This window comes from Candoia aspera, chromosome 1 (genome assembly GCF_035149785.1).
Source record: "Candoia aspera isolate rCanAsp1 chromosome 1, rCanAsp1.hap2, whole genome shotgun sequence".
Classification (NCBI taxonomy): Eukaryota; Metazoa; Chordata; class Lepidosauria; order Squamata; family Boidae; genus Candoia; species Candoia aspera.
In genome coordinates this window covers 93,772,261-93,916,439 of record NC_086153.1, presented here as the reverse complement: position 1 = coordinate 93,916,439, position 144,179 = coordinate 93,772,261, and the positions used below count along the sequence as shown (strand labels likewise).

Sequence of the window (144,179 nt, the reverse complement as noted above, 5' to 3'; positions counted from 1 at the left end):
CCCCGTGTGGTGCGGGTACCTTTTTCCCGGCATCGTTTGTGTCTTCCGTGGTTGTCATGAGGAAGGTGCGGTGCGCGTGTTCGGCTTTCCCCGCGAGGTGGATCCACCCGTGTAACGTTTCTGGGTCGTCGCGGTAGAGGGCCCATTGGAGAACGTCGCGGTTGAGCCCCCTTTTGAAGATTTCCAGCAGGGTGGTCTCGGACCAGTCGCTGACCTTCCCCGCGAGGGCTTTGAACTCCAGGGCGTAGTCAGGGACCGTGCGGGTGCCCTGTTTAAGTCTTTGGAGTGCGCTTTTCGCCCGCACTTTGGCTAGGGGGTCTTCGAAGTAGTCTTTCATCTCTTTGATGAAAGCAGGGAAGGTGGCGAGGGCGGGGGAGCTGGACTCGTACAGTTGGACGTACCAGTCCGCCGCCCTGTCTTGGAGTTTGATCGCCACGGCGGCGATCTTGTCGGCCTCGGAGTCATAGGAGTGTCCGTGCCTCCCCATGAACTCCCTAGCGTTGGTCACAAAAAACGAGAGTTTTGTGGGGGTCCCATCGAAGAAGATGGGGAAGTCCTTTGGGGCCCGGGCGTTTTGTGCGGCCCCACCTCTCGCTTCTCGGGGTGTGGTGTCGGCCGCCTGTGCCGTCTGCTGGCCCTCCGCTGGCCCGTGTGGGTTCGATGCTTCGCTCGGGGTGTGGGCTTGTGCGGGGACGTCGTTGGGTGGCGCGGGGGGCATAAGCGCCTGGAGCATGGTCCGGAGTTCCGTCAGCTGAGCCCGCATGGCCGCGAGTTCAGCTCGTGCCTCCTCGTCCACAGCCCGCGCCGCCGCTGGGGCCGGTTCCGTTGGCGCGTCCTCGGGGGTGGGTTGCCGGCGGGGTTCATCGTCCCTCTGCCGCGGGTCCGCTTCCTCCGCCGTCTGATGGGTGTCTCCGTCGTCCTCCTCCGTGTCGAGCGCCGTGGGGCTGTCGCTCCACGCCCGTTGCTGGGGTGCGATGTGGGGCGCGGGGTCCTCCGCTGGTTTCGGAAGTCGTGCTGCTCCCTCCCGCGGTCGGGTTGCCTCCGTCGCCATCTCCCCTTGGGGTTGGAGCTGAGGCTCGGGTCGGGTGGGGTGGGCGTCCATGGCTCCGGGAGTCCGCGGTGCCTCTGGCCTTGGTCGGTCCTCCTCTGTCTCTTGCCGCGCGGCTCGCCCTCCTTGCCCGCGCCGTTCCGGCCTCATCTTGCTGGTCTTCTCGCCGTCTACTCCTCCCGCGGCTCGTTGTCGTCCGGTGGGGCTCGGCGAGGCTGAGTTTATGACTCTCAGCTTTATGTCATGCGCTGCCTCCCCCTGAATAACATTCAGACACTGTTTTGCAAATCAGGCTCTGGTTTATTGCAGGGCAGGTACAGCGTTGGTAGAAAAAAGCTGAGAGTGACAGGAGCGCGCCGGTGCGGGGTTTAAATACCCCGCGCCGGTCAGCGCCCCCTCGCTCACGGTCACGTCACCCCCCTTTGTCCCATGCGTTGCCCTGCCGGTGGGTGAGGGTTTCCGGGATCGCCCATCATCAGGTTTCCATTCTTCTGCTGATTGCTTTCAGCTGGGCGATCCCCGTTGTATTGCCGCTGATGGTTTGGGTGGCTCCGTGATTCATTTGGCTATTGTTTGTTGGCCGTTAGTCGTTGTAGGTTGATGGCTACTTAACTTGTACCCCTTCACCTATTTCCTTGTCATTGTCATGAGTGCCATTGCGCTGATGACTTTAGCTCAACGGCACTCATGACAGTGGCCTATTCCAGTCCATTTCAGTTCACTGACGCCCAAAATGTCTATCTTTAATCTTGACATCTCACCAATAACCACATCCAATTTGCCCTGGCTCATAGATCTTACATTCCAGGTTCCAATGGTGTGTTGATCCTTAGAACATCGGATTCGCCGTTCACCACCAGCACCGTCGGCTGCTAGCCATCCTTTCGGCTTTGAGCTAGCTGCGTCATCATGTCTGGGGCTAGTTGAACTCATCCTCTGTTCCTCCCCAGTAGCATTTTGACCATCTTCCGACCTGGGGGTCTCATCTTCCGATGGTATACCGACATATCTCTGGTTGTACTGATCCATTGAGTTTTCACGGCAAGAAGACTGGGGTGGATTGCCATGACCTTCCCCAGGGATCGCATTTAGCCTGACCTCTCTGTCATGACCTTCCCGTCTTGGGTGGCCCTTCACGGTTTAGCTCATGGCATCATTGAGGTGCTCAAGCTCCAGCACCACGACAAGGTAACGATCCTTCGCTGAAGATATATATATATATATATATCACACACACAAGAATAAAAGAGAAAGATATTTCTATATTAAAACCATATAAAAATAACTTAAATATGTTATTTAAAAGGTGTTGCTAACACTCTTAGGACAGATACAAGAGAAGAGACTTTACCCCTTTTCAAAATGCCAAGCACAGTTAAGGTGCTGAACGAGGATGGAACAGCAGTGGGTTCAAGTCCACTTTCAAGCAAGGAAGCTCTTTAGCCAGCTTTGAGCCTCTGTCTCTTGCTAACTCTAGCAACTCTGACTCACAGGGGTGTTGTTATAAAGAAACATCTCTTCACATTGATGATCCCCCACATAGTTGCCTGTCGGCCAGATCAGCTAATTCTACTTTATCGTATGGTTACATTAACAGGATCTTGCAAGTCTGAAAGTACGTTTCTCCCCACACCCCCTTTACAGCCCAAGGAACTAGGGAGGGGTCCTTCTGAGCCACTTGCCTTGCCTCCATACCACAACTGTGCCTGCTGCGGGCTAAGTTGTCTTTTATCTGACCATTCCCTTGGCTGCATCTCTTCTCCCTGTCTCCCAAGGTCATTCCCACATACCTTATGCTGCCTGAGATGGACACCTCCCTTTGCCTAATGGTAGACAAGCTCTGATAGGGCAACAAAGATGCGTCAATGACTTGAATTTATGCTCTCACGTTTCCTTCAGATTCTGAAGCCAACGTATTCCTTCTTCAGGGATGGTTTGGGGGCTGAAAAACAGAATGTATAACTCCATACCAGGAAACAAGGTATGTGTGTGCATATGTATTTATGTATACCATCACTTGTATATTGCTCACTTCCAGGCAATCAGGGTGGTTTACAAACAATGAAATTATAAATCCAATCCATAAACAAACAGAATGCCACCCACCCAAGTCCATCATCCATGTCAAAAGCTTTCTGGTGTGCAAAAAGGGCCCCAAACAGATCTTGGGGCAAGATTTTCCATAACATGGGAATTATGTTGTTATAATTTCAAGAAATTCATTAGGAAGTTCTGTTGTAGTTCAGTTATTTTGCATAACAATTTGCTGGTTATGATTCATTAGCAGCATAAGCATATTGCTTAAAACTAGGAGTATAGGATTTCTATCATGATATCATATGAATATGATTTTTAAAATCATCTACCTCTACATAGAAGTTTACAAACAGGTGTTTCCACATGGCGGTGAGGATCTTTGGATAGGCCAAGTGACTAACATCATTGCAATGGTCTCAGTCACAAAACTCATTGAGCCCTTGGCAGGCACAGCTGTGGTATGGGGACTGTCTGCCAAACCTGGTTGATCTATGTGATAAGCATGATGGCTATTTCACAACATGCCAAATGTGAATAAAATTGTATAAATTAAATGCTTTTTAAATGTGAAGGATTTAGAAAAGCGAAATCTTAATTCTTGATAGTAAGTTGAAGAACAATTGTGTTATTCACGCTCATCTAATTTCCAAGACCCTCCTAGTCTTAATTTTTAATCATTAGGAATACACAATTTGTCCATTCTCTAAGGGCTTGTATGAGCTTTTAATATCTGGGAAAAGTATCCTTTCTTCTCTATAAAGAAATATGTTTGCATATATATTTAATAAATAATAATAATAATATTGTAAACATCTGTCTCTGGGAGCACTCATTGGAATAGTGAGAATGGAATTATATGTCACCAGCTAAATCAATTACTGTAGATTTCCTCCCTGTGAAATAATTCAGTGCAGAGTATAATTCCATAAATAATTGAATATTCAATATATTCAATATTCAATATATTCAGTATTCAATAAATAATTCAACGCACAGAAACTATAACAGAGATATACTAAACTCTGCACACGTTATGCATGTTCACATGTTATACAACATGTTATATCACATGTTATACAGAGATATACCACACGCTGCACATATTATAGAGAAATGACAGATACATTCAAATTAATTACTCATTCCTCAGGTGAAGGCATTAATGACATCATGATAGCAATAAAGCTCAAAAATTAAAAGTCCAAAGGACAAAACGTATCTATTACATCTCAACATTCAAAACAAAGTTGAATTTATCACCCTAAAATTATCCACGACATTCTGAAATGCTTGAAAACTAAATGATCCAAGTAATACAATCACTTCTTTCTCTTCCCTAATGCATTTCAGGCAGTCAACAACAGAAAAAAAGGAGGAAAGAAGATGAAGGAAGAAAAAGTTGGTTGTGTCCTTTCTGTATCTTCTGAAAAACAAGATGTGTTCCAAGATCTGTTTTCAGTTTTGCGTGCTGTCACCCAATCTCAAGATATGTACCTGCTCCATGTTCATTACTGTGTACAAACTTTCTATTCATAGTTTTCCTCGCCAGTATAATTTTTGGAGGTTATGCTGGAATTTCCTTGTGTGGCGTACGGTAATCCTTCACCTGAGGGCTTGCTCCAAATAAAAGTTTACATTCCTCTGGCATCTCCTTTCAGATGTAAAGGCATGAGGTATGTGGGTCTTCTATTGAATAACTGTCCACATTGACATGTTCCAGTGGCAAAAGGAACATCGCGTTCTTACACCCTACTGGCAGCAGGAATGCCCAACCCTATTTCCTCTCATAAATATTTTATAATAGACAAGACTTTAAAAATATGCCAGTCCTCCCCACTTCAGGTACAAGAACGAAGAAAGCTTGAAATAACCCCCCAAGTGTCTTGGGCCTAGCAGTGGGAGGTCAGCTACAGCAAACACAGTCTCCTCCTTAGACGGAGAGGAGATCATTTCATTTGAAGGCTATTCCAAGACGTCACGTGGTGGTGGGAAGCAGCGGAAGAGCTAAGTATTTTTTAGAAGACTTCAAAGGTATGAGGAGGGGGAAGGATGTTGCAAGAAATGTCTAGGTGTGGGGCTCTCTTTGATGTGTCTTTAGCTAACATATACAACCTCCCTTAGCATTTTTTTGAAATGTGGTGAAGTGTAACTGCAATTTGCATGGTCATGATGCAAATAAAAGAAACCTAGATGAATAATGATGAATCTAACCAACTATGAACAACCTAGTTGTTCATTGATATGCAACCACAAACAAGCTTGACTTTTAATCTATCTAAACACTATTTAAAACTTGCATACTACCAGGGGAGAAATTGAAATATAGCTATTAAAAAACAAAAACATAGTTTTCTATCTTTTCACTAAACCATACCTTTATCTTGTCAATTTAGAAGACAAGACATATAATTTCATCCTCCATCTCTCGAGGACTCCCTATTTGTATCTCATCTGTCATTGTTTTTTAATGCTCTGTTAGGTTTGCTAACACCTTCATCTCACTGTAAATGCTGTTTTAAGTGGCCAAAGTGCCTGTGCATGAAGTTTAAGAAGGAAACTGTTTGATAGCCTGAGAATAGTGTGCATTCTTCTAGTGGAGATGCAAGCAATAGGAATGGCCTTTTTCTTTAGCTGATTTGTTTATGACATCTTAGACCAGGACAAGAAGGCGGCTGGCTGCATGAATGTCTGAAGCACTGCACGGTTTTCAAAAACAATAAACTTTTAATTTGTATGGGTTCTAAAAGATCTGAGAATGAAACAGGAAACATTATGTTCTGCATACTGTATAATGAAAATTTAGAGATGGAAGTGTTCAGACTGAATTACTGCTTTTGGTACCTATGAATAACCTTTAGCTATTACGGCTTGTTCACAGCAGCTAAATATTTTCCTTGCTGAAGTGCCTCCTAATGTTCAGCTGCGTCTGTTCTCCAGAAATGTAAGACTATTATTTCTGCTTTTGAACAGCAGAAACAAGTGTTCACGGGAAGCTGCTACAGGTAGAGTTGCAGGGATATAATCTGAAAGTCAGATTCCTCAAATCAATGGAAAGATTAAAAAATTGGGAAAAATAAGTATGCAGCCCTTTTTAAAAAATGTCATTAGCTACTAAACATATTTTTCATGAACTAAATGCATTTGTTATAGCTGACATTCACAGCAGTAATTATACAGATGAAAATCTCCTTTGTCAGATGTTTTGCACTTGACTTCTTTTCTGCAGAAAACAATGAAGCACATTCAAATACAGGTTTCCTTTAAGGTTACTATGCAAGTTAGCTTGCAGTGATCCATCTAAAGCTTTCTTGCTCAGAAACCAGACAGGATAATCAGCTATCAGGATAATTCCATCAGTCCTGGAAAATGGAAATATACAATACATTCTTGGGATTTTTTTCCACTACAAACATTTAGTATGACAGTAGTATGACAACTCATTAACTAGATTTCTTTTTGGTTTGGGCCAGGAGATGATGAAATACTATTCTGCTACTTATATAAAGAATATGGATATGACTATTGCTCTATAGTTATTTCCTCCTAAAAAACCTATACTGTTGGTTTATATCAGTCCAATCCAACGAGCATTACAATGGGTTTCACACATTCCATTACTTTAACTGCCAATAACCATAATTCATTTACATGTTCTCTGTCCAGCACAAAATCACAGCTCTAAAGGAGTTAACTGCTGTCACTTATGGCAACATACCTCTGATTCCTTGCTAGCATTAAGTTATACAACACAGCACAATTTTTAAAGTGGCTATCCAAGTTTGTGTGTCCTAGCTACAGATGTTTTGGCCAAAATGTGACATCATTAAAACTAAGAAAAAACCCTTGCTTCTTTCTTTTTCTTCCCCCTACTAATGTTTCTTTTTTACTCCCTTTTACATTCTTAAATATGATGTGGGGGAAAAAGGCCAAATATCAGGACTGTAGTAGCCCTGTGATACCATCATACATAGTTTCAGCCTTTGCTTGCTCAAAGCCTTGCATGACAAGTGGCATTATTATCTATTTCATCCAGCTGTCCAGTGTCTAAGATCAAAATCTACTCAGTGACCAGATTGTCACCTCTCCCACCTCTGCTTGGCCAGATGACAAATCCTCTTTCCTCATAGCCTGATTGCAGATGACAATCTGCTTTTGTCGCAACCCAGTTTAATTTACAATTCAGTCACATTTTAATCAGGAAGGGAAGGTTTCTAATGGTGCTGGGCTTCTGTTGGAATCCTTAGCACAGTCACAGTTGTTGTTATGCATCTTATTGTTTTTCCTCATCGTTAGCTGCCTTGAGAGTATAATACTGCAGAATGAACTCTGGAAAATAAAAGATATTCCCAGGATTTCTGGAAGAAACAGTGATGCCAACGGAAAACCAGTTTTGATTTGTTGTGAAGCCATGTCTCCATATCCCTGTACATTTCATTCTTGTGGAGTGTCTTAAGAAGACATTATACAAAGCTAGCCTGCAATATGGGTATCATGAATACACAGTTCCACTTCGTTACACTACCTTTTTTTTAATTGGCAAAAGAGTCATTTCTTGAAATAGTCACCTTTTGAAACCTTTTTGAAAGAAAGCTGGTCTTGAACATGGTGGGGCCTGCCATGTGTAAAATGCTGCTTTTCAAAACGGGATGGCTTTCACCTCCTGTTTGGCATAACTTCCTTTTTTTACTTTCAGCATCAGAAACAAGATGTTTATCTTGACATGCTCTGATGAATATCACAGGTACCAAAAATAGAGAGGGGAGCATCTTCTCTGTCCCATAAATTTGACATTAATTTCCAAATACAGCAGAGGGAAGGACTGGGAGAAAATTTGCCTTTAAGTGTAAAGCATAGATGCAAAATGAAGACAAGGTAGCTGAAAGGAGGCAGCTTCTTTCTGGAAGACACAACACTTTAAAAGATGATTTATAATTAGATGTTGCTTGATCATTGCATTACATTCATTTTCCATTACCAGTGAAAGTTCATGTTTATTGTTTGCCCAGTGAAACTGTGGAATTTCCATTGAAGGTATTTAGGAAAAAAAACTGTCAGGGATGATTTAAATTATATACTAACACCTCATCAGTTCTGGGTGGCTTTAGTGAAAACACCTTTTCAGTGTTAACATTTCTAAGTTTTTTTAAATGGCTACAATCTTTTAAACTCACTTGTTTATGATTATATATTTTTCCAAGTTGAAGACTCCAAGTCCTGAACTGTCAAGAAATAATCTTATTTCACTTCTTGGCTCTATCAACAGAAGTGTAATTTCCAAATCACTGGACTTAATTGTTCTGCTTTATTCTGCTTTGGCCATATCCCACCTCAGGTACTATGTCCAATTTTGGGCACTGCACTTGAAGTATTCAAAGAAATCCAGACAAATTCAAAGAAGGGCAATCAGGATGATCAGTGGAGTAGAAACTAAACTTGATGAAGAGAGATTTGGAAGCTGGGAATATTCAGCCTTGAGAAAAGGTGACTGAGGAGGTTTTTAATGTTTCACAGAAGAAGGCCTGTTTTCTTGCTCCAGGGTACTGGACCCAAAATAACAGATTCAAGTTAGAGAACAGCAGATTCCAGTAGGATGTTTAAACAAATCTATAACAGTAAGGAAAGTCTGATATTTGAACCAGTTATCCAGAAATGTAGTGGGCTCCCCTTAATTGGATTTGTGAAAATAAAATAAAGCAAAAATAACTGGGTGTCTGTTTAAAGTACTGGTCATTATACCCCACTATAGTATTGAATTAGAACTGAACTTCATCTATGTGAGAGAAATCTTCAAGGAAGTTTTTCTAAGCATATTAGTGGAGGGTGAGAATGATAAATGCCTCGCTGCAGGAAAGAATATTTTCTGTATATCTGAAAGTGGCTATGATTAAACTATAACTGAAAAATGATGTACAAGTTTTAGAAAATTGAGCAAGTTTTCCAAGTCTGTGGTGACTTCTGTTTATACTCAGTTTGCTGTTTGCTATGTTTTAAAGGCTTTTATTGCTGTTGTTTCTCCTGCAGCTGTTTTGCTTTTTGTATTTCTGTGTATTAAAAATGTTTTTAACTGCAGTATTCGACTTCTGGGGAAGAAATGGCAGACTGATAACAGCTCCGTGAAAAGCAGAGCTGACAACCATGGTGGAATGAAGAGCCGGCGAGTAGACCGGCTCTTTGATAATTCCTCTCTGGACAAAGAGAGGACTTGAAATCAGCCACAGTGCTCCAGAGAGCTGTTCTTCATGAGGAGACCACAAGGTAGTGGTCTGCAGTGGGTTTATAGCTCTGGGAGACGAGGGAACAGCCATCTTGTTCAAACTGCGGTTGACACCTTTGAAAGGACACTGGGTTCCCATACTTCCTTTTCTAATCACTTTCAGAAATTGCTCGTTAACTGGTTTTCAGCTATTAGGAACCTTCGGATATGCAAGTTTGCTCGCACTGGGTGAGTTTCTTTCAATCCTTAGTGAAAGAAGTTTTAACTACAGGTTGAAGAACTTTAAAAAAATGGAATAAACAGCAAAAGGGTGATTAAAACTTTGATTTTAGAAAGTTACAAATGGACTAAAGGTCCAGATAAATCTGAAATAAGATTTTGGAATTAATTATAGAGAATCCTTTCCATGAAAAAATGCTTTTGTTCTGAATTTTTTTAAAAAAACAAACATAGTAAGACTTTAAAAATTGAACACTAGAGGGAACTAAAGGGAATACCTACTGCCTGAGACAATCTGCTTATTCTGCCTAAAGTTTAATGTCATCACTGAAGTCTATTTATAAAATTGTATAAAAATTTAAAAAAAAATAAAAGAATAAAAAGAAAAAGTAGATGAAGAAAAGACAGAAAAAAAGAGAAAGGAAAAGGAAAAGGAAAAATAAGAATATAGTAAAGAAAAAGAAAAGATATATATAAAGAAGTGACTTTCCCCCTTCATTAAAACAAGTATAAACAATTTTAGTAACTTACCACCTTCTCTTAAAATACAACAAATGATCTCCTCTTTTCATATTCCACCTCTTATCTATAAACAAATCCATAAAGCTTTGTCATTTCAGTCTTGATGTCAGCAAAAGTCCATTAAGGACTACCAGAAATAACAACATATCTATTTTAACCTTGATCAAATAAGCCAACTTTATATTCCTTCTTTTTACTTCTAATAATCTTTATCTTTAGTCCCATCAAATAATGTTATAGAACTTGATTTCTTGTCATTTTTTCATTGTCTCTTCTCACAAATTCTTCAAAAAGTTAACAGGTCTCTTTTGTAAATCCAATATAGGAAAATTATCCATGTTTACATTTACATCCCTGTCCACCAAATTGTTTCTTCATGATGCAGAAAGAAGAAGGATCACCTGGGGTCCTACTTTCCATCTCTGTTCTGCTGTCATTATGTACATACAGCTGGAATAACCAAAGTCCCTCCCCTTTGGGAGTGTCCATGCTAATTATGCACATTTTTGTTTCCAGTGGCTCTGGAAAGTTCTGTGCCTTTTGATAAAGATATATAGATAATGTAAAGGTTACCTGCTGTTCATCTCTTTCCCTGTTTTTCCTTGCCTTTTGTCTCATTTTTGCCAGTTAAGTATTTTGATGTTTGCTGAGGTTGAATAAATATATATTTTTGCTGGCTGAACTGGGTGACATGCAAAATGATGAAAAGTGTGTTATGATGTCATTGTACTAATGCTGAAACTACTTGTGTCAAATTCAGGTTGCAAGTGTGTGGTATGTGATGATAGCACCGCAAGTGGGGTGTTATTTTGGTGACACTGCAATTTTATGTAGACAATACTGGCTCAGTAATGTTCAGATGTGGATGATTTTATCAATTCATCTTCTCCCATATAAGAAGCAGCTTTCTCACATTTATCTCTAAGAGAAAGTTTCACACCACTGCTATTAAGATAACACTAAATTATCAGTAATTAGGCAATAAAAAATCTCCAACAACCTATCTTCTATAATAGATCCACAAACATTTGTACTTATATCTCTACTTGGTCTCTTGGCCTCCCAGCCAAAATAACATCTGTCTGTCTGTCTGTCTGTCTGTCTGTCTGTCTACCAACCTACCTACCTTTTTGGCCTCCCAGCCAAGATCCCATCTGGATCTTACATTATAGTTCCTGGGCTATAAATGCAATACCACATAGTCTTGTTTGCAATTCAGGCTAACAGTCAAAGGCTAAGGAATCAGAGGTCAAAAATACAGTGAAAATTTAAAGCATTGATCAAAACACAAAGAAATGCATCTGCTAAGGTCAAAATAAGAGAGCGAATTCATAGTTTATCCTTTGTTGAGAAAATATAGGAAATAATAATAAAGATTGTTTCCTATATCACGTATCAACAAATTTATGACATTCAACAAGTCATAGAATTCAAAAGTAGGAACATTTAAAGTAAACTGCAGAGATTCTGGAACAGAAATGAGTCTACTACAAGTTTACTTTCAGCTAAAAGTGAAATTGAGTACATGTTTTCTCTAATGTCTGCTAGTGTAATGGAAGAATTACCTCATCCTTAATTAAATGTAAACATTCCAGTTTATGTTTTGACTTTTAAAAAAAAATTTTTTTTCTGTTCGAGAACCACACTGTGGAATCTTCAGCATTCAGATGGGACATTATGTAATATTTTTATTCTATCTCATAAAGAAAATCTTGCAGAATAGCATCACAATTACTTGTGGCCTCCTTTACTTTTCTCATAATATTGCTTTTTTAATTTCTGTCTCTGTGTGTGAGATCCTACTGTTTTAATCAGCTGAGGTAGCATTACTGAATCACTAGCTCCCTCCAATGGTAAATCTGGATATTTTTCCCCAAAGTGAAGATACCTTGAAAGACAGAGCAAATATCTGGCCCTGCCTGACAAAGGGCTTCATTCCACTTCCCAACTTTGCTCGAGATCACCTCTCACTCCTTTTCAATCAGAACTCTGCCAAACACCTTCTCAGACATGATTAACAAAATAATCTCCACTTTCTTGGCAGTTACTTTTCCAACCTGTTTTCTCCATTTAAAGGAACTATAACAGCTTTCTTCCAGTAATCAAGCGTGGTTGCGGCCTTCCCATATTAAATAAGTCATTCAGCCATAAGCAAACCACAATCTTTTTAAAACATTTCCATACTAACTCCATTTATACCTGCAGCCTTACCATTTTCTGATATTCTCATATTTCTGACTTCTTTTTCAATCTTTTTTTCCCTGCACACTAACATTTGTAACTCTCATGGTCAGAAAAGTGCAATTTAGAAAAAAAAAATCACAGAAATAATCAGATTAATGTTGGTTCAAAATCTGGCAGATTTACAAATCCTAATATATAATAAAGCCTTACCTATTGCCACTGATTTCTATGAAATCAAACATGAGAGCCAGTTTGGTCCAGTGGTTAAGGTGCTAGACTAGAAACCAGGAGTCCATGAGTTCTAGTCCCACCTTAGGCATGAAAGCTGGCTGGGTGACTTTGGGCCAGTCACTCTCTCTCAGTCAACACCTCACAGGGTTGTTGTTGTGGGGAAAAGAGGAGGAGGAAGGAGTATTAGGTATGTTCCCCACCTTGAGTTATTTGTAAAAATAATAAAGGTGGGATAAAAACTAAATAAATAAATCTTATCACAGACTGCTACACTTGTACATTGGATCTCATCTCTCTGAAAATCCCGAACATTTCATCCATTCATATTTTTTGTATGTTAAACTATGGAGAGTTCTCTGAATCTTACTCTGGATCCAGGCATGAGTCAGCTGTACTCTCTTGACTCCAGAGTAATCTAGACTGGGCTGTTTCAGAATCAGATCCCTAAATTGTTGGATAGTTTCTGCTCGCTCCTAGTTTGTAGTGATTCAGGTTCTGATTACTCCTTTTTTTCAGTACCAAAAGTGACAATACTGGATTATAGAATTTCTGCCATTACTAAGTACTTTGTGAACCGTTGCAGAATAAGACCACACTACCCAGTTAATGTCCTAGATATTCTGTCCCTATGATCTCACTACCTGTCCAAAATGCCATCATTAGGGTGACTGATGGTGATTGGATGGCACGGCTCATAAATAGCAGTAGCTGTGTTGACCTTTAGGAAAAATTCTGTCATCTAGAGAGGCAATACTTTTAGTGTGTTTCCGTTTGTTAGAACTCATCATCAGGCAAAATAGCTAAAAGTCCAGGGGAAAAAAACTGGGTGAGGACAACGTGCTTGATCTTTGAGCCACGCTGTACCTGTACAAGTTTGCATTCTTAGATGGAGTGAAGGATAACATTCAGACAATAAGAGACCATGAAAGCTTGGTCTCTTATTAGATAACAGAATATCTAGGGTCACTTTAAATTGAGAAAGGACAATTGATAAATAAATCCTCTCCTCTTTCTTCTTTTTCTACCATGGCATTTTATGTAAGCACCTTGCTCTTTTGTGGGTCTTTCAGGTATATCATTGCCATTTGCAATGTGCCTGAGGTCTGGAACAATTGATCCAGAGCCGAAAGTTCTGAATTGATAGGATGAGTTAGGCCACTGATGGCATTTTGTGTTACATTATCCAGATTACCCAGTATTTGAATTTCTTCTCGACCCGATGCACATTCCTAATTTAAAGATGAGAACTGATATAGGGTAGGGTTCAGAGTGGATTTAAATCTAACTACCACTAACTATATATGGACTGTATATTGAGACACATTAAGACCAAGAAGCCACCTTGTTTTGTTACCTATAAAAGACAGCTTATACATGCCTTGAACATGGCTGATAATTTTCATATTTGCTCACCTTGGTCCAACTTGGAATCCTCCAATTTTTTCCACACAGCTAGCTTTTCACATTTACATAGATTTACCATAGAGGGACGCGGTGGCACTGCGGGTTAAACCGCTGAGCTGCCAATCGGAAGGTCGGCGGTTCGAAACCGCACGGCGGGGTGAGCTCCCGTTGCTAGTCCCAGCTCCTGCTCACCTAGCAGTTCGAAAACATGCAAATGTGAGTAGATCAATAGGTACCGCTTTGGCGGGAAGGTAACGGCGTTCCGTGTCGTCATGCTGGCCACATGACCCGGAAAATGTCTACGGACAACGCCGGCTCTAAGGCTTAGAAACGGAGATGAGCACCGCCCCCTAGAGTCGGACACGACTGGACTTTACGTCAAGGGAAACCTTTACCTTTACCTACCATAAGCTCATCATGTAACTAGATGATAAAAAATGTCAACTTATTTGAACTTTGGTACACAGGAATGCAAATAAGCTGTTCACGTTCAGCCTTTGAATGGCTTCTTTATCAACATAATGGAAAGATGGATCAATATGATTCCATGGGGCAAAATTTACCTTGTGCAAAAGCTGAGTACGTATCTGTCTTTTTATCAATTTTTGTTAGGTCATGTTTAGTGTGTGTGTGTAGATAGGTATATTTCCCAGGGACATCCCAGGGTCAATCCTGATGGTCACAACTATGTGTTCAAAACCCGTCTTGTTGCAACCACCATCTTGTCTTTTTTTTTTTACTCCCCCCAGGGACACCACTGATATTTTCTGGTTCTATTGCATACTATACCTATAAAAATAAATTAAAAATATAAATGGAAAATAAATAACATGGAGTTTTTCTTTTTCTTTTAAAATATCACTGTAAAAGGAAAACAAGAATGTCTGAAGGAAAACTGCTAACTAAACACTAAACAGAAGATGCCATGGCAACCTTATTGGTCATTTCAAACCACTCACAGTACATAAAGTTCCCTCTTGCAGGTTCCCACAAGGAATACTAGTGAGCAAATATTTATTTCCTAAATCTGGGTCATGGTAAGAACTATAAATATTTTTCGTGTTAGTTAGGATCAAAACATACGAACTTCCAGGATTTGTTCATTCAAGGTGAACAATGTGCCCAATATTTAATAGACATTTTTTAAAAATAATGGATTTTTCTGTTCCATGCAGAATTGAACATCAGATTAGAAATGGAGATGCTCCTTCTGCTAGGCTTTCTAAGCACTTTGGCCATAGGCCAAAACCATCAATTAATTTCTTTTTTGCCTCTTTCATCATTTCAAGATGTGAAAATGAACTCAATGTTCTTGGCCAATGATCAAGTGCTTCTCCAAATGTCAGCTGGTCAAAAAAGAGAGTTTTGGGTGAGGATTTATTAATAGGAAGAGAATGGAATAGGATATGTGATGGAGAAGAGATCATTCTGGTTTTCAGCAAACAGCAAGTTGGAAGTAAGTAATGGGGAAAAGTTTTAGAGAGAGCTAATCATAGGTGAAAAGAAGTGGGGCACCTGTCTCTTTAAGAGCTTTCAAGCTGGTCAGCAGTTAAGCGATACAGACTTTTCTACCACTGCAGCTGAAACCCTATTCTTCTCCTCATTGGCAAGAAAAACATAGGCCTACCATTTCAGTGTGAGTTGCCCGTCTCGCTTTAAACTCTAGGCAGCATTTACTCTGAGGGCAGGTATGTTGCAAGCACCATGAGATTCCCTCCCTGCAATGGAGACACAAAATTACAGTGAAAAGGAAATTTCCAAGAATGTAGTGCATGTGGCTGTGGAGAGGCCCAGTCAGCATGATTGTATCCTGAAGGTTAGATTAGGTAATAAACATAATTAAAACAGTTAAGTTCAGCTGTGACAATTTAACCAAGGAACAATATATCAACCTCACATAACCACCTACAGTTTAAATCTTTATGAATTCTTAAATAGAATTAAGAATATGGGCTCACTGGGGTGAGCATGCATGAGAACTAAGCCAATTAAAACTATCTAGAAACATATACCTAAAAGCTAAAAGACAAGTATGGTTTATTAAGGAAGTGACATGCTGTGATCAAAAGCATGCATCTCTGAACTTTCCTTCCTTGTGGTGGGGGAAAAGAGGAAAAATACCAGACAGACTTAAGGGGGAGTTTAAGAGTACCAGCATGACCATCTGCAGGGGGACCAAGGGGACAAATGATGTCTTGAGCCTGATAATATAATTATTGAAAAGCTGCAACTTATGTTCTTGCATTAGATATTGTGATGCAAGCATGCACTGTGATGGTGTGTGGGAATGACCTTGGGAGACAGGAGAGAGAGCCACAGAATGGACAACTGGCATGTAAAAGATATCTCAGCCCACAGAAGGAGGGAAAGCAGGGGAATCATTTCAGAAGGGATCCACCCTAGTTTTCCGGAGAATAAAGGGGAGAAATGCTTTCAGTCTTGCGCAATTCTGTTAAGATAACCTTACAATAAAGATAGAGCTGGTACTCCTGCCTGTGCTTCTTGTCTGGACTACCTCACAGGGCTAACTTGCAATCACAGTGTTTGTGTGATTATGTAATCATGTGTGTGCTGTTATTTTGGCATCATTACAGTTTGTCATGGATTGTGATGGAATGTGAGGGGGACCTTGGAGAACAGAGGGAAGAGGTGCTGCCTAGGGAATGATCAGATAAAAGGAAGGGGAGTCCATGAGAGGGTAACCGTCTAAAGAAGAAACTTAGGAAAGACCCACCCTGACCACTTGAGCAATAAAAGGGAGGGCGGGAGATTTGTACTTTCAGAATTGCAAGATTCTGTTAATGTAGCCTTACAATAAAGCAGAATTGGTTCACCTACTTGTGTTTCCTGTCTGGTTTGCCTGGAAGGGTGGACATGGATGCTGCTGAGTATCAGTCCTGCAATCACAGTGAAGCAGAGCAGAAAGCAAGGGTGAACCAACAAAGAGTACTTTTACTTGCTTGCTCTTCTTCTAATGGCCTAGCAGTCAGTAGGATAAAAAGAACAAAGGGCCTCTGCTTCTGAAGCTGCATCTCAATGACTCAAATATTGAACGAAGCACAATGCCTGTAATGAGGGCTGATGTCGGGGATCACAACTGTTGGGCACCTGCAAAATGCCTAAATAAGCAGGTTCTCTGGCCCTGTTCCCTCTCTGCTGTGTTGCTGTTGCCATTTTTGCCAAGAAGTCAATAGTGACCAGTGCAAAGAAATAAAGCCACAATCCCATTTGCCTTGTCTTCTCCTTCTGGGCATTACACAGGGCATTACACTTCTCAGAGGAAGACTATAAGCCAAACAGCAATATCCTCTTATAAAGGCCTTTTACCCAAAGATCTTCCAAAATCTGGTACTGATACTGCAACACATACAGTAGAATGTGGTAGCCAGCCAAAGGCACATGGTGAAAAATATGCATTCCAACCAGTGATATCATATATATATATATATATATATATATATATATATATATATATATATATGTGTGTGTGTGTGTGTGTGTGTGTGTGTGTGTACCTATACCTATACAGTACATATACATACATATACATACACACACACACATACAGTGTGTGTGTGTGTGTTGTACTAGTGCCAGTCAATTGGAGGGTTTTGTTTTAAAGGAAAAGTCAGGGAAAGTCAGGATGCGTTTTGTGTACTACAGCTGGTCAAAATGGTTTCCTGTATAGGAAAAAGCAAATGCCAACAAATGGGCATTTCCTCAAAATGGCTGTTGGTGACCTGGGACATGCTGTTGATTCCTCCTTCCAAAACAAGATGCTCAGTTGTAATTTGAGACAACAGAGTCTGGAACACCATGATCCTAAACTGTTCAGTGTTTTAGAAATTATGACTAATTTAAATTCATATTGGAGGTCTACTGACAACTGGTACTGAGTTGCAGTATCCATTTCCTGACAGAAAATCTGATTACTATATTAGTTAATCTGTATTAATTTGAACTTCCACATCATCTTCAAGGGCAGCCACATACTGAACACATTACAACCATCTAAGCAGGAGGTTTTTAATCTTAGACTTGTTTTACTTTTCCAGAAAAAGAGGTGTCTGGAAACTAATGGAAGATCATCTAAAATTTTCCTTACTCCTTGGAGGAAGAAAAAGATGTAAACTATTCCAAAACTAAAATACTTGTTTGGTCAGGAAAAATTTGACTCCATGCAGAGTAGGACATTATTATTATTACTCTGGGCAGGTAACAAATATAAATAACCCACCAAGAACAAAAAAACTAAATAAAAACAATTAAAAACAACTCAACATGCTCAGGATCACTCAGCAAACATCTAATAAAAAACAATACGATGGGCTCACCCTACAACCTGGCCGAATGCTTAGGGGAAGAGCCAGGTCAGAGTCATCTGAATCTCAGGGGGTCTGGTGTTCCAAGACACATACCTAACAAACAGGACTAGGGACATAGGGCATTTATTTAAAAAAATATTTATGCATTTCTTTCGTACTTTTTCATTCTGAAGTATATATGTCTCACAAATCTTGAAACAATTAAATAGTAAAAAATTAAGATAGCAAGGCTAATGGGTGAGATGCCCAGTTCCGCATTCAACAACGGGGTGATACTAATTTGAATATTCTATTAAAACATTTCTGCACCTTTTGAAATATATAGTATTTATTTATTAAATTGGTCCCCTCCCATCTCCTCCCATCAGGGGACTCGATATAATTCTGGGAATTGTTTTCTCAGAAATCCAAATGATCTGGGATACAATCATTTTGGAATAATGTGTTGCTGAACTGAGATCAAACCATTGATTTTTCTACACTAACTGTATTCAATTAGTGTAGAAAACTGCACGCAGTTATTTTACACATCCCCTTCCCATCTGAAATGTTTCACAGTCCAGCTGAATAAAAAAAGGGATTGATTGGGAAACCCCATATGCTGAGGTGTTCACACTTCTACTTATGACTTTTACCATAAGGTGGCAGCACCCTTTCACAAAACAGTCCACTTGTAGCTATTTGCAGTGAGTTCTGTCTCCCAAGCCTTAGAAATTGGTGTAACAAGAAGGTGAATGCATAGTACAGATGAATAGATAAAGAGAACTATATAGTGTGTATTGATACGACACAGATAGGTAGCAATATATATTGTGTTTATATCTCTATATCCATATCCACTGTATGTCTATATTTGCATTTGTATCTACAGTATACAGATCTACAGATACTGTTTTAGATGTTTCATCCCTTGGATTTTTTATTCTTTATTTCTATTTATAGTATTTTTACTGTATTTTACTTTTTGTATTATTGTGATGGTTTTAATCGCTTGTTGTAAACCGCCCAGAGGCCTCCGACGGGAGGAGATGGGCGGGGATAAATTAGATAAATGAATAAATAAATAAATCTATATCGATCTATATATGATATCCCAAACTTTTAAAAAATCAGAGGAAGTTCTAAGTTATATTTTTATTTTTATTTTATTTTATTATTAAATTTTTACACCGCCCATCTCACGCAATGATGACTCTGGGCAGCTTACAATGAATGTGTTCAAATTACTGCCCTTCTCTGAGCTTCTAGTTTCCTTAGAACAATCCAAGAGACTTTGAAGACCAGGGAAATTAGGGGAAAAAGCAAAAAAGACTGATAAGTTTTAAAATGAAGTGTAAGAACCCTGGTCTTCACAAGAAATGGTGTGTTTGCTTAATCATTTCTTTTTATTTTGCTTTATATATGAGGAACTGGGCGGATAACAACCTGTAAAGTGGTGTGGTCTTTCAAAGGAAAAAATACTGCAGATGCCCAGAAAAAAAACTGAGAAATATTAGGAATTAAGTAACCTTTTAAAGAAACTTCTAAAAATGCAGGAATAGTAAATCTAGTATTTTTAAATTTTTTATCTGTATGTCTTTAATTCAGAGAGTAGATGACCTGTGCATGAGAATCTTCCAGGTTTGAAATTCCTCTGTCAACCTTTCTATGGAAGTAGAGTAGTCACACCGAAAGAACAAACTGCATCGTAATCATAAATCCCTTCCCTTATTGCTAGTTACTACTGCACTATTGAGCCAGCAGTTTGCAATAACATAATTTTAGTCTCTCAGCAGTCCATATTTCTACCATCATTGTTCAGTATGCTTGAGAACTCTTAAAAACTGCATTATATTGTTGGGTATTTGTCCCCCTCAGAACCTTTTCCATTTCTTCAGCCCATCTTTCAGGAAAAAATCAGTAGGGGACATTACTGATAGCTCCCATGTTTCTAATGCCACCAGTAACCATTAACACGTTTAGAAGGTTAGACAGTATGTGATCGTCTCCTTTTTTTTAATCCACTAAACCAATTATCAGATTTTCCTTTCCATTCCAAGACAATAATGGAAGTTCTGGTTTCATGCCACGGAGACAGATTATGTCACACTGCTTTACCAAAATAACTCTGACAAGACTTTTTGTAACATAAATAAGTGCACTCTTTCAGACAAAAGGCTGCTTGTTCTGGCTGGTCATCCATCAAGGTCAAATGGCAAACTGGAAAACGTACCTAATCAGATGTCTGTGTGTGAGAGCGCGTTTTGTGCGATGGAGGACTTCTTTCCCAAGGGGGGATAAACTGAATGCATAATAAATGTATTATAAGAATTCATTACCATTCAGCAGTTGATGAGCTGATCTGGTGTAATAATCCCTTTTCTAACCAAACTGTCCTGAAAAAAATGTTTTTCCCACTATTTTTAAATGATTTTTCCGAAGTTTTCTTTGAAACTTTGGGATATTTCCCCAAAATATCTAAATGCTTTCACTGTTGGAAATAGAAGAGAATTCTGACTTTAATTAGAGCCATGTACTTGCCAAGCTTTCAGAGGTTCCAAATAATAACTCTCTACTTGTGCCCACAGTAACACATATTCAATCTTTTCATTCCAATAGAAAACAAATACACCCAATGGTAAAACTAGAAATAGAGAAATTGATCCCCCCACCCTATTTATTATAAGGTGCATTAAGGTTTTACAGTATGGAATCTAACCATACCATTTAAAAATTATCATTAATTTGTCAATTTCTCTGAAATAATCTAAGAGAAATTAACATAGACATCTCTCTCTCCCTCTCCCCATAGACTTATAGTTATTGTGAACTATCAATATCAGTTAGTAACATACACTTTGTTTTTGCTTTCTTTAATAAACAAAGAGAAAAAAAAAACAGTGACAGAAGAGAAAATAGGGAAAAAAGAAAGCAGTACAACAACAGAAAGCTATACTTATGCAGACAGAAACATACACTGTATATGTATTTGCTTTCTGATAGTTTTAATGAAGGATAGCATATTTCATTGTAATAGTCCATATATACATAATCAGTGATATTTTGTTCAGGTTTCCCAAAGAGGAATATTATCCTCAAATATTTTTTAAAAAGTCTGAGCAAAAAACAAAACTCCATTTTTACATATTTCCATAGAAACATTATTACTTAGTTGTTTTCAGGTTTGTTCTGATTTATTGTATATTCATAAATGCTGCCATGTTGTTGTACAACCTTCACAAAATTATTTAAAGAACTTTGTCATCATTAATAAGACACAGAATATCATCTGCATGCAATAAAACTTTAGTTTAATTCCAGTCACTCGTATACCATGAATATCACTAGATTGTCCAAACCAAATTAAATATAAGAGGAGACAACAGACATTTCTCATGAGTTCCACAATACATCCAGATCCCTGGAGAAATAATTTCATTTATGATAATGCAAGCAGAAGCACTAGATTTTAACCCAAGAAATAAAATGAACAGGAAATCAAAATTTTCCCAAGGTATGTTCCAAAAATTTAATCTGTATCTTGTTAAACTTCAGCAAAGGATCGTTACCTTGTCGTGGTGCTGGAGCTTGAGCACCTCAATGATGCCATGAGCTAAACCGTGAAGGGCCACCCAAGACGGGAAGGTCATGACAGAGAGGTCAGACTAAATGTGATCCCTGGGGAAGGTAATGGCAACCCACCTCAGTCTTCTTGCCGTGAAAACTAAATGGATCAGTACAACCAGAGATATGTCAGTATACCATTGGAAGATGAGACCCCCAGGTCGGAAAATGGTCAAAATGCTACTGGGGAGGAACAGAGGATGAGTTCAACTAGCCCCAGACGTGATGACGCAGCTAGCTCAAAGCCGAAAGGATGGCTAGCGGCCAACGGTGCTGGTGGTGAACGGCGAATCCGATGTTCTAAGGATCAACACACCATTGGAAACTGGAATGTAAGATCTATGAGCCAGGGCAAATTGGATGTGGTTATTGGTGAGATGTCAAGATTAAAGATAGACATTTTGGGCATCAGTGAACTGAAATGGACTGGAATGGGCCACTTCACATCAAATGACCACCAGATCTACTACTGTGGACAAGAGGACCACAGAAGAAATGGAGTAGCCTTCATAATTAATAGTCAAGTGGCTAAAGCAGTGCTTGGATACAATCCAAAAAACGATAGAATGATCTCAATTTGAATTCAGGGCAAGCCATCTAACATCACAGTGATCCAAATATACACCCCAACCACAGATGCTGAAGAAGCTGAAGTAGAGCAGTTCTATGAGGATCTGCAGCACCTACTGGACAACACGCCTAAAAGAGATGTTATTTTCATCACAGGAGACTGGAATGCTAAGGTGGGCAGTCAAATGGCACCTCGAATTACAGGTAAGCATGGCCTGGGTGAACAAAACGAAGCAGGACATAGGCTGATAGAATTTTGCCAAGACAACTCACTCTGCATAACAAACACTCTCTTCCAACAACCTAAGAGACAGCTTTATACATGGACTTCCCCAGATGGACAACACCGAAACCAGATTGACTACATCCTTTGCAGCCAAGGTGGCGGACATCTATACAGTTGGTAAAAACAAGACCTGGAGCTGACTGTAGTTCAGATCACAAACTTCTTCTTGCACAATTTAGGATCAGACTAAAGAGATTAGGGAAGACCCACAGATCAGCTAGATATGAGCTCACTAATATCCCTAAGGAATATGCAGTGGAGGTGAAGAATAGATTTAAGGAACTGGACTTAGTAGATAGGGTCCCAGAAGAACTATGGACAGAAGTTCGCAACATTGTTCAGGAGGCGGCAACAAAATACATCCCAGAGAAAGAGAAAACCAAGAAGGCAAAATGGCTGTCTGCTGAGACACTAGAAGTAGCCCAAGAAAGAAGGAAAGCAAAAGGCAACAGTGATAGGGGGAGATCTGCCCAATTAAATGCAAAATTCCAGAGGTTAGCCAGAAGAGATAAGGGATTATTTTTAAACAAGCAATGCGCGGAAGTGGAAGAAGACAATAGAATAGGAAGGACAAGAGACCTCTTCCAGAAAATTAGAAACATTGGAGGTAAATTCCAGGCAAAAATGGGTATGATCAAAAACAAAGATGGCAAGGACCTAACAGAAGAAGAAGAGATCAAGAAAAGGTGGCAAGAATATACGGAAGACCTGTATAGGAAGGATAACAATATCGGGGATAGCTTTGATGGTGTGATCAGTGAGCTAGAGCCAGACATCCTGAAGAGTGAGGTTGAATGGGCCTTAAGAAGCATTGCTAATAACAAGGCAGCAGGAGACGACGGCATCCCAGCTGAACTGTTCAAAATCTTGCAAGATGATGCTGTCAAGGTAATGCATGCTATATGCCAGCAAATTTGGAGAACACAAGAATGGCCATCAGATTGGAAAAAATCAACTTATATCCCCATACCAAAAAAGGGAAACACTAAAGAATGTTCAAACTATCAAACAGTGGCACTCATTTCACATGCCAGTAAGGTAATGCTCAAGATCCTGCAAGATAGACTTCAGCAATTCATGGAGCGAGAATTGCCAGATGTACAAGCTGGGTTTAGAAAAGGCAGAGGAACTAGGGACCAAATTGCCAATATCCGCTGGATAATGGAAAAAGCCAGGGAGTTTCAGAAAAACATCTATTTCTGTTTTATTGACTATTCTAAAGCCTTTGACTGTGTGGACCATAACAAATTGTGGCAAGTTCTTAGTGGTATGGGGATACCAAGTCATCTTGTATGCTTCTGAAGAATCTGTATAATGACCAAGTAGCAACAATAAGAACAGACCACGGAACAACGGACTGGTTTAAGATTGGGAAAGGAGTACGGCAGGGCTGTATACTCTCACCCAACCTATTCAACTTGTATGCAGAACACATCATGTGACATGCTGGGCTTGAGGAATCCAAGGCTGGAGTTAAAATCTCTGGAAGAAACATTAACAATCTCAGATATGCAGATGATACCACTTTGATGGCTGAAAGCGAAGAGGATCTGAGGAGCCTTATGATGAAGGTGAAAGAAGAAAGTGCAAAAGCTGGCTTGCAGCTGAACCTCAGAAAAACCAAGATTATGGCAACCAGCTTGATTGATAACTGGCAAATAGAGGGAGAAAATGTAGAAGCAGTGAAAGACTTTGTATTCCTAGGTGCAAAGATTACTGCAGATGCTGACTGCAGTCAGGAAATCAAAAGACGCTTAATCCTTGGGAGAAGAGCAATGACAAATCTCGATAAAATAGTTAAGAGCAGAGACATCACACTGACAACAAAGGCCCGCATAGTTAAAGCAATGGTGTTCCCTGTAGTAACATATGGCTGCGAGAGCTGGACCATAAGGAAGGCTGAGAGAAGGAAGATCGATGCTTTTGAACTGTGGTGTTGGAGGAAAATTCTGAGAGTGCCTTGGACTGCAAGAAGATCCAACCAGTCCATCCTCCAGGAAATAAAGCCAGACTGCTCACTTGAGGGAATGGTATTAAAGGCAAAACTGAAATACTTTGGCCACATAATGAGAAGACAGGACACCCTGGAGAAGATGCTGATGCTAGGGAGAGTGGAAGGCAAAAGGAAGAGGGGCCGACCAAGGGCAAGGTGGATGGATGATATTCTAGAGGTGACGGACTCGTCCCTGGGGGAGCTGGGGGTGTTGACGACCGACAGGAAGGTCTGGCATGGGCTGGTCCATGAAGTCATGAAGAGTCGGAAGCGACTAAACGAATAAGCAACAACAACAATCTTGTTAAAGACCTTTTTGGCATCCAGTGAAGCCACTACAGCAGTTTCTAAACTCTTGGACTAAATAGCTAGAATACCTATCAATAATCTCATATTATCAGAAGCTGGGCATCCTTTCATTAAACCAGGATATTTCTTCAACATGTCCTGCAACCTACATGCTAAAGTTTCAGTTAGGCTCCCTTTTTTAATATGTAGTGATTAAGGCCCCCGGCTAGAAACTGGGAGACCCTGAATTCCAGTGCTGCCTAAGGCACAAACCAACTGGGTGACCTTAGGCCACTCACTCTCTCTCAGCCCCAGGAAGGAGGCAATGGCAACCTACTTCCAAAATCTTGCCAAAAAACTGCAGGGACTTGTCCAAGCAGTTGCCAGGGGTCAACACTGACTCAAAGGCACATATATATATACACAGGCACATATATACACATACACTCAAAGGCACATATATATACACACATATATATACATATCACCCAGTTGGTTCGTGCCTGTGTATATTTGTGTATCTCTAACAATATAGGGGCCAGGCTTTTAAAATATTTTTATGCCATCCTATAGGAAATCCAAAGGAAAAAGGTGCCTGAGCAGAAATGGAAATCCTAACCAACTAAGGGGTAAATATTAAGGTAAAATGACAGAGCTTAACTCCTGAATTCAAGCACCAGCCAAATTATCAAGCTAGCTGAACTATCATAAAAGTTGTTAGTTTCTGAATATTTGTTTCAGACACAATCATTCCTTGACAGGCGATATGTAATTATACAGTATATCTTTCTACATATAGGAGAAACAACTGTGATCCTTAAGAAGAAAATGAATTAATATTTATAAATTATCAGATTGTGAAATCTATGTGAATTCCAGTTGAAGAAGACATTCCCAATGCCTCTGAAAAGCAAGTCGCAAAAGTGCTCAATTAAGATTGCATCAGTACATATTGAACCCCTTCCAAATGCCAATATATTACTTAATGGGAGCTGCTATGGCCCAGAGACAGAGAATGATACTACAGAAATATGGACATTTTTCTTTTGTTTTGTTTTACTATTGTCCCTATTCAAAATTATTGGGCTGATTTTGAAGCGCTGGCAATTCCAGCCTGCTGGCTGAGAAGCTGAATTATAAACATCTCGAGTTGGAAGGGACTATTCATGCCATCAGGTCCAAACCCCTACTTGATGAAGGAGTCCAAATTAAATCACCCCAAGAGCTTCCTCCCTAAATACACCCAAGAGCACCAGTTCTGTAGGTTACATTGTTAAAGTGCTCTTACTGTTAGGAAGTTTTTCCAGCATTCAGTCAGGATCTGCCTTGTTCTAAGTTGAAAGTATCACTTTCTGTCTTACATTATGGAACAGTAGACAATAGATCTTGACCTTCTGTATGATATTGTTGTGAATGCAGCTTGTATATCAGATTGCCGGCTGAGACTCCCAACGAGATACAGCTTTTTATCATGTACAGAGTCAGATTGCTGCAGCATTTCCCTCTGCTGGACATAGAAAAACAAAGGGAGAAGTCCATGGAGCATGGCTAAAAAAAAGGTGGGGCTTCCATCATCCTCAGCAGCCTTTGATGTATAATTGGAAAACCCTGAGAAGCAGGAGAAGGGCAGGAAAATTGAACTAGAAACCATTTGTTTCAGGACTATAGAAATAAGTGAAATGTGCAAGGCTAGGAGTTTGTGCTACGGTCCTGATTTCTGTGTTGTGCTAAATCTCTGTAATAATTTGAATCTCTCCAGTCTCTTTGGAGATTGGGGGCTAACTCTTTTCTTTGAATTTGGTCTATCTGGAGCATTACATTTTCTTCTGGATTTGTCATTAGCTAATCTGCAAATGATTTGAGCAGCTCTGTACTTAACTTCTTCCACACTGAAGGTCTACATTTTAACAGCTATAAAGTTAAAAGGGGGAGGGTTATATTTCATTTCATATTTAAAAGTAAAGTTTGATCTTGTTTATCTCGTATGAGATTGGTATATCTCTTAAAGAAGGAAGGAAAAGCTGAATGTTGACCTTTTAATCATCAGAAAGGCAGCACAGCATATGAAAACTCTATCTCTCTTCCATACTGGCATTGGAGATGCATGCCAAATGAGACATGCCTTTCATTCCTGATGGCAGCAGGAACTACTAAGCCATTATCCTAAAGCAGGAGGTGAGACACTGTGTGAAGTCTCAGGGGTTCCTGGGACAGGGGATTTGGACCTCCAATCTTCTACCCTGTAGGCTTCAGCATTGCTACAAATATCCTTTCAAATATTTTATAAGTGCTATCATACCCTCCCTGAATCTTCTCTTCTCAAGGTTAAACATTCCAAGTTTCTTCGATCTCTCTTCATAGGACTTAGTTTCTGGTCTTGTAGAAGGAAGAGGGTTTAAAGGATGGCTTCAGAGCTGCTACTAAGGCAATGGTCAGATAAAAGGGGCCAGGGTCAAGAAAGCAACTTAACATCTCACACAAGCCCTCTTTAGATTACAAGAAGATAAAGGGAGGGAGAAGCACATTCATAATTGCAATATTTTGTTATTATAGCTGTTACAATAATAGTAGTACTGATATACATTGAATTAGTGTATTAGTCTGGTCTACTTTGTAGGGCTGACAGGTCTAGTGATCATCCTTCTTGCCATTCTCTGAACCTATTCAAGTTAGTCTGAATTCTTATTAAGGTGTGGTGTTTATAACTGAACACAGTACTAAAAGTAGGGTTTGATCAGTGTGTAGAATGCAGTGGACATTCTGTAATTTGTTATCTCAGCACAGTGTGAGGATACTACCACAACCTATGAACAGAGATAATAGCCTTCCAGCATATCAATTCCTGCAGGAAGGAATCCCCAATAGAAGTGTTAATATTTAAAAGTGTATTTTAAGTGTAATAAAAAATAAATTAATCTGTGCTCTAAAATGAACATTGAAATTATGGGTAGCAGGGCAGTCAGATGGAACATGTTGATGATAACCATCTATGCTACTGTTTTGAAAAGTTAGGGTTGATATGATGAGATTGGTGTGAGCCAGGAAGTAGACCTTGTGAATGTTATTAATGATCCCTTTCTTTTCTTCCATAAATTGAATGCTACTTTAGTATAGTCTTTCTGTTAACTAACTTCCTCAATTAATAGAAACAAAGGAATTAAAGTTATTCCTAGAAACAAGCTCTCCCTGCTCTGATTTAACTCACTTTGGATTGACACCATGATTAGTTGTATTTATATTGCATTGCACCTCATCATTTATTCTTTTAAACTTGCAGCTTTAAAAGCCATAAAATGTACCAATAGTAGATTTAAAACGTTAAGCATAGCCACTTAACCTATAAAGCATCTGACATTTCCTGAATAGCAACAATTATGATGTCATACTACTCCATCACTAGTAGATATCTAATCTAAGGAAAGGAAATTTCATAGAGACATAGGAACTCCAGTTCAGACAAAATAGAACAGTGAACAAAGGCAGACTTTGATGCCTTCCAAATGCCTTCCTAAAGCACAGGAAGGTGGTAAAGATCAACTTGCCATAGGAAGTAGTTTATATGCCCAGTTGGGATTGGCAAAATATAACCCTATATAGTTTTGTAACTTGCAGGTCTCAAAAGTAGAAGCAAAATAAGAACAGACTTCATGATTGGAAGGTTACATAGATAATGTTTAGTTTATTTCCTTGATATCTAAATACAGAGCAGTGTTTGGAATCATAAAGTAATATGCCAGAATGAAACAAATGAAACTATATATCAACTAGTTTAGCTGGATATTGCAAACCAGTGGACCTTATATACATAAAAGATTGTATTTTTTAAGTAATACTTTGTTTCAAATGAGATGAACACAGTATTTTTAAACAAATTTAGTTTATTACTATGTAAAAAAAAAAAATCTACAAGAGTGACAGTGCAAACATTTGAGGACTTGCATGGCACAGAAAACATGAGTGGATATAATCTACAATTGTACAAAAGGTTCCTGATTCCTCAGAGCAATGGCTGAGATATGCAGTACAATCAACATGGTTAAAAATAGATTGGTATTTAAACAGGAAGATGAGCTACATATAATTGGCTCTGTTGTATAAGGTCTTTCAATTTCAGGTGGTAAAGCCATCATTCCATGAATCTGAAATGTAAATGAAATAAATTACCTACTTATAAAGTTATATTACATGATTCTAGACACAACTGGTGGCTAGTTTGAATTTAGCTGTCTTCTGTTCAAATACATCTATACTCCATTACTCAGGTAGGCATTATCCTTATAAATATCAATAAATAATGTAAAAACAAAAGAATACATACCAACGCTTAATGAACAATTGGTTATTTTTTGAAATATGGTTAGTGCTATCAAATTAGAACATGTGAGAGTAGTGATACATGCAGGGAAGGTCAAAATCTGCAAGAAGGCAGGCACAGGAGGGCAGTTGAAGCTCTACTCCTTTACTTGTAAGGAACAGTTGAAGGTGCTAAGCCCCCAAAGAGAAGGCTTTGGAGAGAGATGATAACTGTCTTCAAATATCTGAAGGTCTGACATGCAGAAGACAAACAGAGCAGAAACTGTCCAGAAGCTTGGACAAGAAGATCAGGTTTGAATTACAAGGAAATCGATTTCCAAGGGACATCAAGAAAAAATTCTTAACAGTAATTGCCTCAGGCAGTGATGTGTTTTCCTTCACTGATGGAGCTTAAAGAGACAAAAGCGTAAGAGCTTGCAGGTGCCACTCTCCCTAGCTTTCATTTCTGTATAACAAATGGGCAGAACCATGCTGTCATCCACAGACATTTTTGCTTCTTTTAACAGACATTCACACTACAGACTGCAAGCCACATATTACCCATTACATTTTTACCTGTATTTGCACATCTTAAATTTTCTCTATTTCCTCATCTTTAGTAAACATTCTATCAAGGTACATAAATTCACCTATGTGCTCTATTTTTCCATTATTTAAATATAACTTGCAATCATTTACTCAGTTTTGCCTATCAAACAGCACTACCTTGATCTTTGATACATTATTTTTTTCAGATCCATATTCCTTGTTGCATCATATGATCTACTTAATGTTTGCTGCAAATTTTGGGGTTCTCAGTCAACATTACAGTTTCATCTGCATTATTCTGCCCTTAAAATATGCACAATGATTACTTTATTTGGAATGATTTATGCTGCTGAATAAAATCACAAATTCATCTTTTTAACAAGGCTATTTTAGAATACACATATTCTACAATCTATGCAACTGATGACACAAGCACAAGGAAAAACAGAGAAATCAACTTACTGTCCACTCTGCATTTTCTGTCTTGGTGCACCTTACATTTACTGGCAATTTAAGAACATAGTCATTATAGGAGTGACCCTGTTCTCTGGACCATTTAAACTTGTTCATTGCATCCACAAAAGAAAGGTTTTTGTATTGTTTTGGACTCTTGATAATGAATGGCCAAGTTCTACAGTAAAAATAAAAATACATTTCAAACTGTTACTGATTTTTTTACACTTATTGTGTCTGCTCGATGATGGAATTGCAACCTCCTCCCTCCTATGTTTCTCTTCATATCTTAAAAATCTTCTCTGGAAGATTGGGGAATGGGTCCCTTAGAAGCAGATTTGCTAAATACATGGGAGAATTAAGATGAAAAAAGTATACATAAGCTATAGAATGCATGTTGGGTATAGCCCCAGTTGTTCATAGTGTTCAGATTATAAAGAGCATTCATTTTCATTTATCTAAATAAATGAATATTTTTTAAGTTGAAGCACAATTAATCTACTATTTCCTCCCATTCCCAAAGCAGTCAATTAGCAGTAGGAGTTATGCAAATCCTTCTCCAAGAGCACAGTCCTATACATATCTACTCAGAAGTCCGGTATCATAGTATGTGCTATCATGTGCTATGATATTGCAGGAGGAAGGAGAGAGGAAAGAAAAGAAAATAATAGCAAAAAAAGGAATATGTTTTAGTTATACAGGAAAAAGGAGCCCCACAGCAATAACAGGAATGAAAACTTCAAATTCTAAGCAGAGAATAACACACAGAAAAATAAACATATGGAAGAATTACAATCTAGAAATCCTCAAGTTAACACATTATTATTTTTTTAAAATAGGCATGCTTATGTAGACCACAAGTACCTGTTGGCAGGTTTTACATTTTCTTTTTGTTAAGCACGTGGTATATTTTTTATTCTTTATATTATATAATAAAATAGGTATACAGATGTGCAACTGTTTTGCAAACTTGAAAAATAAAATTAAAGCATTATGCTTTACTTGAAAACAACCTCATGAACTTTGGAGGAGTTGCAGGCTTGAACTATTACTAATGTTCTATTTTATTTGAAAAGCAACATTTCCTTTTTTGAACTCCCTAAACCATTTGTCTTTTCTTAGGTCAAATGTTCATTTTTGTTAGCAATAGTATGAATGTTCATTCAAGACAGCAATTCACTTATTACCCTGTCTACTTGCAGAGATTAGAAAGATGAATTGCAGGCTCTAAATCAGAGTATGTGTTTTTTTCCCTTAGCTGTCAGGAGAGATTATAAAAATACAGAAAAGTTCTGCAAATATTATACTCTGAGGATGCTGCTCTCCGAAAGAGTTTCGAACTCTGTGCTGATCACTCCACAGGACAAAACTCTTGGGAACAATAGTATAAACACAACCCTAAGAGCCAACAGTATTATTTTATTCTGAAACATAAAAGTATCAGAAGTTTAAATAGTTAAAGAAACACCACTGAGCTTCTTAAATCTGCAGCTACTGGAAACTTTCATCACATAGTCCAGCCAACATTTATTACTTGGATAAACAGTGATGGGTATGCTTCCTCTGGATTCAGAATAGGCTTGAGCCATTGAATAAACATACCAGCCTATCATGCATGTTGTTTCCATTCTGAGCCTGTTTCAAAGAAAAGGTCTTGTTACAACCCATTCACCAGAATCAGAATGAGGTCCTTTCCTAACCCCTCAGGAAGCCACTTGATTAATGAGACCCCCAGTTCCTACTCCTTGTCGTCTTTAACCCTGGCTTGGTAATATAAATGACAAAGAGATCTTATGGCACAGATGCACAAACTGTGGCCGAAGGCCATGGCCACAGGAAGGCCTCCATGGCCCCCCACAATCTGATTGTGAAAAGCCAAATAGTAGTTTTCTTACAGGATAGACCATTAACTTTTAATAAATTTGGTTAGTTTAGTCTAGTGGTTAAGGTGCTGGGGTGGAAACCAGGAGGCTGTGAGTTCTAGTCCCTCCTTAGGCATGAAAGCCGGCTGGGTGACCTTGGGCCAGTCCCTCTCCCTCAGCCAACTCACCTCACAGGGTTGCTGTTGTGGGGAAAATAGGAGGAGGAAGGAGTACTAGGTATGTTTGCAGCCTTGAGTTATTTATAAAAATTATAATAAAGGTGGGATAAAAATTAAATAAATACAATAAATACAATAAATTCGGAGTGATAGTCCTTCCCTAGAAAGTAATATCAAAACCAATTTTGAGCATTTAACTAAATGACAGTGAATGCAGTTCTGTAGTATCATCATTCATTCTACTTACCTCACTGGTCTGTATATTTGTTTAACACCAATAAATTGGAGTTGCTCCATTAAGTCAGGAATACTTTCACACCGAGTAAGATTTATTTTTGGATAATATAGAAGATAGGATAGGCACATTTCATTTCTGGTGCTAAAACCACCCTGAAAACAGATGAACAAATCATCATCAGTGTAGGCTTCTGAGATTGCTTCTGAGATGACTCCTAAAACTGCCCAATGCTGCCTCCTGCTGTTTTCTATGTTTAACTTTAAGTGCAGCTGCCGCCACTATGAACAGTGGCATACATCTAAAATGATGGTAGCCAAGAAAAGAACAGCATCAAGCACTGGACAGTAACACAAAAATGATGCACAATTAAGGATAATATGAAACTATCTGTGATTAAGAGAAGCTAATTTTAGTATAGTCAATAACTTCCTGAAGCTATTTGAAAACTCAGTTTCTGCCCACATGAAAAACTGTACAGTACTTCTACCACCCTCTGAAGTAAGTTTTGCTTAGTTTGCATACTTGTAATTCTCAGGTTCCATTGGTGGCAGTTTTTGTTGTGAAGAGGAATTCTATATTCCAAAGTTTATGAGAGCTGGGTCTGCCCCTTACAGCTGGTCAGAAACAAGCAGGTATTTTCCTCAAGGTAGCCCAAAGAGTAGAATTTCAGATAGAAAAAGCTAATCTTTGAAAGAAACCATATATTTGGCAACTGTAGGGGAAAATGCTGTACCAATGGAAATTATCTATGCAGAAAGGCTCAGGGAGTTTGAAGAAGGGTACTTAAGGAATCAGAAGCCAGGAGGAAAACAATGGTTTGAGAAAGGGTAAGGCAGCCTGCCCAAACTGAAGTCCACCTTGTACTTCAATCTTCAAAAACGAGAATTTGGTGCCATGTATTCTTAATTCTTAATATTCTTAAATGACTACTGAGTTCAGCTGGAATCAAATCACACAAAGAACTATGACACTTTCAATTCTGTAAATGTTTTCCAAGGATAATGTTTTTTCCTAACTAAATATTTTACTACCTGTTTTAGGCTACATACAATTGTCTTAGACTACATTTTGCAAAAGACATAACACCTGACCCTGGACATCCTCAGGTGTGATTTTATACCATCATCTTTATATAAAATTATGAAATTAGAAAGATGTCAAAAAATGTTATCCAATCTCATTATTTTGCTAATTCTCTGGTTTACATCCAATTCTGTCTACAGTCCCTGGGTTAAGAACATCCGACTTATGGACAACTCATACTTACAAACAGATTGCCATAAAGTCTATTATATTAAAAATGTAATGAGTTAAATAAAATGGTTCATAATAATGATCACACATACTACTTTGTGATGCTCATGAAAACATTGCATGGCTTCAACGGTTTGTTGGCTCAAGGAAAGAGAACACTGGCCACCCACCAGCTGCCATTATAAATCAGATCACATTGCCATTAACACTGCCGTATGTACCTGTTCCGACTTACCTACAAACTCAACTTAAAGACAGACTTAGGAATGGATATCGTTTGTAACCAGGGAACTGCCTCAGGTAGTCCCCATGCCAACTGGTATTCACCAACTGAACAGCTACATTTGGTAGAAGAAACTTCTCCCTTTCCCTTCACATCTGCTGAGTACAGGAAGGTAGGGACGGGAAAGGAAGGGGAAGTCTCATTGTACAACAGATGTCTACTTTCCTTTCAAGGGGAACTCTTGGGATGGACAAAGCAGCCAAGGTCCTTTTTGAAACTGAGAATTTAAGGTAGTGAGATTCCATTCAAATTTGAAATTCAAGGTAATGGGACTGAATCTAATCTCTAAGTGAGTTAAGATTTGATTTAGTAAAAGATCAAGCTATAGGCTACAGTTGGGAAACTGTATCCACTTATCCAATTATCTGTAGATGCTTCATTCTGCGGATGGAAAGAGCAGGAATGGCAGACTTTGAGATAGTATTAACCCAACAAGGTTTCAATCAAATGGCATCTCTTTTGAGATAGCATGGCTGGCTGGGGAATTCTGGGAATTGAAGTCCACACATTTTTAAAATTGCCAAGGTTAAGAAACACTGGTCTAGTGACTTATTATTTGATCTTTTTTCCCCTTAAAATTTGATGTCTTAATTAACTTGGCGTTCTAGGCAGCAACCTTGCTCACCTATTTGAATGGGCCACCCCTAAACTCTCCAGTGACAGGGGGCCTGCCATGCTATAGTTGACTTACAGGGAAGAAGCAAGATGAAATGAAATAGTTCTAACTTTAGATATAAATCAACCTTATTTCTTAATAATAACACTTACATGTTAACAATCTCCAACATTTTCTTTAAACATGTTAATTTTACTATATTTTCATTCCACATCAAGCCATGCCATAAAATTTCTTACCCAGGTCATATCTGACCGATTGAGGGTGCTGTAGTGACATTCAGTGACTAAATTATCTCCCTGAAATACAATGTCAAGAAATGCAGTCTTACAAATTTGATTCATTGTAATTTAAACACACATACACACTCACATTATTTAAGAATTTGGTATGAAGTTATAAAAGTTATAAAATGTAGGCTGAAATATTCCTTAATTGATACATAAACCCACCAACAACTGTGCTATGAAAATAACTTTTAGAAGTATATTGGAATATTATTCCTCACTTCTTCTTTTCCTTAGAAGCAAATATGTCAAAAAAAAAAATCACATATTTTTTTTCTATATTAGCCTTCCCAATCTGGGGAAGTCTAGATATCTTTGAATTCAACTCCAAAAAACTCTAATCAGAACAAAGATTCCCCACCTCCCACACCCAAGCACCCAATATTACATCAAAGGTACACCACTGCCTGAAAACAGGAAGAAATGATAGTGCTTAGACTAGAAGTGTAAAACAAATAGCCTTGAAGTCTAATTCACATGATCACTTGAACTGTTTTTGCCTGCTACACAAAGAACTGAGTTTTGGTATATCACAGAAACATTTAAAGACATATGCTTGTAATAATGAGGAAAACATTGTAATACTGTGCAAAGTAGCAATAGCAGCACAATTTTCATTACTCAGGAGCAAAGAGATAACACTTAGAGGGTTATAAAGTTTGGGCTTAGGCAGACTTTAAGTAATGTTCTGGAGGTCACATTCAACAAATGAGTGGAGTCAGGACAAGGAAAAGAGGCAGAAACAAGACAAAAATTAAAATGGGTTTAATTTAATTTAAAATATTGAATATGAATAGCTCCTCTGTATCTGATGATTTCTGTTTCTTCTACATTAAAAATTACAATTTTGTGAACATTTTGTAAGGGTTCTGGGTATGCGCTTAAGAATTTGGGAGGATACACATGGATTCCTGGGCTACTTCATACCAAATCATCATGTGAATCCATATTCATTGTTTCATAGAATAATTGAATCCTGGAGTTGGAAGCCTTGGCTTCTGGTATAAACTGTGAAGATGAAAAAGTGAAGAAACTTGTGTCATGACATCACAATGCAAACATGGCCTTATATGTGCATCCCAACATTAGAACCAAGTATGTAAGTTGTGGGGTTTGCATCATGACATCACAATGCAAGTTTCATCCACAGATGCCTATGGTTAAAAAGGGCCATTCAGGGCTATCTAACCCTGTGCTAGTTCAGGAGTACAAATTAAAGCAGCCTTAATAGATTGCCTTCTATTATACTTTGTGGGATAATAATTTCAGTAACCATGCTATCATCAATAAATGCAACTAATTAAAAAACATGCTGCTTCTGAATACTGTCAGGATTCAAGATATTTTTGAAGGAATAGTTCATCTTCTTAGCTCGTATTCATAGCATTGCTGCAGATGGTAAATTTTCCACTTTGCAACTGCATAGCCCTCTTTGTCAGGCCTGGCCATCTTGAGAGCCCTACAGCTGACCAGGCAGGCAGATTTATGCAAGGAGGAGTCTCCAGTCTCTAATTCATGTTTTACTTACCAAGCAAGTCAAAACTGTTAGCAAATAACCAAAGGAGAAATATAGCCTTTAAAGAAAATCAGATAAAAATAAAAATGTTGCAGGAGGAGAAACAGAGTAAATATAAGAATATGAACTTTTAATTTCCTACTAGTTCGTATTCATAATAGATAAAAGAATTATTTCATCCTTTGTCTGCTTGCCCTTTACTTCTGATCCTTCTTCAGTACTTTTTCTCTCAGAAGGGTTAAATATGTGTGTCACGTATTAGTGAATACGGGCATTTGAAGGGCATTTGAAGCTTTGTAAAGGGAAAGTGAAAATTTGGCCTGGAGAAACAGAAAAATGGCAATAATGCTAGGAAAAACAGGAAACAAGCATCATACAGGCAAGATGGTCCTTTCTTCTTTCAGGTACTGAAACTCCTGGAAGTTAAAGTCAAATTCATCATCATAAGCCAGCAGCTGTAGTTCGCTGCCCTTGCGGAAATGGCGCATCCTTAATGCTCTGCCAGCAAGGTGTGCATGGAGAAGAACTGCAAAGACATGAATCCCACTTGGTTTCTCAGCATCAAGAGCCTGGAAAAGGCCAGTGAGAGAACACATTCGATATTAGCAGAACAGACTGACTATGGCTGGTCAGCATTCTGGATGTGAAGGCTCCAGAGAACACAGTGGTACAAAAGTAACTTGCCTGCAACCGCTTCAGCCAAACATGTTTTTTCCTGGGATCATGCTGCAGCTGCAGAAAGCAGCAGTGTGATACCAGGAAAAGATGCAGCTGTTTTTCTTTTTTAATATAATATTTATTGAAGACATTGTTAACAAGATAAAAATGATACAAATATTAGAAAAGAAACAAAGTAAGAAAGAATAGTGAATAAGAAAGAAAATAGAAAGAAAATAGAAATAAATAATAGAAATAGAAATAGAAATAGAAAGAGGGAAGGAAGGAAGGAAGGAAGGAAGGAAGGAAGGAAGGAAGGAAGGAAGGAAGGAAGGAAGGAAGGAAGGAAGGAAGGAAGGAAGGAAGATTATAAAGAAGCAGCTTCCGATCTTTTCAACAGCAGTTATAAATGCATTTATATTCTACCTCTCTCTCTAAGGTTACATATAATTTTCTTCTTTTCATAAGTTACTCTTTCTAATTCTCAAACCCATAAATCACAAGTTCATTTTTCTCTTTTTTCAGCAAAAAGTCCATAAGTGGTTTCCAGTTACTGATAAAAGATACAGCTATTTTAATGAGCTGCAGAGAAGTGCTACATGAACACCCTTGCATGTTCCAAAGCCTCTTTCTGCCTTTGAATCCAAAGTGTTGATGCTAAAATTTAGTTTATATGTTTACAAGATCCTCACTTGGCTCATCAGACATATTCATAGTTGCAGGTAGAATGTTAAAGAATTTATTGCATGGGTAGATTTCATTCAGTCCTGGCTATTAAATTTTATGCAGGAACAAATGTAAGGCACTTCCAAATAAGAAACAAATATTTTTCAAATTATATAAAATTCTATATCTTTAGTAGAGATAACAGAAGAATGCATGTGTAGATTTATAGATCAATATTCACATGATATTTGAAGCACACTCCTATCATGCAGCATCAGCTGCAATCATTTTAAATATTTTTGGCTTTCCTAAAATATCTTCAATCTGTCCAAATACTGCAAAATAACAGATTTTAGGGTTGGAGGAAATAAAGAAACCCTGTCCTAAATCTACTTATTAGGTCTATTTGATAAATCAGTTCCATAGTCTATAACTTTTCATTTTCTCCTACTCACTATTTATTTAAAACACATGTGGGGAAGATGGCTCCCATAATCTCTAACCAGTCTGGATAAGAATACCCCATATGAAAAATGGGTCCCTTTGGTTTTCATTTTTCAAAATAATATTGTCCACTCACTGTTTTCAGACGGGCTATTTATCTTAGATGGAAGCTCCGCCACCAAACACAAAATGAACCAGCAAGCACTTTTAAGCAAAAGAACACATGCACACATACACACACATTGATGAAATTAATTGCACTAGTCCCTTGCACTGATAGTTATGTCCCTTTAGATTCAGCAGAGAACCTTTCCTAAGTAAAGATTGCTTACAAAAAGGAAATGTTGACTAAATACACAATAAAATACTTTGATTTAAACAACGAAAATATCGTAACAGTGTTTAGGGCATTTTACAAATATATAAATATTAATCTTTATTTGCATTAAGTTTAAGAAAGATTTTTGAAGCTATTTATAATGGGTTCATCAACAATCAAATAAGGGCAAGAATTTTATTTATAAGCATCTTTGGATAAACAGACCTAATTTCTCCTCAATGGACTGAATTTTCTTGGATTTTTAGCTTAACAACCCATACACACATGCATATATTAGGGGAAACTGTGAGCAAAAATGTATGCACAGGGAAAAGTATATGAAAAAGCAAATTTTGAGGGGTTTTTTTTTAATTGCAGACTAATTGGGCCTAATATATTTATGAACATTTGTCCATCCTTACCGACAAACCAAAGAAACTAAATGACATCCTCAAACATAATTTGCCGGTTCTTATTCACTATTTTCAACTGGGATTTTCATTTGATGGCATTATTGCAGTCCAAAACCCCCTTTTGAACACATTCCTCTTGTTGATCCAGGACCACTGAAATAGTATATACCATTTCCTACAAACAAAGACACTTGAACCGCCTATTTTCAATAAAAGGCACAGAATCACAATCAGTTGCACTAGTCGGGAAACATACTTCTTCCAGACATTCCAGTGTGCAGTGACCCTCTGACATGAATTCAGGCATGCCTGGTGGGATGTTGTGGAAGAGGCTGACCCAAAGCCCCGCTTCAATAACTCCAGCATCGTATCTCCTTAAATCTGGAGTATAAAATAGCCTCAGTCCAGAATTATCGATCATCCCTAAAAACAAAAGAGCAATTGTCAATAGTAACAGCATAGGAGAGTGCCTTGGAGAGGAAGGGATTCACTGACTGCTGTGAAGGAGACCCAGGAAAAGGTAGTTCATCAAAGTGGAGAAGGTGGCTCTCTTTCTCTCTTTACTAAAAGGTCTACTGACAATCCCATAACTGTTCAAGTGCAAACAGTGCAACCAATTCTATCTTTGAACCATAAGACGTTTATTTCCACAGCACAGGTGATGCAACATTCAATTCTATCCCTTTTTCCCTCAAAATGCTCATGTTTGCTATGACCTACATCACACATAGTATAGGCATAAGCATCTATTATAAACTATGATGATGAAAAAATGAAGACAAATATGTTGCACCTAACAACTAGCTTTTTATACTTGCATCCTAGCATTGGATGCAAAAACATAAGTCATAGATTTGCATCATGACATCACAAGACAGGTTTCATCACTCCTCCCCTGTACCCCCTGTGAACAGCTGAGTACAACTTCCAAAAGACCCAAACGCAAATGAAATGTTGGTTTATAAAGAGTAATAATTACTTATATGGTTTTGTGGATGAGAGCCAGTTTGGTGTAGTGAATGCTGCATGGACTTTTCCATGTTGTCAAGACTCAAAGGCGTGTACACACACAGTTTTGTGGGGTAATCATAGAATCACTATGATTACCAGATTGTAGAGATTTATGATAGCTAGCTAGCTAGATGATAAATATTCCTGACTTATTTTGAAATGGAGGCTCAGTGGTATAAAGGGCAAAGGTAACAGTCTTACTCCTAAATATCCCAGTTAAAATCCTCATGTCTAGACTTATGAATGTTGGCATTAAGGAAGTACAATTGTATCAGATGTAGATACCTGGCAAGATAATGATTTTGTAAGTATTTCCTTGATCATAATCATTTCTAAATTAAACAGCTGACATTTTCAGAGGAATCACTGTAGTTGCATACAGGTATTTGAGCAATACTTTTTGCTCAGTCCACACAATTCTCTCACTCTACAAATATGGATGAAGAATAGTAGAAGTACAGATTGTTTTTCATCAGCCTCATTCACCTAACAGAAATTTCATCTATTAATTCATTTCACTTATTTAGATAAATAAGGTCAGGAACATACACATTCAACACATTCTATAATTTTAATAGGTGAAGAAACATACCTTCCATGTATGAAGGGTTATCATAATGGACTTCCATAAGCACATATTGAGGATCTAATGCTGTTCCAATGGATAAGCCAACATGAGGAGGATAGGTAAATCCCTGAGATTGGAAATATATCAACATAAGTAACTAAGTTCAACAATATAAATATTTAAATCTCATTTTAACTATACATTTATAGCTTTACTGATATAATTCTATGAAGAAAGCAAATTGTCTAGAACTGACCCATTTCAGAAGACTGCTGTTGGCTGCAGATACATGTGGGCCTTTGGTTTTTTGCCCTGTGCATGTATTTAGCTCTGGTTTGGTAGATTGATTTATGTTGTATATGTTTGCATTTCTGCACTGTATGGACACTCTCCTCCATCATTCAACAGAAGAGAAAATGGGTAGTAATAATGCCATACTATTTTTTTAAAATAATTTTTATTAAAGGATTTTATATAGTAATAAAAACATACAGATTTAAAGAAAAGAAAAAGAATACAGAACAAGTGAATAAACATAAAAAGTAAATATAAAAAAGAATTACTATTCTTCTTAAGGATGTTTCACTGTAGATTTGTTGCTAGCAAAGATGAAAAGTAAGAAACAGTTCCCTGCATCAAGGACAAATACTAAAAGGGCAAACACAGGGCCAAGAAGGATCAAGGATCTGCCAAGTGTGCTAAATATTTATTGACATCATTCAGTTTCAGCCACCAGCTATATCAACACACCCAGCCTAACTGATCATTACATTGATGCAGTAAAGCAAAAAGTTACAAATATCAATTTTAAAAGAATAATGTCAATTACATTATGTATAATAAACTTAGATTATGATTTTACTTATCTTTCAAAACCTAGTAACTTCATATACTATCTTAACATTGTTTTTAAAAAGGGAAGGACAGACCAGTGATAATATTTTCTAAAATTATATGGATGATCGTTTGCTTGCACTCACTGTATAAAGAAACAATCAGCAGACAGATGATCAAGGTCCAGTTTTACTACTGAAGACTTATAGACAGCAAAATAAATACATGACAACAGATGGTATCACTTGGAATGGCACTAGGTGGCTTTTATTTATTTTTATTTTATTTGAAATATTTCTAGATCACTTATCATTAAAACAATCCCTAACTAGTTACTTGTGTTCTCAACAGGAGATTTATAAAACTTGAAAAATGTAAACCACATTATATTTAATCTGAGCAGAACTTATATTTAAATGCATTGCTAAGGGACATTATTATAAGAACCTGAGTCCTAATTTCAAAACCTGCATTTGTTTACACAAGAAACAAAGACAAAGAAGGGGATGCTGTTTCTTAGCACACAGTATATTAAAAAAATCTTCATGTATATTTCTTAATCTGTACTGTGTACCATTTGCTTAATCTAACATAGAAAGTCTTAGACCCTTTTGCCACAGAAACTGGACTTAAGATTTCAATTGTTTAGTACAGGCAATACTGTGATAAAATTCCTCAACATTATATTCAAGTTTGATCCCCAATTAAAATAAAAATATAATATACAAGTCTATCGGAAAGCTACCCACACCAACCAAGTGCTCCATAACCAAAGCAACAACCCAACCTCCCACAAGAGGAGCTGTGTAAGGACATTATTCAGATGAGCACTAACACACTGCAGAACACCAGAAAAAGGAAACAGATCATCTATACAGCATCTTCCAGCAAAATGGATACCCACTCAACTTTATCAAAAAGTGCCTCACCACTCAACCCACTACAAACCAACCAATAGAAGTTATGAAAAGGATAACACTGCCATACATCAGAAACATCTCAGAAACCACCAACAGACTGTTACAACCACACGGTGCCACCGTAGCACATAAACCAACTAAAACTCTTCGAAACATCTTAAGCAACCCAAAAGACCCAATAGCCCAAGAAGAAAAAACAGGAGTTATTTACAACATACAATGCAAAGACTGTAACAGCCACTATGTAGGACAGACAGGCAGAAGACTAGCAGAGCGCATCCACGAACACCAACTAGTAGTCAGAAGACACAATGAGAACTCCTTAATCTCACAACAGATGGACAGATTCAATCATAGTTTCAACTGGGAAACTGTGAGCATCCTAAACCAAGCCAAATCCAAAAATGCCAGAGAATTCCTGGAAGCTTGGCACTCAGACAAAGCAGCCATCAACAGAGGTAAATAACATTTACATACCATTGAGAAGAGACAATAGAAAAGCCAAAAGGCCAGAACGCCACCTGGCCAGCAATCAACACCCAGCTATGCACTAGGATTAACACCAGATGAACAATCAAACAGTACATTATACCTTAATCAAGGAACTATTAATTCAGTCAATCAACCAATATTCAGCGGGGAGATGGGTGGTGGCAAAATTCGAAAAATAAATAAATAAACCAAGCAGCAAACAACAGCCCAATCAAGAAACTCCTAAGGAGAGAACAACACCTCCACCAACAACACCTCCACCAACAAAAGCAGGACAAACCACGGTATATAAACAGAGAGCAAGGCCCACTCCCTTTTCACACTGAAGATGTTGCCTAGTCTGGCAATGAAATGTCTGCAAGAAAACAACAAGGCTCAGAGAGCACCAAGGACTCCACATAAAAATATAATAGTTCTGTAATCACTCAGTTAATGAAAAATACTTCAAAAGCATTTACTCTATAGAATGTGTGCAGCATTGAGCCAACTTTGGCTGAATTTAGAAGCTAAACAAGGGTGCCTTTAATTAGTATTTGGGTGGGGAAACCACTTAAGAAGTGCAGATCTTTTGGCTAAACTTGGAACTCAAGAAAGATACCTGGAAGAAGACAATGGCAAAACCCTGCTAAAATATTCTACCAAGAAAACTGCATTTATGGAGTCCCCAAAATTCTAGCATGACTTCAAGGAATAGTTACATTATTTGATAAAGACATTTCAGTAGGTATTTATCTTACCTCTCCTCCAATAGCCCAAGCAAAAATGACTGTTTGACAGGTGAGAAATGAATCTGGCATGTTTGGGTGATAGCACTCATGGCCATAATCCAGAACACTATCATTCAGACTGCTGCTGCACTGATAGAGAAGAATATGATGCACTACATTCTCATGATCCTTCTGAATGAGTGGTTCAACCTGTCAATACAATAAGCAAATATTAGCTGTACTTGAAGCATATCAAGTCATGCATTACTTGTTTCCAATTATAATTTTTCAAAATGCTTAAATAGTGTTATGAAGAAGCCAAAATACAAATTGCACATATATCCTAGATTTATACAACATATTAAATCAATCATCCCTTATCTGGTACCTTCCATGTATTTTGAACTACAACTCCCAGATTTCCCACATTTGGAGGTGGAGGGCCAGGGTTGGTAGTCCAGACACTGGATACAACCATAACTCTAAGAGTTGCATACTGAAGGTTTCAATCTAATTTATCCAGTTAAAAGGATCAAATAGCAGTTGATATCAAAGATGTTTGCTTGGGATCCTAGAGAACTATGGCTAATTTGGATAGGCAGCACTCAAATAAATGAATAAGAGTCTAATCTAAGGCAGAATCTTAGAAATGCTTTGAAATAATAGAGGGACAGAGAGAGCAATGCCTAAGGAGAGAAAAATAAGTTGCGTGTGGAAACACTGGGCATTCTTGCTTTTTATTCAAATTTATTTCTTTTGCTAGTTTTGCTCCAATGATTTAGTTTTCAAAATAGCTAAATAAAAGAGTTGTACTTGATCAACTCAGTCAAACCTGTTCAAATGAAGCATATTTCCCTTCCCATGCTTATCATGTGTGATGGTCATGTAAAAAACCTTAAAAAAATACTGGAAAGAAATACACCCCATTATTAAAAAAAATATAAAAATAAAAACTGTTTGAATTGAAACCTCAGTTTTTTCTGACTGGGAATTGTTCCATAACAAATAAATAAAAAATATCACAATTGATTAAGATATATGCTGATAGCCATGAGCACAAAGTTGTCTGAAAATTGGAAAAGAGACATTTTGCTGACAATATCAGACTCAAAAACCAAGCTTGTGGAATATGCAGCAATGGTAAAATTAACAGTATATATTCAGAAACAAGTTTGATTAAATTTAAGCAAGAATTGCTCCCCTGTATATCCTTTATCACACAACAAGGCAAACTTAGACACTTAGAGAACAGTTCTTATGGTGGGAAAATTAAACTAAGGACAGTAATTAGAGACAATTACAGTGTTTAAAAATATGTTGATGCAATCATCAGTCAGGTACAATGGGAGGGAATTTAAAACTATGTAGCTTCCCAATATTGTTTTACTGATTTTTCTCTTTTTTAATATTAATTTTTTTTTCTTTCCTTTTCTTCTTCTTCTTTTCTCCTTACATGATTATGTACATCTGTCTGAAACAATGGCAAATAGTGGTAATATCAATCTTGATACCATGGTCAGAGTTTTATAGAGATTTCTAGTTATTTTTTAAAATGACATAATGAACTAAGTTCTATACATTTAATGAATGAATGAATGAAATAATGATTTTTATTATAACTGTAAATAGTTTATTTATTGATACTTTATCTTGTATCCACTATGTCTCTTTCTATGATATATACACACACACACACACACACACATACATACACACACACATATACACACACACACATACCACACACACATACAATTCTGTTCCTTTAAATTTTTAATAAATAAACTATAACAAAAAAATTATGTGCACAAAAACATGTGTGAGCATAACAGATATAGACTGAATGTCTAAAACAAATCAATAAATGGATTGTGTGAGTAGGAAGAATGATTGCAGGGGGTGATATGAAATAGAGGTAATATATATAATTAATGACGATGTCAGATCATGCAATTTTCAGAATTGATAGCAGGACTTCAATATGTCACTCGGTACTGGGAAAGGACTTAGAGCAAGGCCTCCTACCCCTTTAATTTGATCTGTCTGAACTATGAAGGTTTCAAAATTGCTTGCTATGTAGGCAAAACAGCACTGCAATCAGTGTTTAATGCTGAGTATTTAATTTCTAATTGCATCTCAGCTTGATGTTATTCTCTAATCCTTCATGCTCTCCTGTAGAAAATAAAATGTATATGAGCCAAAAAAAAGATAAAGAAAAAGAAAAGAACAAACTTAGATGAAAGCTGCAGTCATGCTGTATGAAAGTACGTGGTGTTTTTGTTACTGAATTCTATAGTAGAGGAAATATAAACAAATCCACCCACACAAGATGTGAAATAGAATTTTTAAAGGGTGAGAAGCCAAAAGAACTCAGAACATCTAAACAAAATAAGAAAGGAATCAGTGTAAAGGTTATGGGAATGCTCTACTGGTCTCTGCTTGAAATAAATGGGATACTTATCCAAACTTGTGAAACAGCCACCTCCCTCACTAGGACACTAACACTTGCTATGCTTTCCACCACAACTTCAAAAAAATAGCTCCCTTCAAAGCAATGAGTCATCACTAAGTTGGCTATTCATAGGCTTTCATGCCTAGTTCCCGAAACATTAAGATTAATTCTAATAATTATTCTTCTGTTCATATTTTTATTAAAAGGAAAATCTCCTCCCTTCCTCGCCAAATCCAAAAGCTTTAGGAATAACTCTGTTCTTTCTTCGCAGTTCATTTTGTAGGTTTTATAATTCCATTTTAAAGGTTAGCAATATTCATAGCTAGAATAATCATACTAAATGATCATAAATATATGAATTGATGAATTAATGCCTCTACATTTGGATACTTGGGATCAGTAGTAAGGAACAAAGCCTCATATATTATATTGCATGCAAACATACACTGTTTTTTTAATTACTTACAAGAATGGAGAAAGAAAAAGAGAAAAATAGGAATTTTCCAGCACATCCTCCTTCTATGGAATCTTGTAAGTGACCTTAATAATCACTCTTATATTTTACAAGGGAACATTATTCTCATCCATCCTTATCCATTTTTTTAAAAAAAAATGTTAAGGAACCATTGTCTAGGAAAACTGATCAGTTCTGAATAAAATAGGAACGTGGATGTTCTATCTTCCCAGATTTAAAGGAAATTCAGTAGTAGCATAAAGTGAATTGGTGAGCAACAGAAAGATATGTAGCTACCTCTCACAATTTTTGGTTAGCTGTGTGTCTACTACTATACAACAATACCAAGTAAAACAACTCTTACCTCTTCCCTAACTTATATTTGTGGTACAACTGAATCTTTGAGATGCATTTTTCATATAGGCACTCAATGACATTAATCTTACATGCATTTCCAGTTTGTATCACATGTGAGCAATATGGGAAAAAAGAAGACTTAGGATCATCAAAGTGGGGTTTTTTCCAGATTATGTTTCTGAAATGTTTCTCTCTTTTCAATCAAATTTGTATCCAAATGAGGTATTAGGGATGATTTTTTTGAATCAGAAAACAAAGATGATGAAAGAACACAACAGTATTCATCACTCCCCAGATTTGTAAATTGACATATTATCTATGAGCATTTCTAAACCCATGATTGGGCCTGCAGATTTAACAGACAGATTAGGAAGGTGTGTTTAATTATTTTAGATACTGTCTATTATTGTAAGAATGGACTTTCTGTGTGTGTGCCTGCTTGCAACAAATTAGCTGTGAGAGCATGCTGCTCTCAGCATGCTAAGGAATATATCATATATATATATATATATATGCATAGGTATATAGGTATGTGTGTGTGTGTATGTGTGTGTGTCTGTGTATATGTGTGTGTCTGTGTATATTATACAGTGTATGTGTGTGTATGTATGTATGTGTGTGTGTGTATGTATGTTTGTGTATGTATGTATGTGTGTATGTGTGTGTGTGTATATATATATATATGTATACACACACACACACACACACACACACACACAAATATATATATATAAAGCATGCTAGGGAATATCTCAGCAGCAGAGAAAAATGCTTAGACGCAGGATCTCAGCTGGCTGGGACTAGATGCTTAAATGATTGAAGAAAACAAGACCCCGCTCACTGCTTCTCTCCAGTCACAATCAAGAGCCTAAAACGCTTTGAATGCTGAAGAGAATGGTGTGTGTGTGTCATAGGCACTATTTGAGAGATGCACCTCATTGAGGCAGATCACTGTTGATGTATGTGTGGTATATACATACAAATATATGTGTGGTTTAGGTAGGCAGGGACCTAACAGCTTCCTCTCTTATTACCCATTAACATCACAAAACATGCATTTCACCTCTCTGAGCTCCTTGCAGTAAAACAGGACCCTTCAGGTGGTAGTGAATATAATTGGCTCAAGTGTAGTCTTTACTTTTTTTAATACAATGGGCCACCATAGCAGTAAATCATTCAATTTAGTCCCTACACACTGGGTGGGAGACATCATATGCATGTGTATAGTTCATGCATATTCACTGATGAAATAATGGTCAAATCAAAGCCCACATTAAAACCCCACTTTTGCCCTTCACAGCCACATTAGGCCTGTTCTTAGACCTACAAATAAATTACTAGATTTTCAACCCCCCAGCCCAACATAACCCAACCCCCTCCCTACTTTCTCAGAGAAACATTTGAAATAAAACATTGGCAACTGGTCTTGCCAGATCTTGCAATTTCAGTCACCGAAAATCAAACTCCTCCTTTTTTGTGATACTATCCCTTTATCTTCTCAGCTACAGATTGCATGGATTCATGTGGAAGACCCTTGGTATGTGTATTTCAGATGCTTTTGCAGATATCTTCTCAATTTATACAGTTTGGGTCTCTCTTTCCTTTCTGAGTTGTGTTTCAGTTGAAGTAAAACTCAACTGTGTATGATTTGCCTCTGAAAAGTTTTTTGAGCCTGCACTTGCCTTTTCAGTATGCATGTTTTCAGAAGTAATTAAGACATTTGATTAATTAACTTGCTTTTCAAGGAGAAACCACTTACATTCCTAGTTTTTATAGTATGTTATTTTACATGAGCTTGGATAGTTGACAGGAAAATCAATTATAAGAAGGCAAGTCTACAAGCTTTCACTAGTGTGCTAGTGTAGATTTCTGGACAACATAGTATATAAGGGACAATTTTGGTAATGACTTCATGACCTGTATCAGCCATGAGTTAAAGATGTTAATGATACGTTATACCACAGCAAAGTTCAAATCTAGCTATCAATGTACGTATGGAAGAAAAAGCAGGAAGAAGCAAGCTGCAGGATGGCAATTAACTGACATTTTAAAATAAGATTATCAAGAGAAATTAATTAAAATTTAGGAAGCAGTGAGAATAGAAAGCATAAAAGGAGGAACTGTCCTTTCTCGTACCTGTATACTCCTGTATTAAGTATGAAAATGTACAGCCCAGAAACTCTGGAAACTGGTTCAACCCTTGGGACAGAATGAATGCCTCCCACTGTTTTCTCCTAGGGCTTCAAGTGTGTGGCTGCACATTTATAATTCTCATAGCACCAGGCAATATTTAGTGTCTCTCCAATACAGCAATTAGCTAAAGAATGTGTTCCAGAACAAATTGCACAATAACAAGTTTGTGACATAGGAACATTAAACTGAGTCAGCTCATGATTGCTGAAAGCCATGTTTTTTATATAAGGTCAGAGTTCAAGGAGCCAAGAGTAGTGATAGGGCATTCACAGAGGCATTTATGCAAAGCCATGCCATTTTCTAAGAAGATGTCTTATAAGAAGTTTGCAGAAAAAGAGAAGCTGGCTCCTTAGATCATTGTTCCTTGACCTGATATCCTTGGAAGTGTGTTGGACTGCAGCTTCCATAGTCCCCAGTCAGCTCTGGGAATTGATTTTTCTAGAAAACACTAGGTTGGAGAAGGCTGCCTCAGGATGACACCTCTTGAGATGAAAGCTGTTACAGGGTCTCGAACTATGAAGTTAAAAAAAAACGTGCCACAACTCCTGCAGTTACTATGACCAAGTGCATTAAAAATCCAGCTTGTTTTTTTTTTAATTGATAGAGTCATATTTTCCTAGGTTAGTCTAATAATAAAATTTAAGAAATGTTTGGATCAATAATTTTATAAATATCTATGCAGTTTTGTGAGCCAAGCAAAGCAAAAGTTGGGTAAGTATGTATAATTTTACAATATGACATGCATCATCCCTTTCAGGAAATATAAACCATATTTTTATGTTATGTATCATAAATTATTACAACGATTTGTGACATAGAAACATTAAACTGAGTCAGCTCATGATTGCTGAAAGCATGCAAGAATATGCTTGAATTTTGAATCAAAGGGTTATTCATCCAAAATTACATGTACTGTAATGCTATACTTCTCCCCTTTCTTTCACTGAATATCTTTTTCATTCTTCATACTTCTAAAATTGCAAGTAAAAAGTTAAAATCTATGCTGTTTTATGAAGAGAAATACTATTAAACTATTCTCATCATAAGATTATATTGATTTTTGCCTGCCATTCCATGATACTGGGGTTTGGTGGCAGACTCTCAAACTTGTGATCAGTATGAACTAAAAGGAGCATGAAAATAGTTTTCTTTCTGCTCTCCTTCCCACAAAATAACTGAGGCTTATTTAATTAGTTGTCTAGATTCAGTTGTTTTATGCATCCTGCAGCCACACAAGTTAAAATCTGTGTTAGCAGGAAATCATTTCTTGCAGAGTGTATATCAGTGTTTCTCAGACTTGGCAACTTTAAGACATGTGAACTTCAATTCCCAGAATCCCCCAATCCACATATCTTAAAGCTGCCAAGTTTGAGAAACACAGGTGTAGATGCTTAATGATTTATAATGTATCAGAACATACAAACAACCAACAGTTTGAAATGCATAAAATAGATTTCATGATGGATCATGGTGATCTGTTAAGATGAAAAAAGAAAACATGTTTTCCCACAAGGGAGGTTCAAGGTGGAACAGAGCACTGTGTGTGTGCGTGCACGCTTGTGTGTGTGCACACATGTGTGTGTGTGTGTGTGTAAGAGAGAGAGAGGTGGGGGGAGCAGGCAGGCAATGGGGATTCAAATGCAGTAACCTCCTGAGAGACTGGTGATGGGAAGCATCTTCACTTCATCACATCTGCTGTCAGCAATTTAGAGGCTGTCGAGCGGGCTACGTGCTGTCATTGAGCTCCATGTTACAAATGAGAATGGATATTGGGCACTACTACTATCAGGTCCTTCTGCTACTACTGCCACCACTACACCACCAAAGTCTCCTACCAGAGACAACCATCCCTGAGTGCCACACCAATCAGGCACCTAGGATGGATCAGAGGCAAGGTTTGCTGAACCGTTGTATACACAGAAGAGATGGCCTTGATGTGATTCTTTTCACTTCTTTGTTAACGTTTCCAGTCAGTAGTAAGCAATAGCTTTTGGGCAGGTTTGTGCTATCCACTATTATAAATCAATTATTTTCAGAATAAAATGAGGCATTTGTATCACAATTCTGTTTTTAAACTTCAAAGAGTTTGTGAACATGATATAACATGTAGGAAATTTTCTCAGAGGGGTAGAGCATATATCCAGCATGTTATCAAAAATAATTCATTATGGGTTGCAGTAAACATTGCCTATAGCCAGGAGAAAGAAATCACTTTTTTAAGTGTTGACTGCTTCATCAAAACAATAGTCCTATATATCAGCTCAAAATTAGAAATATAATCATAGAAAGATATATAGTTACCTTTCTTGCAAAAAACGCTTTTTAAGGAGAAACTGGGTTTGAATTATTAATTCAGCATTAGACAGATTTCAAAAGCCCTTTTAAAGACTGTTTATCCTATTTTCCTTTCTTCCTTTTAGGTCATGATTTGATTTGATTTATTTTGTTTTATGTTATTATGTCATCTTCTTTGGTTTAATAAAGGTATTACTATAAAGTTTGGATTCTTTCATGAATCTACATGATTTTAGCTGCTTTTAAAGTTTACAGTAGTTTGTGAAATGCTTTTCTGTACATAAGAAGCTGTCACAGAAATAATGGCAGAAGCAAAAACATGTTGTGATGGTTGCTATATTGCATGCTACTAAAATATCATGACATCCAGATTAATATTTTAAAATAAAGTTGTTAAAAGGACAGTTGGAATGGGTTTAGATTTAAAGGATTAAAACAAACACAGCTATGCATACACATTTCAGGAACTTTATGTCTAAAGCAGCAATGGTGGTGTGCAACACTGATATGCATGGTTCAACATTTTAGGACACACAGCAGAGGAACTGTTGTGTCCCACTGCGCTTCTCCTTTGATCTTATATTTGGTTGCAGGACTGCGCCTTTAAAAAAAGCAAAAGGGCAGGATATAAATGTAATAGATGGATGAAGCATTACTACAATTTTCTATGAGAAAATACTCCTAAAATTATGGATTTAGCAAAAGAGATTACCCCTGCACTCTAGCTTTATAAACTGCAAGGCTATATTTGAATTGACAAGTTATAAATAGAACATTCTGTTATATAGAGATAGGAAAATACATGTTCAACTTTGTTGGATATATCACTTTAAATAAGAAATCAAAGGGAAGACTCCATCTAGATTCCTCAAAAGACTGGTGGATTCTTGCATTTATTGTCTAAATTCCTCAAAGAATAGGGTAACCGTTCATAACATAGTGTCTTTTAGATGTACTAAAACTAGAATCTCAGAAGTCCCATTACATCTGCAAGTTATTTGCAGATGTAATGGGTACAGCTGGAATAAAGAAAGATTTTACTTCTGTCTGATAAAATAGAAAGAGAAAAAGTAAGTACAGCTAGTCCTCACTTAATGACCACAATTGGGACCAACAACACCATCGCTAAGTGAAATATCACATGATCATGACAGGTTTACGACATCACTTCCGCCACAGTTGTTAAGTGAGACATCACGTGATCAAGACTTGCGATTTTACTGTCAGCTTCTCCATTGGCTCTGCTTGATGGAAGCCAGCTGTGAACTGCGTAAATGGCGATCACATGACTGTGGGACGCTGTGCCAGGTGTAAATGCCCATCAGTTGCAAAGTGCCTGAATCTCGATCATGTGACTGTGGGGATGCTGTGACAGTCGTAAGTGTGAGGACCGGTCATAAACTTTTTCAGTGCCATCGTAACTTTGAATGGTTGCTAAACAGGGCAGTCATTAAGCAAAGACTACCTATATACAGTACGTTAGAGAGTTTGGCTGTATTTTTCTGCTGAAAGCTGCATACCCTTTTTCCTACCCTCAATATCTGGATCAAATTAAAAATCCAACTCTGTGAGACAACCCTGAACTATATTCATGCTTAAACTGGAGTTGGTGTATGCTGAAGTTAAAATTATTGAAGAAATCATAACATAAACCCAGTTAGACAGATGAAGAACCTACTGTATAGGCAAATAAGGAATTCCAATTTTCTCTACAAGTTGTACGGCAAAGCATGGAAAAAGGCTGTACAACCCAGTGAGTATCTTAACATATCAGCTGACTTTACAGAGCTGAAAAATCCTATGTAAAGCACATCTCCTGAAGAAAGAAATGGGGAGCCATCACTCCTCACCTTCCTTTATATTACAAATTCATGTCTCGGGCAGGCTAAAACTGGAAACCAGCCTCCCCTACTTGGAATGGTTTCAGTAGATCATTTACACACTGCAAAATATAGCTAAGTATCACATTTCACGTGCTTGCACTGCAGACCATGAGACATAATGATTAGACTGAAACTGAATTCTTTCACAATATAAGCAAAAATACAATAAATAATGCCATCTATTTTAGAAATTGTTCTACTGAAATTTTATTGTAATTTTCCTTTAAAAAATTACATCACTGGGTTGAAACCTCATTGCTGTTAGAATACTTTAAAACAAGGGAAGAAAATGAGTTCTAATTTGCCTTTATATCTACGTACCCAGATGTTTATAGCAATAAATAATAAGCATTTACCTCCTGAGGGCTTAGAAGTATTAAGGGTAATATTAATGTTAATATCTGCTGTCCCAAGTGGTCTGATTATAGATTATCACAAGTTTCAAATAATTCTTCTTGATAATCTTACCCTATGTATTAAAATGCCTAAAATAATACATGAACACATAAAATACAATTCTGTGCATGCTATATTTTATTTTTATTTTATTTATTTATCATATTTTACACCACCCATCTCGAAAACAACTCTGGGCGGTTTACAAAGAAATTAAAACAGTAGGAATTAAATATCAATTAAAAAGATACATTATAAAAATGTAAATATACAAATATAATAAAAACTCTAAAATCTAAAATCTAAAACCCAAGATGGTGAAATCACAGTCTTGTTAAAATTTCCTGGGGCCGCGTTATTTTATATTAAGAAAAACCACACTTATACCAAAAAGGAGACTAATGATTGCAGCTTCAATTGCTCAGGCAATGTCCATCATTAGTCTAATACTAACTGCTAGGTTAGAATTTGGCAGTTGCAGAAAAGCAATAAGATACTTATTTGAGGGAATCCGAACAAGCCCAAATCTCTGTTGTGAGTCATTTTGCTTTATATACTGCTGGGTTTGAAGATATTCATATACATTCTAGGGAAGCTTGTAGCTGCAATTGTCCTAACTGCCAGGAAACACGCTGAGACAAGGAACTGGTCTCTAATGTTTTATTGCTTGTACATAACAGGAATCCTAACAAACTGAAGAAGCGTGGGAAAAACCCAGCCATATAAACCCCAAAGGTTATGGCGGTCCCAATCTGTGTCTCTTTGAATGGCTACCTAATTCCTCAGTGCTACGCATGCGCTTAACAGTCTGGATGGGAGCCCCCTGCTCGCCATCCATACTCATGACAGCAATGCTCTTTCTGATCCTGAAGCCTTTAGCACAGTGTTTTTCAAGCTTCCTGCAATCACAGGTCCCTATATGAACATTTGGAAAAGGCACGGATCGCCGAATAAAACCACCACCGCTTCCCAATGTTTTCATCTTTAGGAGCATGGGAGTTCACATTTTTCAGGAAATCAGATAAGGTGTATAGTTATATTTGTGAATGTCTTCCCATCCTGTCCATTGTTAGAGGCCTTTTAAAGCTAAATTTTGCATGAAGAAAATCATTCCAAATGAAGTTCATACGTTTGCATTGATTTATTAACAGAATGTATATACTACAGTTGAATGAATCTGGGTGGTGCACAACAATAATAATTATTTACCACCTGAATGGTTTTACGTATTCCATGCCACTGTAACAACAAGTCTTAAGACAAATCCACTGGTCAAGAACATTTTTTAATTGAGTGGGACTTCCAGGGGACATACGGCAAGCTGAAGACACCTCTGTGAAAGTGGAGCTGACAACCGCAGCAAAGGCCAAGGTACTGGTGAGTAGCCCAGCTCCTTGGAACCTCTCTGGCCAAGGTGAGGATGGGAGGTTGCCCACATGTGCTCTGGATGTCTGCTCCTTGCAAGGAGACCACAGGAAAGTGGTTTTCTGTGGGTTTGAGAGCCAGGAGACAAAGGGATCAGCCACCTTGCTCACAAAAGCAGCAGAGCCTTTTAAAGGACACTAAATTCACAAACTTCACTTTCTAATTACTTTCAGAAGTTGCCTATTAACCATCTTAAAGCTATCAGAGACCTTCAGAACAACAAGTTTGAAAAGTCATTGGGTGAGTTTTAGCTTCAACTCTGAACAAAAGAAAAATTAATTATAAGCTTAAGAACTTAAATAATTTGAAATAAACAGCAAAAAACTATATAAATTTTTGATCTAAGAAAGTTATAAACAATTAAAGGTCCAGATAAATTTGGAATATTGACTTTTACTTGATTTTGGAATTAACTATAAAAAATAAATAGCTTCTTGTGGGAAACAGACTTATTTTGGCTATCTTGGCTATTGTAAGTCATAACAAAGATAAGTTTCTTTATGATTTTAGAAACTGGACATTAGAAGGGACTAAAATTCTGAGCAGAATGAAAAAAAATACAAGCCTGTTTTTGATGTCAATTAATACTGGGACTTACAAAATGACATAAAACGTTATAACATTGGAACATTAAAGGAGATTTTTGATGAATGGAGCCAGAAATTAGTAACTACAATATTAACACTGTCAGTAATGATGTCTGCTTCTATGGATAGACTATGTCCAAAAGATGCTAATGAAGGAGTGACAGATGTGGAACAAATTTGATCTTACAAGACAGAAAAAGTACCGAAAGTGGAACTACAGATGACAGGCCAAGAGAATGATTTGAAAAAGGATGCTTTACTGGATATACAAAAGAAACTGGCTGAAGTTAGGGAAATACAAATGATAAACCAAGAGAATGACCTGGAAAATGTTTTCTGATTGGATCTACAAAAAAGGCTTGTTAAAGCCTTGAAGAAATCTGAGTGATGGGATAAAGAAGAACTGAAGAGAGATCAAATCCTATGACAATAATTCAATCAAGTATTGATTGAAACTGTTAGAAGTAAAAGGAAAGAATATAAAGGTGTTTTATCTGATCAAGGTTAAAATAAAGTTTTGTTTTTTGTTTTTTTGCAATGCTCTGGCAACCTTTATGGGCTTTTTGCTGATACCAGGATTGAAAAGTTGACGTTTTATAGATTTGCTTATAGATAATGGATGGGATATTGGATGAAGCAATATGTGTTTGTAACCTTATAAGGGGTGAAGAGTTACTAAACTTGTTTATACTTGTGATGAAGATTGGAAGTCACTTCTTTATATATTTCTTTTCTTTTTCTTTATTATATTCTTTTTTCTTCTTCTTATTTCTTTTTCTTGCACTTTTTATTCTTTCTTACTACTCTTTTTTCTTTCTTTGTTTAGTTTGTATTAGTTTCTACTATTGTAATCAAAATTCTTAATGAAAATTATATATATATATATATATATATATAGTGTATGTGTATACACACACACACACACACACATACAGTATATATTTCTATATATACATATATACATATGTCTGTGTGTATATGTGTGCATGTCTGTGTGTATGTATGTGTATGTGTGTGTGTGTGTGTGTGTGTATATATATATATATATATGAAACATTCTTTGAGTATTAGGAAGTTAGGGGAAAGCAAATCTACAGCCTAATGAAATCCCATTCTTAGATATTCATTGTTGTAATTCCTATTCACACTTCTTTTGGGGGTATCTTGTGCAAGGTCATAGTTCTTCTTAGCAGAACACATACGGTTTCACAGCCAATAACTGCACTCAAAACCTGTTCACTGCTGACAGTTTTTAGTATTTAGTATTTTTAGAATTTAAGTACTCATGTTGCTAGCTGCATCATCACTCCTATGCTGCAAGGAACCACTTTCCAGCCACTGATGCATTTTTGTGAATCGACTCCCTTGTGGTGAACACAGGGAAGCAGGGATTGAGACGGTGACTGAACGCTGGCCTGGCCAGCTGATTGGAAATGAACATAGAGAGGCTGCAGTGACTATCCACTAGATCTCTGCAGACCACCAGTGATCATTCTTTGAGAAATACAACTTCAATAAGAATAACGCAAAGGACGCCTATCTGAAAATCATATTTAACCAAACTGTCTTGCTTGCTTAATCAGGTACCTATACCAGTGTTTGAATACATGGTGATAATCTTGAAAAAAAAAACCTTTTTTTAGCACTGGTTTACCTACTGTAAAATACAGATATATATGGAATTACAAGGGATTATGATGATTCTTGCAGAACTGACAACTGAACGCCATAGTTTCTGTTTTATATTTTTTCCCCTGATCGTTGATAACCTGCAGCTTGAAATATATAAGAAATACATACATATAACCCATTTGCACAATGTAAAGCAAGGCCACTAAAACAGCAAGTCATGAATATCATGCCAATGTAGAAATTCTTATTAAAATCCAAGGAATCAGCAAGATTCATTACTTAATTTCATATCCTTCAGCAAAAACAAACACATTTCTGCTAACGGTATAGAGGTTCTTTACTAATAACATTGGCCACATCAGAAATAGTGTTTCCTACACAGAGAATGCTTAAATGGCTTAAACACCGATCAGTTATATAGGTTCTAAATGCAAATTTGGGACTTTCCTGATGTTGGGGGGTGTGCACAACATACTGTACAAGGGAAATCTCATGCAATCAGGGCCTATGTCTCCCAAGTCATTATGTCACTGAAAGAGTTACCCCAGCTGCACAAGAGTCATCCATAAAAACAATGATTCCCACAAAGCTAGGGTAACATGCAAAGGGCCCCCTATTCCAGCTGCATTTACATCAGAGGAAATCCATCCATATCAAGTATACAATACACATTACATGAGGGACTGCTCACTAATCTCCTCACAGGGAGAATTCTAAATCGCCATTGTCTGTCTTATGATTCACCCCAAAGCATCAAAAATAGGCACAGTGATGTCTTTCTGTTTTGCTCCTCTTCTGTAATTCAATACTATATGTAGGGTTGGCATCCCTGTAAATTTAGGAGAGATTGTTAGATCTGCATGCTCAAGCAAGCAGCAGTACAGATAAGTTGGTAAGACAAAGGGAATACAGAAGCAGTGTCATGAGTAAGGATGGCGAGCAGGGGGCTCCCACCCAGACTGTCAAGCGCATGCGTAGCACTGAGGAACTGTTCAGCCATTCAAAGAGACACAGATCGGGACCGCCTTAACCCTTGGGGTTTATATGGCTGGGTTTTTCCCACGCTTCCTCAGTTTGTTAGGATTCTTGTTAAGTACTACTAATAAATATTAGAGACCAAGTCATTGTCTCAGTGTGTTTCCTGGTAATCAGGACAAGCACACAATGTCCAGATTCCTTTCAAATGCTTTGCCACCAGTGGCCAAAGGAGATGTCTCTGTTTCTTTATTTTCTTTTTTGTACCAAATAATGTGTTGCGTCTCTGAGCGATGTGTACATTTCTGCTCTCACTCCTGTTGTCTGTTCGTGTGTGCTGCACATGCTCATCCCGGATCACAAGACTTGGAGGAAGGAGTGTGGGCGGTTGAGTATTGAGCAATTGCCAACTTTCTGAGCCACTCCCCAAGTGGTTCTTTTCTATCAGGGGTTCCTAAACCTTTTGCCATCATAACTCTCTTTAGTAAAATCTTAATGTACACACCTCCCCTAAAAATGCAAACACCAAAATGAACACTGAAAGCAATACAATGGAACTTTGGGACAGGTGGACTTATTGTAGCAATGTAACTAAAAGGTTCTTCACACCTCCCCTGGACTCTGTCTACACCTTCCCAAGGGAGGTACATCGCACTGTTTGGGAAACCCTGCCTATATGGATGCATTAGGGAGAATTGTGTGGGATTTTTTTCTTTGCAACCCCTGCCCACTTTCTAATTAGATCATTCTTTTGCCAGCTTTCTCCACCATACCAAATTTGATCCAATTTTATTGTTTTCAGAGAGTTCTCCTGCTGATGGCCAGACAGGACCCAAGACCCTTTATAAAATGTCTTTCCAATTCTTTTTATTGGGTTGGAAAGAATAAGAAGGAGAAGTGAGAGAGCTGTGGAGGAGAATGGGAAGGATGGAGCAGTGGTGCTGCACAGAGAAGGCTGGGGAACAGTATTTGCTATTAGGAACAGGTAAAAAGCCCAAGTACATTGAACACTTATCTGAACTAGCCTGATCTCAAAAAGTTTGGCAAGATTGGACTTGGCAAGTTATTGCATGGGAGACCATCTCAGAATCCAGAGGTGCAGGCTAGATTGGAAATTTAAAAATAACCCCCAAAGACTGACATGGTAAACCCAGTTTCATATTCCTGCCATGAAAATATATATTAATGTGTCCATGTCATCAGAAATCAAGCTTGACTCATAGTACACTTATTATACTGTAGGCCAAAATGCACTTCACAGTAAAGAGAAAGGTGAGAATGAACTGAATTAGAGGAGATCAGAGAGTCTTGCGGTGTTGCACGAAAACAAATTACCGACAACAAGCAGGTGAAAAAGTAAATGCTAAGTTAAAAATGTAACCAAAATCATTTTAATTTTTAGTGTAGCAGGGAGTAAATAGAATTTTTTACAAGTACTTAAATTGTATAATTGATCTAAGGGTATCGGATTTCATCTATACATGCTTTGCTCAGGCTTCATTTGTACTAGGTATAAATAAATATTTATATTTTAACTGTTTTAATTGTAATTGTTTTAATTGTTTTATAGTTTTATTGTTGTAAGCTGCCCAGAGTCACTTGCTGAGATGGGCGGCTATAGAAATCAAATAAATAAATAAATAAATAAATAATAAATAGGTATTTGTATACTTCCCTCAAAGATAATGAGTTTAAATGGTCTAAGAAAGAATAAATAACATAATAGAAAGTTTTAAAAAAGTAAAGATTCTGGTGACTTTCTGAAGATTGGAGAAGAGTAAACATTTGCTACTTCTAAACCTTCATCTAAATAAATGCAATTAGCATGGTTACAGACAGCTGTGTAAGACTATGATAAGATTATGATATCTGTTGATTTAGGAAACTTACCAAATCTAAGTGGGTACAGATTATGGTAAGCAATGTAAACTTCGTTGGATTTTTGTGGTCAGATTTTTTCAGTCATGGCAGCTGGTTGCAATTTTTGGCTATAAAGCTGAGTTGAGTTTCTGATAAACACCTCTCGACTGAATCAGATTCTATGTCTTTCTCTTAAGTCAGAGAAAGGAAAAGAGTTTGCTTCTTTGGATTCTATTTATATTTTTATCACACATTTATTTTTCCATTGGTAATCCTAGTGCTTTTCTTTATATCACAAAATTCTCCATCCTACAAATATTAAAATGGTTGTACAAAAAGATAGAATTTTATGGATGGGAATCTAGATATTCTATTCCATGAAGCTGCCTATACTAAAAGACCACTATGAAAAACTGTTTCCAAATAGGTTTGACAATCTTCACTTAAGCGGTACTCTACAGATGGCAATTTAGCACCGTGATGATTTGATACATCAGTAACAGCCTGCCATCCCAAAAGGTACGAACAAAGAGGTTCTGCATTGTATGTGGTAAATTTGCAAAGTGGTCCAGGGAGTAGTGAGTTAAGGACTTTAGGTCTTTTCAGGGCAAACCACGCCCATTGCTTGCTTTATGTTTTAGTTACAAAGTGAAATGGTTAAGTGCTTCAATAACTGACTGCATATTTATTAGCACCAACATGGATGGAAATTGCTAAAACAACTTGTTAGAACAACAGAAAAACCAATAAAAACTGTAATTAAAAGTACATAGGTTTCAGATTATTCAGTTCAGATTTATTTTAAAGACGTTATCATGTCAGTTTTTCGACAGTGTGTGAGTGAACATGCATATAAATGTGTTCGTGTATGCACTTGTGTGTGTATATACACACAAACATACATACATACATATGGAGAGAGAGAGAGAGAGACTCTTAACCTCTAACCATGGTAATCACTTTATTCCTGGAGCTTGATTAGGGAAAGAAAAGTTCCTATGCTTGAGGAAGGAAGGGAAATAAAACTCTTCGTTCAACATACATTGTGCCAAACACAGAATACCATTATAATTTCCAGAGCTAGCACATCCCAAACAGAATCAAAGCTCTTAAAAAATGTTCATACAGTACAGGTATTTAGATATTCCTATGTATCCATTCTAACTTAATGAACTTTCTTTGCCAATATCTATCAACATCATACAGTCATACCTTCCGTGTGGTTATTTAAATAGACAAAGATCCAAAAAAGCGACTGGAGAGTCAATCATCATATTGCAATTACTCACGATCTTAGAGAAGAGCTATAAGCTCTCCAATCATCAAATGAAATGAAATGAAATGAAATGAAATGAAATGAAATGAAATGAAATGAAATGAAATGAAATGAAATGAAAGCTAGCATTTTAGAAAAGTTTGAGTTGGGTATGTAATATATAGGCTTGTACTGTCCTGTCTTTTAGAACACCTAGGGCATTAGTACTATATGCCAGCAAAAATAATATGCATGGAATTCTGCCTCTGGCATTAGTTGTGTCCTGTAACTAAAGCAAACCTACAATATGATGCAAAACCATACTTAACCACAAATCTATTTATTTGTTCGTTTGCTTGTTTATATTTCAAATTTTGTCACGCTCATCTCACTCAAAGAGCAATTCAATTTCCCTGCACAAGGAAGAATTGATATGAAGACTGCATATAGCTCAGGTCTCAATATTCGTGAAATTTCATAATCTACAAATAATTTTTATTTACCTAGCAGCCCCTTATCTTGGGGCTGTTCATTCAAGATAAAAGTATCTGATTAAAATAATTCTGAAAGATATCTTGTATCTGCTTATATCTCATGCTCCTCTCCTCTTTTTTGCATGCTGGCATTGGTACTTTGATCCTCTACTCCTTAAACCACTGTTGCTGAAACAAGGAATAATGCTTTAATGCTTAAAAACCAGGTTTTTAAAACGGTTTGATTCTAATTTAAGATTAGTCAAATTACATTAAAGCATGATTCCTTATCTAAGGCATAATTCAGATTCATGGCTTAACGGGACCAGAATCAAGTACCCAGTGCCAATAAGTGTAGGACTTATATGACATACCTGTCTAATATTAATTTGTTCCCAACTTAATAATACATTATTAATCATGGAATGTTGTGTCCAAGTCAGCCCATAGTCTTGCTTCCACTGAAGTATTGTAGGATTAATTTTATGGATTAATAGATCTGTGGACTAATCTACAAATGGACTAATCTATTTATTAAATAATCCACTAACGTGGATTTTTTTCAGGAATGGTCTATGGGTGGGGGTGGCAAAAAGAAGCATATAGAGAAATTGGAAATATGATATTATTCCAGATGTCAAGGAATGGTTGTCAGAAATATGTGATCTATCTGTTTTGGAAAAGGCAATATTTTCTACTAATCAAATGATGTAGCAGATGTGTTAGTATGGTAGAGATTTTGTGATATTTTACAGTAATATATTGTACTGATCATATTATAGTAGTGTATTCATAGTAAACCAGTATAAAATATAAGGTAGCTTTTTTGTTTTCTTTTTTAGTTTGTTTGAGGTTGCCTCTTTTCTAATTTTTAAAGTTTTTTTAAGCTTAAATGTTTTGTTAATTGTGTATGCATAATTTTTAAAATAAAAATCAATAAATATAAAAAAGAAGAAGAAAAAAGAATGATCTATGGCTTGCCATAATAAGATTTTTAACCCACCTAAATCTAGGTAACAATGTATTTAAGTATCCACAACCTCCCACGATTTTTTCTGAATTTTCAACAAAGATTAGCAAACCTTTCTGTTCAGAAGTGACATATATGCTCAGGAAAAATTATGTGTAGCAGTACATCATTTCAGCTAAGAGAGCACATGTATCAGTTCTGCACAACAGAAAATGAGTAAGATACTCAGGTTTTAAAGGAAGATCGATGACCAGGTTGCAGCCACATACAGATGTAAGGGTTGTTGCAATTTGATTGGGTGAGGGGGTGACAAAATAAATTTATCTATATTATCTCCATCTTTCCCCTTCATGGAATCAATACTTTAGATCAAATACTTCCTCTTCCATTTCTGCAGACCTCCAGCCTCAGGAAAAAAAACAGATACTACATGCAAATTATGAACCTAAGACCAGTGATCTCCTGACATCTCATTTCCTGCTGTAGAAAAACATCTGAAATGCAGCCAAAAGGAGATGGATAGGCAAAACTATGTGATAAGGCTGGTAGCAGTGCATGAGGAAGTATAGGAGAATGCTTCTTACTTGGACAGATGGATCCTACTCCTGTATTCCTAATAATTAATGGAGAAAGCCAGGATTTATGCAAGATGTGGCTGGGAATTGGTTCCCCCCCCCCCCTCCACTTCTTATTCAAACAAAAGGTAATAGCAAAAAAGGGGGAATTTTATTGCTGGCATCAGTGTGAACTCAGATATACCACAGCAAAAGAATTAGATCAATGACTCTAATATTTTCTTTTCTGTATGCACTTAGAATTTCTGTTTGTTTGATTTCAGAACTTACAGTACATACACCAAGAGTTCTCTAAGTAGAAAAAAAATATTTTGGGACAAATGTTTTCCCTACAAATTAATAAATATTTAGCTGTCTACATGCGTTATTAAAGGGAATGATAATGATGGCAATAGCATAGTTCATTGTTCTTAGAACTTTTATTAGAAATGGCTGGAAAAGAAATCCAGGGAAATAACAGATTTCCATTCAGCTAGAACATTCAGAACTCAGAATTTTTACCCAAATTAGAAGAAGCTGTTGGTCACTAGCATTTTCCCTAAAGGCGTCAGATCAAATTCCTTATAAAAACATGTTTACCTAGGATTCAAGACTACCACCAGGACATTGACATGATGTAAGAGAGAACTGAAATCTATTGCAACAATGCAAATAGTTTATTTATTGTTTTACAAACCAATAAATAGGCTCTAACCCTAAGGTGTATTTCTACAAGAGTATGTCTCAAGTCACATCACTAAAGAAATAGAATTGCAACCATAAAGTCTTATTAAATACATCACTAGCTAGATCACATACCTTGATCACATGATGCTTTTCACGCAGGGCAGGTATCTTAAACATTTGACACCAATAGCTTGTGTCTTGTTCTGGTATAGCCACCTGTCTTAATAAAACGGAAAGAAAAGGCTAATATAATATGAAGTTTGTTTTTCCCTGACAATTCAGCACTAGTTCTATCCCTCTTACTCTGATACTTATCCAAAGTAACTTACGTTTTGGTTTGCCAGATCAAAATATGGCAGGGAGGGAGGGATAATATCATTCTTCTCAGGGTTCAATAAACGAAGACTCTTTGTCCCACGATTAGAGCCATGGTAATTTTGACCTCCATTTTTAAAGTCTTTGTCATGATAGGCCCATATCACTCGTACTGTACTCTCCTGGAAAAGAGGAATGCTGCTGATGAGTTATGTAAGCAGAAATCTAACCCTATGATCACAGCCTACCTGAATATATTTTCCACCTTGCAAAAGATTGGGAACATATGGCCCTCCAGATGTTGCCAAATTAGAATGCCTAATAGTTGCTATCAGCATGACAAAAGTTGAGGAATGCTGGAAATTATAGTTTAGAAGCCTCTGATGGGTCACCTGTTCCCAATAGTGTCGATAACACTTCTGTATGCTTTAAATGTATATTATTTCAAAACTGAAAGGGGCTATTGTTTCCCATTTTTTAATTTTACATTTTGCTTTTGTATTTTTATATTTATTGTAAACTATTTTGATGCAAAAGTAATTCATGCTTAGGTAACCTTTCATTTTGGTTTACTATAACATATGCAGGCTAGTATGGCTGTGAGGCTATTATCCAGGACACCCTTCAAAGGCTCTATAACTTTGGTTCTTAACTCTCCACATCTTCCATATATGCTAATTCTGTCCCAAAAAGTTCTTCAGCCCTCACACTATCAGCTTTAGGAGCATTAAGCTTGGATGAAGGAACTGTATGGGAAAGGGATTCTACCACCAGTGTCTATTCCACAGTGCAATAGAATTACAGTTCAGAAGATACACTAAGGCCATACTTACCCTAGTCAGTACATACAGCAATACAGACTATTTATTATGACATAATTAGCATAATGATTAAATTGAGAATGAGAAGCTAATTTTTTTCCAAATTTTTTTGTTTCATTTAGTTGCTTCCGACTCTTCATGGACCAGCCCACGCCAGAGCTTCCTGTCGGTCGTCGCCACCCCCAGCTCCCCCAAGGAATTTATTAAGCTATTTTTTCTCTCTCTTTCTCTCCCTTTCTCTAATTTAGGTTTATCATGAACTGCTTTACCGTCAGACTCTTGTCGTTTGGGTCACAAGTGTGAAGCTGCCGGCTGAAAGCTAGTATGGTATGAGTATTATTTTCCATAGCATACTCCAGATGGTAATCCTGCTGAGGATCTTTTTTCAGTACTCTGTCTGCATTTGTAAAGCAATCCTGTTGAAGATAGAAATCAAAACATTATCCTGCTGCTCTTCTTTTTAAATGTTCTGAACTCCATAACCTTTTCAGTTTTGTAGGAAACAGATGTATAAAGAATATGTTGTAATTCTCTAAATAAATATTTTACATTAACCAATACGAGAAAATCTATTGTGTAGATGTATTTTTCCATTCTGTCCTTCTGAATATAATTAACATTGTATAAATCCCATATGTAATAAGTGCATATAATAAGAGACCCTTACAAAAAGAGGTACCTATTCTGTAACCATAAGAGCATTAGTGGATTTAGCAAACATGTATCTGAATAAAATATGATCCTCAAGGTCAAACTGTATAGATAGTATTTCTCTGCATTACACTCTTATCTTAAACATGGCTTCATGGTGGTTTTGTCTGGCTACTATATAATATATGCACTATTTTGATATGCATCTTTCTTTCTCAGTGTAGTTATTTACTGCTTTTTTCCTATTTGAGGGGGGCAGTAAAATCAAGAAATACAATATTTCTACTCCTACTCAAATCCATTTTCTTAGTTCCCATGCATTTCATCATAAGAGAATAAGCAAACCACTTATTGTGAAGCTAATATATACTCTCTAGAGAGGAAATATTAAATGGGAATATATTATTATACCTCCTCATATTGTCAAACTATAGAAATGTTTTAGTGATTCTTCCTGCTGCCCCAAGGACAGAGTATCCTGGTCTTCATTGTAGCAGGAGTATGATATTATGAACAAACTGGATTAATAATGTAGTATTGTTAACCTCTTGCCCTCTGAATTCTGTGCTATAAAATGTAGCTGCTTTTTGGCTCTGCTCCTACTTCCCAGTTCACCACAATTTCAACAGCTCTTGTGACGGCCATTCCAGAACACATTCCAAAGAGATCAGGGTGATAATAATGCCTAATGTTCTTTCTAAAAACTCTCTAAGAACTTTGTGCATTTGTTTCTAATTTGCATAATGACCACATACAGATATAAAATTTGCAGATGTTTTAAAGAGGTTGAAAAACTACCTTTTAAAAGGGAGGACAGAAGAGAAGGGAACGACATGCAGCCTTCCCCTACTCACCCTGTAAAATCCCTCCAAGATCCCTCCAGATTTTGTTTGGGCCAAAACCAGGAGCAAGCAGAGATTTCAAGTTTTGTTTTTGCTAAATTGGGGCCAATCCAAAAGAGTTCAGTAGTAGAACTTCTGGAACACAACTGTTTATTTTGTTTGAAATTTAGTCACTTCCCCTGGTAAGCAACCAATTTAGGTTATATTATCTATTTTCTTAACCTACCTGTAATTAGGCAAAATTAAACTCAGGTTACATATAGTATTATTTATTTGTTTGTTTGTTTATCTAATTTGTCCCCGCCCATCTCCTCCCGTTGGGGGACTCTGGGCGGTTTACAACAATTGATTAATAACAATAACCATAAAATACACTGAATAAAATACAATAATAAATAATATAAATAAAGGTAAAAATAAAGAATCCAGGTGGTGAAGAATCTAATCAAATATGACAACATTATCATATTGGTTGTCACCACCACTTTTGTTCTCAATAATGTCTGTATCTTCTGCCCATGATATGGCAACATGGGTCCCTGCATTCCAGATATTTTGGACAACTCTCACTCATTGGCCATACTGTCTTCATTTTATGGGTTGGAGGATAAAACATCTGGAAGACATCAGGCTGCCTATTTGGCATGTAAGCTATCTGTATTATGGTAAAGTTAACATGTTTTGCAGCTGCTACTGAAATCAGTGTATATACTCACACCCACACACCCTACTATAGGCAGTTCTAGGCTGCTGGATGGAGTGAATGAATCAAGTATGTTTCATTCAATAGAAGTCATTTAGAAATTGCAGCAATACACAATAAGATGATTTTACACATCATAAAAATTCTAGTGTATAATTTCTTACAGATGAAGGCATTGGGGATGAATTGCTTCTCACATGCTGTGACCCTGCACTCGCTCTCTCAAAAAGGATTTGCAGTTGATATGGTTTCTGATTACTGCTATACAAAATGGCAGGGAGAGTAATTTCTTAAGGATGTTAGCAAAAAGATGCAAATAAGTTTTGTTTTATCCCTAAAAAATGAGAGCACAGCTGCAGAAGAAACCTTGAGAAAAAAATGACAGCTGCCTTCATAGGCCTGAACAGGTGTTTATATAGAGAAGAAATGCTCCACATCCATGCAACCTGCAAGAGATTTTGCCTTCTTCTATCAATCAAGCCAGTAATAAGAAATACTGTCTGGGGCTCTCTAGCACAAAGACTTACCAAGTTTATCTGAGATCCTGATTAAGCAGTTGTATTACTGTACACAAGCCTTTATGCTAGCAACATTTTAATTACTGGACTAGTACAGTGGCTAGTTTGTTGGGTATGGAGGTAAAAAACCATTATGAATGTAAAGAAAACTATACGGGATCACACCAAAGATCTCTGTAAACCAACATTCTTTCTTACGGTGATGAAGCAGGTGCCTATTATAAGCTCATAGCAGGATGTAAACTCAACAGCCTCTTTCTTGTGTTTTCAAGCAATTGGTGATAAACTCTGGCATCTGTGGTTATTTTTAGCTATCACAACTCATAGTCCATGGTATATTTTCATGAATATAAGCCCATTTCAAATTTATCCAAATATAATTTGGCAATAAATGCCATATTTTATGCACTTGAAGGAATGTAAAGCAAATCCTTTTATTTATCCTGAATCTTTTATTTATCCTGAATCATCTTCTATTCAGTTTCATATGATTTTACATTCCAATATTTTAAATCAGATAGAAAATTTACCTATGTCTACTTTCTCCACATTGTGCATAATTTTACGTATCTTACTTATCTAAACTAAAAAAAAAACCCAAAGTACTACAAGTTTTTTAGACTATAGGGTTTCCAATAGAACTGAATGTCCATTAAATGGCTATTGGGATTTTACACATTCAAAAAACTACAAAAAATATGAAAAATGTATGTAAAATATAAATGAAATGTATGTAATTTCTATAAAATATACACACTTTGTTCATACCAATTCATCAAACAATAGACTTTGTTCATTGAGGGAAAATCCAAATTGTGGGTTTGAGAGAGAGAGACAGAGAGAGACAGAGACAGAGATCCCAAATTAGGATTTGATATAAATTGAATGGATTATCAATCCGCGTGAAAACATATTTGTTGTACTCTGGAGATTCCTTGGGCATGATCCAGAGGTTCAGGTAGTGGTAGTGGCCATCAATGCCTTTAAAAAACTGAAGTGCACCAATGTTGTATATTCCTTGAGAATAGATACCTAGTCAGGTTGGCATACGCTTTAATTCCATCTTGTTACAGATGTTACAATGCATTCTACATATGGTTGCCTCTGAAAAAGTATTCAAAAATTCCAGTTGGTCCAGAATGCTGCAGTCTCTGTGCTAACTATAAGTGCATATAGGGAGTACAGTAGACTCTTAGTTAACTGGAACTCAAGCAACAGGCACAAAAATCGAACTGGAAAAAAAAACGGCACTCTCAAGACACGGGCAAAAAAATATCTATCTCTCTGTTGCCATCTAGTGGATATTAGGGTTTAATAGTAACTCTCAAGGAACCAGAAACTACATTTATCTGGCATCGACCAATCCCCATGGGTGCCGGTTAAATGAGAGTCCACTATATAAGTTACCTCAATTGCAGTGACTTCCAACTTGTTGCCAGGCAAAATTCAAAGGCTAAGACTGTCTCTAGGTGAGCTTGAGTACTCGTGACTTAATGAACACAATCATGTGGTGTTCTTTGCAACAGTACAAAAGTAGCTTGTCATTTTTTCCAGGATTTTCTTTTTAAATTCTTTATCTACCCTACAGTCCTGATCTTAAAAATACATATATTTTAAATCTAGATAAGCTACATAATACTGAAATTTTCTAACACAGTAAAAAGTTAACTTAATAGACCTAAAGGGGAAAATGGTGGCTGTTAAATCCGAGTTTACATCACTGATTTTTTTGTAATTTGTTTCAATTTACATCATTTTACATAAATGATGTAAATTAATGCATATAAATTAGATCAATTGCCTGGACAGAGTTTGGAAATTATGGTGTCACAACCTGTTAGGATTGATAAGACAAAATATATAATGAAAGGTCTTTCTTGTGAACTATTTGAATTTTTTTTTGTATTTTTAGCATAACAATAAAGAGAAATGAGACTGACTTTTCCTGCCATATAATTCTGCAAATGGAATTCAACTAAAGCATGCAAATAGAGCTTCGGCTCTCTGCTTCCTTCTGTGTTCAAAGGAATGTGGTGTATTGCCTTGTGGCCTAATTGTTCTACTACTCTGTAATTAACTTTCTCCCTCTGCAATAGTATTGCTTCTGTTAATATGACAACATGTCAAACTTAAAATGTAGTTGCTACTAAATTCCTCAAAGAGTTAATCAAGGGCTTTAAATAAACTTAGCTGGCAACCTCTCACAGCTAGTACAACTTTGAAATCCAGACCCCATTTTCCCCTGGATATCTGCACCAAGTAGATAGAATTTGGTCCTGTTCTCCCACTGGAAATCTGCACTGGGATATTAATTCTTCACTATGTCATTCTCCTCTTTTGTGATCTTGCATCACCATGAAACCTACATTTCTTCAGCAGTCTGGTGTTCCCTAAATTCATCTTCAGTTACTAGCTGTTTTCCTTCTTCTCCAGCTCTGAGTCCAAGTCTACGTAACTTTCTACTAGCTCTTTAGTTTATTTCAATTTCCTCTCCCTCCATGAGAAACTCTGTGCATTGAAAAACCTTATCTGGCTTTCTCCCAGCTCTCACTCTTTCCCATAAGTACAGTTTGTATACCTAGTTGAGCATGCAATAGGATGGTAAATGTTGTTTACCTTCTCCATTCTGTCATATATGAACTTGTTGGTTATTTCTGCAGTGAGGTCTGAATACAAATTTGGCCATTGCATCCAAAATCCACTACGTGGATGCCTGGAGAATCAAAATTTTACTACAGAGAATAATATTACAAATAATGTACAGTATATAATGTACAGGCAAGGGACTGATGCAGAGGATTGGACTGAATTGACAATAGAAGGAACAGAGAGTGATTGAGAAATTTCTTCAAGTCTAGCTTGCTGTCATTGCTTTTGCTCTTGGGTGAAAAATAAAGAACTTAATTTCATGCAACTGCCTGTTTGTTTGGTCCCGGCTCAGAAACAAACCTGGTAAAAAAAAATTCGAACAATTTGGCAAGCCAGCCAGGAGCCCTGAGCTCACCTGATGGGCCAAGTCTTGGGATAGTCACACCCGGCTGGCATTGGGCCATTTGCCCAAAGGAAGGTGTCTATCCTGTGGCTCGACCTGGGAGGTAGTAAAGGGAATTTTGGTCTTATACCAAATGGCTGCATGAAATTAGTTTGCTTCAAAGGGGTAAGTACCTGTAATATTTTTGTCTTTTGTGTATCCAGTGAATGTGTGTGTGATGATACCCTTTGTGGATAAACCCACCTGTTGACCACGTCTGTGTGTCTGCTGGTTCAAGATGCCTCTAGGCCTCTGCTAGCTCTTTTGGATGATGACAAAAGAAGCCTGGATAGCCAGTGGAACCAGCTGATCTGCATGCCTCAACAGGGTTGCAAAAGGTTGTGTGAGTGAACCATAACTGGGCAAAATTTACCACTCCAAATTGTTAGAGGGTCTGTCTCCAGGGAAAAGAGAAGTGTGCGGAGGACCAGTACTTTGTTAGGAAGTCTCCAGGAGGTCAGATGAACCCCAAACCTGGTGGACACACATGTCACACTTAGGGCAGTAGTAGGATGGGGAATTCTAAGACCCCATCAACTTCTCCTTTGGGGAATCTTTTGTTGGCTTGGGATCAGGGACAATTGCCTACCCAAGCAGGTATGAAAAAGCCACGCATGGCAGCTATGTCTGGAATGGACCAAATATGTGGATTCAAGTGGTAATGCAATTTTGCCAAGCTTGGGTATTTTCCACTATGATAAACTTAAACTTTTAAAACAACACTGACAACATGATCATGCCAGTTAGCTCAAATATTTGCATTGTTGAGAGAGGTTTCTTTATGTAAGTATCTGTAACCAAAATGTTTTCTGTTTCTAAGTATTAGTCTGTGTACATTTGTATGTATATTTATTGAGAGAAATGGTGCAGGTCATCTGTTTGTGTATGTCCATGTAAGTGTGTATAACATAAACATCTGTCTTGGGCTAAAGAGAGAAAGTCTGAGAGAAAAAAGGAAAAAAAACTATGTGAGTTTGTCCCTTTAGGAGTTAAATGTGAGTGTCCCTTTACAGAACTGAATTTCTCCACAGTAAGGAAATGCTTCGAAGTTTTGGAAATCCATAGCTCTGGCCAGGCTGTAGGTCTTCCAAAATTTCAGCTATGCAACCCTTTCTGTTGTTTACTATGTAACTGATGTGTACAGTTATTTGCACTTCCTGTAGTTGTGTAAGTTTTGTGTATGTTTTGTAAGTTGAGTACATACAAGAAGAAATTTGAAGGTTTTGTTGTTTGTTGTTTACCGCATAATCTTTATTGTATGACATGTACATGCCATCTTGAATGTTTGCCATCCTTGGAAAGGGAAAGGGGGAGAAAAAAAAAATGGACTTCCTGTGAAAGGTTATGTATGTGTATACATGAGAAGCTCTATCTCTTTGATGTTTGCCCCTGGTTTGGTTTTCATGATCTTTTTTTTTTTTAACTCCGACTGGGCTACACTTGTAAGTTTGTATAAATCTCCTGTTTGCTGACCAGGGCTGTTTGTCTGATTTCCTATTTGCAAGTAAGGAACTGAAGTCTGTGTCCTGGTAGGATGTACTTGATGGGACTTGGGAGAAAGAGTGTGTGTTCTGACAGAAATGGGTTCCTATCTTTTCTCCTTTCCTTTTACTATGAGTAAAGCATGAATGAAACTGATGAATGTCATGGGAAAGGCTTGTGAGTGCCCTGATTGTGTGGTATGGTGTTTGATGTTTGAAAAAGTGTGTGAACTAATCAGTTGTAAGCTCTCTTTCACTCAGCTTGAAAATCCTTTCTGCTAACTTGAAATATGTCCATCGTGAGTGGATGGATGGCTGCTCTCTCTCCAGACAAGTGTTTAGAAAGAGAGGAGACCCTGCAAGGACAGCCTTCTGTTCCTGACATCTGGCTTTAGCGTTCTCCTGTGTGCCTACTCTCCTTGTAAGCTCAAGGCCCCTTGGACTCTACAAAGTTTGCCTGTTTCCCATCTGCTAGTTGCAAGACCAGGACCAGAGGAGAAGGAGAGGGTGGAGTGCTTCCAAAGAGCACCAATGGGAGCTGAGCCACCAAGACTTCTACTTTTATTGACAGCTTTATAGTTTATTGTTACTTGCTTTGCAAGTCTGCCATCGACTGCTTTGAGTTTGCACTAAGATTTCACTGAGTGTCTATTTCTACATGTGCAGAGTGCAAACACTGTGAGATCTTTGCAGTTTGGGGACTAATTCAAATTTATAGCTTTGTTTCCAAGGCCTACAATTGTATTGCATGAACTAATAATATTGGCTAGACTGTCATCCCAGTGGTTAACTGTTTGCTACTCATTACAGGAGGTTCCCCCTCCCACTGACTGTTTTATTGACTGTTTGCTACCAAAGGACAGAAGCAAGAGGCCAAGAAGAAATCAGCTATGCTGTGTCTGCTGCCTGCTCCCAGATAAAACCTGATGGAGCTCTGCCAAAACACCTAAATGCTGTTTCAACTTATTTTTGTTTTTTCAATTTAAAAACCAAGACTTTAGGAGGGTGTTGGGAAAGAATTTGTTGTTTGCAGATCTATTGTTTGCCTCTTTGCATGTTACTTCTGCTGTAAGTAGGTAACCAATTTGATTTGTATGTAAGTAAGAGTTGGGAATGTGAGGAAAGAATATTGTAAGCTGGGTGAGAGTAAGTTGAATGAAGTGAAGATGGAGATATAGGAATGAATTTGTGATGTAGAGTGAATCATAGACAGAGAAAAAAGAAAGGAAATTGTTATGTTGAGATGGCTTGAGAGAGCTGTGGAGTGAATCCCAGAGGGGAAAAAAGAAAGGAAATAGTTATATTTCTGGTGTGCTCTGTTGCTGTGACTCCAACACCTGGACCAACTAATAAAGTAGCAGGATGAAAACAGGGGTGATCCTGCTGCACAAACATAAAAGTTATACATTTGAGAACCACCCCATTTATTTTTGTATTTAAAAACACCTAAGTATCTTAGAGCCCTAGGGAAAGGATCCTGTAAGGGTAGTAGATACTAGAAGAATAAGAAAAACATCACCTTAGCGGGAGTTATTAGCAGCTAAAGGATCTAAACTGGTACCAGATCAATGCCTAATGAATCTTGTTACTATTTTGGCTTTAGCCTCCAAACAGAGGGTTTGTAAGTTACTGGATTTGGTTTATTTGTCAATACCTCAAACCCATATGCCCCAAGATAATGGAACTGTGATAAAAGGAGATGCTATTAGTTTGGTTTACAGTAGCCCAGATAGGCTTCCAGGTTATAGCAAGGATTGGTTTGTGTGCTTAACTCTAAGGAAGCTGTACTCTGGAGTGGCCTTCCTTATCTTTGATCTTAAGAAAACCCCTTGCTTGAATTACAGCAAAGGAACATATTGTTTGAAATACTATTGCCACATCATATATACATTGCAGAAAGCATCTGTAAAAGATTAATTAAAGAGTTGCTTTTCATGATCTCACTGACACTAAAAGTACAGTACATGAAGAATACCTAAATTTTAACTGCTTATCCATCTGGAACCCTTCCACAATGGGAAATGTGGTAAAAAGGTACCCCCTTGTACACATGTAAGCTGCATTCACTACCTATGAGATGCCCCTCATACCTATGATTTACTCATACCTATGATTTACTTACAAGTGCCCATGTAAGAAAACATTCACAGCAAACTGGATTGACCCTGAGTGGCAACAGGGAGAAGACTCAGGAACCTGTGGCCCAGTAAACCAAATTGTTTCCATTCATTGACCATATCTCAGAGATAGTAAGGCTAGCATGTTGCCTAGTAAGATAAATAATACAAATGAGATTATTTGTTCTTTTATATAAAGGGGGAGTAGTAGTGTGTACTATAGAGCATAACATTATTAACATGTCTTAATGTTGTGTTTAATGTATTCTTTCTTTGATGAGGCTGTTTTCATCATGCAGGTTAAGTGTGCTTTAAATTTTTAGAATAATTTTAATGCACAAAGGGGGGAATTGACAGAAGATTTTAAATATACAGTACTTAAATACACATATATTTCATTTTCATATATTATATTTAGTATTACTATATTAGAAACACTTGCACCTGTATTATGGCTCTGAAACCATGCTATATTTCCTTGAAGAGTTTTGTTGGCTTTCTTACTCTCCCTTTCCAACAGACCTTGATAGATAGCTATGCCCATAGAAACAAGATAAGGTGTGCATTCCAAGGATAGCTTCTCCGGAGGAAAGGCATTATTTAATAACGGTCAAGGAGCCCTAGCAAGGATGGAAGGAAGTCCCGTATATGGAATAAGGTTAAGGTGGAGTATGGTAACTGAGTAAGGGGTGGTATTCTAAAGGAGGAGTGGAATGGAATGCGTATAATGTGCTATAAGAAGGGGGTCCTGCGCGATTGCCCACCTAACAGCTTGATGTCACTGCTTTTGTTCTTGGGTGAAGAATAAAGAACTTAATTTCATGCAACTGCCTGTTTCTTTGGTCCTGGCTCAGAAACGAACCTGGTAAGGAAATTTTAAAAATTCTAACACCAGTATGATAGGCATAATTTTTTTAAAATATCAGTCTTTACAATTAATTCAGCTGTACAGTAATATATCATGTCCTATTAATGTTGAGATCTCTCACAGGTTACGAATGACCCATGCATGCATTGTATCTCATCTGTTCTTCAAACATCATGTGCAGGAAAGCATAACAAATGATGAGTGGACTAGTGTTCTTCCAGAAAGACCCGTGCTCTAGCAGAAAAAAACAGCAATAGCTAAGCAGTATTAACATGCCTTAGCTGGTGCTTGGTTGTAGATACTGCATGCCTTTGGGGAACACACTGAATTTTTAAAAATCTTTTTTTACTTCATCCTAACATGCCGGAAAAGATTCTCAAAGATATGGTCAGTTTCCCAAAGGCATGCAATATCTACAACCAAGCACCAGGTGATATTTAAAATGTGTGCCACTTGACATTTCTCCTTGTCCCACCAGTTTCTTTGATAAATACTTCTTTTTCATGATTATGTTTTAAAAAATGGCATAGAGTTCCATTCACTGTTTTTTTACCTTTTAAAATCTGATTGTTCCTTAACTACATCTCCAAATTATTTCCATGGATATATTTGATAAGCAGATATTCTTTATTTTGGGTACCAGCAAACGAGTGAGATAAGCACAGTGTAATGGTTGCCTATTCTAAAACACCATCAGACTCATGAGTAGGAATTCAAAGATATCTGATTTATTAAAGAATAGTATGCAGGATCACAGAGAAAGCTGAGAACGATGAAAGCGCACCAAATTCAAACTAAAAACCCTCGGTGCAAATGAAATCCCTCCCCCCGTAGAATCTTCTCAAGTTCACAATCCCAGGTGCTCCTAACGATTTCTGATGGTCTGCGGGAAAAGTCCTTGAACAGAGAAAATAACCTAAACACATTCCATTGTCCTGATTTCACATACAGAGCTTGGCACAAGGTCTCACAGCAGCTCCTTCCCAAACAGAAACGCGCGTCAGCGCCATGGCATGTGAAATGTTACGATGTATAAACTACATTGAATCAGTGAACATGACACACAGCACTTTCATGTACTCATGAAGAGCTATTCAAAAAATAATCCTCAAATGAGTATTTTTGTGTAAGAGTTCAACAGAAGACCCTTACAATGCAACCTTCTTAAGTAAATCACACAAAACAGGCATTCATAAAGAAGGATTACTCTCTGCAAAACCAATACTGTGAGCTGCAGTTAGGGATGCACAATTCCAGACCAGGAGAATGGGGATTTGACAACTAAAGAGGAGGCTAATAACTGAGCTCAAGGAGTTTGCAAGTAAGCCCCAAAGACATTTTAATAGTTTAAAAAAAAAGATGCAAGGGTTACAGCTGCCTTGAGCATTCTTGTGGCAAGTAGCCTGTAAAAAATTTACTTTGGCAATATTACATGCATAATACAACTACAAGCCTGAACAGATTGAGCAATGTCTCTGAGGCAGCACCTTTATCCATCCAGCATCTTTCCATCACTGCATTTTTGGGGGTGGGTTTCCCCATACTTCAACATATTCACAATAACCTCACCAGTCTGCACCACCTAATGACCTTAAAATGTGCTCATGATTGGCGTTATACACTACATCGTTCTATAAACTTTCATTTTCGTGTTAGTTCAGCTCTCTCAGCTTTTGTTTTTACACAATTCATAGATCTATTAAGCATGCTTCAGAGACTCCTCTCATTTAGACATGGATCTTACACTTCCCAAACAGTGCTGGGTTCCCACTCTGTACTCCTGGAATGCTTGCCCCTAATGCATCATCCCCTGCTCACCCCCTCTCAGCCATACTTTGGAAGAATGTGTCAGCCCTTTAGAAAGTTCCTTTTTGTCTTTCTGTCTTTACAACATAATTGCACCCTTCAACCTGATTGATCTATTCACAAGGAGGTAACTGAAGGATCCTTTAAGTTGTGCTCTATCATAGCAAATTTTAAGGCAACAACCTCAGGTAAAATACAACGATAACATGAAGAGGCCAAAGGGAGTCTTATTTATGTATTTATCAGAAGCTTTGCTGATATCAGGCACTTGAAGGATAAGAAATTATTTGTTGTATGCATCTGTGTACAGAAAATAGATCCTTTTTAAAATAAAATTCTGGCTTGTTTATATAGTTGGGGTGTAACCCTTTGTGTGTGTGTGTATATGTGCATCAGCTAATTTCATCTTGTATGAGCAACTCTTATGTGGCCATAGGTGGCCAGAAATTACATTCAGGAAAATGAGCAAGAAGATGGCAAAGGAACAGTTGGCTTCATTTCCTCATATATAGCCATATTTCTGTGCTAACTGCAATGAAAGGAGAAGTCTTTTCCTCCAGAACCAGCATGAACATTCAAAGGAAAACATCGGAAGATATTTTTTTACTGTCCTGGTCTTTGCTGGAGAAGAACCCCAAGCTGTTAGACTCTCATGAGATTAGTAAAATTTTCTGTTTAGCAGATCTTTTGTACTTAAAAAGGCAACTTACATTTCAGAAATATAAATTAGTCATCTCAATGATATAAATATAGATGTTTTACTTTAAACCAGATATGAAATGCAAGTATCTTCAGCCAGAGGCCTACCTTTTTTATTCTCATGAAACAATGGAAGCACCACAAATATTGATGACATTATAAATAGCAATTGCAACAGTAGCTGCTTGATTTAAGAGCAGAAATAGAAATGAACATATAACTAAAGAAAAATATGATTACACACTTAAATAAAGAGAGACTAATTAAATGGTCATTCTGAAAACATTATCTGGAAGCTTATGGCAAACAACCACAATTCAGCAGAACTGAATGCAGAATTGAATCACTGAAATAGATGGACTGAAGAACCAAAATTCACTGCTACATTGTAGCAGTGTCTGACTTCTAGATGAAATTTCTAAGGAAACAGCATATATTGTCCCTTAAGAGTTAAATATTCACAAGATGTAGAATTTAGTATCTATGCCATAAATCTTTTTAAATGCTGTAGCTTTTTAAAAAGTTAGTGCCTACTGGTTTGTTATTTGTTCAGTACTCTTTTAGGAATCATTAATACCAATAAAGTGTAAATAAATACTCAGATGCCAAACATGGAAAGATGGATTCATTAATGCTATCTAATATGTATCTTAATGCTGTCAATCTAGGTGATAGCTATATTATAGATAGACCAAATGCTTGTCCAGGTTTTTCTACTTTTCAGTCTAGCTGCTCAATATATGTAGGAATTTCTTGTGAGAATCTCTATCAAATACTTTTTGGAAGTATATCTAATCAATCAGCTCTCTCCATTTGAAACTATGAAGAAAATATATTTATATTTAATTACTGCATGGAGAAAAGTATCAGTAAACATACCTAACCATCCAACTGTCCTTAAGGGAATATTAAGTTAGTGTTAGTAAGGTTCTTTCATTTTGGGAGAACTTAGCTTAGCTGCTAACGTAAGCTATAACCACAGATCATTGCACTAAATACGGAATTGCTCTGAAGTTGCATCTGCATTTCTGCCTAGGGGAGTTTAAATAAATACTTAGGGATTACATGGCACTTTATATTATGACCTACAACAGAGGGTTGGACTAGATGATCTTTGTAGTAAATTCCAACTCCACAGTTATATGATTCTAAGAGATTAAATTACGAATTAATTCAGTCTACACATGGGTTTACCATATTATGTCATCATGTATAGGTTTGAATGCTAATTAACTATTAAATGAGAAAGGCAGACATTATTCAATTAATTTGCTCTTCCCTTGGGGGCACTGCCAGAGACTTGGCAATCAAGAGTATTTAGAATTGTTGTGCAAACACCTGGAAGCAGAAAGACAGATCCTGTATTATTAACAATACATATACTCATCTGTTACTTCTAAGAATCTGGAACATGAAGATGACATATATTCAAGTAAACGCTGAAGTGTGTAATTCAAAATACTAAGATAAGGCTGAAATGCATCTTTACTGGCTGAAAACATTAAAAGAGACACAATTGTTTCCTGTCCATATGTGACAGGGACGGGAGCCATTCCTGTAAGTGTGGCTTTGCTAGTTGGCATGTTGCCTATTTGGTCACTTTGCAATCAGGCTCAGGCAAGTCCGAAAGGCACCACTGACAAAAAGGAATGATGAAATAAGTCAGTTGTTATTGTTAAAAATGGCTTGCACGTTTTCTCTTTGCCAACTAGCATCGATTGCAAGATCATCCCTGCAAAGAACTAACAGAAAAACAGAGAAAACCATCACGATAGCCACAATGTAGCAGTTGTATTGTCTTATTTCTTTTCATTGACTATACAGGAAACTTACTGGGTTTGCGTGTGTGTGGGTTTAAATGTATCCTCGTCCCCACTCGGAAATTTGCTTATTGGCACTAGATGAATAAACATTCTGAACGGGGATGCTGGACCAGCCGGCAAACTCAAATTTGGAACTATTTTTCACCGATGACCTACCGCCTCTCTTGTTAGCTGCTCTGAGTCCAATTAAAGTATTAAGCTTTATGAATGATCTTCAGATGGAGGCGGGAGTACCTCTGAACATACGCAAAATGCTAGCAGGAAAAGGCAAGGACGAACGACCGAATCTTCCTTCTCGGCTTACTTCTTCTCCCCGGCTGCAACGCTCGGGGGTGGGGGTGGGGGTGGGGGTGAAGCGGAGGCTCTTTTTTCCCCCTAGCTGCTCACCTGCAAATAGGGCTTGCCCCGGTCGAGTCCGCCCACCACGATATCCGCCGAAGCCATGGCGCCCGTCGGGGAGAAGCCGAAGCCCACGTAGCCCTGAGTGCGCACCTCCAGGCGGAAGGCGATGGTGCTGCCCTGGTGAGCCCACAAGAGCCGGTAGCGGGACGAGCCGTCCAACATGGCGCTGTGCGGGTAGTGGCGCCCACCGGGCACAGGCGGCAAAGCCCAGAAGAAGAGGAGCAGCAGCAGTGGCAGCCGCCAGCAGCGCATCCTCCCGCCCGCGCGCGCTCCAGGACGCAGAGTCGGACTTGGCGCCAGCGCGCCCCTCACTGAGGGCCCGGACTGCGCTTCGGGTTGAAGCTGCCGCCCTTGCCGTCGCCGCCTCTTGACGCCTCCCCAGCCGCTGAGCCTCCTCATTGGCGGGGTCTGGCCTGGCCTCGAGGGCTGAGCGGAGGAGCGGGGGGCGCAACTTGAGATGGAAGCCTAGAGGTGAAGGAGACGGGGTGGCAGGCGAGAACCGGGGGAACAAGAGGGGAGCCCACGAAACCACCTTCTGAGCGGGAGTGGGAAACGAGGGCAGAAGCTGAAGATGGGACAAATATCCCTCCCCGGGGAAACGTAGGGCTGGCGGGCTGCCGCCCTCGATTCTGGAGAGAGACAGCAGCTCTTCAGCAGAGGGACCTTTTCCCATCGCCCGATCCTGACTTGGGACCCTTTGCCAGCTGCAGAGGAAGGGCTGAAGGCTTTATTTTGCTGCCTAAGGCACGGTACCACATGGCATCTTCTCCTCCTCCTCCTCCTACACATCATGGGGCATAAGCCTGATACCCAAGTAAGGCAGCCAAGTCATTCTGGCGCTAGAGGCAGAAAATCCTACAAGCGCTTCTCCTGTTGCCTGGCAAACAAACAATCAAACGAACAAAAGCAATTTGCTGCCCATTCAAGGGACCTGAAAGCAGCTGTCTGCCACCTCACTTTGCTGAACATTCCTATGAAAAGGTGAAATTAAGCAGAGGAGAGGCTTGGGCCTATAGGATGAAGATTTTTCCAGGATGAGGTGAAAGAGTCAGGGGACCCATTGCCTCACGAAGACAGCATCAGTCCTCATGCTGAATTTTACCCAAGGAGAGTGTAATGGTACGTGAGAATGACCCTGGGAGAAAGGGGGAAAAGCCAGAGCAACGGTTGGATAAGAGGCAGTTTGGCTGGCAGAAGAAATATAGCATGGCAAATGTCTCAGAAGGGACCCTCCCTGGTTTCTTGGGCTGTAAAGGCAACCAGGGAGAAATGTACTCGGCCCAGACTGGCAAGATTCTGTTAATGTAACCTTACAATAAAGTAGAATTAGTTCATCTGGGCGTGCTTCCTATCTGGACTACCTTGCAAGACTGACAGGTTCAGAAGCTCAGCAGAAGCAGAGCAAGGGCTTGGGGTGGAAGAAGATGCTGTAAGGTTACTGTGAAACTGCTCTAAGTACGATGCTGCAGGAAGAAGCTTTATTCAGATGTTGGGTGCATTGATTTGACACTCGATACACAAGATTCCTTCCATGGAAGTCTGATGAGTGGGTCTGGGCAGAGCCAGTGTGATCCAAAAGAGGGACTCTAGCAAGAAAATCCCCTAACTACCTGAAAATAACTAACTAAATAAATACACACACACACACACAAACACATTATCAAATCATGACCACTACTCACTCTCACAATCTGGGCTACCATCCAGACTGTTTATCACTATTCTAACACTGAACCAGCCATGAAGTAAGCTGCAGTCTGGACAAGTCACAGCATATCGTGCAATTACCGGGGTGGAAACATTTCTTATTTTGACATTTTATGCTATTGTATCTTGATTGCTAAGGGCAGGTCATAACAGAGTGAAACCTACATCCCAAAAGATTTAAATATTTTTTCCTGTGAAGAATACAGATTATGCATACTCATCTAAACTGCTTATTAGGTACTCATTTCTAACTTTTTAATTAACTAGTAAAATGGATAGCAAAGTGGTTTATTCATTATCACCTTTTTCTATGCAATAATTGTGGAATATGTCAGAATCTTAATGCAAACATATTTTTAAAAGGATTATTAATGTGACACCACTCAGAATAATATTAAAGTTTAAGAATGAAGCTAGTCCAGACACTGTATTTCACTAGTCCAGATATGGTACACTGGAAGATCCAAAGGATCAACAGAAGCAAAGTACTGTTCATTGCAGAAAATTATGTGATACTGCTATAAATTCTATGCACCAGAAAGGACTGCTATGTATAATCAATTTTTACTCTGTAGGACCTTGAAGAGTTACCTTGATTTTTCAGACATTCCAACAAATGTTGAAATCATAACTGATAACATCTTGGAAAATTTCTAAAGTGAATGCGGAACCCAAGGGCTAGCAAGCTGTTGAAATTCACAAAAGCAGTCATTGGGTAATAGAAATGTGGATTGGATTAGAACAGAAGGAGAAAGGAGTGAAGAAGAAAACAGAAGGTCAACTGCAACCACTGTTTTTTTCCAATTTATGTTGCTTTACCAGATTGGAATTGGGATTAGGGTTCTTCTCTCCCTCTAGAGACCATCAGGATCAACTGCCCTGTGAGAAGGAACAAAACATCATCACTGCCACCTCATTAAATAAAGATTGTTTTAACAGCACATTATTGGATTACTATTCTTATGTCAACATTCTGTAAATCTTGCAAGTTGAAGATATTTAAGACGTTGCTTTATGATGACTCAGTCCATCCCACCTAGTGGCAGCTTGACAGTCTGGCAGCGGCTTTCCAAGGTTTTAGGTTCAAGATGTGAGTGGTGGCATCATAACAAGGTTCCAGGACATCAAAATGACAATGCCAAGACTCTGCCTTCCCTGTACTTTGGGTGAGGAGTGTTAATTCTTAGTGCTCAGGTCTAGTCTCTGCTGTTTACTAGCACTCTGGTGCAAACAAGCAGGAGCCTTTAGAGGGGTTTGTTTGTTTGTTTGTTTGTTTTGCTTTCAAAGGGGGAGGAGGAGGGAGTTTTGTGATTCTAGTTTCGTGTAAACCCAAACTCATCTTTCCAATTCATTCTCATCTTTCTTCTAACACAAATTTTACTTGTTAGCCTGCCAGAATACAGTAAATCGTCCTGGCCTTGTAACCTTCCCCCATCCTCTATATTTTTGTATTGGTCCTAGTTAACCTGAAGTGTTTTATTGTGACACGCCCAGTTTTGGAATTCTTCCTCTGTAATGTCTTTCTCAGTTCAAGTTAAATTGTCTGTTCCTTTTCACAGAGCAATTTGTGTGACTGCTCGTACAACCACAAGATATTAAAGGGGTGGGGAACTCTTATAGTTATTTTATTGCTGTCTCCAAACTCTATTGCAATGACACTTATCATAGACTTGCAAATTCGAAGTTTCTTTTCAAGGAACACTTAATGTTTAGAGGGGCAGAGAGAGCAATTACTAAGACACCAAGAATTAAGGCTTTTTTGGCAGAGGGACCATAGACTCACCAAATAATTATGGAAGGAGAAATATACACTTCATTTGGAGTAATGGATTGTTGATATAGTTCAATTATATAGTTCAATTCAGCATTTGAATTACTATTTTTCTACAAAGGGAAAGGAAGTTTTCAAGCAATATAGTCATTTTTTTAAAAAAAAATATCTGTTTATTTATATATTACAATTATAGTGTTCTGTTCAAATGACTCCTGGCAGTTTACAATAAAGTTTAAAAGCAAAGCCATCAAAACAACTCAGCACAATCAAACTCTCAATGTCTGTTCAGACAAGATTATTTTAGCTACCTAGGGGAAGACTAATAGAAAGGTACCGGGTCCATTTCCAAAGCATTGAGGCCACAACAGAGAAGAATTGCTTTGAGATTCAATTCTTATTGAATTATCTTAGGGATGGGGTCCTCAGCAACCCCTCTCTGCATGTACCCATGGGCCAGCAACACTCTAACTGGACAAGATGATTCCTAAGGTACCCTGGAGCCAAGGAATATAGGTCAGCACTTTGAAACATTCATAAAATTTTCTGGGCCTTTCCTCCTGTTGTTATCATCATCATCATCAAGTTTGAAGTTACATTATACTGTAAATACTAATTTTGTTGTTGTTTATTCGTTCAGTCACTTCTGACTCTTCACGACTTCATGGACCAGCCCATGCCAGAGCTTCCTGTCGGTCGTCAACACCCCCAGCTCCCCCAGGGATGAGTCCGTCACCTCTAGAATATCATCTATCCATCTTGCCCTTGGTCGGCCCCTCTTCCTTTTGCCTTCCACTCTCCCTAGCATCAGCATCTTCTCCAGGGTGTCCTGTCTTCTCATTATGTGGCCAAAGTATTTCAGTTTTGCCTTTAATATCATTCCCTCAAGTGAGCAGTCTGGCTTTATTTCCTGGAGGATGGACTGGTTTGATCTTCTTGCAGTCCAAGGCACTCTCAGAATTTTCCTCCAACACCACAGTTCAAAGCATCGATCTTCCTTCGCTCAGCCTTCATTATGGTCCAGCTCTTGCAGCCATATGTTGCTACAGGGAACACCATTGCTTTAACAATGCGGACCTTTGTTGTCAGTGTGATGTCTCTGCTCTTAACTATTTTATCGAGATTTGTCATTGCTCTTCTCCCAAGGATTAAATGTCTTCTGATTTCCTGACTGCAGTCAGCATCTGCAGTAATCTTTGCACCTAGAAATACAAAGTCTTTCACTGCCTCTACGTTTTCTCCCTCTATTTGCTAGTTATCAATCAAGCTGATTGCCATAATCTTGGTTTTTTTCAGGTTAGCTGCAAGCCAGCTTTTGCACTTTCTTCTTTCACCTTCATCATAAGGCTCCTCAGTTCCTCTTCGCTTTCAGCCATCAAAGTGGTATCATCTGCATATCTGTGATTGTTAATGTTTCTTCCAGTGATTTTAACTCCAGCCTTGGATTCCTCAAGCCCAGCATGTCGCATGATGTGTTCTGCGTACAAGTTGAATAGGTAGGGTGAGAGGATACAGCCCTGTAAATACTAATACATACATATATATACCCTTTCTTCTGTTAATTAGTTTGATGTTATATAGGAGAACATTCTTTTCATAAAATCTGTCTACTAAACAATGGAATTGTAAAGTTACCAAACTGTTTTGCTTTGCTTACTCCCAACAGAATTGGATGGCCTCCAAATTAGTCCAAGTCAATTTTCAAATTAGGTCCCAAAGACAAGAATGGCTGAAGTATCAAACAACAACAACAACCTCTTTTAAATTCATTTCTGCTTTTGTCTCAACTGGTAGAAGCACCTTATCTGTGCCCAGAAGCTAAGCAAGACCTTAGTACTTAGATGAGAGACTTCTCATCTAGGCACTCCCAAGTCTGCAGGCTAGCCTGTGAAGTTAAAAAAAAATTATAGAAAAAGACAATGGCAAACTGCTTCCATATTGGAAGAAACGTAGAAGGAGATGTCCAGGAAGTCATCAGAAATCAAGTTGACCTGAAGGAAATTATACTTAAAGAGCAAAAAACAAACTTTGTTTATTGCCCTAGTTAACATGCTTGCATTCAGATATCTGGTAATAGGAAATATTTCTGATGGAAGAATTTTGCATGTCAAGAATAATGCCTCATTTTATTTATTACAGGCAGGGAGAAAGAATCATTTAGCCTTTTTCTTCCCTAGATTCCCTTGTAAAAAGATCATTATGGTAGAACATTAGCAGGTGAACATCCTGACACACTCTTGGGTATCTAGTTGAGGAGTCTTCCTAGCATGGACTCCTGCCTTTACCCACATTCCAGAAAGAAAGGTATTTTGGGCTTCCCAGCAGCATGCAGAAATAACAAACTTAATCTTGGGCTAATCCTGAGTTGCAGGTGGTAGTTCTGTAACCATGCAGTCATGTACAAGAGGAAGGTTTTAATAGGAACATCCCTTATTAAACCAAAGCAGTCAAATCTCTGGGTATAAAATGGGTTTACTGGAAAAAAGGAAACAAGAGAAAGCAGAAGAGACTTCCAAATAAAATAATACGGTCAGTCAGGCAAACTAGTCACTTATTATTATTTGCATTAATAAGATCTTGAGTATATGGTCATCTTCCATATAGACTACTGTAATGCATTCTACATGGGTCTACCCTTGAAGAGTATCTGGAATTACAGCTGGTCTAAAATGCAGCTGCGCAGGTGATTTTAGGTGCTTCAAGATCAGCACATATTAATCTCTTGCTTTGTGAGCTGCATTGGTGCCAGTTTGCTTCCGGGTCCAATTCAAGGTGTTGGTTATGACCTTTAAAGCCCTACATGGCATGGGTCCAGGTTACCTAAGGGACCATCTCAGCCCCGTTACATCAACCTGTTCCACCCGCTTATGCAGAGAGGGCATGCTACGGACCCCATCTGCAAGAGAATTCCATCTGGCAGGATCCAGGAGGCGGGCCTTCTCTGCAGCAGCTCCCACCCTTTGGAACACCCTTCCCCCAGAAATGAGGTTAGCCTCCTCCCTTTTGGACTTCAGAAAATGGTTGAAGACCTGGTTTTGTTACCATGCTTGGAGTGGGGAGAGAAAGAGCCACTCTTGGGGTTGGTTGGTTCCCTAGCCCTGCCGGGGCTGGTCTTGTCCCCTTTGGGTGGAATTAGATCTGCCGTTACTTGGATTTCATTACGTTTTATATTTATATTTATTATTGATATTATTTATGATTTTATTGAATTTTAAATTGTTTTATTGTGAACTGCCAAGGGTCCCCCGTGTGGGGGAGATGGGTGGTGATAAAATGATAGATAGATAGATAGATAGATAGATAGATAGATAGATAGATAGATAGATAGATAGATAGATGTTTCAAGAGAAGGGAATGCTCTGTAGCTCCTGAATAAAGGGTGGGATACAAATGTAATCAATCAGTGGTGCCATAATAGAAATAAGGAGATGAAACCGTTGCTTAGAAAAGTAAACTACAAAAAGAAGACAGTTTTGAGAAATCAATAGCTATTTTTCTGTATTGTACATGGTACAAATCTATACATGCCATAGTGCTAGAATCTGGCACAAAATCACATTTTTGCACTTAGCTTTTAAAGTTTCCATTTGGAAATCTTCCTAAGCTGTGCTGTGTAGACATTTTCACCTGAAATAATTCCTATTCCAGGCCCTCACTACTTCATCTCAAACACCTTTATCCATAGCTCATAGTTCACTGGAGCAGATGTTCTGAACGTGTGTCTGAAACTTGAGTGTCCCCTGAGCATTTCAAAGAGCATTGCCTCCAAGCCAGCAAGCTTTTTCCACACACTTGTTTCCTACATCTAAATGTGTATTTCCATCAGAGGTCTATGTGCTAATTTGTTTAGAAGCTAGCAAGCCTTGCAGAACTGTACCCACTGAAGACGTAAAAGATCTCTGAATAAAAATGGAGGGGGCAAACTTCCAGATAATGAAGGGAAACTCTTTAAAATATTGACTGGATTAGACTGCTGCTAGATGTGTGAGCAATGCAGAATTCTGGGAAATACATTTGACCCATTAAAGAGGATATATTGAATGGCTACTTAACTCTTTTAAAATAAAGGCTAGATAACTGAAGGATTTTCTGAGTTAATTTATCCACAGTGACCATGGTTTCTATAACTGCTGTAATAATATATCCAAAATTTTAGATAATTAATCTAGGTTTCTCCATATACAGTATGTATGTCTCTCTTCTTGTGTGTACAATTTCCTTATGCCTCAAATCTGTTTACACAGACTACTGAAGGCAAGTAAACTGGAAATAGTCGCTCACTAAGATCTTTTTCCCCATTCTTCCAGGCATTTATTTATCTTATAATTGCCTGAAAATAATATGTCATTACTATTCCAAATGGAAGGAAAAGAGGCTGAGGCTGAGCACCACTGCCTGAGTAATTGATTCAACTTTCAAACATTTCTTCTTGTTAAAATTGTTTTCCTGATATTCAGCTGGAATTTCCACTTTTCTTAGTCCTGCACAATGGAGAACAGATGTTCACCTTCTATCATGAGACAACATTTCAGGTACCTGAAGATAGCTGTCATACTCTCACACAATCCCCACTCAGTCCTATCTTCTCAAAATTCAGCATCCCCAATTCCTTCATTCCTATGTAGCCCTGATCACATTTCCCCCATGTTCTTTTGACCAAGCATAACCCAGCTACCGTAGGGGAGGATAGATCCCTGGTTTCTGCTTTTGGTTTTTTTTTATTTTTGATATTTTTTGTTTCTTTATTTTAGTATGTTTTACACCAAATAATACACAAAACCAAAAAAGATAACATAAAAAACAAGAAAAAAATAATAATATCTAAACAAAAGACCTTCCTTCCTCCCTTCCTTCTGTTTTGTTATTTTTTTCTTGATTTAGTTGTAATTTTTATGCAGTTTTTGTGCAGGGATGGCAGTGGAGAAATAAGGATCTTCAGCAAGATCACTGGGTGAAAGATCGGTGAGGATTTTACCATCCCCACCCTTTCTAACTCTTCATATCCCACCCCATCCTAGGGACCCTGTTCAAGCACTGCCTCCCTTCCAATAATAGGTGGTTATGTGTGTTCCAAGCACACTGCTGAGAAGGAGAGAGAGCTCTCTGCCATTGCAATGGGAAACAAGTGATCTAGAGCAAGATTGCTGCAAAATAGAAATATTACTTGGAGCAGGGAGAGTGAGTGTGACAGGTATATGACTATGCATTTGAGTGTGTGCGTGCATGTACAGTACATATGCAGCCCTTAGAGACACACACGTTGTTCATCCTGCCCTGTTTTTACCTGTTCAACTGGTAATATTTATGGCAGGGGGAGAGGGAGAGAAAGAGAAGCTTTACAACTGCTGTTGCTTCTTACCATATGTCCGAAAGTGCCTATGTAAATGGAATCGGTAAACTTACCCACACTGTTGTACATGTTTGAATAAGTAGAATTACTAAATGCATGGATATCTCTTATAGACTGAATGTGTGTATGCATGGGACCCTGCACATCTGAACTCTACTTGGAACTCATTCAGTCACTTAAAAAAACCACACACACAAAGAATTGAACATAAATCAGTCTTGGATATATCATGGACTGAGATAACGTTCTTTGTATTAGCTATACAGATATGAGAACTGCTGATTTTGGCCAATTAACAGAGCCATATTTTGCTCAGAACGCAACCCGAAACAACTGTACAGACTTCAGCTGGTTGATTTCTTACAGGCTCAGCTTACAGTTCAATCTGTAGGTTTGCCACTTGGCAACTTTGCCAATTATCTGTGTTGAGATTCACAGATAAATTTAGTGAGCTAGATGCAATATTCATATGGTTTTGTCAGGACTGGCAAAACCTAGACAGTTTGCTGGGCATTATAGATGTGGAATCTTCCAGCTTTTGTGTGTGTGTGTATGAAAGAAAGCCACTGGAAATTTCCCTAGGTAAGTGGGGAAAAGGACTTCTTGATTTCATACTTTTATTTAAAAATATTTTTAAAGACAAAAGCCTTGCCAAGACAGCATATACATGTTACTTTCCCATGTTTGGGCTAAATGTTTCTCACTGCTTTTGCTCCCTAACAATTACTTGAGGAATTTTAAGTGGGAAAATTGCAGGCAATAAAGGGTTAACTAATTATAGCCCTCACTATTCTTTTTTTCTGTTCCAGATGGCTCTCAGGTTGCTGCAAGTTTGAGCAAAGAAATAGTCAACCTCTCTCTCATCCCAAAAGATACATTATCTACTGTAAAATATTTCATTTGGCGTGAGATGAGTGATGATTTAGGGTAATCTTCCTCAGCCTGGCACCCTTTATAGGTGCTGAAGTACAGCTGTCATAATCCTGATCTAATAGAGGTGACCGGAGATGTTGGCAGTGTGGAGGGAACCAGGATGAGGGGTGGGGGACAACAACTAGTCTAGGCAGTTCCCACTGAATTGAACAATAGACACCTTCCGTAGCTCTGAGAGGTCTACTTTAGATGAAATCAGTGATTTCTACTTTTGCCCTGCTCAATTCTTCTTTTAGTGGAAAGAGCTAGAATCAGAAACAGGAAGCCTTTTAAAAAAATATCTTGGTATCAACAGTAAAATTTAAATTAAAACTTTTAGGAAGAGTTTTAGATCAGTGATAAAAATCTGCCAAACGCACAGCTCCAAAAATTTTGTTGTAGAAACCTGAATAAAAACACTGCCATTTTGACATATACAGTAAAGGTACACAAAGGGTTTTTAATGAGATTCAAAGTACTGAAAATAAGGAAAGTATTAGGTACACAATTAAAGTTAGCCATTTAGAAGTACAGTACATGGTGTATTTGTAAGGATAAGAAAAATATTTGTCCCAACCTGAAACCCACTTTGGGAAGGGTTTGGTGATCCTTACAGCTTCTTGTTTCTGACCTCTCCAGATCCTATGTGGTATAAACAGTCACACACTTTATTTTGGCCTTTCATTCATATCTCTCTTCTGTGAATGGGGGGGGGGATTGAGTACAACTAAGGCTGAAATTGTGTACTTAGCTGAAAATAGGTAAAGGTAAAGGTTTCCCTTGACTTAAAGTCCAGTTGAATCCGACTCTAGGGGGCGGTGCTCATCTCCGTTTCTAAGCCTTGGAGCCGGCGTTGTCATAGACACTTCCGGGTCATGTGGCCAGCATGACGACACGGAACGCCATTACCTGCCCGCCGAAGCGGTACCTATTGATCTACTCACATTTGCATGTTTTCGAACTGCTAGGTGAGCAGGAGCTGGGACGAGCAACGGGAGCTCACCCCGCCGCGCGGTTTCGAACCGCCGACCTTCCGATCGGAAGCTCAGCGGTTTAACCCGCAGCGCCACCGCGTCCCATCTAGCTGAAAATAAGCCCCATTGAAATTGCTTCTAAGTAAACACACTCAGCATTATATTGTAAACAAAAATAAAAGTGATAGGAAAGACTCTTGTCAACATTTGTGAGCAAAGCAAGTGATGGAGGTGCCCCATCCTTTCTAATCTTGGTCTTCCTATATTTACCAGGATGGTTGGTCTGAACAGAAGTACACATGTAACTTTTTAAAAATGAACACACTTTTGTTTTCTACATAATCAGCGACTTTCATTTATGAGGAATATCAGTTGTGTGGTAGGTCAAATGCTGAAAACTAAGAGTGAGGAATGAACAGATTTATGGGTAATGGGCCTCGGGTCACACAAGTTAGCCCCAGCAGGCTTACTGCTGACAAGACTTTTCATGAAGCATAAAACCTGGTTCCCTGTGAAATCTATTCTGGGTTAACATCATATCGTATCATCATATCATGTATGCATGACAGGAAGATTTGTAATTTACTTATTGAATAAAGCTTCTGAGTGGTCTTCAAGGTCTGCCATATGAATAGCCTGTTGTAATAGTCCAAAATGTGAGCAAAGCTGAGTACTGTCTGGAGGGATTCCTAGTCCAGAAATGGATGGAATTGATGCAAAGATGAATCTCTGTAAAGGCCTTCTTGGCCATAGCTGCCATCTGTTCCTCAAGCAGGAGCTATGAGTCCAGGGGGAAAAAAACCACCTCTCAAATTGCAATTTTGGAGGGTCCCAAAGTCACTCAGTCTAACTAGGATTGAGTTGAGTCTATTTCTTCCTATTCCTACTCCATAGCCTCCAAACACTCAGATAAGACCTTGATAACATCACTTGTCAGCCTGGGGTGAGATATATAACTGGGTTTCATTAGTGTACTGATAATATCTAATCCCAAACCAATGGATGACCCTATGCAGCAGCTTCAGGTAGGTTTTAAATGGGAGAGGGAAGAGCACTGAGCCTTGTGGCATCCCTCACATCAGAGGCTCAACCCCTACCCCCACAGCACAATCAGACTTGCAAGATTCTGTTATTATAGCCAACCTCAATAAAAAATAGTTTCACATGGAGCCAATTTCATGGTCTGGTCTACCTAGTGGGGCTGACACAATCAGAGCATAAAAAGTTTTTCCACTGTTATCACCTAATATGGACTCTTGTTGTGCTCCATCAGATTCACTCCTTGTCTGACTCCAAGGGCACTCTCAGCTATTTTCTGGAAGTTTCATCTGCCAGAATTCCTTGTAAAATCAGGGAGCATTCCAGGATTAATGAGAAGCTGCATAGAAACAATCTGATCCAAGTCCTTTATCACATGCCCATTCCTGCAATAACTAAGGTTTCAGTAATACTGACCACTGTATCCTCAGAAAAAAAAAAAAAGGAATTCCCTCTGGAACCCATCAGACAGTGAACAGACCATAGCAAAGCAGTACTAGATCATTTGCAACTGCCCCAAGACAAGACAAGACAAGACAAGACAAGACAAGACAAGACAAGACAAATAAAAAACTGATTTAATATGTGATCCCCCACATCTGTCAGGCCTCTGATAATAAGGGTTGGGTCCATGGTGACCATGAATTTCTGAGTTGCTCCAGACTCAAACTCACCTGGGGATTCCACTGCCAATCCAGCAACAGAGTCAAGCAACTCAGGGATTTAGCCATGCAGCAGAGAAGCCAGTACAGGAGCACTAAACCCAACAGCTCCCTAGAGCTCAACATACAGTAGGTCTGTGAAGCAGAGCCTCTGAAAGCTATTAAGACCTCCTTGAAGACAATTCCCACCCCTCCCCCAGTTTGTTGCTGGAGCCAAACTTGAAACTCAGATGGATATATGTCTGAGAAGAGAACTCCCCCCTCTGGGGCCATGCAGATCTCAGTTTTATATGCTGGGTCACCTATCTCATCCATGATCAAATCATGGGTGAAGGGCAGTCATATTACATACCAACCTGGCATTGAACAGCAGCAGCCAGAGCTCAGGGCCACCTAGGATCTGATGACCTGGCATCCAGGGTGAAGGCTGGCAAGTGGGACTGCGCTTTGCCATTGGCCCACTGATCCCAAGAGTGGCCCACCTTCAGATTCCCACCATATCTTTCTCTGCCCGTCACAACCTTGATGTCTCCTCTCCTCTCCTCTCCTCTCCTCACTACACAACCCACCCTCATTGCCACTCTCCCAGGCCAGATCATAGTTACCTCTATCTGGCTGCTGCTTCACACAAGCACACAGCAGTCTGAGGGGGCACCACAGTGCTATAGTCAACCAACCAACCAACCAACCAACCATCCACTTCCTCCAGCCTTCTCCAGAAGTTTAGTATTTTATGCCTCTGTCAAAAGACAGTGACATTCAGTGTGTACTGAAAAAGTAAAATGCAGTGAGTTGATCTGCAACCAGAAAGCTGTTAAACTAACATTATGGCAGATATTGCCTATTAAGAATGTGGCAAATACTTAGTCAAATCGCCATTCAAGACTTCTTTTTTAAGTTGACCAAGTCATTCTTTATCAAATCTGCATGAAAAATTGGCATACTGTATATATTATTTCCAAGAGTAAAGTGTTTTGTTAACCACTGACATACCAAAATGGATGGAAAACCCACAGAGGCATCACCATCCTCCCCATCCCAAGAAAAGCAGCTCATAAAGGCCTCAAACCCCAAAACTTTGGGGAAACATTCATTTTACAAATTAAGATGCTTATTGTATGGTGGAAAAAATATATGCTTAAATTATTTTGCAATTAAAAATGGTAAAGGTTCCCATTTAGTCATGTCCGACACTAGGGGGCGGTGCTCATCTCCATTTCATAGCTGAAGAGCCAGCGTTGTCCGAAGACACTTCTGTGTTCATGTGGCTAGCATGACAGGGAATGCTGTTACCTTCCCGCTGAAGCAGTACCTATTTATCTACTTGCGTTTGCATGCTTTCAAATTGCTAGGTTGGCAAGAGCTGGGGCGAGTGTGGGAGCTCACTCTGTCATGCGGCGCTCAGGTCTTGAACCACCAAACTTGCAGCCTTCCGGTCAACAAGCCTAACATCTTAACCACTGAGCCACCATGCCCTATTTTGCAATAAAAGGATGTAATATTTCTGATGATATTTATGTTATATAGATCCATGAGAAGAAACCTATTCTTAAGACTATGATGGTTAATAAAAAAACTTTAAAGATTGAAAGATGACTGCATACATCCTGTAACCCCGAGACTTTTGTTTTGCTGATAGAATATTAAGATAAACAATTATTCTGACATATGTATTTTTTCAGAGTATTTCAAAATTACAGTAAGTTGATTCCTAGTCTTCTTTGGTTGAAGACTATGGGATCTGTCCCCAAAGCTTCAGGAAGAGCCTATGGGGTATTTTCTTACCAAGCCAAATTCACAAGTTAATATTTTTGGAAAATTTGAATGGATGGCAGGAAGGAAGGAAATACAGGTGATTAACAGAGTTACAGTCTAAAATAAATATACTCTGGCTTCTGTCATCATCTAGCAGCTTAAGATCCAGAGCACAACCATGGGAAAAGCAGAACATTATTCCAAGCATAGCTTCAAAGTAGGAGGGTTGGAGGGCCAGTTTTAAGGGGCTTGAATCTGTCACTGTGTACCAAGGAAAGACTTTGTTGTTCCAACTGCCTGTTGCTTTGAAGTTGCAGAGGCAAGAGGAAAAATTCTTTGGCCTCATTCATCCACCAGAAGAATGTGGACCACCAGTTGCTATTTGAATAAGAATACTTAATAAAAGATCAACCTAGTCCCAAACCCAATTTTAAACCATCTGGTTCTGGGGTTCAAGAACAACCCCCCCTCTTCTGCCTTCCTTTCCCAATATGTGTATATATCCCTTCCTATAATTACTAAATACCAGGACCTAGATGTCTCCTAAAGCTAATGCACTGTATATTGTAATCTCAAGTGTAAAGAACTCAAATGTAAAGATTTATAATTTCAGTTCCTGATAGAGGGTTTGACCCCCATAGAGTAAGATCTGGCTACTCACATCTGAGGAATCCCCAAAGGGATGACACGGGTCATCTGGAACCTACCTCCTAATGATCAATTTCCTAATACGTCTTTTCTTTTTAGTTTCCAAGTTTGATTGGAAGTTTGGTTTCTTTCTCTCTCAAACTCTCTTTGAATTGCAATGAGTCAGGAAGATACACTAAGGAAGAGAAAGAGACAAAGAAAGATTAGTTCCATCAAAATAAGTTGCAATCTTGAACACGAGTATTGACAAACTGTTAGCCTGATCCATTGGAAGGACAGTTCTCTCCCCAGCAGTTCCTGCTTGTTACCTGCTACACAGCCAATTCTGCTAATCCACTGTAATCCATGGGAACAAGGGGTTTTACTTCCAGGAGATATAACTCACCACACTAAGAATATTTTATTGTTCCTATTTCTAAAATCTAAGCTACCCAGAGTCATTTGGGAATCTTGAAATTGCTTGTAAGAGGGGGAGACCACTGTATAGGAGATGAGATAAATGAGGCTCATTCAAAAGAAGCCAGTGTTTTAATTTAGCCAACACAACTTTACCAATATTACTTTAGATCAGCTTTTCTCAACCTTTTGACCCTGGAGGAATCCTTGAAAAATCCTTGATTTTTCAGGCCTCGGGGAACCCCTGCATGTTCAGGCTCAAGTATAGGCCAGACGTTACAAAATTATTATATTTGTTTCATGTATAGGCCTGTATATATGCATTAACAGTGTTCTTAAACTAAAAATAAAGAATGAAACTTACCTTTTTAATGTGAAGTTGCTTCAATTTGAAATAATTTTTTTAATAAATTGTGATCTCAATCGAAGTGAATATTTGTAGCTCAGGGTTGAACTGTGGAGTCCTTGGTGCTCTCTGAGCCTTGTTGTTTTCTTGCAGATGTTTCATTGCCAGACTGGGCAACATCTTCACTGCTCAGAGAGCAAAGCCCACTCCCTTTCCACACTGAAGGTGTTGCCTAGTCTGGCAATGAAACGTCTGCAAGAAAACAACAAGGCTCAGAGAGCACCAAAGACTCCACAAATCCTGATCTCCCAGGGAACCTCTAGTGACCACTTGTGGAAACCTAGGATGCCATGGAACCCTGGTTAAGAAACCCTGCTTTAGATGTTGTGATGTGCTGTGCACTAACTGAAAGGCAACACACAGAAAAATGGAATGTATAAATGATTAAAAGTGAAACATGAATTGGGAAGCAAATGTAAAATGTCCAAAGATCCTAACTGAAGTTGCTGTAACCTTCTCACAGACCTAAAATGTTATTATTTTAATAATAACATTTACCAAACCAAACAACTACATTCCCAAGGCCTTAAAAATTTTGCTTTGCAGCCAGAAAGTAACTTGGCTGACATAAATGGATAGGTGTAATGGTATGTGGGAATGACCTTGGGAGACAGGGAGAATTGCTGCAGTCAGGGCAGATAAGAGGCAGCTTAGCCTGCAACAGGAATCTGGGCATGGCAAATGTCTCAGAAGGGACCCTTCCTTGTTTCTTGGGCTGTAAAGGCAAGGGGGGAGAGATGTAATTTCATACTTGCAAGATTCTGTTAATGTAACCCTACAATAAAGTAGAATTAGTTTATCTGGGTGTGCTTCATGTCTGGACCACCTCGCAAGGCTGACAATAGGTGAAAGGGCACCATAGGCTGCTCTACCCCAAGAAGAAAGAAAGACAACTTAGCTCAGAACATCAAAGGTGCCTCAAAGCTGAGCCTGCTGCTGAAATGCAAAGCACTGTTAAGGAAATCTAAGCAACAGCTCTAATGTTTAGCAAGGCAGAGATTAAAGTCCTATGGCAGTAGGTGTCAGTTTATAATCATGATGATACCAAGATATCAAATCACATTGCAACATCACAATGCAAGCTCCACCCTTTGGGACTTGCATTGCATTGCAATGCCTCATGTCAGTCTGTCAGGGGCAGACAATGTTTCATCACTTGTCCCCCTGCCTATTGTGGATGCTGGTAAATGTATGTGGCATGAACAAAGGTGCTTGCTTCTTTATGCTACTTTTTAAAAAATGTGCTGCAAGATTAAAAAAATAAATGTATCAAAAGCACTGAATTAGTTATGAAGCATAATAATAGAAATTGTTAGAAACTGAAGCTTGAAGTTTTGACGGGAGGAGTTAAAAACATAAAGAAGGAAAACCAATCAAATCCTGAAAACTCTCATGAGAATCTTGAGTAGGCAGGAAAAAAATGGGAAATGAGGCAGATGTCTACCTGTATTATTTCCAAATGTTTTCAGCTTCAGGCAGAGACTTATATAGAGATAAATTGTTTCCTTAATCAAATGAAACAGATCTTTATTTCTCATGATGGAGGAGGAACTGGAAATGGGGGGTGTAGATTTGCTTTTCTTTGAATTTGTGTGATAAACGGCAGCTTCTGCTCCATGTATTCATTGAGGCCCAACTTTGCAAACCCACATTAAAAAACATAGACCCTCCATACTAGAGTCAGTGTGGGAACAGAGCGGCGATTACAGGCTGGAGTGGCAAGGCTGAAACCAGCCCTAATACAATTCGAGTCCCAAGTTTGAACTCTGGAAAGATGGTGAAGTTCAGAGAATGGTAACCACTGTAGTCACAACTGTGACTTTAATTTAATTTAAACACTCACTTGCACTGATGATGTTACCTAGACGGGTAATGAAATGTCTGCAAGCAAACAACCAAGCTCAGAGAACACCAAGGACTCCATAATTCAACCCTGAGCTACATTTAAAACTATATAACAGTATGCATGTTTAGGTTCTGTTTCTATCTTCGATCTGTATCTTTACCTGGAGGCTTTTATCCTCTTTGGGATTTGTCAGACAAGCCTGTTGTTAATTCTGTGGGATTCAAACCATCTACAAGGAACTGAACTCATGGACCTTCACACTTCAGATGACCATACAGAGTGCATTTGCTTTAGGAGTTATCTAGGTCCTGGCATTCAGAGGTTGCAAGAAAAGATACAGACAATATAGAAGCTCTCAGAATGGTATGTACATCTTCCCTTATGCTCTCAGACCAGAGAGATACAGATGTTACATTGTGCTATGCCCCATATATGCAGTTTTGGATGACTTCCACTCTCTGTGGAGGGGGGTGGCATTTCTTTATTTCTCTAGGAAGATGTCTGTGGTAGACTCTTTAAGTTAAGAAAGCTCTTTATAGCAAATAAATAGTTTGTGGCGAAAAACTGACATTAAATAACAGGTGTATAGTCAAGAGAATGGTCTTAAGGATATATTTTAAAACAATTGTGATTGTGATAAGATGATAATGGGGGTGGGTGTGATAAAATTGGAGTACCAAAGCAGGGACATGTAGTTCCTCCTATTTTTCAGGTCCTGATTCCTGCCTAACTAACACTCATTAAATAAAACATGAAACAGATCTACCTATTATAGAATATGGGTGGTGTATCCTTTTGACTTGGAGATACCAATTTTAAAGAACATTTTTTTCAGAAGAAACCGACATATCTTAAAAGTGGGTGACAGGTTTTTTTCAGATCAGAAAGACTAGTTCTGTCTCCATCTCCCTTCTGATGCACCCACCTGTTTGATGCTTGCCTAATGTGCAGCTGTAAGACGTTCATCTGCAGAAAGGGGCTATGCATCTCTCCCCGTACTTTGGCCAGTTCTTAACATTCATATTACCTTTAAGAACTTAAGGTTGTAAATTATGATATCCAGAACAGAGCAACCATAGCTGCATGCTTTTGTTTAAAAATATACCCCTTTTCTGCCTGGGTTCTCAGGTACAAATAGTCCTCAACTTATTCCTCATTCATTTAGCAACCGTTCAAAGTTATGATGGCACTGAAAAAAAGTGACTTACGACTGGTCCTCACACTTACAACCATCACAGCATCCCATCAGTGGTTACATGATCAAAATTCAGGTGCTTGGCAACTGGCATGTATTTACAATGGTTGCAGCATCCTGGGGTCATGTGATCACCATTTTTGACCTTCCCAGCTAGCTTCCAACAAGCAAAGTCAATGGGGAAGCTGGATTCACTTAATGATCACATTATTTGCTTAACGACCATGGCAAAAAAAGGTCATAAAAATCAGGCATGACTCATTTAATGACCACCTCCTTAGCGATGGAAGTTCCAGTCCCAATTGTGGTTGTAAGTTGAGGACTACCTGATAAAATTCATGGCTGACTTACAGTCCAACTCTCTGCTTATTTATTCAGCAGTATCTGATTAAATCAGTGAGACTCACTCACATGGAACTGTGCAGAAGATTGCCATGGTGAGTATTCTCTTAGCATCAGCCAAGGAAAACATATTGATCATTGAAAAATCCTAAGAAATCCTACCAAAAATGTTTCAGTCCTCTCACTGCTTGCCCATTATATAGATGCAGTTAAGATTGTTTACACCTTCAAAACTGAAGCTTCAGTTTAAACATGATTTAATTAAATCATCACTTCAAATAACATCTTGAATTCAACATGCTGAATCCAGTGCCTTCATATTAATCAGTGAAGATTCAATGAACTTCTGTACATGCACACATACGTGTTTATTGAATCAAAGCTTAATTGTAAATTGGATCATGGCTGACTGGCCTACCTTTAATCCTGATTTTGTATTGTTAGCTAGTTTAGATATACACCCCCAATTCCAGACTTTGTACTTGCAATGTAAAAGACAAAGAATAGTTAAGAGAAGATGAAAAAGAGAGCTTACATTCTAAGTGGCAGGAATAAAACTGGAGCAAGCCATGGCTACAGTCCTGATTACTTCACCAGTGTTTAAAAAGTTGGGAAAACTGGATTTAACTAGCCATTTGCCTTTAATATCCATAATAAACACCTTTTCAATTCTTGAAGTGTTCCACTTTAATTCCAATAATCTGCCTATAAATGCTTGTGCACTAAATCCAGATGCCGTTATATCTACTGATTGTTGTGAAGAGTTAGACTGCTTGATAACCCTCACCTTGATGAATATTGCTTTTGCTAGATTGCAGTCTGGCTGGCAATGCACAAGAAAAAGGACTGTTTCAGACTGTAGAATTTTATCCTAACTCCACCTGTAAGCCACAACACAAGGAAGCTTTGTGTTTCCACAGGTGAAGCCTGCACACCCAGAGCTCTCTGAAATTATTTTTTGCTTCAGTAATTACTGCTGCAAGAAAAACATCTCTGTAACCTCCCTGCCCTCAAAGTCCAAAGAATCTGCACCACATGTGATTCTTCTTCCTGTACACATTGATGTCATGCTTCTTGTTGAGACTGTAAGTGCACTAGCACCTTGATCTGCTTTCCCTTAAAAATAGTCAATACCATTAGCATCGAAAGCTGACTATCTCCAAGCAAGCATGAAATTATGTCCTGATGGACATTTCTTGAGGTTGTTAAGATACTAGAAACTCTTTACAATCTTGATACTTTTTTATGCAGTCTAAAATATTTTTTCAGCCCATCTTTTTATTCTTCTCACATTCAGGCTAGGTATTTAAGCAAACGGATGCAAATTCCTCTTAAAGAACTAAAATGCAATGTCTGAGGTTTTGTGTGTTGAAACCAAATGGTGCTGGAAAAAAAAAGAAAACCTTAAACCCTAATGCATATAAACTTTAAACTAGTTGAAACAAGACTTGCCTACCAATGAAGGTGGCACTCAAAAATAAGCCTGAAATATCTATGGGTGAGAGGCAGTTTGATTATTCTTTTGACATGCATGTACAAGGGAAAACACCAAGGAAGTATTCTGAAGAGAAAAAAAGTCATTTGGAAGCAGTCTTTGAAGTTGGAATTGCACACGATATAGCATAGAAGATTGGGGGGGGGAACTTAGAAGCCACATTAGTTTAGTTTTTTGGTTTATTGTTACAGCCAACCACAAGTCGAGAAACCACATTTTAAAAGCATACCTAGATGATGTGGATGTTGGATTTAGACTAGGGAGCTCTGGATTCGGATGCTACTTAGACACAACATTTCTGAGGACACAAGATACAAGTAAATAAAAGAAGTCAACTTCTCTCCTGTAGTTCTCATTTCTTTCTACCTCCCAAAGATCTTTATATATACACGCATGGGATATTACTTTCTTAGATGAGTAAAAGGTGTGCAAACAACATTTACCCCATGGGATAGCAGAATAATGACAATAGCAGGAGACTTTTCAAGGCTCTGGGCTATGTTACAATGCATCATACTGACAACTGTTCTCCTTGAACCGCACAGGTCACTGAAAGGACTGCATAAAGTGCACTCTTCCACTTTTCCATATGTGAAAGACATCCAGAGTGAAAACTCCACAATGGCAAAGCCATGCATTAAGAGCAACTCATCAAAGGCCAAGCAACTATCTTGACTTCAGCAAATCACGTTTTAATCACCAGGCTACCTGAGCAATGGATGCAAGCTTGTGTGCTCTTAGAAGTGTAGATGGGCCAATCCTTGGTTTTGCTATCTAAGCTAAAGACTATGCAGGAGTCTTTGTAACTAGAAGTTACAAATTGGCCACAATACATTTAGCTTGTATTTAGAAGGATCAAGGTATAAAGTTCTGGAATACTTTTCCCATTACAGTTGTGGTGACAATGTATCAGTCTGAAAAACTGGAACTGCTAAACTAATGCTCAAATTTGAATTTTTGATTTCTTGAGAGTAGGGGATTTCTTCCTTGATTGTTGTGATGAAGAACCAAATTATACTGGAGCAGTCACTTCTTCACTGAAGTTGTAGAGGAACAAGAACCTCTTTGTGTGGTTCAGGGCTACACCACCTTTGGCAGCTATAGAATTTTAAAACTCTACTGTACGTGTTCTCATAAACTTCAGGGGCTTGCTGATTTTCAAAATGGCTGCTGTGGTGGGTATGGCATGTCACAGAGCACCCATTACCAGAAGGCAATGAGGTTGCTGATCTCCATCTTATCTGGTCCTTCTGGATATTCTAACCACCCACAATTTAGACTTGCCTTTTTTCCTGACTGGTAGGCTATGGCAATCCTCCATTTTTGTTATGCCACCATGGTTTATAAAGGAGCCCAGGGACATTCTGGAGGTGGGGGGAGAGGAGAGGGAAAGAGAGAGAAATTACAATCAGATAGGGCAGGAGCCCACGTATGCCAGAGATTATGCCCAGAAGTAGTTTTGGTCCCTCTAAGCACCATTATGCTTATTCTGATTGGCTTCCATTACAATGGCTGGAGACTCTGAAGCTTCTCATTCACACAAAAATAAATTGCTTCATTATATCTGACAGAATTGTTGTTTGGCTAGAAGTCAGAACTGGGATTGTTAAAAAAAAATCCACAGCTAGAGCTTTTCTGCCTCTTGATTTAGCCAGTATCAAAACCACCAGAAACAGGTCTCTCTCTCTTACACACACACACCCAGGGTCTTCCCCAATCTTTCAGTTTCAACTGGAAATAACACAGCTCGTTTTTTTTCCTCTCCCTTTTAGAGTACACCAAAGTCAAATTTTGGTTTATGGAAGAACTCTGCTCAGATTGGCATGTTAAATGTCACCAGTCCCTCTGGTGGGAGGAGATGGGCAGTGACAAATCTGATTGACAGACAGACAGACAGACAGACGTGGAAGTTCTCAGTCTTGTCCATCGGCATTATGTCAAGTCACCCAAAGCTAGTTCTGCTGCCATACTTTCTGAAATGCATTTGCTCTGAATGGCACACGGTTCATCCTGGCAACTGCTTTAGTGTTCTTCCCTCTCATTCTTGACTCAGCAGAAAAGGCAATTTGATCTTGAAAAGGAGGGGGTTGTGTGCCTCAATGGATTATAGAGCCTTAAGCAGGGCTGGCTCTAGGTCTGGGCAACCTAGGCAGTTGCTGGCTGTGCCAAATTTCAGGGAGTGCCAACATTGAAGAGACTTCTGAAATACACAATAAAAAAGTGAAAAGTGGTAATGGCACAATCTGTGTGCCAGTGTGCCTGCTCAAGGGTCAAATATGATTTTGCAAAATTGTTGCCAAATGACAACGGGTGCTGATGTAATTAACATAGGGTGAAATAGTAAATAGGGTGAACATGTCCGAGAACAGAAAAAAAATTGTCCAGAGCTGAAAATTAGCATAAAGATCATGAACTCGAAAAAAGAGGGAGCCTTTTTGAAATCCTAACAAAATCAGAAGATAAGCCAAGCCATAGGGGGTGCCAGAATATGACTTTGCCTAGGGAGCTGGCCCTGGACTTAAGGAGGCTTCCATGGGTACATTAACCTTCATCTTTGAAGCAACCACCTCCCTTTAGGTTGATATCCCTATTAATAAAGCCAAGAAAACCAAAAAAGAGCTGAAGCCAGAGGGGTGGTTGCCCACACAGCTGAGGCAAAATGGATGAGGGAGGTTCTTATGTGGTCAATTAGAGCTGAGCAGATCACAGTCTCTGATCACATCACCCCCAGTTATGTCAACAAGGTGCCCCAGATGGCCTGTACAGGAAGCTTTGTGTGGAGAGAAGAAAACTATACCCCTCCCACAACCAAACACTTAAAGATGATTCTACATTGCCTCAGCAGTGGGGGGAGGATGAAATGGAGGTGATCTCATGAACACATGACCCTCAGACATAATTTGTAAGGTATCTTGTGCCATGGTAAGCAGGATGCAAGGTCAAGGCCACAGATAAGCTTTATGGGCAACTCTGTATTTGTTCCTGGAGCTCAGTTAAAATGTGTTCTGGTTCCCCCTACCCCCAAATTTGCTTTTAAGAATTTAGACAAGACAGTTCTTACATTTTTTTCTGTAAATGATGAACAGAATTACTGTTGGCTATCTGCACTAATAATGCACCACCTTTATTTGTAATCTCACTTGCTATGGTCCATTAAGACAAGAGGACTTCCTTGTGGCAGAGACACGCCTGTAAGAGAAGCTGTGTAACAGCACTACCACCATTAGGACATTTGTAGTAAATTCAAACGATGCAGAGTTATCCTTATTCGCCTTGTTGGTGTTCTTTCTTCTGGATGATGTTTCACCCTATGATCAGCTCCTTTCAAAATGTCACACAGAAGACATGACAATGGAACATAAACAGCAAAATATTCACTTTTTAAGGTAACTTTATTTAGATGGTATAATCCCGGTTTGGCTTTAGTTCCCCCCAAATCTTAAGTCTCAAGTTTATCCTGTAAATGCTGCTCCTCTATCAAACTGCTGTACAAAAAAGTAACATTTATCCAATACAATTTAGTAAGTTCGATTTATACAATTGAATAAGTTTTAAAAAAGCAAAGAACTGATTAGCTGGCAAATAACATCTTTTTAAATTTATGTTATCCCAAAATGGCACCCAAAAAGCAGTTTTTAAAAACCTTTAGTCTCGAGACAATTAAACTGTATGTAATTCTTCAGAAATCAAAAGGTTCAGTACCCAAGTACTTACATGCTGAAGAAAAGAGGATTAATTGCTTGTTAAAAATTGGACATAAGATCTGCTGTTCATAATGGCAGTTGATTGAAACAGTTCAAGTATAACTCAAATTATTACTGATTGCTCTACGCAAGATCTCTCCCTTTTGAATCTGAGGTCATGCAACAGGGAGCCAGATGATTTGATTAATTGTGTTTCACTCCCAGTTTAAAAGTTTCCTCCACCCCTTGAGGACCCTGTGGGACACAAATATACACAGGAATGTAGGGTTTCAGATATATGACCCACTCCACTCACAGAACTCCCACTGCCTCATTCGGCTGTGATCCATGACATAACTAATAACAGTTTTCCAAAGAGATATGTGCATACTATGGGCAACTAAACCACAGAAAGGTAGATAGGTAAATTTGTAGTTAAGTAGCTATACATGTTAACTTTGCACATAGCCTTTAAATGTCAAACACCTATGAGTGCATAAATTAAGGTGCAAACAACTAGTTTGAAGTGTGTCCCGAAGTCTTAACTTCAACGTTACACACAAAAATCTACATTACCCAAACTTTCTTGTTCAATGAAACTGTCAGGCTTGCTGATACCCAGTATCATGTTTATACATAAAAAAAGTGGCAATAGAAAGACAAAGTTCTGAAGCAAAAGAGAAACAGCAGAATTAATTCACACATTTTGGAAAGATTACAAGACCACATCCTCCAAGAACCTATTAGAACTAAACTTTGCATAGAGTGAGCAAAATGGGCAGACCATTCTCTAATTTATGGAATGAGCCAATGAATACATATGGTATCTCAAAGACAGGAAATATGAAATTTCTATCAGGAAGACAGCCTTTGTAAAAAAAAATACATATTTGTTCCTATAAAGTTGCAGTTAAATTGATAGATTAAATTGGTGTTTGACAATGGACAGCCCACACACAACCCTCTACCAAGCCTTTGATCCTTGCATGAAAGGTTGACCCACTTGATCCAATGAGGTAAAACACCCTTGTACACAAGATTCCAAGTAGTTTGGCCTAGAGGAGAGGAAATGAACAGCAGGTACTATATAAGAACTTGCCTATCCCAGGGTTAAATATTTGTGAACTAGACAGCAGCGATAACTTCAAATTAATCCTAATACAGAAGCCAAGAAAAAGCACTCTTGGATTAAAAATGCACGTTGTGATAAAACAGAAATTATCAAGATTGACGTATCATTTACTGAACAGCTTTCACATTGGGACATGACTAGAAGCCTCTTGTATAATTTATCCTATTTCCTTGTTGTTCCCCATATAATTAGCCCAAGGACAGTTAATCCTATTGCAAGTATGAGAATAAGGATGCATATTTTCTTCCGGGACTTGCGCTGAATGAAGGGAAAAAAAGGACAGTATTAATATAACTTTCCAGAGGTCCAGAAATGCACATTCTATCACTGGATGATCATCCCCCTGCTCTCCCCCAAAATTGCACTTACGGAGCTGCATTTGCCTGATTCATCCCTGGGCTTTTATGTCCTAGATTCCCTCCAAAAAACCCTACTGAGAGGAAAAGAACACCAGCCCATCCCTTTTATACAGGCAGAGATTTTCAAAGGGCAAATGGTCCAGTCATGCAAGCATCCCAACATGCAACTTGAACTCCAGACATAACCTGAAGTATGAAATAGCAATAACTGAATCATTGCTGAGTATAATAAAAGGCACGATAATATAACTGTACAGGTAGTCCTCATTTAGCGACCACAATTGGGACTGGCAACTCGGTCATTAAGTGAAGTGGTTGCTAGGTGAAACTGCAAGTGTGCTTATGATCTTCTTTCAGCTTTCCTTTGCTGTATAGACCTGTGAAGGTCATAAATGTGGTCATAAAATTACTTTTTCGTCACTGTCATAACTGCGAACGGTTGCTAAACAAGGCAGTTGCTAAACGAAGACTTATTATAACTTATAGCTGAATGCAGTTTTTATACTTCCCTGAGGAATGGCACACTCTCACTAAGAAGGATGTCTCCTGTCAATAAACTCTGGCTAGCAAAGGGTAACAAATACAGCAAACTGTGTCCTTTGCATGCACTAAAAGCATTTCCTACCACTGCTTGGCTGCAATCCAAGCAGTCTCAAGGCAAACTATTGAAGCTGAAGAGCTCAAGGAAAAAGAGGGAACTGAGTTACAGTGGCAAAAATCAGACTACATGGATGCTTGGCCTGCATCAAAACTTTGGTCTCCAAGGCAAGGAAGCATTGCCTTTGAAAGCCAGGAGAGGTGCAAAGGTCTGCCCTTTAAGTTAATCTGAAATGTAAAATTTAAACTCTTAATAGAATACATGGAAAATGTCTAAAATACAGGTAGTTCTCGTTTTGCAACTGCCTTAGACAGCGATTCTTCGCAAATACGACAGTAATGAATGATAATAAAAAATTCATTTTCCAACCAAAGCTTCCACTAATGACAACAGAAGCCTTCAGTGTGAAACTGATTAAGGTCTGGTCAATTGCAGGCAGCAGCTGCCAGCCAGCTGGAGGATTCTAATCAACTAATTAAGGTCACAAAGCTGAGCTTCTTAACTTTGGGTTAGCACTTTTTAGGGAGTACTATGCTGAGGAGAAAAGCAGCTCAGGAAGAGATCGCTTGTTTAGGCAATCTCTCTATCTTGCAAGGGGGCAAAAAGAGGTAAAAAAACCAGGTCAGGTACAGGACACTGCAGGAGAACTTTATCTAAATGAGACAGCAGAAACCGGTGATCTTTGCAGCATCTTTCTCTCTCTCTCTCTCGATCTGTCATGTGTTCACTTAGCGACCATTTCACTTAATGACCAAGTCATCGGAACCAACTGCAGTTACTAAATGAGGAATACCTGTCGTATTTTCACTTGTGGTAATGTTTACCTGGTACTCTGATGCTCTTGACAACTGCTGGTTTGCTTGCTGAACATGGACTTCAGCCGTTTCTACATTAGCTTCTATGCTATCTTTGGGAATGGAGGAAAAAAAACATTACAATTGTCCTCTGAAGTCAACATGCATACAGAGAAATCTTGCTCTGAGTCTTTATATCTTTAGATCCATTTTGTAACTTTTGAGATAAATCCCAAGAACAATTATTTGAAAATATATTAAATTAAAAGCAAGGACAACGGTACAGGTTCCAACAAATACAGGATGCTGCTGGAAATGCCTACTTTAACAATGTCCTGATACCAGGAAAATCTGTGTTTTCTGTTCCTGACAATAGGAATCAAGGAATCAAGGTAGAGAAAGAGACCAAACACTACTTAAAAAGGGGAGGAGGTATGTTGAATTACATGTAAATTATGGGGTGGAGGGGAGAAAGTGAATCTGCACATGACTGGGATTTTAGTGGAGCCCTTTGTTGTTGTTGTAGTTGCGGTTGTTTTGAAGCATAATTCCACGTATACTGTATTCTTTTTACTTATGGATGTCACTTCCCATATTGTAATCGCATCTTTTATGAAATGAGCTATGAATAAACAATGCAATAAAAGAGATTTTAAAAACCTCAATCCTCATCCATTCTGTGCACATTTTTAAAAAATTCTAACTAGACGTTCTTCTTTTACAGGTAATCCTCACTTAATGACCATTCATTCAGCGACCATTCAAAATTACGACGGCACTGAAAAAATGGCCTTACCACCTGCACCCGAAATTACAACTGTTGCAGCACCCCCTCAGTCACGTGATCAAAATTCGGTCGCTTAGTAGCCTGCCCGCATTTACGACTGTGTGGGTGCTTCAATTGTCCCCACCCATCTCCCCCCCAATCTCTGCCCTTTTGGAAGGCCTGCAACCTGCCTTGGGGGTGGGAAGCCCACCCACACAGCGCAAGGTGTCCCGTCTTGTCCCACCCACACCAATAGCAAGCTCCACCCTCCCCAGCCTGCATTCCTTCACCCAGCTGCCTCCTCTCCCGGTTCCCCGCACCTATCTTTGTTTTTTTTACTCAGCTGCCACAGGCGAAGCAAAAATGCCTGGCTGCCTTTGCTGAGTCTTTTTCAGACCCAGCTTCTCGATCATTTCTTCAGAATGCTATCTTCTCACCTTATCTTATCATCTTATCACTGAGAAGATAGCATTCTGAAGGGAGCCAGTGGAAGAAACAATTGGGAAGCTGGGTCTGAAAAGGACTCACAAAAGCAGGCAGCTGGTAATGCTTCTCCTGCAGGGATTGAATGAAAAAGGCAAATGTAGGTGTGGGGAACAGGGAGAGGAGGCAGCTGGGTGAAGGAATGCAGGCTGGGGATAGCTTGCTGTTGGCAACCTCAGGCCCGCGCAGGTGGGATGGGACGTCTTGGGCTGTGCAGGTGGGCTTCCCACCCCCCAAGGCAGGGTGCAGGGCTTCCAAAAGGGCAGAGATGGGGGGGAGATAGGCAGGAGGGAGTTGAAGGCAGTGTTCAAGGCTGGGAGGAACCAAGCCCAGAATGGTTTGGCTTGGGGTGGGTGTTCAGGCTAACGGTGGGTAAAATTCACTTAACGATGGCAAGGGGAATTGGTAGGATTGACATTGCTAAGCAGTGCCACCTCGCTTTACAACCGCATGGCTTAGCAATGGAAATTTCAGGCTCAGTTACCATTGTTAAGTGAAGACTATCTGTAAAGTATTATTCCACTATGCATCCTGATCATTATATCTCCCTGTAATCTAATGCTACAGGAAATAAAGCTCCAGGGCAACCTGAAAAATTCTAGTGAACAATTTAATAAGCTCTAACCCTTGAATATTCTTGTTCCCAATGAAAGAGAGCACCTGCTGTTGCGTGGAGGCACCTGTATGTCAGCTGATGTTATACTGAAAATGAATGAGGCAGTCCCCAACTGACTGCCCCCTCCAGATAATTTGGGCTAAAACTCTCATCCCAGCTATATAACATGGCCAAGGACCATGAGGCTACTGAGCCTTTCAAACCAACCTCACTTCAGATTCCTGATAAACCATATTTCCTCTTAACGCAGGTCTTTTTTCCAATTAACTCTAGATTTCCCCCCACTGCTATAACATTTATACCTATAAAAGCTAACACAATATAACTACTGTGCCCAAATGTGGCCCCCAAAAAAAGCAAGTTCTCAAAAGGTTGACCAAAAGATTAACCTTTGCTTACCTATCACATCACCTTGTTCATGAATCATCATCCCCAAATCTTTAAATATTTCATTTATGTCAAGAATGTCTGCCTATGAACAAAGAAACTATATGAAAACAATGTTCAGCCCAGAATAATGCAACCACAGGAACAAACTGCAAGCACTTTAGCATAGACAGAGGGGAGGAAATAGACGCAGGATAGAGATGCTTTGATGAAACAGCTAGTCCGTAAGTAATTTTCAACTTGTACTATGTTTGAGAAGAGTAGACAACCACCCTTGGAGATCCTAAATTTGAAGGCAGGATAAAAATTATGAATGAGTTGCTTACCAACACAGATTATATATGGATGGTAACAGTGAACCATGGTAATCACCTATTGAAATTATCACATATACTGCATATCGTGTAGGATACACACACCGATATCAGTATCACATGCATGAGAAACCTTCGTACGTGTGCGTATGTTGTTTAATTAAAGCCAAAAATAAAAACAACGGAAAGTAAAACAAAGTACAATAAATGTGTTCCAAATATTGAATGTAAGCATGAACACAACTGTGTTCATCTTGGCAATATTTAAAAGTATAATTTTAGCCTTAATTCTTCCAATCATTTAAAAACCAAAGAGATACCATGAGTCAGAACACAACACTTAGAAGGATTCTGAGGCAATTATTTAATACATTTTTATATGATACAGCAATGGCGGGGACAGAAGTGTCGAGCAATTCAAAGTCTTTGGATTTTACAAATGGAGAAAAGCACGGCATACTTTTGTGCTAGCAAGTTCTCCCTGCTGAGCATGTGGGTCATGCTTATGTTATTCTATAGCAGCATTTACCCCAAACTGGGAAACTGCATTTGTGTTAGGATTCAGACTCTAACTCCCAATGGGAGCTGACATCCTAACATATCTGGAAGGTACAAGATTACGAAAGACTATTCTAATGACGCACTGGTACCCATGAAGAAAGCAGAAACTTTAAAATCTTGTAAAGTGAGATGGTGCTATGTGGTGTCCTGAATATACCCATTTATTAATAGAGGAACTTACAACTTAAAAGGCAACAAGTTCCACCTCAGGATGTTTAAGTGCACAGCCGTATTAAGATAAATAAAATCTTGCTCCTGATCTCCCCACCCAGCGCTCACCTCCAGCTGCCTGATGGCTGATTCTCTCTCTTCAATAAGCCGAAGGTCATCTTCTGTGATTTCTTCATCTAGTACTTGAGTCTGAGGTTGGCTTTAAGTTAAACATACACAGAATACCGAAGTATATTATACACTGTTAGGCTGTTACATGTGGAAAAAATATATATCTTGACTCCATTAAAAGTGATCCACCATAAAATCAGGAGATCAGTAATCCCGAAGTGAGTAATGAGTCCAAGCAATCCTCCCAATATTCCTGCTTACTAAAATCTAACAGATCAGTCTCTCACAAAAGAAGCACAACATCCTGCATCCTTTTTTATTCTAACTACAAGATACATCTTAAAGGCTTCCTAAGAAACTTTGGGATGCGTTTTGCTCATAATATATACATTCAAACTGCAATCCTATAGACCAGTGTTTCTCAGCCATGGCAACTTGAAAATGTGTGGACTTCAACTCCCAGAATTCTCCAGCCAGTATGCTGGCTGGGGAATTCTGGGAGTTGAATTCCATGCATCTTCACGCTACCAAGCTTGAGAAACACTGCGATATCCCCTTCAGTGGAAGCAAGCTCCACCAAACAATTAACTAACTTCTGAGTCACAGGAGACCAGGAGAGCGAAAAGGAGGAGAAACTGTTATTCCACCCCAGCTCTGGGGAGCAAGATTCCAAAGATAAGGAGTCCATGTTGCTGGAACCCAAGGAGACTACCTGGACAGAAAATGCTTTTTACATTGTGTTCTTCCAACAGGATATTTCACCCCATCAAACCTTAATGCATGAATCAAGACTTGATAACTAGATTGTCTGCTGTCTGCTGCTGCTCTGGAACATCTCTCTGAAATTTGTTGGTGGAACAGATGCAGAATTTTTCTGCTGAGACTTGTCCTACATTCCAGTAAAGCGTGTCTATACCACTATTTTAACAACTTTCTAAAATAAGGCTATAAACAGCTTCTTCAATACTCCCATTGGGTCTTTAACTGATATCACAATTAATTTGTTTCACATAGGTCTTGGCATTTTAATCAGAGTTTTAGTGTACTGGACTCAACAGATTTTTCTAACATAGCTGTACCCTAATTACATGTACTCAGTGAGGGAACTCTATAGTCAATTTTCATATTTTACACAGACCATTCTACTAAATTTGTTCTGGAAAAAACTATGTGGGGCAGTATTCATACTGTCCTAGCCTTGGCAGTTTGGTTTCTGAAGCCTGTGTACACTTACAGGAAAGGGAGGAAAACCTTCTTAAATGTAGAATAAGTACTAAGAAGTACTAGGCGTGCCAGCATTGAAAACTGACCACTACTATAATAATCCACAAAATTTGGCTTGATTTTTCCTACTACAAAGAGATATACTACGGTCCCCATGGATGCTCCATATGTACATCAAGAGGATTCATGGGAAGAAGGTAATTTATTTATTTGTCATATTTCTTTACCACCCAACTTGTATAATAACGACTCTGTATTTTAACTCTATATTCTGTTTTTTTCGGGTATTAATGTGTATTGTTCAAAAGTCCCTGTTTGAATGGTCCATGGCCCATTATGACCTAAAATTGGAAGATTGATGTGGGTGGGGGATTAATAGTTGAAGCTGTAATATCTTCAGCTTCCACTATTAATCCCCCACCCACATCAGTCCTCCAATTTCTCCTCAAAGTGCAGGTCATAATAATGGGCCATGGACCACTCAAACAGGGACTTTTGAACAATATACATTAATACCCAAAAAAACAGAATATAGAGTTAAAATCATAGTGCACTTTGTAACACAGTAGTGTTATACTATTGTCTGCTTATTAGAGATGCAAGAATTTGTAATAAAATAAACAGAGGGTTTTTTTTTCATCGTTTATATTCTGTAAGTGGAATGTTTTCACATTCTATCAGATTTCTTACCTATCCCAAGATACAAGGGTTCCTTCTCTGTAGCTTTCTTCTGGGGCACCACCCTGTCAAATAATATAAAAATAACAACTTGCAACCTTGGAGGGGGAGTTGAATCTACTTCACTGTTCATCAGCAAGATTTAAGCACTTGATCAGATAAAAGAACAGATCTGGAGTTCTGGAGTTCCAAGTTAAACCCTGACCCAACCAGAAGAGCTCAGGGGAACTACAAAATACGGTTCTAGTGTCTGATATTAGAACATTGGTGTACCTGTGATAGAATGTGAGGGGGACCTTGGAGAACAGAGGGAAGAGATGCTGCCTAGGGAACAATCAGATAAAAGGAAGGGGAGTCCACAAGAGGGTAACAGTCTAAAGAAGAAAATTAGGAAAGATCTGCCCTGACCACTCAAGAGATCAATAGGGGGGGCGGGAGATTTGTAATTTCAGACTTGCAAGTTTCTGTTAATGTAGCCTTACAATAAAGTAGAATTAGTTCATCTAGTCGTGTTTCCTGTCTGGTTTACCTGGGAGGGCTGACAGTACCACCAGCATTCAACACTGTGTGATACTCAAATCCAAGCATAAATATGATTAGAGTACTGCTTAACACTGAAAATTTAAAAGACCAAAAAGAGTATTCCCAGCATCTTCCTGATTAAAACAAGGAATGAACATGTGTGCATTATAATAAAAACAGAAATTGGAGGATAATAGAAGTCAGAGAATGAAGGGAAAACAGAAAAGGGACACCATGAAGGTTGAAGAGTAGCCATCTGAGTGGGTTGGAAATATTTTATTTTCCTTTCCATTTTTAGAAAAAGGAATGGATGTCTGTCCAGGATGTCAGACAGACCTTATAATGTGCTACTAAAAAGAACTAGGATAGGATGCAACTACTTAGAATAGTAATATAAAGTAGGAACTCTTGCAGAGTAAAGCATCTTTTCTGATTACTATGATCTCTGAAAACCCTTCAGGGTGGTTGGGAAATCCCTCTAAACATTGTGAGATGAATACAAGAGTGATCCACTTTTAGATAATTCTTTCCTTCCATAACAGCTGTTCCATCCCCAATCCCAATCCTCTATAAAGGCATTTGGGGGGTGGGGGGGTAGAGGATAAAGAGATTTAAAAAATTAAAAAATCATCTTCTCTCAATTTTCAGTTCCCCTAAATTAGGATCAAGTTAATGCACCTCCAAGGTCAATACTAACTTGGAAAGGAAGCAGGACACTTCTTAGGATTCACTGCTCAATGCAGATTTCTGCTCCATAGAGCAGTGTTTCTCAACCTCAGCAACTTTCAGACGTGTGGACTTCAACTCCCAGAACTCCCCAGCCAGCCTGGCTGGGGAATTCTGGGAGTTGAAATCCACACATCTGGAAGTTGCTGAGGTTGAGAAACACTGCCATAGAGAAAACAGCAGAAAGCACTGATTAATTAATATATGCAATTATGCAGAGAGTTTTATAGTAAGTATTTACTTAGACAAGTATAAGATCCAATACCTGCACACCATATACCTATTCTATTCAGCTGTCTGTAAAGCCCCTCAAACTGACAAAAATGAAGGCCAAGCATCTTCCTTTCTAGGCCTACAAAGCCACTGTATTCAGATCTGACTTGGGCTGGTGTGATTCCTGGACACAAGAAAATCTCTCAAGTTATTGATTCCTCCTGTCCCAAACTATGTAATGTATAATTGATTGTGACTTCGGAACATCTGGCATTTGATCAACTTTTACTGCATTTCCCAAATGGACTTTAGTAATGGACTTCACACAGATGATATTAATACTGTACTCCATGCACTCTAAAATGTACATTGTAGTAAGAAAAAAAATGGTATTATCTATTTCAATTCTTCCATTATCTTCCGCAATAAGTAAAAGTGTTGATTAATATATACTTACCGATACCCTAGAACTGGCTCGAACTCTTGCTACAAATTCTCTCTCCTTCTCAGCAGCCTGTCTTTGGACTCGCTGGAAATTTGTAAGTGTCGTGGTGAATTCATTCACCAGTCGATCCTTTTGTAGTCTTCTCTGACGCTAAACAAAGAAGGCAAACAAACAAGAAAATCAAAATAGTTTCACTGTAAACCAACTCTTTAACTAACCTGAAGCTTTGGAGAATTTTACTTTCATTCATGTTCTACTGGAATTTGACAGGTCTCTACACAGAGACGGGGTTCAAATATCACATGACATCATTACGTTACACTATAACGTATCTGGGAAAGAAATGGTGAACTGAAGTTAACCACGGCAGAATGAATAGCTGGCGAGTATACCGGCTCTTTGTAATTCCTCTCCAGACAAGAAGAGGACTTGAGATTGCCCGAAATTGCTCCAGACAGTTTCTCCTCATGAGAAGAACACAAGACAGCTGTCCCTGGTGGGTTTATAGCTCTGGGAGACGAGGGAACAGCCATCTTGCTCAAACTGTGCTTGACGCCTTTGAAAGGACACTGGGTTCCTTTTCTAATCACTTTTGGAAATTCCTTGTTAACTACTTTTCAGCTATTAAGAGCCTTTGGATCGACAAGTTTTATAGCAACAGGTGAGTTTCCTTCAATCCTCAGCAAAAGAAGCTTTAAACACAAGTTTAAGGACTTAAAAAAAATCTTTTTTTTTAAATAAACAGCAAAAGGGTGATTAAAATGTTGATTTTGGAAAGTTAAAAACGGAGTTAGGGTCCACATGGATTTGAAATAAGATTCTGGAATTAATTATAACAATCCTTCCAATGGAAAATGCTATTGTTTTGAATTCTTAAAAAAAAAAAGATAGGATGGGACTTTGAAGTCGGATACTAGAGGGAACCAGAAGGAACTAAAGATTATAATTAAAGCAGAAGAACACTTAAATTTGACTTACTAATACAGAATGGAGCAAAATATTTTAGCACTGGATGTATTGAAGGATATTTGTGAACAATGGACCCAGAAGTTAATTTTAAAAGTGTCTGCCATTGTAGACAGACTGTATTTAAAAGATGTTACAGAAGAGTTACCAGACAAGACTGAGACTGATCTGAAAGTGGATTTTAAAATAGTAGGCTACAAGAATGATATAGAAAAAGAAGTTCCACCAGATCTACAAATAAAGCCGGCTCATATCTTAATAACTAAAAGAGATATACAAATAACAAACCAAAAGAGTGACCTAGATAACTTTACTATATTGGATTTACAAAAGAGATTTGTTAAAGCTTTGAAGAATTTTGTGAGAAGGGACAAAGAAAAAATGAAAAGAAATCAAGTTCTAGGACATTATTTGAAGGGATTAAAGATCAAGATTGTTAAAAATAAAAGGGAGGAATTGGTTTATTTATTTTATTTGAAGGAGTTGGCTTATTTGATCAAGGTTAAAATAAATATGTTGTTATCTCTGGTAACCCTTAATGGACTTTTGCTGACACCAGGACTGAAATGACAAGGTTTTGTGGATTTGTTTATAGATAAGAGATGGGATATGGAAAGAAGAGATCATTTGTTGTATTTTAAGAGAAGGTGATTACTAAAATTGTTTATACTTGTGGTGAAAGGGGGAGTCATTTCTTTATATTTCTTTTTTCTTTGCTATATTCATATTTTTTCTTTTCTATTTTTTCTTTTCTGCACCTTTTTATTCTTTTATTCTGTATTAGTTTTTAATCTTTTTAATTGTAATGTTTAATAAAATTACTATAAAAAAGTTACACTAGAATGTAGTGTATGAACCGAGCAAAAATTTGTCCTATACAATTCTATGTCTCATTCCAATGGAAATCAAATTACCTCTTTAAAATGAATGCCAAATTGGTAAAAATTCAGCCACTTGAACAAAGCAATCTACAATCATTCATCCCTAATTCTTTTTATGTAGTTTTATAAAGTAGATAGTTTAAACAAGTATATGTACCTAAAAGTACATACATATGTTGATTCTAAGTCAGTTCCTTCTGTCTCACATTTATTTATTTACTTATTATCCATCCAATTTATATGGCTGCCCATCTCAATTCATCAGACTCTGGGTGGCCAACAAAATTAAAATAAAATAAAAAACAATTACAAACATTACAACAGTTAAAATACAGATCAGCCGAGAAGCAACAAACCCAAATCACTAACATTTTGTATCCATTTGCAATCTTTTTTTAAAGTCCACAGAAAAAAATGTATTCGCTTTCATGTACATTCCCCAAATACACATTTTGTTCCATTCTTTTTCAAGACTGCATTGCAAAATGTGGAAAAACGAGGATATGTGGAATATCACCATATTCTAGTTAGGGAATATAGGGAAGTGGAGATTAAGTTCACATTAAAATGCAAGTAAAATAATTCCTTCACCCTCACTATTTATGACAAGGTCAACTATTCTTAGAGTATCTCTGGACACTGAAAGTTATCCTTCTTTGTAAAAATGCTAGTTTTGCACATCAGTGAAAGTCCCATGATCCTTTCTGAATGGATTGTATGGAAGTCTAATGCTTAGACACATAGGTGGACATGGGGAGTTCTTTTAAGGGCTGCCAAACTGGTACAAACAGATATCTATCTTGGGTAATTGCACCCTATGTTTACTGAAGGGTATCCATATTCTAGTAGCTCCTATCCCACACTGCATGTATATCCTGCTTTTCCTTCAGAAGCTCAAGGTGATGCACATGGAGATCTTTTCTAATTTTATCCCTGCAACTGTATGGGGTAAGTTGGGCAGAGGACTAGCTGAAGTCATCAGGAAGAGGACTGTCAAGTAGATACTTCAAGTTGGGTTTCTTTGGTCCCAGTCCCTCTACCTTAAGTACTTCATACTGCATCTGGTAGGTAGGTGAATAGGAATGTAAGAGATATACAATTTACTGACAAACTGAACATCCGTTTCTAATACATGCATGTGCTGGATGGAGTTGAACTAAAAAGTATGAATAACCTAACTTCTCCTTTCTCAAAAACACAGGAGACTATTTACAGCCCAAACAAAATGAAATCAAATGTTATGCTGAACGTCTTTTATATAAACATCCCCCAAGAGAATAGTTATCAGGAAGGATGTGCACCACATTTCAATCTTCAGCCATCTGTTTTGACCTCAAAATAATACATCCAAGTTTCAAGCAATTTATTCAAACTTCAGAACAATACCATTTCAAGCTCTATGATGGGACTTTTTTGTGATGTGAAGGTTTTTTATTTTTTTCCCCCCCAATAAAAATATTATTTCTTTCCAACCTAGCAGTAGTAGCAAGTGATGGCCCTACTGCTATTAACTTAGATTAGGCAGGATGAAGTAGGAGAGAATGCTGAGAAGAAAGCAACAGTTAAACACATACCCAGACAGAATGAAACTACTCAAACAAGAATGTCTGCCAAGTAAATTATTGCTGTTTTGAAAAGATTCTATGCTATAGGGAAGTTCAGTGTGCATGCAGATAATGGACTGCAGTTAAAGCTCACACTGGTGGCATGAAAATTGCACTATGCTTTATTTAGCAGATAGATTAATGCAAAGGTGTGCAGGATTGTGTGCAAAATATTGCAAATACTTTTTAAGGTTCTGTAAATGCAAAATTCACTATTACATCGTTAGTTTGGACTGCTTTGCTGAGGTTTGGGATGTTTGAGTACATGTGCCCTGTCTGTATGCTCTTGTATTTTCTTGCTATGCTATTCTTGAAGTTAAGAAACAGTAGCAGACTCCCACCACCACCACCGTTTTTCCCCTCAAACAGCAATTCATTTGTGGAGTGCTTGGTGCTGAGTTTTGTTGTTTTCTTGCAGACATCTCATTGCCAGACCAGGCAACATCTTCAGTTCAATTCATTTACATGCTCAAGCAAAAAATTTGGCAACAGTTACTGTTGCTGGTTTTATGATTTCACAATAAAGTTCGGGGGGGGGGGGGAACATGCCAAACCTGATACCTGATTTTAGTAGGATAACATGGCTATTAAAAACAAGCAGACAAAAAAACAAATAACAAAATCTATCCAAAGGATGCTTTTTTTTTTTAATGAAAACTTTAAGGAAACTTCTCACAGAAAATGAAAAAAGTAGCATTTGTGCACATCTGCCTGATTTGTCTGTCTGCAGGCAAGGAGAGATGCTAAATGAAAACTGGTTGAGAGATTAGCTCTTCTGTCCTATTAGTATGTTGACCCAGTGGTTCAAAATTTATTTAAAGAACTTAAAATACTTCTTTGCTGAAATTAGAACCTCCAGGGGCTCTACCATTGACAGATTCTAATCTGAACAAACTGCTTTTTCAGTAGTTGAGCGCAGAGCTGTATTCCCATTGATTCCTCTGGGGATTTGTTTTAATGTTTTACAAAGTATTTTTAAAAAACATCCCATTGACCAATGTTTCAGCAAGTTGGGTGTCCAGTAGCAGTCAGCATGGACTGCCATCTCACTTAATTTCGCAGCCTTAGCTCTACGTTTCCATTGTTTTCTCTGAAAGAATTTCAAGATTTGTCCCATCAGAACATAGCCAATTTTAAAAAATTATGGAACATTTCGATTTGGGTGTTTTATCCTGACTATTAAGCAAAACACATTTTTCATTTTGTGTGCCTCCTATATACTAGCAAGAAAAGCTCCCTCCTGAATTAGTTCTATAAGTCTAACAATGTGGCAAAAAAGAAATGGAAAGGCCACCTTTCCCAAAGTGATATACCCCAGAGGTATTCACCACACTTGCTGGAATTCAGGACCTGTGATGGATCTCACCAGGTATGGAAAATCTGCTGTAGGAAAATCCTGTACTACTTCAGAAATTTAGAGTAAGAGTGTAGAGTTTTGGGTTTCTTCAAGCTTCATCCTCGTACCTCTCATATTTAACACACATGCAGAGCAGTACTCATCAACAGAAGACAACTTTTAAAAACTGAACTCTTCTGGAGGACCTTTTTAATTAGTGAAGATAGCAACCTAGCAAATGTTTGTGTGTTATGGTCTGAAGATGGTAAATATTTCTTATAATTGTATCATTATATTACTACATTGTAGATGCTTTCCTTTGTAAATCATTTATAGTCATATGATTGCATATTCTAAAACAACAAACATTTGTCCCAAATTCAGTTTAGGCAGAGTGTCATATATGCAACACTCCAGATCGGTGTTCTTCAACCTTGGCAACTTTCAGGGGTGTGGACTTCAACTCTCAGAATTTCCCAGCCAGCACGTATTGCAATTCTGGGTATATTTTAGGTCCAATAAAATCAATAGGATAACTGCATAATTTTACAGTCCATGTTATTAAAATGATTATAATCAGTGGGCCAGCTTATAATCCAAACAGTTCAGAAATCTCTGGCTTCTTAGTTATGACAACTACACCAACTTCTTTCAGATGTTTTGCAGGATTTGCCTCAGGAATCAATGCTTGCAAGAACATACCACAGAATTGAAGAACAGCAGCTTTAAAAAACAAAACTTTTATACGAACACTATATTCATATACCTGCTCACTTATTGAAGGCAGAGATCCAAATTCTTTTATGTATTTGTCTGTCTCTTTGGCAAGTTGATTTGTATACTGCTGCTTTTGTTGCCTAAAACAGAAAGTTACAAGTGATCTGCTGGGTTACTGTACAAATATTACTGGTTCACTGTCAACTGCCTTTAAGATAAACCTTTGGGAAATGAATGTTTATTACTGAATGTGTCCAAAATAACTCCTGGCTTTAGTTCAACACAAACCAAGACCGAAGAATTGCACAGTGTTGGAGCAGATTTCACTTCATAAAAAGAATAATTGACAAAAATTGGTGACATAAAAGCCACAAAAGAAATATGGTATTTTTACATAGAGACGCTCACAAAATCTTCGTTTGAGTTTGTTGCAGTTTGACTGCAACATTTAGTGACAGTTGTATCTAAAATCTCGAAGGTAGCAAACATGTAGTTCGAACTTTTTGACTCAGCTTGATGGCTTTAATTAGCTCCGTGGGTTTTTCATTTCTGATACTATCTGGGGGTTCAGCAATGCCAACAATATACTTGATGTATTAACATGTCCATAAACAGATAAACGTTCACCCCGCTCTCTCTTCCATTTCATTTTCAAGATGCTGAACACTTTGATAAAACGCCAGCACTTACTGAGAAGTTATCTACAATGCAACAAAATGAAAGGCCATCTCATGAAGCACTTACAGCTGTTGCCGCAATTCATGTGTGTCTTGTGGGGTTCCAAGTTGATTCAGTACTCTTTGTATTTCTGCAGCTGTTTGGGGGAAAAAAAGAGGAAGAGATTTTGTAAGTGACACAGTTCTCCCAGAATGTCATGCATCCCTAATTGACAATTCAGAAACACATACCAGTTAATAGGGCTGTGGTAGATCCAATTCAACACAACTATTATGATGTACATGCACACTGTATAAGACGGATCATGGTACAGCTGAACCAGTGAAAGCAGAAGCCTTTCAAACCACATTTTAAATTTTTTTTAGCATTGTAAGCAGAACTGATGCACAAATACCTGCAGTGCTTAAGAAAACACTTATTTGATGGCAATAAAGAATCTCATTATTTTCAGTCTTATGTAATCTCATATTATTTTCAGTTATGTTAAAATAACAAGAACTCAGATGTTCTTTTAAACGTACATCAAAACAGATTTACCACAAGTGTCCAAATCCATAACAAGATGCCAATGATTTCCTTCTGTATTACTTATTTGCCTTACAAGATATTCTTACTGCAGACAATGAATATACTACAGAAATGAGAAATACTGGCAAATAAAGCCCGCTGATTCTAATTCCAAACCGCCTAAAACATAAAGAAGTTACATATAATCTTTGATATGCAGGGGGCAAAACTAAGTAAGGATTATATGTTGGGATAACCTATAGTTAAAAAATAATCCTATTTTTTAAAAAAAACCTTCACCCAAATGTACACAGATTAGGGTCACTAGAATTATCCCTTTCCACATAATCAATTGGTGCATGAAGCCAAGAATGAAAAGATTTGTATTTTGTATTCACACATATAAAAGGGAGGTTAAGTTGAAAGGACTCAAATTGCTAAGTAATCTTTTTACTTTTGAATTTAGGCTTCCCTCATTCCAGTCTTGATATTGGTGTAGTTCTCCCCAACCTGGTGCCTACCAGTTGTGCCAAATATGAACACCTTTTGGTGGATGTTATGTACATTGAAGGCAGATATTTCCAAAGGGAACCAGAATAAATTTACTCAAGAATTCAACATAGTTAATATATATCCAAGGAAATTAGTACGAATCACAGCATCATGCCAAACCACAGGATACATGACCTACAAGGGAAGAAAATGCTATTCAAAGTCTTCCTAGGTTTGTGTATCACAGTTTCTGCCATGGTTAAAATAAATTTGAACAGAATTTTAGTAATTGCACATACAAAAAGGTTGGTTTTTTTTTAAAAAAAAACCTCTCAGGTTTAATGCAAATAAAAAAGAATGTAAAGAACAAATATGTAAAAAGTGAAATGCCAAGCTCAACACTGCTAAACATGCATTTATTCCTCCCAGAATATGTTCAACTAATTCTTAAGAGTACTCAGAGATCATGGTAGAGAAAATATATAAAAATGATTTGTAGAACTACTGATAATACTTGAAATGCATAAGCTGACACATTAGCCTTTAAGATTATCATTATGATTTAACCTATCTTTGAAAGGCATTACATTTAATTACACGTGTTAAATGTGGTCTGAATTGGTGTATAGATTACTAGCACATTTTATGAGTGAGTGCCACCTGCTGGTCATTGTTTTTCAGCCTTATTCTAGAGATTAATTCCATCTCAAAACTGGTCCAAGAAATATAAACTTATATTAAATGAAAGAGTTTCAGAAAAACATCTATTTCTGTTTTATTGACTATTCTAAAGCCTTTGACTGTGTGGACCATAACAAATTGTGGCAAGTTCTTAGTGGTATGGGGATACCAAGTCATCTTGTATGCCTCCTGAAGAATCTGTATAACGACCAAGTAGCAACAGTAAGAACAGACCACGGAACAACGGACTGGTTTAAGATTGGGAAAGGAGTACGGCAGGGCTGTATACTCTCACCCTACCTATTCAACTTGTATGCAGAACACATCATGCGACATGCTGGCCTTGAGGAATCCAAGGCTGGAGTTAAAATCTCTGGAAGAAACATTAACAATCTCAGATATGCAGATGATACCACTTTGATGGCTGAAAGCGAAGAGGAACTGAGGAGCCTCATGATGAAGGTGAAAGAAGAAAGTGCAAAAGCTGGTTTGCAGCTAAACCTCAAAAAAACCAAGATTATGGCCACCAGCTTGATTGATAACTGGCAAATAGAGGGAGAAAATGTAGAAGCAGTGAAAGACTTTGTATTCCTAGGTGCGAAGATTACTGCAGATGCTGACTGCAGTCAGGAAATCAGAAGACGCTTAATCCTTGGAAGAAGAGCAATGACCAATCTCGATAAAATAGTTAAGAGCAGAGACATCACACTGACAACAAAGGCCCGCATAGTTAAAGCAATGGTGTTCCCTGTAGTAACATATGGCTGCGAGAGCTGGACCATAAGGAAGGCTGAGCGAAGGAAGATCGATGCTTTTGAACTGTGGTGTTGGAGGAAAATTCTGAGAGTGCCTTGGACTGCAAGAAGATCAAACCAGTCCATCCTCCAGGAAATAAAGCCAGACTGCTCACTTGAGGGAATGATATTAAAGGCCAAACTGAAATACTTTGGCCACATAATGAGAAGACAGGACACCCTGGAGAAGATGCTGATGCTAGGGAGAGTGGAAGGCAAAAGGAAGAGGGGCCGACCAAGGGCAAGATGGATGGATGATATTCTAGAGGTGACGGACTCATCCCTGGGGGAGCTGGGGGTGTTGACGACCGACAGGAAGCTCTGGCGTGGGCTGGTCCATGAAGTCACGAAGAGTCGGAAGCGACTAAACGAATAAACAACAACAACAATTAAATGAAAAAGAATACAGAGCAATTTTAAAAATTAAAGATTAGGTTAAGTTACAAGGAAACATTCTATCTGTTACTCTCTCAATCTCTATGTTCATGTGCCTCAGTAGTGCCAGTATCTAGCTGACTTGGTCTAGGACTTGGATGGGAGATCTCCAGGTAATATCAGGAGTGTAAGCTAAGCTGGAAGTTGAAATACATCCAGAAGGCAGCAGTGGCCAACTACTTCCATGATGTTGCCAAGAAAACAAAGTCACCAGGAGGTGAGCTTGATTTGAAGGAGATTTTATCTTTTATTAATACAGTAAATTGATTGATAACCTGACCTCAATTAGTTACAGTAAACCTAGCTAAGGTTTACTGAAGGCCACTTCTTACAAAAATAAATTATAAGCTATGTTCTTACACCTTTCTCTTCCTCTCCCTGACTTCTAGTGTGTAACATTATCGTATCAGGTATTGGGTGTGCCACTAAAACGGAGGAAACTCAGCAAGCCAGCTGTATTTTTATTGGCTAAAGGGGTTGTGAAAAAAAATTAAAAACAACTGTGCTGGATTAGAACAGGGCAGGGCAGGGGCAGGGGCTAGGGAAGGAGGAGTCTGTAGCAAAAGCCACTGCTGTTTCCAAGTGGTGACCAACACATCATCTAGTGCAGTTGTTGTTCTCCACACACCAAAGTACATCAAGAAGAATATAGAAAGGAAAATGGAATGATAGAAGTGTTCAAGTTTATTGTAACGGGAGATCTCCATCTGGATGTTTAAAACCATGGCTTCTAAACATCTGCATACGAGTAGACTGGCCTGACACATACACTGATAAAATATTTGGCAAGAGGAGGCACCACTACCTATCCTTATTGTGATTGAGACTCAAGTAGCAAAAATGTTATTGATCAGCATTCAGCTATAAAGCTAGAACTCCTTCGAATGTCAAACTGAAAACTTTTGTCCCAGGGAAGACTCCTGAACTTTCACTCTACACACCACAGATAAAACTGAAAAAAAAAAAATTAACGTGTGATGGGTTGACACCAATCACACATCAAACAACTTTGAATCATTACTATTCTTAGTTTTGCCCTGGGATAGAAGTATTTAAAAATGTTACTTCTAAAAGACGTGCCAGTGACACTCCGAGTCCCAGAAGGCCCAACATCAAAGATGATAATCATTCTATTCCTGTACTATACAAAAGAGCAACCATTAAGCTTGTAACTAAGAAATTTCTAAACCATGAGCTGCTAGTTAAATTGAAATACGTTTGGTGATGATAGTACAGTTGTCATTTTATAAAATAAAGTTTCCTGTCTTCTGATCCACTCAATAGGTTATGATCAACAGCAATGACCAAGTTCACACACTGCACTAATAGTTTACTTATGATTTAGTGAATAATTGCCTGGGTTGACATAACACTAAGCTATAAGCCATAGTTCACAAACCACAGGTTTACAACACATTAAATCAAAGCTAAATAAGCCACATTATGATTCATCAGGATGTGTGAACCTAATCAATATGTTCATCTTTATTTTATAATTAAGGATATTTTAGTACATCAGATTACCAGTAACAACTAAAAGGCCAAAAGAATGGGACAATATAAAATACCATTCATCCTTCATTTTACTGATTTCTTCTTTCCTGATGAAATTCTGTAGGAATCTTCCCACACCATTCCAGAAGGCTCATGGAGTCTATACGTAGTTTAAGAACAGATTATTTATAGTACTCTTAGCAACTGCAAAATATATAAAAATATAGTGTTTTGATGACCAGAAGTATAGGGGCTCTGCATTAGATAACATCTATCGCAACTCCCTCCCTACAGGTTCACATGCACAAAATGACTATTCAGTTAAGGGGAATCAGTTATACCATCCATCTTGTTTCATCTTAAACACAAATGAACCACAGTTTTGCAGTTTAGTTAATTCATGTAGAATTTCTTAAGATAAATTCCTGGTGTCATCACATTAGTTGGTTGTTCCATGACCCTTGAAGTACACTAATCTTAATTTTGTTTACTCTAGAATGATTCAGAAGTTAATAAATCACAGTAAATAAATCACAGATGGTTAGATACAAAAATCTGCCAACAGTGTAATCTAATTGTCTTTGTTTTTCCTCCTGTCATATCCATTGAAGGACTTTTCCAATTTTGGAGTTCTGAAGATGAAAAAGGAAAGAATTCAGATGTTGGATAGTGGGGAAAAACTGTTATCAGTTGCTACATTCACACATTGTTCTATTATATTTTTAATTAATGAGATCCAATGGATCCTTCATTAATAATTGTCAGTTTTATGATGTTAAGCCAATGTCATTCTATGTTTCTTAGTCAGGGGAGAGCAATCTGTTGCCTTCCAGATGTTTTAACTTCCACAATCCCTAACCGTTGGCCATGCTGGCTGGGTCCTGCATGAGTAGAATACTAAGACAACATGTTTCCTACCATTACTCAAAGCTATTGTCATGTAGCAATGCCTTCTTTTTATAAATCCTTACCATCAAAGATGCCTATACTGCAACCTCTCCCAAGATGATGGAACATATGGCGGAGCCTGTGAAATGGTGATGTTGATATTTGTTTATAGTTTTATTTCAGGTACCAATTTTATGCTGTTTAGGTTGTATTTTTTAATTGTTGTTAGCTACCCAGAATCATGATGAGATGGATTGCCTTACAAACAAACAAACATAAATAAATAAATGACAGTCTAGTGCAAACTGGTGCCTTCCAGATATTTTGGACAGCGCTTCTATATGATTGGTCAGTGGGAGCTGTAATCCAAAATGTCAGAACAGAACTAAATTGCTATTTCAGTGAAAAGTATCCTTGTGTACCTTGTCTTCTGTCCATGATTTCATCACACATAAGCAACAAATCTCCCAAGAAGTTTGAATTTTATTTGCACATGAAAGGAGAATGAGTCACACTGGGAAATATTTATGTACTCAAGTGTGAAAACAAATGGGGAACAGTGATTTAAATAAAAGATGGTTAAAGGCAAAGGAGGAAGTAAAGCAAATCAAGCTTAACAAATACTTTTAAACATATATAACTATATCAATTCTAATATACTGTCACTAGTATGTAACATTAACCATTACATAAAGCCATGGAACAATGATTTTAGGTAGCTTTTTACTATTTATTTGCATGAATATATACATATAGAAGATGTCAGATTCAAAGCAGGCCATAGAGGCAGGAAGGACTGCTCTGGAGGATTTCAGCTGAAATCGAAAGTGGAGGATTAAGACTTCAAAGAGAAAGGATAACGGGTCTCACAACAAAAGATGGCTGCCACAACAACAAATAGTTCCTACATAAACTGGGTCAGGCAACAACAGTCTGATGTAAAAGTACTAGGAGGTATGAGAAAAGTGTCAAAGCGGGACTGAGCTCTGATGTACTGGTCAAGCCTTGTTGGATGAGAGAAGTGTGTTATGAAGTGGTAGTCCTTAGAAGCCACAGCAAAGAACAAAGTACGGTACGTTGTATCCTCTTTCAATACATCTGCAACTCAAATGGGATCTGTCCAGCTAGACTCTTCAGTTGGGTAGGTGTGCATGGTGTGTGTGTGTGTGTGTGTGTGTGTGTGTGTGTGTGTGTGTGTGAAGTGCTTAATTAAGAAAATGAACAACAGAAGTTGTTCTGCTCTTGTTCAACAGGCTATGAATCTCAAGAACAAGTAGCACTGGAAGTGTCACAACTCTTCACGGCCCTCATGGCATATTAACGTGTTCAGAAACAGTGAGACTTTTTACTTCAACACGATAATTTTAGAATGGAGAAAAGGCTAGAGACTGAATGAATCACGCATCAAGAAAGCTTTCCCTTTTGGAAAGATAGCGTCTATGGGAGAAACCCTTTAGTCTATTCTTTTTGCTAGCGTGCTAAAGTTCTAAAGTTATTGTTTTGACTGAAACAACATTTAAAAGTCCCATTGAGGTCTGTTATAGAGTGTCCTGAGAGGGTGAAATGCTCCTCTGAATTCTACGTAGGACAAGCAGGACAGACTTTGCACAAAAGAACGAATGGACACAAATTTGACATCAGGACTCAAAACAAGGACAAAGTAATATCGGAGCTTTTCAACCTCCCAGGACACTAGTGACCATTTTGAAAAAACAGGGTTTTAACTCCACCATTGAGCAAGAGGTTACTGACTCACATACATCAAAAGGTATCTGGCAGTCTCAGAAGGTCTCAAGAAGCACAATGGGTTCTTAACACAATACAATGGTTAACTGATAGGATCCTGGTAATGTTGTCACATGTAAACCTCATCTGCATAACCATCCTATCTTTCCCTCTCTTCCCCGCACCCCTCACTGAAATTTAAATCCTACACCAGTCCAGCCACAAAAGCATGCCCTGTAATAAAGTGCGTTAGTTGGAAAAGGCACTACCAGACTCCTGATTTTATACAGTAGGCAATTACCATATACATACAGTATATGGAAGTTGCAGGTCTCTCTAGAAATGCTTTCATACAGATTAGATGGAGCAGATAGACCTTACTGACATGAGTGAGATTTAACTCAGAAGTGCAGTTATAGAGAAATCATTGTATTTCGAAAAACCCATTAAACATTCTTCACAAAGAGATGTTCTAAAAAATGCTTTATTGTGTAGGCTAAATAAATCCTACTCCTAGCCTGAATCCAAAACTGCACTTGTACTGAGGGAAATATTTATCTCTGTAGAACTCCTTGTAGCATCCTATGTTCCTTCAAAATTAACTCTGGAAAGAGTTACAATCCCATGAGCTTGCTCATATTCTCCTGAAAGCTTGTTAGAAGGAAATCAGAAGTTTCAGCTCTGTTTTGGACTAACCACAAATTGTCATGCCAACTGAATTTTAAACTGGTTGATTATATTAAGGAATAACAATAAAGGTTCATAAATTATGGTTGAAGTTTGCTTGTATCCACCAACTAAACAAGCCATCATTTATCTGGCTTTGAATGACTTGGTAAGCTATGATTAATCTTAGCCAGTAGTAAAAGCTTTCAAATATCTCTGTGGCTACATGGGAGAAGGAAGGGCAAGTGTATAATCCTATGAGCAAGCTAGTCTTAAACTCATAATAAAAAAACAATTGATTTCGTTCAATATTCCATTCAGATCAGTCCATTCTTGGTTTACTCTCTCCACTACTCCTTGAAAGCACCATTATTCAGCTTGTTATTCATATGCATAATAAGCCTGCAATAATTTTAGTGAGGAATTAATGAGCATTCACTAAAATGATTCACAGCTTTGGAAATGTAGGATAGCAACATGGCTGAATGCCAATCTTTAACAAGAAAAGAAGCAAGGATATTCAAGTAGTGAGCAATTCTTTCTTTTTTGTGGCAAACACAGATGATTTAAAATATATCAGGTATATATAGATTTTTGAATAGGGACCTTGCTTCATTAAAGATTGCATCCCTTCAAAAGGATGATGTGAAGCAAAAGCAGTGCCTTTAGCAAATCAAAGCAGTCATTTAGCATGGGATTTCAGAAATGGTGATACCAAACAACTGGAGGACGACTGTTTGCCTATTCCTGTTGCAGATTAAACTGATCAGATTTTTTTACACTTCTGCAAATCTTGGGGTTTTCCAAGATATATTCCTCTTCTCTTTGAATGTGCTATGCTGGTAACATAAGGACCCATATTTTTAAAAAAGGAGATATCAATAAAAATGATGTTACAGCTATTGTCACTATTAGTATAGAGTTATTTATGAGGTCACAAAAAGGAATCTTTGTTATCCAAGTTTTGAATTGTAACTTTACAAATACATGTATAAGTATTAAGTTACATGATAATGTCTAGCCTGAGTTCCTGAAAAACACATATCTTAAAAATTTAAGTCCTCCTAAAAATTAGGTATCAGTTATCAAATCTAGTTGAGTATTTCCATACTGGAAGGCAATCCACATTATGTGAATTAGAAATATTGTTGTACATTGGAGTCCACTGGAGTTGGGTGGTAATAATAGTAATCATAATAATATAGAGGTGGGTGCAAAACAGAAAATGTATTTTGCAGCTCAGATGTCTGGCCAATTTCAGGTGGGGCGTGGTCTAGCCAAACCTAGTTTTGAGAGCATTTTCTCCTGACATCCTCTAACTGCCACACACTGCCACTGATGGTTTTGCCTTTTCTCCACTCACCCATCACAATACACCTCTGCCTGGATCTGTGCTCAAAAAATACGTTTGTTTCAGACTGGGCAGAGACTAGCTAAAACTGATTGTTCTGTGCACATCCCTAATACAGTAACATTTAGGCTATTATGGTGCTTAATAGCAAACTGAATTAACAGTTAAAAATCAAGAGAACACAACAGGAAAACTTTAGCACAAACATCAACATACTTCTCTAGAAATCTAATTCACATATTCATGAAAGTCTACAGCTATAACGTTGCCCAAAAGTTATAAATCTTCTGTTGTTCTTGTAAAATTAAATTGGTGTGCATTAATAAGATTGAAAAGCTAAATATATTGAACCAATAAAATTGAGTTATCCATGGAAATTATGCATTGCTAATTTTCTCTAGGTTTTTTGGAGGAAAGTATAAATCTCATACTGATACATTTTATCACATTCATTCGACCAAGTAAAATTAATTATAAAAGTTCTTACAATAATACTATTTTAACAAGAGCTCTGCTTTTTCTACTTCTTAAATATGAATGCCTATCCTGAATTAGCACCTCAATTAAAACACCAAAAAATAATTTCTCTTATAAATTAACTTTTTTGCCAAAAGGTTTAATAGCAGGCATTAAAGAGAAAGGAATCTGAAGTGCATGTATTCAAGTTCAGTACATCTATGTGGGGAAAGTATCTTTCCATGCCAATTTTGTACTCTGCAGAGTTTTCTTAGCATAAAAGCATTACACAAGGTAAATTCCTCTTAATTCCTCACCACCCAGGATATGTACTTTAGATAAGACTGTCAAGAGGTTTAATTAATAACTACTGCCAAAAGCTCACCAACCAACAGGCACAAAATATCACTGCATAACTAATAAAGGCAAGAATTACAAAAATGATAGCATACTATCTACTTGTGGATGTTTAAGAACTCTTTTAAATGAAGTTTATAAATTTGCATCAGCAGAAATTGTTAATACGAGTTGTTAACTTACTGCATTGTGTGATTTTCTGTATATTAGATGTTATAAGTTGGGCTAACTGGTTAGCATCCCCAGCAGTGCTTGCATTGTACGCCATGGTGGATTATAACCCTGCTAAAGTCATAGAGTCCAGGGACCACTAAACACCACCACCTGAAAAGAAAGAAAGACCGTTTAAGAACAGTTTACAGACAATGAGGAACTCCACTGTAGAACCCACATCAACCAAATCCTTCTTGAGATCAGTAACAGATATCCAAATATATAAGTACACCTGCATAAACCAGAATCCTAAACAGTAATGTTTGCTCACATGTAAAAAATATGGTTTGGTACACAATTTGCTTTCTTTTTACTAGCTTCAACGTTTTTAAAGAAATGACAAATCTCTGTTTTAGTCTCATAGGGTTCCCATTTCTTCTGGATGATTTGCTTTCATGTTGGTGTTTACAACTCTGAGGAGGAATGAAAGCTTAGCAGTGGAGCAACAGGAGAGTTCTGGAGAATGAGACATTGGGGACAATAAAGGCTTCTAGCAAATCCCAAAAATAATCATGCTAATAAATAAGGACAACCAGAAGGGGAAGGAAGACACAGGCCAGCACATTTCTATACAAAGATACACTTTAACAAATACACATTTAATACAGTTTAGATAGATGTACTACATCAATCTTCCCCAAATTGCTGCCTCCCGAGTTCACTGAATTATAACTCTCAGACATCATGAAGGGTAAAAGAGAACAGAATTGTTTTTGCCTGTCCTGCAAAGGTTTATCTCTGCAAACTTACCTGTTCTGTGACCACAAAAATCTTTGCTAAAACGTATGTCAGATGTACATCAAAAAAAAATGAAATAAGTCAAGAAGTAGCTGAGATATTTCTAAGAAGGCATAAGACCATGATCAGAATAAGGAAGGTATGTAGCCTTCCACTCAGTTTCAGAAGACATCACAGCAGAAGCAATAATACAGAGACAAACTGCAGATTTTCAATCCTATTTAAAGTACTCTTTCATTTCCTTTTACTACAAAGTCATCTTTACACTTGGTGATATTTCCTCTTTTTCTGCTTTCAGTCTTTAGTGTTTTCTGCAGAATTGGCTTATGGAGATAAAGAAGCATCCCAGAGACATATTGAACTCATTAGGTCATGGTTTCCTTCAACCTATTGTGTAAGACATTAAGATTTGAAAAATCAGCAGGTTTTCTTTTAGAAAAACACAATACTTTTCTAAAGCAAAACCAACTGACATTCCAATCACACTACTCCCTTTATGGGTACGCAACATATAATAAGGTGAAAAAATGAAGGAGTGAGGTGTAAAAAGGAAAAGAAATAAATAAAAAGAAATATAGCCAAATGTGGTATATACCAACACGCTTTGCTGTACTTTTCTATACCTTTCTATCCTTGCAGGTCATCCTTGCTTACACTATATCCATTCACCATTTCAGTACAATGGGTTTTGTTCTTTAGACTTCCCATCTCTCTCATTTCCAGGAACTCATTAATTAAACTCCTTAATTCCAGTCAACCAGAGCTTTCTTGGTCTTCCTGTTCCACTCCAACAACTAGGCCCTTTTTTCATTTATTTGTTATGAGAGTCAATCATTCAGTTTCCTTGAACAAACCACTTAATATACTTCTTCTATGCTGGTAATTCACTTTTGTATTAGTCCACATTCGTTCAGCTGCCATTTATTCTTGATTTACTTCTAGTTTTACCACTCAGATCTTAGGTGCATGCAATTTACTTTTATATTTCTCCTAACACGCCCAACTCTTCCTTCCATTTAACCAAATGGGCAGAAGCATGCTCTTATACTGTAATTTTGACAAACATTTACTCCTCAGCATGGATCACATACTTGATTATGTGCCATCAAGTCAGTGTTGACTCTTAGCGACCACATAGATTTCCTCCATGATGGATCACATAAACATACCACCCCATATCTTTCTACCAATACTTGCATATCTTAAAATTTCTCCAGACTTGTTCTCCTATTTAGTAAACATTCTACCAGGGTACAAAAACCCACATGCTTGCTCTAGTTATTTTGCCAGATATGCACAGCTAACAACTGTTCAATTTTCCCTGTCATACACAACTACCTTGGTCCTTGGTACATTAATTCTCAGATCTACATTCTTGGCATCATACAAGCTAACATTTGTTGAAAATTATTCAGGATCTAGCCAACAATATGGCACAAGCTGTAAACAAAAATATCACAGAGTCATATCCACAACCAGTCCCCTTCTAACATCACCACAAACATTCTTTACACTTTATTCATAAACATATTAAACAACCATGGCACCCTTGCCGTACTGTCGATTGTTGAACCATCTCCAAGCCGCACATTTATTTTCACTTCCTTTACTTCCATATAGCACTTGTCCTGCGCTCAGCAGCCACCCTTCCCACTCCAGTTTCATCTGAAGCCTTCCAAAGTTCAGGGCTGTTCATTTTATCACATGCTTTCTCTAGTTCAACAAACGTACAGTTAACTTTCTCACACGCATACATATCTCAGTGCCTAGCAAAAACCTGGTCCGCACACCCCTGCCCTGCACAGAGCCACACAACAATTCCCAACTTTTGCTTCCTGCCATCATTCGATCTGTGAGAGACGGTGGGGAGGCTGGCCCTGAGATGAGTGAGTCTATTGACTATCTTATAAATGGCAATTCAGCACAGATGGCAAGAAATTTGGGACAAAGCATCTCAAATCATTCAAAGAAACCCTGACTTAGTAAATGAGGCTTTTTGTATTTTAATCCTTTTTGTATTTTACAAAATTAGCATGAAGATTTCTTACTAAAGTCTGTATAGTTTTTGCTTTCTTGATCTCGCCCAGCTGAATGGATCTGGGTACAACCACCATTCCCAGACACATTTAACCAACAAAGTTCCTATACCTTTTGCATTTACTCTTGCTACCTTTCCTTTTGTGTAGGGGGACAGTAGCAGCATTCTTCTGATCATCAGGCATGAATGCAGTCTTTGCACACATAAAACAAGTTGCACAGTCATCCCAGTGACATCGCACGGTCAGCCATCAATAGACACACAGCGATAAATCACATTTAAGAGAGACAATAAAAAAGCTAAGAGGGAAACAAAAAGACCAGAATGCATCGCCTCCAGCAGCCAACACCCAGATAAGCAGGGATTAGCACCAGACAAACAATCAAGCAGAAAACCATACCCCAATCAAGGACCTACCAAGGAGAACACCACACCCCCACCAACACTGGCAGGGCAAGCTGCTGTATATAAACAGGGATGAAACCCCACACCCACTCGCGCTGATGATGTTGCCTAGTCTGGCAATGAAACGTCTGCAAGGAAACAACCAAGCTCAGAGAGCACCAAGGACTCCACAGTTCAACCCTGAGCTACATATATTCTCTTCTATTGGAACAGTCATCCCATTTTTAGGTTTTTTCTTATCTATGTTTTAAGGTTTTTCCAGTTATAGCATCTACAGCTGCAGCCCAGTGGTTTTCAACATTCTCATAACATGGTGTTTTTTCAAATCTGATTAGCAATTCTCGGCATGAAGACAAAGCCAATCTAAGAAAGGAAATCTGGAATAAAAGAATGAAAAGTTATTATGCCATAAAGTCATGTTTCCAATGGACTATAGTGCCAACTAGACTGTTCAATGCGTAACGTTCCAGGATTCTCAGGAAAAACCTAATATCGCTGGAGCAATTCAGCAAATGATTTGAGTGGACCAAGTGACTTTTAAAAATACTTATTTTAGCTTAATTATTACTAAGATCTCTTTAACTAAATTGTGATTCTACAACAACCAGAAACATCAGTGACATGCTGTTTGCACAGTTAGCTACCCTAAAGCAATGATCAGGTTCTGATTTTATTTTAGAAAAAAGAAAGCAGCTAAGATATTTTGCTGATGGACTATCTTACAGATACATTGGGAAACTTTAAAGTCATAGATTTATGTCTTAATATTCAGGTACCAGCTTTTCTGGATTTAAAGAGGGCTTGTAAAGTTAAAGTTCATCTCAGCTGTCAAATCCATTGGGTGGGTGTCTCTTTGAGAATGGAAAGGCTGCTTCCATTAATGGAGGGAATTGGGATTTAACAGAAGTTTCCCTTGGGAGACTAACAGACAAGTGACGTCTCTGCCAATATCCCTTTGGTATCACCTCTTCATGCTGTTCTGGATGATACCCCAAACTCTTCAGAGACCTGTGGCAACAAAAAGAAAGACATCTCCTACATTTGTGGATCTCAACCGAGGTCAAATCTAGATACATCTCCTTGGCTGGTTTCATACATAGTGCCATTGTTCATGTACCTGTAGTCTGCTAAATAAATTCCAATTAGCTGGTTTTCCCATAACACATCATGCTTTACATCATACATTATAAACCAGTATGGGTGGATTCACACTAAGCCAAAATCAAACAAACCACATTATAATTTAATATCTTTAAATGAAAACAGCCGTTGTTTCGGACAAACTGCAAAACTGATTGAATCAGCAGAAATTTACATCAATTCCTGAGTCCTAATGGTACACAAATTAGAACCGCTTTCAATCTAGAACCCTTTCAAAATTAGTGATAATATTGAGGAGAAAATGTATAAACCGCAATATGAATGTTTGATGCATACAAGTTTTCAACAGAGCTGAGATGCCAAACAGACAATTGGTTGAGATGCCAAACTGACTAGGCCTTGATCTTGCAAACAACTAAATACCCTGCAAATATTCCCTATATTTCAAAAACCATCTGAGCAAAACTGAGCACACTGAAACAGCCCCTCCACTCAGATTTTTTTTTTTTTTTAAATCAAGAGCCTCAAAAGGCTACAAATGGAAAGAGTGGAAAACCAGATGAAAGAGATGATTGCCTGCATCTCTTCTAACCTGTTTTTCTACTTAGGAAACTTGGAACAACTCTTCTGCTCAATCCAGCACTCAGTTGCCACCCAGGCAGGATGCAGTTCAGCCCTTCCAGTGATTAGCACTGAGAAACTTACTGCTTCTGATCCTAGGCCGAAGATGCAGCCATTACTACTATTTTTATAAATATGTATATCCTGCCTTATTGCCAAAGCAGAATAATAAACCATAAGCATGATAGGTTGAAAAACAAAGGCTTATTAAGCTTTGTCAAGCTAGTTGAGGAGCCACTGGCAATCTCCCTCCATTAATTTGTTTCCTCTCCTCTTCAGGCAATGTAAGGCTTCTATCACCACAGCTCTTTTTGCAAAACACACCAAGGGTTAACTTAATCATGGGCTTGCATATCATAAATGCAGTTGGGCTCAAATAAATTGGTGTTCCAATCTGTTAATTATTAATCTCAGCCCAATTATTAATCTTAAATAAATGTGAACTTAGTAAGTGAATTAGAGCTTCTTTTCAAGGACTCTTCCACCCAGCAGCCTCTTCTCTCACTTTCTAACCTCCTTCACATTGACAGGTGTGCCCATTAACTCTCAATCAAGAGAACACAATCCTTGCACAAGGGGTTGGGGCTCTGGAAAGCACTGGAATTAAGCTGAACCAGTTTACAGCTTCATTGCAGACGTTCACAATCACCCTATTCTGGGTAAGGGTAGAAGAGGCAGAATGGGGCTCTCAGGCTTCACTCTTTGCAGTCTAGACTGGAAACAGTTAATTCCAAGGAACAAGAACCTAATAGTCCAAATAACTGTATTCACTGGAAAGATTAAAGTTACAATACAAGAATACCAATGAAGTCTACATTCAGATGAGACACCTATAGATAGGCAATTTAGAACAGCAGAATACTTCTGTATTTCCTACTACTTGTCTTGCCTCTTTAGGGCAAGCTGCATCTGTTACCTGTTTTGGCAACTAATTCTTATCAGTGTGAAAAGTAACGGGGGAAGGGTAAGAGAGACCTCATTCATTTCTTTAACATCTCCCAATGGCATAGACCTTGATCCTTCCAACCCATACCATGCTTTTCCAAAACAAGGTTCATTTAACATGCTAAGCCATAATGTGGTTTGTGAACCTAGTCAACTGCAATTTTAATTAACCATGGTTAAACAAACCAAGGCTTTACACAATACACACAAACCCTATCTACATATGGCAGGGTAGCTATATTCAACTAAAAGAAGTCTGATTCACACAAACTTGAAGAGGAGTGCTGGCCTTTTCTTGATTATGTGCCATCAAGTGTTTTCGGCTCCTAGAAACCATGCACATAGATTTTCTCCATTTCTTTGGCCTTTTCATATCAACAATGTATTCTATAGCAAACTTCAACAAGGCAGGTGTTAGAGGCAGGGTCAACCTACAGGAACTCACTCTCTGGCTTAATACGCATGAACGGATGTCCACACAGACTTAAACCTGTTTTCCCTTCCTCTGAAGGCTTTTACAGATAAGGAATCACATTTTTCCTATCACCATCACAGGACTGCTCCACCCAGAGAAAGGAGGCGCTAAGAAAAGCCAAAAAGGAAGGGGCTCCTTTGCCCTGCGGGGCTGTCAACCACATGTGCCTTTACAGTTGTCAGGCACACACACTCCGCAATTAATCCCTTCACAAACCGCCTCCGGTGGATGCTGCAAAACACAACTCGGCAGCGCAGAGTTGCCAGGGGCCGAGCTGGCTCTCCCGCCCACCAGGAAAGGAGGCGGAATTCCACAGCATCGGGAAATCAAGGGCAGGAACAACAGAGGAGGCCGGGCAGCGACTAACTCGCTCTGGGAAAGCCCCGAGGGAAAGCGCAGGAGGAAAAGTATCCAGGGGGCGCGTGGGACAGCGCTGGCAAGACGGGGTTACTTGCGGAAGGGTTCCGATCCGGCCCCTCGGGGAGGGGGTGCGGGCGCAGACTAACCTCGCGTTCTCCCAATGCAGGAACCTCTTGGAAATGCGGAACTATCGCCCAAGGCCAGCGCAGCAGCCTCAGTGTTCAGCTGGAAAGCTGGGCCCAGCGATTCTTCTCCTATCTTGCCCCCCATGCTGCGCTAAAGGGAGGGCGCCCCCGCCTATCCTGGCCTCCTGACCTTCCGTTGGGATTGCTGCAGTTCTGCTCCAGGGCGGCGGCCGCCTGAGCTCCGCCACGCACGCAACCTGCGAGGAAGCAGGGGCAGCAGCAGGACCCCTCAATCCGGCTGCGCTCCGCGCTTCTTACCCCAAGCTGGCAGCTTTGGCCTCTTAGCGTGTCCCGGGGTGGGGGATGAAGACGAGCGAGCTGTCCGGGTTCCGGACTTGGATCTTCCGACCGCTCAGCTGATCCGCCGGAGACGGCCACTCCCCTCAACCCAACCCAGTTACTGCAGCACGAGCACGCCCGGAAAAGGAGGAGGCGGAGCCAGTGCAGGCCCCTCCTCTTTTCCAAAATACTTTTTACAGCTGTGACTTCGGTCGGCGTACCTGCGAGGTGAAAACTAGAGACGCAGGGATTACCAAGTACACGTACAAATCGGTTGCGCGTGCGTGTTTTCCCTTGGCTGTCTAGGACTTCGTCCCGGTCAGCTACAATAACAAAGGATTAGGGTGATGTGGGAAAGGGGCGATCGATGCAATTGCAAGTGTCTCCTCCGAAATAAAGTTGCTGCCAAGTGGCTTATAATTGACGGATCCTTTAAAAAAAATCAAATACGGTTAAACATGACACTGTTAATAGTTAAAACCGGAATTGATATGTTACTTCTGAGTCTTCCTTTTCTCTTTTGTTTGTGAATAATTTTACACTGTAGAACAGACGCATTTTTTCTGCTGCTCTGCAAAATGCTATACACATCTGTCCATACTTATTTTTCATTAAAAATGCCAGAACTAAAACTTATTCAATAAGACATGGTTAAGCCAATAAAGGTGTACCATGCAACGTGAGCCAGGCCATTGAATGTTGTGCTGTATGTACTGAAACATTTTTAGTGAGTCCCTTGGAGCAGGCTTCCTTTCCTCATGTCCAGGTTGCCCCAGGGGGAATTTAGTTCCCTGTACCACACAACAGCATCCTCCAGCTGTCCACAGCCCACTGGGAAGGCAACCCACACAATCAGATGTGTCCGACTACAACTTTAATCATCTCCAAGTCTCTTGGAAATTACTTCCATACCTCTTCTTATGCAAACCTTTGCAGAAGATTACTGCCTAGATACGTTGCCATTGCTGTAGCTGCTCTGACTGTTCATTTCAATATTTAATTTATTTAAAGAACTTACATGGCCTCCTATCTCATATAGTGATCCTAGGGAGCTCACAACAACCAATAAAAATAGGAATAAAAGCACAACAACCTTTCCTACCAGACGCCAGACCAACCAAACTATTAACTTCCAGTCTCAACCCCCATCCTAGCCCAATGCTTGGGAGAAGAGCCAGGTCTTCAGAAACGTCTGGAAGATTGAAAGGGGAGGGGCCCCTCGAATCTCAGGTGGGAGAGTATTCCAGAGGGCTGGGGCAGCTATAGACAAAGCATGCCTCCAAGTTTCCATCAAAGGACACCATTTAAGACAAGGGACCTGGAGCATGCCCACCCTATCTGACCTAGTGGGACAGGCAGATATCCTTGGAGAGAGGCAGTCCTGTAAATAACCTGCCCCTGGGCCACGTAGGGCGTTAAGGGCAGCAAACAGCACCTTGAATTGTACTTGGAAAGCAACTGGGAGCCAGTTTAGCTCATGCGGCACTGTCAGACTCAGCCCAAGAACAATGAAGAGTCAGTCCATTCAAACTCCAGTTCTTCATTTGCTCACACCGTATAGACAGAATCCTGCCAGACTAAAGCTACTCTACCTAACCTAAGGGGAAATCACCTGGGAGAGCTCTAGGGCAGGGCTACCCCGAACCTCTTCGTTTTCCCACCATTGCCTCCCGGACTGTGGCTCCACTTATCCTCTCTACCTCCTTGGAATGTGCTCCCTCCTTCCTGAGAACCAGCAGCACCGCCGAAATCCACCACAAGCAGAGGTGTAACTCTGCAGAACTGAGGGACACCCAGAACCCCCCATTCTGCTGCATTACAGATCAGTTGCAGCTTAGGGATGGTCTCCAACGGCAGCCCCAAATTGCAGTAATCAAATCAGGAGGTGACTAAGGTGTGACCATGAACAAAGCTGCCGGGTCCAGAATAGGTACAATTAGCACACCAGATGAATTTGTGCAAAGGTCCCCCTGGCCACAGTTGCTAACTGCTCTTCTGGCAGGAGCCACAAGTGCAGGAGAATCCACAAATTGCACAATTCTGTCCAGGGGAGAGTTACCCCATCCAGAGTCAGAGATGATAACCATCCTGACCCTGGAAGGGGGGAGCAAAGACCCACAACCACTCCAGCTGGTTTCTTCCCATCCAGTGCCCCCCATTCCCAACCCGCAGAACTGGTCCAGCAAGATACCATGATTGATGGTACTGAAAGCTACAGAGAGATCCAGGAGGGACAGAAGGGACACACCACTCTCATCCCAAGCCCTCCAGAGGTCAACCACAAGTGCAACCAATGCTCTCTCAGTACTATAGCCCGGCCTGAATCCTGACTGAAAACGGTCCAGATAATCCACTTCATCCCAGGTCCTCTGAAGCTGGGAGACCACCACCCTCTCAAAAACCAAATAATGGTTCTAGCATTCTTAGCTTAAAAACATTGGCCTTGCTGACTAGGTATGATGGGAGCTGGACTCCAAAATATCTGAAGGTTAGTTTGAGAAACCTATTGTAATAGTTTTTCTTTTGTTTTTTGTGCTATTAAATCTGAATTCTTACAACTGAAATGTTGGCTAGCAAATATTGTAAAGTAAAGTAAATAAATAAATCCATTTATACAAACCACGTATTTAGACCTTATTAAGTACATTGGTTCTTGAACTTTCATGATGGCTACATAAACACTGTTACTGTTAAGAAGTTGGCCACCAGATGGCATACCAATAACAATGATAAGATGATTTCAGTCCTTGTATTTGGATTTTTTTTTCTAACGCATTTAGAAATTTTGTATATCAGTTTATTGAGGCTTTCCATTCTTATTCCTAATTTATTTAACATATTATTAAGACATCCTATTATGGATGAAAATCATGCAAGAAATAAATGTGGGAAAATTATTGTGAAGTACATAAGAAAGACTGGAAAGGATCCTGACCTTTATTTCTTTAGGACATATATCAGTGGAACTCAAGATAATGTATACCCTAGAATTTCCAGGTGTCATAAAACATGATCTGCAATTGAGTTTACTTTATAAAAGATGTTAAATCACAAATAAACAAACCACACTTTGGCTTAATATGATGTGGGAACCCAAAACTTGAATCAGACCATTGGTCCATCTAGCTCATTATTGTAGATATGCATTGCTAGTGACTCTTTGGGTTTGAATTAGAGTCAATGGCAAGCAATGCATATGCTCTACAGGTAGTCCTCAACTTACAACCACAGTTGGGACTGGAACTTCCACTGCTAAGTGAGGCAGTTGTTAAGTGAGTCACACCTGATTTTACAACCTTTTTTTCTCAGTCGTTAAGTGAATCACTGCAGTCATTAAGCAGATCCAGCTTCCCCCATTGACTTTGTTTGTCAGAAGCCAGCTGGGAAGGTTGCAAAGGGCGATCATGTGACCCCCGAAATGCTGCAACTGTGTGAGTGTGAACCGGTTGCCAATCACCTGAATTTTGATCATGTGGCTGCAGGGATGCTGTGAAAGTCGTAAGTGCGAGGACTGGTCATAAGTCACTTTTTTCAGCGCTGTCATAACTTCTAATGCTAAACAAATGGTTGCAAGTTGAGGACTACCTGTATTACTGAATTATGGCTTCCATTTTAGAGAAGACCTTCAGAATCCTTAGTTGCTTGCCTGCTTCAAACAGAAGGCTGTATGGACCTTTGGGGCTGGCTGTTTCATAAAAATCACTTAAGAGGGTGATAACAAATAAGAATCTGTTGTCAGATTTATTGATTTATTTACTAGTTTATATGCCACTCAACCCAAGGCTCAAGGTGGTTTACAACAGGATTATTTTTATAAATTTATATTTCTAGGCTCCTTTAGTGTTCTTAAACTTTGCCACATCTATTTCATAAATGTGGAAAATTGAGAGAGTCTTCACATATTTTTCTTTATTGGGGAAGGGAAAAGAACTTAAAGGAATGTGCATTTAATAGAAATTATATATCTAGTCTACACATATTGCAGTTGATACAAATTCTTGAAAATTGCATAAACATGACAGGCATGAATTTATCCTTTCCATTTCAAGAAAGATATATTTTTTCTTCATATGACTGCAATATTTTTCTACAAAAATTCAATTGATATATTAGACAATTACTATATCAATAATAAATGAAACTGTGATTGTTTTATTACTTTTCTGAATTCAGTATTTAAAAGCAGAATTTCATGGTATTTTCTGTTGAACTTTGTTTCTAAGCAGAGAACTATATATTTTTTTGTGTCCAGAAAGGTTCAAAAAAGACAACATGCCCAATCAGCATTAAGTAACAAATACATATTTGAATAAGATTTGAAGTGGCCAACCAGAAAATGGGCTTCAATTTATTTCAGAGTGAAACTCTGGGTGGCTAACACACACACACACACACAGACAAATAAAAACATCACTCCAAAAATAAAATGAGAGAGCCAGTTGGTATAGTGGTTAAAGGCACCAGGCTAGAAACCAGGAGACTGTGGGTTCCAGTCCTGCCTGAGTCACAAAGCCAGCTGGGTTACCTTGGGCCAGTCACTCTCTCTCAGCCATAGAAAGGAGGCAATGGCAAACCACTTCTGAAAAACCTTGCCAAGAAAACTGCAGGCACTTGTCCAGGCAGTTGCCAGGAGTCAAAAACTGACTCAGGCACATATATACACAAATGAAACACAAAAATAAAGACACATCAAAAAGTGGCTACTGAGGATAAACCATTATTACTATTGTAATTCAGATTAGGCTTGGATCCAACCAACCCATTCTGTCAGGCTGTAAAAGAGGCCTTTATGGGTGCAGTGGGATCTTGTCCTAAAACCCAGTAATGGTTCTGTGCAATGGTATGCAAGAATGGAATCTTGAACAAAATGTTGCTGCAGACAATTGGCAAGTAATATGCTGGGGGAAGATGAGAAGCTCAGAGAAAGCATGAAAAAGTGATCAAGCTGCAGATATTACATGCAAAATCTCAGTCAGCCACAGGTGGGAGCCAAATATCACAGTTTCATTATGAAGTCCCTTTCATAGTTAGCTAATGCTATCCAAAGACCAGGGATATATGTGTGTGTGTACCACCAATTTTGTTGTTCATTTAGTCTGCTTTAGATGTTGATTTGTCAGATTTATATCCAATGCTGCCTTTCCTCCAAGGGCTCAAGATACCTTACAACAAGCTATGAGAAAAAAAATGGCCTAATGATACCAAGTGAATTTTCTGGATTAAGGGGAGAGGAGGCAGAATGAGTAGGGATGTCCCTATCTCCCATTTGTGTTCTAGGCCAGCACCTTAACCACTATTCCAATATTGGTTTTGGATTTCCTGTGAAGCTGTGCTGGCTGGGGAATTCTGGGAGTTGAAGTCCACACATCTTAAAGTGGCCACGGTTGAGAAACACTGGGTTAAACATTCAGAAACTGCTTCTCCCATCTTCCAGTTGCATTCCTTGTCAGTGCCTTGCCCCATTTTAGGAAAGTTCTTAAGACTTATCTGAGACTATTTTGAGTCTCTTTTCACCCCCAGTTAAAAGAACGTGTGATTTATTCCAGCTTTTTAAGCCTCGTAGCTTTCAGATTCTTAGTTCTTTTAATTGTTTTTACTATATAACCACAAAGAAGGAAAACAATAGGAACATACAAAAAAGTAAAAAAATGTTAAAATGTAAAGGGAGAGTGGAGAGGGAGAGAGAGAAGGAAATAAAGATGAAATAAATAAAAATAAAACAAAAATCTCAAATCTAAACCACTGAACCTTGAACACACAGAGTAATATTGACTGAACCTTCCACAACATCAATTGAAGAATGATTCATATATAGTAAGTGAGTGTTTATTTTCCATCCAGGGTTTTAACTCATGTGTAACACAGTTTTTCCAGAGTCAATAAGGAACAACAAAAACTAACAGTGGCTTCCTGACAACAGACATCCCATCTTCCCAGTATGCAAGGTTCCTGTTCTCTCAGATCTTCTCATGTGGCTGCTCACACATAAACATCACCTATTCTAGCTGTGAACAGCTGGGTAGATCAGCGTGGTTCACACATTGCACTAAACCAGAATGTGATGTTCAGTTTTGGCTTAGCCTGTTGTATGAACCTAGCCAAAATTATTTGTAAATAATGGCTTGTGACTTAGCCTGATGTGTGCACCAAACCAATTGCGGTTTAATGAACAAATCATTATTAAATAGACTATAATATAGCATAATGTGTGAACCTGGTTATTACCTTTGCCTTGTATATTTCAGGATCCAGTTTGCAAATGCATAGGACAGCACTTTGTATGTCAAAGCATTCATCCCCTTCTTAGATGGTATCCATACTTCTATTTGACATAAAATAAAATTCACCCTGGCCCTCAGAAGATATTTACCATCTTATCTGAGACCTTGTAATAATGAGATCTCACAATCTGGTTACAGTATCTTCTGAGATTTTAGTTTTTGGAGGTGAAGGATGCCCAGCACTAGAAAAGCCAGACTATTCTCACAACAATATAACCTA

The 144,179-nt window shown here is 38.4% G+C and overlaps 2 protein-coding genes across 2 annotated transcripts; both read right to left on the bottom strand.

Moving 5' to 3' along the window:
* Positions 1 to 28,583: 28,583 nt before the first annotated feature.
* On the bottom strand, positions 28,584 to 80,312 carry MOXD1 (monooxygenase DBH like 1). Its single transcript, XM_063290725.1, has 12 exons — positions 79,996 to 80,312; positions 65,339 to 65,485; positions 64,263 to 64,430; positions 64,066 to 64,149; positions 43,516 to 43,695; positions 40,557 to 40,659; positions 39,210 to 39,376; positions 36,832 to 37,023; positions 34,891 to 34,950; positions 32,508 to 32,650; positions 30,229 to 30,397; positions 28,584 to 29,063 (listed from the first exon to the last, which is right to left on the bottom strand). The coding sequence occupies exons 1-12, from the start codon at positions 80,260 to 80,262 to the stop codon at positions 28,893 to 28,895; spliced, it is 1,851 nt and encodes a 616-aa protein (XP_063146795.1). The 5' UTR covers positions 80,263 to 80,312; the 3' UTR covers positions 28,584 to 28,892.
* Positions 80,313 to 103,880: 23,568 nt separating this feature from the next.
* STX7 (syntaxin 7) lies at positions 103,881 to 137,788 on the bottom strand. The gene is made up of 10 exons (XM_063309947.1): positions 137,658 to 137,788; positions 130,502 to 130,642; positions 120,539 to 120,608; positions 119,844 to 119,934; positions 114,303 to 114,440; positions 112,397 to 112,449; positions 110,480 to 110,570; positions 109,338 to 109,410; positions 107,104 to 107,186; positions 103,881 to 105,580 (listed from the first exon to the last, which is right to left on the bottom strand). The coding sequence occupies exons 2-10, from the start codon at positions 130,584 to 130,586 to the stop codon at positions 105,485 to 105,487; spliced, it is 780 nt and encodes a 259-aa protein (XP_063166017.1). The 5' UTR covers positions 130,587 to 130,642; positions 137,658 to 137,788; the 3' UTR covers positions 103,881 to 105,484.
* Between the last annotated feature and the right edge of the window lie 6,391 nt (positions 137,789 to 144,179).

Excerpts from the sequence above, each read along its gene's own strand:
- STX7 (XM_063309947.1), bottom strand. The coding sequence starts at position 130,586 with ATGGCGTACAATGCAAGCACTGCTGGGGATGCTAACCAGTTAGCCCAA. Across the intron at positions 120,609-130,501 it reads ACAGAAAATCACACAATGCA|CTGCAGAAATACAAAGAGTA; the intron begins GTAAGTTAACAA and ends TCCCCCAAACAG. Across the intron at positions 110,571-112,396 it reads ACCCTTGTATCTTGGGATAG|CCAACCTCAGACTCAAGTAC; the intron begins GTAAGAAATCTG and ends TTTAACTTAAAG.
- MOXD1 (XM_063290725.1), bottom strand. The coding sequence starts at position 80,262 with ATGCGCTGCTGGCGGCTGCCACTGCTGCTGCTCCTCTTCTTCTGGGCT. Across the intron at positions 39,377-40,556 it reads TAACCCTTCATACATGGAAG|GGATGATCGATAATTCTGGA; the intron begins GTATGTTTCTTC and ends TTTTGTTTTTAG. Across the intron at positions 37,024-39,209 it reads CACTGGAATGTCTGGAAGAA|GCTCTTGATGCTGAGAAACC; the intron begins GTATGTTTCCCG and ends GGCCTTTTCCAG.